The sequence below is a fragment of the Zingiber officinale genome, chromosome 1A (assembly GCF_018446385.1).
Source record: "Zingiber officinale cultivar Zhangliang chromosome 1A, Zo_v1.1, whole genome shotgun sequence".
Classification (NCBI taxonomy): domain Eukaryota; kingdom Viridiplantae; phylum Streptophyta; class Magnoliopsida; order Zingiberales; family Zingiberaceae; genus Zingiber; species Zingiber officinale.
This window is the reverse complement of record NC_055987.1, coordinates 122,181,863-122,326,041: the sequence shown is the minus strand read 5'-3', so window position 1 is coordinate 122,326,041 and position 144,179 is coordinate 122,181,863. Positions and strand designations below refer to the sequence as shown.

General features: G+C 37.3%; 3 protein-coding genes and 1 non-coding gene across 7 annotated transcripts; 1 reads left to right on the top strand and 3 right to left on the bottom strand.

Moving 5' to 3' along the window:
• Positions 1-13,556: 13,556 nt before the first annotated feature.
• On the bottom strand, positions 13,557-14,188 carry LOC122002400 (protein FAR1-RELATED SEQUENCE 5-like). Its single transcript, XM_042557557.1, has 2 exons — positions 13,673-14,188; positions 13,557-13,562 (listed from the first exon to the last, which is right to left on the bottom strand). Exons 1-2 carry the CDS (start codon positions 14,186-14,188, stop codon positions 13,557-13,559), a joined length of 522 nt encoding a protein of 173 aa, XP_042413491.1.
• Positions 14,189-26,038: 11,850 nt separating this feature from the next.
• LOC122002390 (plant UBX domain-containing protein 7-like) lies at positions 26,039-29,283 on the bottom strand. The gene is made up of 10 exons (XM_042557546.1): positions 29,125-29,283; positions 28,782-28,906; positions 28,584-28,697; positions 28,315-28,474; positions 27,932-28,009; positions 27,788-27,856; positions 27,490-27,633; positions 27,040-27,145; positions 26,501-26,760; positions 26,039-26,420 (listed from the first exon to the last, which is right to left on the bottom strand). Exons 1-10 carry the CDS (start codon positions 29,224-29,226, stop codon positions 26,256-26,258), a joined length of 1,323 nt encoding a protein of 440 aa, XP_042413480.1. The 5' UTR covers positions 29,227-29,283; the 3' UTR covers positions 26,039-26,255.
• A 38,223-nt stretch (positions 29,284-67,506) lies between these two features.
• On the top strand, positions 67,507-131,826 carry LOC122029895 (callose synthase 3-like). 4 transcript variants are annotated; one of them, XM_042589042.1, is made up of 43 exons: positions 67,510-67,689; positions 67,750-67,971; positions 82,799-82,899; positions 86,419-86,540; positions 86,628-86,721; positions 86,862-86,972; positions 87,038-87,154; positions 87,265-87,357; positions 87,468-87,559; positions 87,692-87,818; positions 91,816-91,953; positions 92,027-92,103; positions 92,183-92,276; positions 92,625-92,747; positions 92,849-92,963; positions 104,251-104,585; positions 104,667-104,719; positions 104,808-104,868; positions 104,949-105,030; positions 105,098-105,147; positions 105,232-105,318; positions 105,897-106,034; positions 106,123-106,223; positions 106,298-106,391; positions 106,530-106,690; positions 106,915-107,035; positions 107,117-107,214; positions 118,336-118,465; positions 118,566-118,717; positions 122,340-122,449; positions 122,554-122,682; positions 122,890-122,958; positions 123,046-123,235; positions 123,503-123,656; positions 125,554-125,673; positions 125,765-125,883; positions 125,960-126,043; positions 127,938-128,050; positions 128,128-128,357; positions 128,441-129,238; positions 129,355-129,405; positions 131,064-131,249; positions 131,330-131,826. In XM_042589042.1, exons 2-43 carry the CDS (start codon positions 67,785-67,787, stop codon positions 131,570-131,572), a joined length of 5,850 nt encoding a protein of 1,949 aa, XP_042444976.1. In that variant the 5' UTR covers positions 67,510-67,689; positions 67,750-67,784; the 3' UTR covers positions 131,573-131,826. The 4 variants fall into 4 exon arrangements, 2 of the variants coding, with proteins under 2 accessions (XP_042444976.1, XP_042444970.1); XM_042589036.1 differs by having other exon boundaries at positions 67,510-67,971; XR_006125233.1 differs by lacking the exons at positions 128,441-129,238; positions 129,355-129,405; positions 131,064-131,249; positions 131,330-131,826 and adding an exon at positions 127,509-127,734 and having other exon boundaries at positions 67,507-67,971; positions 128,128-128,271.
• Positions 81,956-82,056, bottom strand: LOC122039121. Its single transcript, XR_006128016.1, has one exon. It is a non-coding gene; the product is annotated as a U6 spliceosomal RNA (small nuclear RNA).
• Positions 131,827-144,179: the final 12,353 nt, after the last annotated feature.

Below are 144,179 nucleotides of genomic sequence, written 5' to 3'. Positions count from 1 at the left end.
GAGGTCTCTATAGTTTAACCTAGGGTTTACTGTAAGGAGTTTAAATATTGAATTTCTTTGAAATGCTTTGACTAGGAAGTGGTGGATGATCCTATACCCAAGAAGGCCGAGTGCCTCGCCAATGACCTAAAAGTCAATCCTTAAAATAGATATTTAATCAACTTCTGTAATATGGTTTAACTTCTGATGAACACATGGGTTGAACTTGGATTAATAATGTTAAGTTTCGTTTGCAATCCAAGTTTAACTTCTAAAAAATACATGGGTTACTAGGAAAAGTTCTGTGCTTGTACAAATTTTTGTAAGGGGAAACAGAACGGAATTCTGAGTAGTGCCAACACTTCTTCCATGTCATCTACTAAAAGCATCAGAAATATTTAATTGGACTTCAACTAAGTTAAATTATTGGAGCAATCAGTGTACCTTTAGGTTTTGATGCTTGAGTAAAGGGTTTAAGTTAATGTTTGTATCTATATTTGATATGCGCTGTTAAAGTGTACAGGTGACAAGTGCAAGGAAAAACCAAGTGTGATCTTGACAAAGGTGAAGTTCAATCATGAGAGTCTTGGTAGTGTAAGTCCAAGCTTGAGGCTTGGTCGTGTAAGTCCAAGTGGGACTTGACAAGTTGAAGACCCAGAGTGAGGAGCTCTTGGCAAGGATGAAGTCCTGGAGTGAGAAGCTCTTGGTAAGTGAAGTTTCGAGAGTGAGGAGCTTCTTGGCAAGGATGAAGACTCGGAGGTAAGGAGCCTCTTGGTAAAGGAAGACCCGACAATAAGGACAAGGCCAAAGGAAGCTCTGGAAGGCAAGGTGTGAAGGATGAAGAAGCATTCGAGGGACGCAAGGCTGATGGAGAAGGCTAGAAGGTAAGGTTAAGGTTGTGCAAGAGAGGATGAGTACATGAGTGATTGTACTCGAGGGTAAACCCCTAAGTTAGGATTTACTAGTCGACTAGCATATGTCTCAATGACTGGTGGTTCAGAACCAGCAAATCAAGAATAGAATTCTAGGGTTTGTGGTCCAAGGGTTACCAGTCGACTGATCCAATAGACCGGATAGTTAACTGAAAGCGAATAGAATACTTTTATTCACTCAACCCTTGAAGACCAATCAACTGATCCATGGTGAGTAGTTGACTAGAATTGAGTCGTTAGGTTGTAATGGTCGAATTCTACAAAAAAAAATGTGGAACCGCCACATCAGCGGCCCCCCTAGAGACGGTCCCACGGATATGGAGGGAGGTAAATCCAGGTACACAGGTAGAAAGTGCATGGCGGAGACGTTAACCCCAGGCAGTGACACCCCGGGGATTGACCCCTGGACCTTTCAGCCACAGAACCATACACTCCCCATCTGTGCTATGCCCTGGGGACAATATTCTTCAATGGTCGAATTCTACAAAGGCCACTCTACTAGTGAGTATGACAGTCCACTGGTTGCGAAAACACTACTTGGATGTTTCCTCCCAGACTCTATATAATGGAACATGGATTAGCTAACTTTGGTAATGAAATTAAAGGTGGTTAACCCCTAATAAAGTCTCCAAAGCTCATAGCAATCCAAGAGTTCTTGATCGAGTATGTGGTGAGATTTCTCCACCAACAAGGAGGATTGAGCTAGCCAGATTTTTCATAAACTAATCCACTGATAGATTGAGGGATTGTCCATCTTATGGACAACCGTAGAGTAGGAGCATCATCTCCGAACCACGTAAACAAACGTGTTAGGATTTATTTTCTTTCCTATTGTCTTTAGGGTTAGCTTTGATATTTGGTTGTGTGTATTTCCACTACGCTAACAAGTATAGGAAAGCAAATAAAGTCGATGGCCATCTATTCACCCCTAGCCGGTGATTAAGGCCCCAACATAAATTAGTGCAAGAGACTAAATTAGGATAAAGATTTTTCCTATTTGGACATGTAGATGATAAATGTCTAGATTCATTACAAAAAAATAAGTTATGCTATTGACATATGTTTTCTTTGGTTTAAATTTTCTGACATGTTTGTCTTTATTAAGATAAAGTTCCTTTACCTTGCTCTTTCTTAAATAATAAGCTTTCTTAGGTTTAATTTTAGGTTTGGATTGTGTAGCAGATCTCTTTCTTTGCCTTTGTCTATATAGTCTATATTGTTGGGGAGTATATATTTGACTACAGAAATCATACCATTGGTTCTTAAGTTATTTATGTATTTGAATATAAGTATATTTTCATTAAGTATTGATATGATATATTGTATTTGTACTCTATTATTGTCATATTGGGGTGTGACTTTCATATTTATGTTAGATTTTGAGGGATGTCTTAAAACAATTGTCTTATGGTTTTTACTAAATATAGATTCACTATTTGAGTGCATATTGTATGTTTGATTGTCTTAAACTCATTTATTGGATGTCCGCAATACAATTCATAGTATGAGAGAAATTGTGATTGGATCACAACTAGTAATTATCTCTACATGTGCAATTATGAATGTATTAGAATTTCTCTAGTCGCCGAATTGATGCATTCGGGCATCGTCAATTCTGTAAGACTGGCACGGGTTATACTCCTTGGTTCGCTAAGCAGTTGTTTTCTCACTGGCTGGAGACATTGGGATGTCAAGAGTTAAACGTAGATGTTAGTTATGGTAACTAGTTCATTAGAGTGACTAGCTGTAAAATTTCATATGGTTATCTATATATATGGATATGTCCGTGAAGCTCTTACTGTAGCTCGAGTGAAGTTTCCTTCGACTTGAGGTAAACAAGTCATCTTGGTCATGAAGACTTATACTTTAATATTTTAATATAGCACCTCATTGAGGTGTAGACCTAGGATGATTGGATATAAATCAAAATACCTGAAGATGTTTGGATAGCCCACAGAAGATTCACCGCTCCTTGCGAGGAGACGTATATCCTATGGCCACTCGTTAGGATTATTACTCAAAGTCTTTAGTCAAAGCATCACATGAGTATGAGACTCTTGTACACATGTACGAGTAATTTGAATCCGTAGAATGAGAAAATATTACTTGGGCTAGATATGACGTAGTCAATCTAGTGAGGACAAACACATAGACCATGTCTTGAACCAAGTGGGTATAAGATGAGTGAAAGGAACAAGACACGACTCACTGTAGTTGCTGAAGGATTTAGAATTAGTTCTAAGATTAACTATGATTTTTAGGCTAATTAGAGATCATGATGTACTACTAAGTGTCACTCATGATCGTTTTATAATTAAATAGTTAATTATAGACGGTCAAGATAAACCGGGAATCTATTGGGTCACACGCACTAACGAGTCTCTAAAAGACATAAAACAAGTTAAAGAATAAGATTCTTAGATCAAGAGATAAATATTTGGTTAGAACATATATAAGATAAATATAGAAATATTTATCATAATGGAAGCGCGGATGGGCTACATCTATTAAATAGTTAATAGGCTAATTTTTGGTTAAGGGATAATGGGTTGGATTTGGGATTTCTAATCCAATTCATTAAAGAGGATTATATATAGATGTAATTGGGAGAGAATTAGAAACAAGGCTCATTATTTAGTTGATTGGCTTTTGAAAACCCAATCCTCCTCTCCCTCTCCTCTCTCGCCACCAACAAGAGGGTGCTCCCTCTTGTTGTCGTGACCACCACAAGGGAGAAAAACTCTCTCTTATGTACTTCTCTTCTTCTTCCTCTTGATCTCTCTTCTTCGCTCATGGCTAGTAACTTCCGAAGGAGAGGCTTGTACTCAAGGAGTTATCTTAAGGAGCTCAGCGTGGATATGTACAGAGGCGAGGTTCGACAACGTCACTACGGTTGATGCCCTTCTCGTTACAGGTCATCCGTAAGGTTTACCTAGCGTAAATTTACTTCCCGTAAAATTTTAATTATGAGATTATGTTTGGTATGTTAAATCCTTATATGTGTCTGGTGTGTGTGATGTAATAATTAGGAATTATTATTGATTTATTTTTCACTGCATATGTTTACGAAACATATTCTAGCATGCACCCACGTCGAACATATCCCAACAGTGATATCAGAGTCTGATCGTACTTCGACATGATCATAAAATTATTTTAATGTTTGTAATTAATGTTATAATTAATTTTAGAATTTTTCTAAAATAATTAATAAAAAAAATATTTTTAAAAGTTTCCTAAATTGTTAGGAAATTTTATTTTTGAAAAAATTTTCATATAATTTTATAAAATTAAATTTATAAATAATTTAGAAAATATCATTTCTAAAATTTTCTAAAATTTAAATAAATATTTAATTTTAAAAAAATTCCTGATTTGTTAGGTAATACCAAATATGGAAAGATTCTAAAATTATAAAAAAATTCAAATCTAAGATATTATAAATTAAATTATAGAATTAATCTTTTATAAAATTTTTGTATTTATTAAAATATTCTATTTTTGAAAATTTTCCTAAATTGTTAGGAAATACCAAATTCGAAAAGATTTAGAAAATTATAAAAAAATCTAGATTTAAATTATTCTATAATAAATTAAGAAATATTAATTATTTATTTCCTAAATTGTTAGGAAATTAATTTAGAAATTTGTTTCTAAAATAATTAAAGATTCTTGATTAATAGAAATATTCTAGATGAAATATGTTAATTAAATTTAGAAATTGGTTTCCTAATTTGATTAGATAAATCTTGATTTATTAAAATTAGATTTATAACATATTTTTATTTCTAAAATAGAATTAGATATGTAAATTTATGTCATGTTCATACCATATTGTATGACATGTAGATGCATTAATTATGACATGATTAGATTTTGTCATGCGTGAAATGTGATTAGATCTTACCATATGTGTGATGTGTCATGCTATATCATGTGTGTGATGTGTCATGTCATCATTTATGTCATGTGTGCGACGTGTCATGTCATCATTTATGGCATGCGTGTGACGTGCCATGTCATCACTTATGTCATGCGTATAATATCATGTAGATAGAATATTTACATGATGTAGATGGTATCAAATCCCTTACTCAATATTAAAATCTACACCTTCCATTAATATGGTATGAAATAGAATTTAAGTTCTTATTTGAGTTGTTAGCCAAAATCAAGCTCAAACTTGAAATTAAATATGTTCAAACCATAGAGATACAATCTCATGATTAACGGGTCAGTTTTAAACTTGAAGTGTTGATTTGTTGTATCAAAGTCATAATCAATGTGGATAGAGATGAAGCTAGGCGATATGCATTTGATGTATACTTGTTAATGTGTTAACAACCCGATGTTTATGCGAAAATCAATCAGTTGTTAACATAATATGATAGTTGCATATAAGCGATATGCAATCGGTAAACTTGTTACATGTCGCTATAGCTAAGAATGACTTGTTGGCCAATGTCAAGGTTATTATTATCTGTAGCTAAGAAAAACCTATCATCTCTCGAGTTCAAAAATAAGGGTATTTGAATTTGATAAATAAGTGGGCTTTCATGTAAATTGTTTACATAAATAATATCATGTCTCTCATACATTCTCATTTTTGTATTTCTAGGTTAATCATTTAATTATGACTTCTGTTAATCTGCGTTCGATTTTGGACTCGAATAAACTGACTAGGCCGAACTTCTTGGACTAGTTTCAAAATTTGAGAATTGTTCTCAAAGTTGAGAAACTAGCTTATGTCCTTAATCAACCTCTTCTCACAAGTCTTGATATCGATGCAACTGCGGACTAATTGTTGGCCCTTCAGAAACATAAGGATGATTCTATATTTGCAAGTTGTATCATGCTAGCTGCTATGACTCCTGAACTATATAAACAATATGAGTATTTAGATGTTTATGATATTGTCTATCATCTTCGTGAGTTATTTAATGAGCAAGTTAGATCTGAAAGATTCAAGGTCTCTAAGCTTCTCTTTTGCTCAAAGATGTAGGAGGATTTGTCCGAAGTATAATATGTACAAAAGATGAACGGCTACATAGAGTGTTTAGTATCAATCGATTTTATAATGGATCATGAGTTAAGTATCAACTTAATTTTATATAGTTTATCGAAAAGTCATTCACAATTTGTGATGAACTATCGGATGAACAATTTGGAATCGACCATTCCCGAGATGATTAATATGATCAAGGCTATAGAGCCTTCTGTTAAATGTGAATAGAAAATTGTGGCGTTAGTAGACTCCTCCAAGAAAGGTTCTAAGAGGAAACCAAAACATCAGGCTAAGAGGAATAGCAAAAATGCCTAGATAGTAGAACCGACACAACAGGGCTCATGCCATCATTGTGGCAAGATGGGACATTAGCAAAAAAAAAAAAACTACAAGATCTATCTTAAGTTTGTAAAGAAAAATAAGGCATCTAATGTCCTATCCTCTTCAGGTATTTTTATTATTGATTGTCATGTTATTTCCTCAGACACTTGGATATTGGATACTGGGTGTGACTCACATATATGTAATGATATACAAGAGCTAAGGAATAGCAGAAGTCTCATCAAGGGAGAAATAAGCCTGCGAGTTGAGAATAGAACAAAGGTTACTGCAGTCGTCATCAGAACATACTTGTTACAGCTTCCTAGTGGACTTGTCTTAAAACTAGATAATTATTATTTTGTTTCCACATTAATAAAGAACATTATTTCTATTTCTTGCTTAAATAGAAAAATTTTCATTTGACTTTTAGTAACAATTGTTGTTATATAACATTAAATAGTGTTCTTTATGGCACTGACACTTTATGCAATAACATCTACGCGTTAGATACATCTAGTGACCCATTCAATGTCGATATGAGTAATAAACGTGTTCGATTAGATAATCAATTAACTTCTTACTCATGGTATTGTCGCCTTGGCCATATAAGCAAGAAAGGCATGTCCAAATTGCAAAAGATTGCAGTTCTTGAATCATTTGAATTAGATACATTTGATACATGTGATTCATGTTTAAAATGTAAGATGACAAAGTTACATTTTTTAGAAAGAGTGAATGAGTTGATGAGTTGCTTGGGCTCGTATATACCGATATATGTGGACCAATGTCAACTTATGCACTGGGAGGTTATAGCTACTTCATTACTTTCATTAATGATCACTCTCATTATGGGTATGTGTATCTAATAAAACACAAGTCTAAAGCCTTTGAAAAGTTTAGAGAATTCAAAAATGAAGTAGAGAAACAACTTGGTAAAAATATCAAGATACTTCGATCCGATCAAGGTAGTGAGTATTTAAGCCTAGAGTTTCAAGATTATCTAAGGGATAATGGTATATTGGCTCAATGGACTCTGCTATATATGCCACAACATAATGGTGTATTGGAAAGGCGTAACTGAACCTTGTTGGATATAGTTAGATCAATGATGGATCGTGCAAATATTCTCAAAATCTTTTGGGGTTATGCACTCATGACAACTATTTACTTGCTAAACAGAGTCCTAATGAAGGCAATCTCAACTACTTCATATGAGATATAGACTAGTAAGAAAGCCCTCATATCTTATTTGAAGATATGAGGATGTCCTGCTTGTGTGAAGAGGACTATATCAGACAAGTTGGATGTTAAGTCTGATAAGTGTTTATTTATTGGATACCCTAAGGAAACTAAGGGTTACCAATTATATCACCCCTTGGAACAAAAGGTGTTTGTTTCAAGACATACTACCTTCCTAGAGAAAGAATTTCTCTTACAGGAAGTAAGTGGAAGTATGGTTGAACTAGATGAAGCTCAAGAGACTTTAATAAATACTAACAAGATGTCTAGTCCAGAACCACAACCAATTATGACACAACTTCCTCGTAGATCAGGTAGGACACGCAATATTTTTGAGAGATATAGATCTCTTGTAATAGAATCGAATGACGTGTTACAGGGTCAGCTCAAGGCATAGGCCATTAAGGCCTATGCCTAGGGCCTCAATATTACTAGGGCCCATTCATTGAATAATTAAGTAGAAATTAAAAAAATAAATTGGATCATTAATATTAATTAATGATAGCATACACATTAATAAATATCATGCTAACTCATTAATTGCATCTTATTAGTTAATTTATTATTCCTATTTATACCTTACACTTATCCTTATTTCCTCATCATTACAATTAGCTAAGATTTTATTTTATTTAATCTTATTTCCTCATAATTGCACTTGCTAAGATTTTATTCTATTTAATTATATATCCTATAAAACTAATAAACTCTTTCCTTCTCAATATCTCTAAAAAATACTAATTATTCTCTCGTCAGTGCTTTGTGCCTATTTCTTTTCTTATCATTAATTTTATATGTTTATGCTCTCATCGGTATCTTTTTTCTTTTCTCATTAGTAATTCTGTAAGTGTATGCTCTCTCACCGATGATACTCTCAGAGAACGCTATTCTCCTCCCTCACCAATAATATTTCTCTCTCACTCTTTCTTTTTCTTCCTCAATAATAACATGAATCAAAGGTTTTTTTTTTATCCAGACAACGTAAAGTAAAATGCTTCATCAAAAATAAAAATTTAAAATTAAAATTAACAAAATTTTATTTACGTTAAACAATGTCTCAAAAAGATTAAATAATTTAACAATGTTAAAAAAATTATCTAAATATTAGCGAGAAAACTAAATTTTATATAAAAATAATATTTTATTTTTTAAAAAATAAATCAATTTTTTTTAAACCGATCATTCTTAATCCCAAATTCAAATGAAAAAAAACTTGAGTAAAAAATTTAAATATATATTAAAGGGCTTATTATTATTATTATTATTATTGTCTAGGGCATCGAAGAATCTTGAGACAGCCCTGATGTGTTACTCATTAAGGATGAGGAATCTGTTGATTACAAAGAGACTCTGAATAGTTTAAAAAATGGCAAGTGGCTTACAGCCACGAAGTCAGAAATGGATTCCATGTACGAAAATCAAGTTTGGAATTTGGTAGACCCGCCTGAGGGTATAACACCTATAGGGTGCAAGTGGATTTTCAAGAAGAAAATCGACATAGATGGTAATGTAATTACCAACAAGGCAAGGTTGGTAGCAAAAGGCTATCGTCAAAGGCAAAGCATTGACTATGATGAAACTTTCTCACCTGTAGCTATGCTTCAATCCATTCAGATACTCCTGCCCATATCAGCTCATCATGATTATAAGATATGAAAAATGAATATGAAAATAGCTTTCCTTAATCAAAATCTGCTCGAGCATGTGTATATGATACAACCCAAAGTTTTCACATCTGTTGACAAAAATAAAGTATGCAAGCTTCAACGGCCCATTTATGGACTAAAGCAAGCATCCAAGAGTTGGAATATCCATTTTGATGAGGCAATTAAAGAATTTAATTTCTTATAAAATCTAGACGAATCTTGTGTATATCAAAAAGTTAGTGGGAGTGTGGTTATATTCCTAATAGAGAAATGATATTGGCTGTGACATCTCGCCGCGACAACTATCCGCGACTTTGTTGGCAACCCGCGTGGCCACCTCCACCTCAGCTTTCTCTCTCCGCGACGCGAATGAAATCCACTCGGGCCACAATCTATTCGTCGCGTGCCCTAACTCTCTTCTCCCCCTTGCGACTTCTTCTCCCCCCTCGCGTCGCGGCAACTTCTCCCTCCCCTGCCAACTTCTCTTCTCCCTCCCCTACCCTAACTTCTTTGAAAGCACCACAGCCGCTTCTCCCCCCTCACTGAAGCAGCAGCAACTCCCTCCCCTATCGTTTTCTCTTCTCCCTCCCTTGCCCTAATTTTTGTTAAAGCGTCGCAGCCGCTTCTCCCCCCTCGCTGAAGCAACAGCAACTCCCTCCCCTGCCGTTTTCTCTTCTCCCTCCCCTGCCCTAACTTCTTCGATTAAAGCACCGCAGCTGCTTCTCCCCCCTCGCTGAAGCAGCAGCAACTCCCTCCCCTGTCGTTTTCTATTCTCCCTCCCTGCCCTAACTTCTTCGAAAGCACCGCAGCCGCTTCTCCCCCCTCACTGAAGCAGCAACTGTTCTCCCTCAGCGAGGCTCGTCTCCCTCAGCGTATTCAAAGGATTCGAAGAAGCACATAAGTTATAGCAGCAAGGAGCAGTGATTTTGAGTACACTTTGAGGTAATCAACTTCTTTTTCTACATCTTTTCTTTCTTCAATTCGTGGACGAGACAAATCCTAACAATGTTCCACATGCTTTTTGTATTCGTTTCATATTGATCATCATAACTCTTGCACATCTTCCATGGTGATTACATTCTTCAAATTCTTGCAATATAATATATCCCCTATCAGGAATTTGAAGATGTCGTACTTGTTGAATCAAGTTTACATTGTGTAGCCTGACTATTGATATTGGTCATCGATCTCTCTCTATCAATGCTATTCTAATGCAACTTGGTAAGCCTGAATTCCTATTCTTTATGGGTGGGAAACACACCATGATCCTTTAGCACAATCTGAACCAAAAGAAATTGCTTTATTAGTAGAAAGAAGCTGATGATCTTGGATGTACATCAACTTCTGTTATTTGCTTGTATAACATAATAATGCAGTAGGAAAATAGTGAGATCAATCCCAGACTATACATACAAACAAAAATTAGCACATATCAAGAACTCGCCATAACCCCCAGCTTTGAAAGACTTTTGAAATGTTTTAGTTATAAACTGTACATGGAAAGCTTTTGTTATTTTAGATTCAAGTAGAGTTCTTTCACCAACAGCCGATGCAGCAAATCCAAATGGGCATTTGCTTGGCTTAGTTCTAATATGACAGATACTTTTAAAAGAGAAGCAAAAAAACATTATCTCTACATTCTCCATGTTATTTATTGGAAGAGACACAAATCTTTGTTTCAGTTATTTCTTGCATATTATCTTTGTTTCAGTTATTTCCTGCATGTTATTTTCTTTCTTCAAGTATCATTTCTGCTGCTACAATAGCAAAAAATCACATTGCAAATTTCAAAAACTTTCATATAGGCTTCATTTTGTTTCATGTTTAATTCCTTAGCACAAGAACATGAAAGACATTATTGATTTGCCCTGTTATAGCTTTATTTTTGTGAAGGATGACACTATTTTTTTTTAATCTAAGTAATGAAAATTTAATTATTAGGTTGTTATTTCATGGCATCATCAAGTTATAGCAGCATCGACAATACGAGATCTCAACCTGTAAGATGCAGAGACTGCAGACAAATAACATTGGTGTGCGTTTCTAAATCAACCAAGAATCCTGGAAGACACTATTATAGATGTGGCCAACATGGATGGCAAAAGTGGGTGGCTATCGATACTAGTTCATCTGGTAAAATTAAAAGTGAAGAGAATGCTTCTCGTGGACATAATCCGACAATAATCAATGTACCAAAATTCATTTGGATATCAGTGTTGGTGAACTTGATTCTCTTAGCCGTAATCCTAATTGTGTTGTTAGTTCATTTGGTTGGTTAGTGTTATGTCATGTTGATGTTGTAATATAAATGATTAAATGTTTGTAATTCTGAACGCAAACTTGGTTTGTTAGTTTATATTATTAAACACTATTCGAATAGAAATTTCTGAGTGTTTAATTGAAATGTTTAATTGGAATGTTTAATTGATTTGTAGGATCAATTTCTACATCAAATTTACTACAAGCTTCCTGCAATGATATACAAAAGCAATATAAGGAGCAATCTCGAACATTGAAGAAAAAATAATTCTTCATTTATAATATTTGAAGTTGTCAGCATTCACAATTCTCCCAGAGGTCTTTTATTGGGAAGACAAATTTCATAGCAACCAGTGATAACTTCAAATCCCAACTACTGTAAAAGTTCCCAAAGTTAATTGCAATACTTGACAAAGAAAACTAATAACTACGAGAAGGAAATGCACAATCATATCATAAACTGACGTGAATGTAGTAATCAGTCTTTCTTCCCAACTAAACTGATAAGATTATGAGATTTTGCTATCGCAGGACTGAATGTCTGTTGCTACTGTGTTGATTCATCTAAGGACTCAAAAAGTTTTTCTATGCAATTATTCTGATACAAAATTTGACGCATCTTTGCCACTACTATCAACATCTCTATCATACATATAGTCCATCACATTAGTCTAAACACTAAATGTTCTTTCTTCTAGACTCCACTACAACTGAAGAACTTCTTCTCATATTCTTTCTCTCAATTAAAAAATCATAAAATAATAATGTCTCAATGAATGTCTGGGAGCTATTGCCTGGGAGCTTTTAGGTGTAGCTTCGAGATATGAATGTCTCAGTGAACTATGCCATGGTGAAGTTTTAATTTCATAATCTTTATTTGCTAATGCAATCTGAATCTCAGTGACATTGATAATTTCATAGCCAATAAGATGACACCAACAATATAAAATCACACAAGAACACGATATATGAACAACAACAATATGAAACCAAACTACAAAATCATTAACATAACACCAATAGGCTAAAATCGAGTTGGAAATATTATAGAGGAACAACATAAATTAAACAACAGATTGCCTGAATACAAATTCAACGGTACATCAACAATTGGTTCTTGATTCACAAACTGAAATACATCAAAAATCTGTACTCAAAGGTATAGAAAGTATGAAACTGCAAAACAGAGAGTTGAGGCTTGTGCTAAGGCTTGAAACCACAAGGATGTGCATTCAGTAGTTTTGCGGCTCTCTCCATTTGAATGGCTCCTGCTCACGAACACAAACGCAAGAAAGATTTAGAAAATTCAATGAACTAATTATCAAATTTTATAAGAATATGAATGGAAATCCAATTTCAAACAGCATATCTTCTGAAACCACAAAGAAACAAACGGTTTGTTCTATTGGGGAGGATGCTACGAAACACTACTGATCAAATTTCCATAGTTGATTGATGATGGGTAAATGTGTGAGGGGAACTGAAAATGGTGGTGGGCACCCTGGTGAAGCAATAGCTTACCAAGGTGATATCAATAGCCGATTAAAGAAAATGAACCCACACTAGGATTGAAACACAACCCAAATTTCTACGGGGAGGCAAATTCATTCTCTGATATTGTAAGAATAATTGATCAGAAAGATGAATATTCATAGAGATTCTGCTGATTTGTTTAATCAATTGTGAATTATGACCCATATCTCTTAGATATTTTGATTGCACATCACATTCATGCTATAGCTTCAGTTTTATCTGTTTTAAACAAATCACATTCGTGCACATCACATTCATGCTATAGATATTTTGATCTAATGATTTTTTTACTAAATCCAAAAATAAGGCAAGATAAGCACATGATACAATGCAATTCACAATGGCCAATAGATCAGTATAGCTTTTCTCACAAAGCTGATGGCATTAATTGTACTGAAAATGCAATTATAATGCTATTTACAGAGAGTAATATCAACACCAAATACATTTGATGCTAGTTATACCAAACTCAGAATAAATTTTTACGACACTAAATACATGCTGAAGGCAAGTAAGAAACTACTGCCATAGGTGTGTTTAACAATAAACTAGAAGAATACAAAATATCGTTAGAATGGAAGTTATAATTACCTGTGAGTAACAGCAAAAATGAATCATCTGGTCCAGCCAGTAAGAAACTACTCATAGCTGCAAGATAGATTATAAACAAACTTTAAACTATCTAAAACCACATGAATATACTTGTACAAAACAATAACACACAATTATTTTAGGTATTTATTATATGCATCACATACCTTCTTCTGGGCCTTTGCAATTGATTTCTTCACTATTTGTTCGACCTTGGATTGTTTCCTCTTTATGGGTGGACGATCTTTGGTTCTTACTTTCAATGGAGAGTGTATCACTTTTGCCCCAGATGTAGATGCTTCTTCAAGTTGTTCAACCATTGATTGTCCATTCTCCATAGCAATAATAAGTTTGTCCTTAGTGTCTTTCATGATTTCCACCAAAACAGAACAAATGTCGTCATTTTCGGCTCCAAGTTGTTGAACCTCTTGCATCAATGGGGTGAGAGTATTATACCGAAGTCTTTTTCCATCACAATCATAATCATCATATATGTTACTGATGCTTTGATACCCACGCTTAATATCTTTGCGCCATCGGTCCATAATATAACTCATAGGAACTTTAATAACCTTCATTCTCATCAACACTTTGATCACATACCTACATAAAATTCCTCGAAACTCAAACAGACGACACATACACTTCAATTGGCAATCTAACTTCTCTTCCAGGTTGTCCATTCTTCCCCAACATATTTTCTACTACTTCAAATATTAAAGTTGTCCCTTCTTCCCTCAACAATGAGGTATCGCAAAACATTAACCCTCTTATTTCATCTCGGAACAACTTAAATATATTGTTAGTGTAGGTATTTTGGAATTGTCTTTCAATAGAATGACCAAGAATAACTGGCATGATAGAATTAAAAGAAACAAAATCTATTTTTTTTTCATTCTCAATATTCTTCTTCAATGCACTATCATACTGCTCAACAAATTGCTTCAAAGATGTTTTAGAATTAACATAGTCATCAAAAAATGCATTCATACTTTCACTTCTTTGAGTTGTGGACATACCAGCCCAAAAATGATCTTTAACATATATAGGTATCCATCTATTTCATTCCTCATACAAGGATTTCAACCAATCATTGTTCTCTAACTTAAACTCCTCAATCATCTTTAACCAATTCTCATCACACTCTTCAACTGTAAGAGAGTTATAAACAATAGTCTTCAACTGTTTCTTTATCATTTTGTATTGAACATGACCACCTAACTGTTGGAGGATCGGTGGCCGGCTTGAAGGGGGGTTGGATAGCTAGGCCACCCCCAAATCGATTTCTTCTCTACAATACGTTAGTTTGCGCAAGCGGAAATATAGAAACTAAAAACAATGAAACACAAACGAGAATACAAACGCTAACACGCTCGATGTAACGTGGTTCGGAGATTGCTTGCTCCTACTCCACGACGTGTCCTTGAGGTGGACGAGCCCTTGATCCTTTGGTGGATCAGTCCCCGGCAATCTCCGGCTAAAGCTTCTCCTTCTCGGTGGAGCAAACCTCTCACAAAGTTCTCTTCCTCTTTACAAGATGAAACTTAGGGTTAGAAGGAAGAGATGACTTGGAAGCTTGCAAGAGTCGGCAGGTTCCGGTTATATACCCAAGCTCACCTCTCCAGAGGAGCCCTTTGAAGCCCTCATCCTCGGCCTTCATCCCTCAGATGCACCCGAGTTCGGGGCTCCTCTTTAGGCATTATTTATGTTGCCTTGAAGTCCACTTTCCTTGGCTCCACTCCATTGATCCTAGTCGAAAAGCACAGAATGTTTCTGTGCATTCTGTGAAGTTGGATCAGTCGACTGGTCCCATTACCAGTCGACTGATCCCAGTACATTCACTCCTCTCATCCTTTCCGGAGTCGCCTTTGAAGTCCTCTTCCTCGGCCTTCGTCCCTCAGATGCACCCGAGCCCGCGGCTCCTCTCCGTGCCATCCTTCACACTGCCTTGAAGTCCACTTCCTTCGGCTCCACTCCATTGCTCCTCGTCCGCGCGGTCCCTCGGATGTCTTCCACACCATCCTTCACCGACTCAACGATCCGAGCCCTTGGATGAGCTTCCCACACTTGGCCGCACCAAGTTCACATGTGTTCCACAAAGTCCTGCAAGACTCAAACACATATCAAATACATATGAAAGCCTAACTTAAACTCTTTGACACACACATCAAAACCTAGGTCGATTGCACCAACAATCTCCCCCTTTTTGATGTGTGGCAATATGTTTAAGTTAGGCATAAATAACAACTTTGAAAATTTTGAAGCAATATGTAAACATGAAGCATAAAACCCAAGCTCCCCCTTAACACATGCTCTCAACCTTAATTTTCAAAGATTTTTACACAAGTAGATTTCTAACTTAAACCTACCCAATTCTCCCCCTTTGACACCATCAAAAATGTTGTACCAGACACGTACACATACTATGGTATCAGTTCCAACCAAATTTGAACCAAAAATTTGATTTTAAAAACCAACAGAATGCTGAAAGGCTGGTACCAGTCGACTGGCACAAACTGAACATCAATTTCAGCCTACGGCAGCCAACTTCAGAAATCCATAAAAAATTCCAGAAAATTTGAAAAATCATGAAATTTTGAACACATATTTCTTATAATGTTCTTTAACAAGGAAAAATATGTTTTCATGAAAATTCATCATATTTTTGAAGTTTTGATAAAAAAACTCAAACACAAAAAAAATCAATCAAGTTTGTATCAATTTGAAACCTTGTTTTGCAATCATATGTTTCAAAATAGCTAAACCACAGTAAATAAATCATAGAATTGTTTTCAAAACATTTGAAATGTCCAACTATGATCTATGGGCAAGATGTCCATTAATTAAACATTTGCTTTCCCCATAGTTTGCCTATGATCACTAAACATTGATACACTTCATAACTCATCAAAATGCTATAAGCATAAGTGAATTACTTGTATCATCCTAATATCTCACATTCATGGTTAGAAAATAATACAAATCATTGTGAGATAAAGGTAACCTCTACTTAGCCCTCTTGATCATAAATCTCTATCAAGGCTAAGTCCTCCCCCTTAAGGTCTCAAGTCAACCATATAGGAAAAATTTGAATTATTGACTTCTATGGTTGACTTGCCATAAAATCCTCTAACCCTTGAGGATTGATTTTGGCACCCAATAGAAATTCTTTCTAATTGGGTTGACCAAGTACTCTTTGGGGATCCATTTCCTATCTATGGTCTTTGTCTTGGATTGCCCCCTAGCAAGTAGACAATGATAGGTCTTTTCATTATTTTGTTCATTGTATCCTATCCCATTTTTCTTAAAACTTGCCCTTTGGCTCCCAATGATCATATTTAGGGTTTTAGAGCCAATTTCAAATTTCCTAAGGGCATTGGTAAGATATTCTATCTTTTCCCTTAATTCCCTATTTTCTTCTTCTAAACATGATACATTTGAACTTGAGGAAGAAGGAACATGCTTATTGTAGTCCTTAGAGCACATGGATTCTAATTTCTCTTCAAGCATGCTAATATCATGTTTCAAAGACTTGTTTTTCCTTTTTACCTTGAACAAGTCATCATTTGTGCTTGAAATAATTTTAATTAAAATATGAGGAGGAAGATTATGTACCTCACTTACCGAGAAGTCCGAATCCGATGATTGACCTCCCCCTTCACTTGAGCTCCCCTCTTCATCTTCACTTGAGCTCCTTCCTTCTTCTTGTTCGGATGAGGTGGAGGCTACATCATCAATCCCCATGAGAGCAAAATTGACTATGTGATGCTCTTCTTCCTCCGATGATGATGAAGGATCATCCCATGTTGCTTTTAGGTTTTGAGCCTTCTTCCCCTTTTCTTTTGTCTTCTCCTTCTTCTTCTTCCCTTCCTTCTTTTTCAAGAGAGGACAATCATCTCTTATGTGTCCTTCTCCTTGGCAATTGTAACAAATTATCTTCCTTGTCCTACTTTTGCTTCTTGAGCTTTTCCTATCATGAGATTTGTTAGATGAAAATTTTCTAAAAGCTCTTCTCATTTTCCTTACCATATACACCTCTTGATCACTATCCATTGAGGCGCTTGATTCTTCGGAGTCGGAGGATGGTGGAGATAGAGCTTTCTTCTTCCCCTTTCCCTTGTTTGCCACAAGGGCTACTCCTCTTGATCTATGAGCTTCTCCATCCAATCCCTCAACTCTTGTTTCATGAAGCTCCATTGTTGAGAAGAGTTCATCTAGAGAGGATTTCTCTAGGTCCTTTGATATGTAATATGTATCTACAATGGAACTCCAAGTTGTGGATCTTGGAAAAGCATTTAGGGCTTTCGTAATCACGTCTCGATTTGAAAGTGTCTCACCTACACTTGTTAGTCCATTAATAATCTCCTTAATTCTACAATGTAAAATTGATACCTTTTCTCCTTTCTCAAGCTTGATATTGTTGAGTTGAGTTCGAAGGAGATCTCTTCTTGCCAATTTCGCTTCCGATGTCCCTTCATGAAGCTCCACTAGCTTTTCCCATAACTCCTTAGCGCTTGAGTAGGTTCCAACCCTTGTTAGTTCTTGTTGGGGAAGGACATTTTGTAGATGATGTATGGCTTTAGAATTCGCTACATGTTCTTCTCTTTGCTTCTTGGTCCATCTTGTTATGTCGATTGTCTCATTGCGTTCATCCTTTGGCTCTTCAAAACCATTTCTCATGATTAGCAATATGTCAAAATCGGTATTGAAAAATACCTCCATTCTCTTCTTCCACCAAGAGAAGTCGCCTTCAAATTTGGGTGGATGAATGTTTGAGCCGGCCATTTGATGAAATGCTCTTCTTGGCGATTAGTCCGTTGAAGGGCGTCCTCGCTCTGATACCAATTGTTGGAGGATCGGTGGCCGGCTTGAAGGGGGGTTGGATAGCTAGGCCACCCCCAAATCGATTTCTTCTCTACAATACGTTAGTTTGCGCAAGCGGAAATATAGAAACTAAAAACAATGAAACACAAACGAGAATACAAACGCTAACACGCTCGATGTAACGTGGTTCGGAGATTGCTTGCTCCTACTCCACGACGTGTCCTTGAGGTGGACGAGCCCTTGATCCTTTGGTGGATCAGTCCCCGGCAATCTCCGGCTAAAGCTTCTCCTTCTCGGTGGAGCAAACCTCTCACAAAGTTCTCTTCCTCTTTACAAGATGAAACTTAGGGTTAGAAGGAAGAGAGTTGACTTGGAAGCTTTGGGCAAGATTCAGAAGGTTTACAATGAGTATCAGTAGTACCTTCAATGCCCCAAAGCTCCCCTTAAATAAGAGGAAAGAGTTGATCATCAATCAACTCAAACCCTGACACCAGTCGACTGGTCCATGCACCAGTCGACTGGTGCTAGCCGTTAGGCAACACCAACGGCTCTCTTTAGAGCCCGTTTTCTGCCAACGGTCATGTACCAGTCGACTGGTCTTAGGACCAGTCGACTGGTCCCCTTAGTCGAAAAGCACAGAATGTTTCTGTGCATTCTGTGAAGTTGGATCAGTCGACTGGTCCCATTACCAGTCGACTGATCCCAGTACATTCACTCCTCTCATCCTTTCCGGAGTCGCCTTTAAAGTCCTCTTCCTCGGCCTTCGTCCCTCAGATGCACCCGAGCCCGCGGCTCCTCTCCGTGCCATCCTTCACGCTGCCTTGAAGTCCACTTCCTTCGGCTCCACTCCATTGCTCCTCGTCCGCGCGGTCCCTCGGATGTCTTCCACACCATCCTTCACCGACTCAACGATCCGAGCCCTTGGATGAGCTTCCCACACTTGGCCGCACCAAGTTCACATGTGTTCCACAAAGTCCTGCAAGACTCAAACACATATCAAATACATATGAAAGCCTAACTTAAACTCTTTGACACACACATCAAAACCTAGGTCGATTGCACCAACACTAACTTCCCTGGCAGTTTTTTCATAATATGTCAAAGACATAGACGATGATGAGAATTCAGAAATATCTCTTTAATTACGATTGTCATTGCACGACATTGGTCTGTGATTATAGCCTTTGGAGCACATCCATGCATACATGTCAACCACGAGTTGAACAACCATGTGAATGTTGTTGAGTCAACCTTGATATTAATTCACATCCCAACAAAATAGATTGTCCATGATGATTCACCCCAACAAATGGAGCAAAAGGCATGTCATAACTGTTGGGGTTGCAAGGTTGCAAACATAGTCCCATATTGGAAACACATGGGAAAGATCATGGGTTTATAAGAGAAAAGATATCTCCATTGGGATGAGGCCTTTTGGGGAGAGCCCAAGAGCAAAGCCATGAGGGCCTAGGCCTAAAGTGGACAATATCATGCAATTGTGGAGATATCTAAATTCTTTTCGATCCTACAATAACTATTAGTCAAATAAGTTGTATCAAACGTCACGACATCAGAAAAGTAATCATACGCAGCCCTACATCTTGCATCTGCCCAAAAAATATTTTTTATTCGAGATTCAGCATCTAAATCTAGCACATAAAAAAAGTTTGGGTTCCTACTTTTCATGCGACAAAAATAATTACTCAAAGCTTCAGCATCTCCTTCCCCTAATCTCAACCTTCTAACTTCTGAAATATAATTTCTACATTTTCTCATCAAATGATAAATTCTCATAACCCCCAGCCTCAACTACACAAGAGTGAAAACTTTTGCTTAAAGTAATTCCAGCTTGATCATTTAATTCCAATTTTCTCTTTGTAGCTGAATCCAATACTTTATTACATCTAAAATGTTGTGACTTTCCAAGGCTCAGAGATGATTATGTTTAAGGTCTACACTAGTTATCACAAAGTGTCCATCATTTCGAACAGCTACATTAATCTTAGCTTTGCAATTTGTCTTACTAGAAGGTCGAGGGTGTAAAACATTTTTAGCTTGAGATACTTTCTTACGATTTTTGGCACATCCAATAGAAAAATATTTTTGTTTTCCATCATCTCCATTCCTACCACCTAATTTTGAAATACCAAAACCAACATTGGTAGCATAGAAATTATAAAAAGTACGAACTTCTTCTTCAGAGGAAAATATCATTCCAATCTCAGGTAGCTTGACTTCTTCGACGGTAGATGGAGATGGGTCTTGGTCTGCATGGTCGATGTTATCTTTCATCTCATTTGAATCAAATTTTCCTTTTTCCATGATTATTTCTTCACCTACATTTATTAAGAGAAAAGTAGTATGCAACTTAGAAACTAAACATACAGCATAATAGGGATCATCTTAATAGCACTGCACATACAACTTAGCAGAGATCTAAGAAATAGCACTGCACATATCATACTTGAACTATCCATTTCTAGTGCCTATGTTGAGTATTTGGAACTCTAACAATAACACGGGTAGGACGCTGAACCACTAAGATCATATGTAAACTAAAAACTCAAATATAGAGATGGATAACTAGATCAATATCTGTGTTGAATATTTGTAACAAATTTTAGTTATAAACTGTACATGGTAGAGTGCCACCGATTAACTAAGATTCATTTACTTGGTAGATGCTTGGATGAGTTAGGATTTGTCTCGTCCACGAATTGAAGAAAGAAAAGATGTAGAAGAAGAAGTTGATTACCCCAAAGAGTACTCAAAATCATTGCTCCTTACTGCTATAACTTATGTGCTTCTTCGAATCCTTTGAATACGCTGAGGGAGACGAGTCTCGCTGAGCGAGAACAGTTGCTGCTTCAGCGAGGGGGGAGAAGCGGCTGCGGCGCTTTAATCGAAGAAGTTAGGGCAGGGGAGGGAGAAGAGAAAACGGCAAGGGAGGGAGTTGCTGCTGCTTCAGCGAGGGGGGAGAAGCGGCTGCGGCGCTTTAACAAAAATTAGGGCAAGGGAGGGAGAAGAGAAAACAACAGGGGAGGGAGTTGTTGCTGCTTCAGCGAGGGGGGAGAAGCGGCTGCGGCGCTTTCAAAGAAGTTAGGGCAGGGGAGGGAGAAGAGAAGTTGGCAGGGGAGGGAGAAGTTGCCGCAAATCGAGGGGGGAGAAGAAGTCGCAACGGGGAGAAGAGAGTTAGGGCACGCGACGAACAGATTGTGGCCCGAGTGGATTTCATTCGCGTCGCGGAGAGAGAAGGCTGAGGTGGAGGTGGCCACGCTGGTTGCCAACAAGGTCGTGAATAGTTGTCGCGGAGAGATGTCGCGGCCAATATCATTTCTCATTCCTAATATTATATGTTGATGACATATTGCTCATAAGAAATAATGTGTCAATTTTACAGTCAGTTAAAGTTTAATTGTCCAAAACATTCTCCATAAAAAAATATGGAGAAGTAACTTACATCCTTGGGATGAAAATCTATAGAGATGGATCGAAAAGGTTGCATGGTCTTTCACAATCGATATATATAGACAGAGTGCTAAAACGGTTTAGCATGTCTGAATCCAAGAAAGGTTTCATACCTATGAGGTATGAAATTCACCTTTCGAAGTATATGTACCCACGCGCAGAAGATGAGAGGATTTGCATGAATAAGATACCTTATGCGCCCACGATAAGATCTATCATGTATGCTATATTATGTACAAGGCCTGATGTATCGTATGCTTTGAGTGTTACAAACAAATATCAGTCTAATCCATGAATAGATCACTGGACGGTTGTCAAGACGATCCTTAAGTACTTGAAAAAAACTAAGGATATGTTCTTGGTATATGGAGATGGTGATATAATCATCCGCGGATATATAGATGTAAGTTTCCAGACGGACAAGAATGACTCCGAGTCCCAGTCTGGATTCATATTCATATTAAATCGAGGTAATTAGTTGGAAAAGTTCCAAGCAAATACTATTGAAGATTCTACCTGTGAGGAGGAATACATTGCAGCTTCGGAAGTAGCAAAGGAAGTAGTTTGGATCAAGAAGTTCGTTACTGAACTTGGAGTGGTTTCATCCATTATTAAAGCATTACCTGTTTACTACGACAACACTGGAGCCATTACACAAGCAAAGGAACCTAGGTCTCATCAGCGATCAAAATATGTGTTTCGCCACTATCATCTGATCAGGGAGATCATTAGAAGGAAAGAGATACAGCTCAAGAAAATTTTTCACTAAAAGGAATCTACTGGATCCTTTGACAAAGGCTCTACCACAAAGCAAGTTTGAGAGTTACATCCATGCTTACAGTTTAGGACACCATAGCGATTGGCATTAGACCAAGTGGGAGTGTTAGATTTTGAGAGATGTCTTAACGTAATTGCCTTACAATTTTTACTAAATATAGATTCACTATTTGAGTACATATTATATGTTTGATTGTCTTAAACTTATTTACTGAATGTCTGCAATATAATTCGTAGCATAAGAGAAATTATGATTGGATCATAACTAGTATTATCTTTATATGTGCAATTATGAACATATTAGAATTTCCCTAGTCGTCGAATTGATATATTCAGACATCATCAATTCTGTAAGACTGGCATCGGTTATACTCTTTGGTTCGCCAAGTAATTGTTTTCTCACTAGCTGGAGTCATTGGAATGTCGAGAGTTAGACGTGAATGCTAGTTATGATAACTAATTTATTGAAGTGACTCGTTGTAAAATTTCATATGGTTATATATATATATATATATATATATATATATATATATATATATATATATATATATATATATATATATATGTCCGTGAAGCTCTTATTGCAGTTTGAGTGCAAATTTCCTTCGACTTAAGGTATACAAGTCATCTTGGTCATGGAGATTTATACTTTGACATCTTAAGCAAGCACCTTATTGAGGTGTGGATCCAGGATGATTGGGTATAAGCTGAAATGCCCGAAGATATTTGGATAGCCCACAGAGGATTCACCGCTCCTTGCGATGAGACGTATACCCTATGACCACTCGTTAGGATTATTACTCAAAGTCTTTGGCCAAAACATCACATGAGTACGAGACTCTTGTACACATATACAAGTAATTTAAATCCGTAGAACGAGGAAGTATTACTTGGGCTAGGTGTACATAATCAGTCTAGTGAGGACAGACACATAGACTATGTCCTAAACAAAGTGTGTATAAGATGAGTGAAAGGAACAAGACATGATTCACTGTAGCTGCTGAAGGGTTTAGAATTAGTTCTAAGATCAACTATGATTTTCAGACTAATTGGGGATCATGATGTACTACTAAGTGTCACTCATGATCGTTCTATAATTAAATAGTTAAATATAGATGACCAAGATAAATCGGGAACCTATTGGGTCACACGCACTAATGAGTCTCTAAAAGACGTAAAACAAGTTAAAGAATAGGATTCTTAGATCAAGAGATAAATGTTTATTTGGACCATACATAAGATAAATATGGAAATATTTGTCATAATGGAAGCACGAATGAGCTACATCTCTTATGATAAAGTTGAACCATATTTGGTTTAATCATGAATTAGTTATGAACCAACTTGGTTTAGTTGTGAATCAAACCAAGGGGTTAATGGCTAATTTTTTATTAAGGGATAATAAGTTAGATTTGAACTTTCTAATCCAACTCATTAAAGAGAATTATGTATAAAGGTAATTGGGAGAGAATTAGTAACAAGTTTCATTATTTGGTTGATTGTCTTTTGGAAATTCAATCCTCCTCTCCCTCTCCTCTCTCTCCTGCCGCCAACAAGAGGGTGCTCCCTCTTGTTGTCGTGACCACACAAGGGAGAAAAACTCTCCCTTGTGTGCTTCTCTTCTTTATCCTCTTGATCCCTCTTCTTCGCTTGTGGCTAGTAACTTTCGAAGGAAAAACTTGTACTCAAGGAGTTGTCTTGAAGAGCTCAGCATGGATACGAATAGAGGCGAGGTTCGACAATGTTACTACGGTTGATGCCCTTCTCGTTACAGGTCATCCGTAAGGTATACCTAGTGTAAATTTACTTCCCGCAAAATAAGTAATCTTAGGTGGTTTCCTCTTTCCTATAGTTCGAAGTAAAGGATTATTATTCGTGTAAGAAGTTATTTCTTTTTAGGGAGGATGGTCATATCCATGAGACATAGTTCTCAAAGAATTTTCTAGATATTGCACCACTATTGGTGATCTTGATGTGGTAGTAGATTCGGGTTCATAAGATTTACCTTTTTAAGTTATTTTCTAGTAATTATATTTTGTTGTTCATCAAAGTATAGTTCCAATCATTAAATAGGTGCCAATGGGTTGCACCTCTAGTGTAATTTATTTTTTAAAGCTTAGAGTTTAGGCCTTATGGGTTAGGATATAGTATTTAGCGTTTAGACAATAAAAAAAAATACATTACACATACATGGGGTGTAGTATAATGTGAGCATTATATCATCCTATAAATATGAAGTGAGTGAATATCCAGGATTGAATATAGCAACTATAACGAAATTGATCTAAAGTTATAATCTTTCTAGCTGGAGATTTTAAAACTAGATCTAGATAGTCTAGTTTATGAAAGTCTTAAAATTCTATAGAAGTTATTCATCTATGGTCCACATATTCATAAGACATTAATACCAAATTATGGGGTTTGTGTGTTGTTTGTGGTTTGGAAAGGGTTATTTGAGATATTTTTCTAATTATATTATTTTTGTAGTTTTTGTGATTTTGAATTAAGATATTGGGGTTTCGTAATTAAAAGATTTTTGAATAGACTAGGTCAATAGAGAAGATACATTACTCTTTAACCTGTTTTCTTCCAATGAGTCTCACCGGTAAAGGATCTCATATTTGAACTGTTGCCCCAACTTCTTTCAAAATTTTTAGGTTGATTGCGTCCCATACTTAGCCTGTATAGGACTTATCCGACACAAATTTTATTTATTCCTTATATAATTATTGTTTACCTCAATGTTACTTAGAAAAGGACTAACCCTCCCCCTCAATCGTGCACGCCAAACTTGTAGCAGAACATTTCCATATATATACACAATTTTATTATGTTGTGTGCCCTATGATGTCACATGGACATGTACCCCTCAAGTGTGCGCACCCCCACACACACCAATGCTCAGAACGTCACTCAGTCACCCACTATGTCACGCATCATGGGTCTACATGCTACAGATAAATCATGGAGGATTTCATCCAAACACATGCAAACAAATTATATTCATAGTCATTTAATTAGTGTTCATTGAGCTATAAACCAAACCTCATATGAATAGATAAGATAAGTGTCCATTGAACCAAAAATAAGCATAAAAGTATGTGCCTATGTTATCGGCTGAGTTAAAATAATAATAATAATAAGTTAATAAAAATTTTAAAAAGTTCAAATGTTAAAAGTAGTTATTATATATTAAATAATTTAATGAATATCTTATGTATGATATGAGTAGATAACTTAATTAGAGTTAAAAGACTTAGACATATAAGAGTCATTGGATATTGTGGAGCGAATGTATTTTAACGATATTTATGTTAGCAAGGAAGGGATGAACTGCCTTAGGCTTGGTTATGAAGGCACTGAGTAGGGCATTAATGTTCCAAGTCTTAATTTGGTCAACCAATTTGATCTATTTTACAATGGCTATAAGCCAAGTGAAGGTTGAATCGATTGGGCAAGCATACAATTTCAGAGATCTAACTCGCACTGAAAATAATTTTAAAAAAAAAAGGTCAAAAAATTATTAATGGAAATATACATTTAACGCCACTGTAGAATTGTCGTAATACTGATAAATTAGCAATGCATAACTTTGCCTGTGCAGACGCCCCTTAAACTACAAAATAACTGCTAAAATTCCGTGCCCAGCCAAACAATTGGGGTTGGGGTCTTCCTGAAACTTCAGTCCCAAACTAAGCTGATCAATGAGTTTGACAAACCGGCGGCATCAAAAGTCAAATCCTTCTCGTATTCGAGACTTCTCGATGCACCAAGGTAGAATTGGATAAAGTGGAAGGGTCGTTTTAGTCCATCCTCCAATTTTGAAGAGCAGAAAGACCATAACAGCTGTATTGTAATCACAGACATTGAGCTTGCGCACGGTTAAAATTAACTGAAAATATTAAATTTCAATGCATAAACTAAACCTTGATTGAATCGGTGAGGAGAAACTTTCTTTGGAGTCGGCACCCATTGGGGAAACGAATCGCGACTCTGCATAGTCCTTTGCTGCCTTGTGGTTCTTCGAGAAGTGGTGGGTAAGTTAGCTTTTCATTTGAATTGGTTGCATGAGATTTCTCTGGCCTGGATTCTTCATCCATTACCAATGGCCTAGGACCTCTTGTGTCCTCGAGGGAGGTAGCTATGGCCTGCACCATCTCTACATCATCTTTCACGGCCTCTTTGCCTAAAATAAAAGTTGACATTAGCAAATTCAAACAATAAAGACTTAACAGTTTGGGAGCCCACTATTTTAATAATTGTTGACAATTAACACAATATCACAAGTTTTTTTTCTTTGCTCTTCACATGAACAACACAATTGGTTTCGTGCTCATTACTGATTGGAACAGCTGGCGATAAACTAGAATTGTATGTTTTCTCAGGTGTGTACTGATCTAGATGCATAAAGCAATCCAAGGTATTAGTTAATTCTAGTTTCTTCATTAACCATCTTATAACTCACCTGCTACATTAATAACAGCAGAATCATGTGCAGCTCTCTGCTTTTGTTTTTGAAGAAGAAAAGCATGGTGCTCCTTTGGGCCTTTGTCGAGGAAGGGAAGTAACCCCTGGATTAAAAAAGCACTAAATATCAGACTAATTACAATGCCACGCATCTTAGAAAGGTCTATCGCACAGCTGTGGCCCTTCTAAGTTTCTAACTTGAAATTAAAAATCAACATCCACTAACATGAACACCATCACTAATCAGTTTCCACAGTAAAGAAATATTAATTTGCCAAATCAGCTAAACAGACTTTTCCCCCTTATTTTCACCAAACTGGAAAGGTTAAAACTAAAAGAATCTTATCTGAAATGGGTCTGCTGATTCTACTCAGACAACTAGGAAAGGAAGGGGACAATGCTATGCTAAAAATATAATTATTTTAATCTAGGCCTATATTTCTCTTACCTCCAGCAACCTCTCTGGATGAACCATGCCAGTCCATGCATTCATCTTTTGTCCAGTGATGGGATCAATGAGTAATACAGCAGGAAGCTTAAACAAGTTGTAGTAAGTGCACACTTTCTTCCCTTCGATATTATCATGGTATACCTAAATTTGCAATAACAATGAGACGTAGGAAGAAATAAATTACACAACCATGGGCAAATAAACACAAAAAGTGCTCAGCATCGAGCTTAAAGAAATGTTTGAAAAATCAATGCATATGAGCTAACAAATATGCAATACCAGATAATCAACTAACCTGCCAGAAAATGAAATTAGAATGAATAGTTTCTGCAACAGCTTGGTTTGCCCATGTATCCCGGTTGAGCTTTAACATGAAATACTTCCAAAGTCACCATTTTGTAAAAATGAAATCAAAGAAAAGTAGTTCAAGCCCACCTACCATGTGCGAGCTAAATTCTTCATGAGACTGCAGATTGAGTAGCAACCACTTGCCACGACGGGATGCCTCAACCTTTGCCTACACAAACAAATGAGCATAATATATAACACGAGCAAAATCCCCAAATTTCCAAAAATCAATATTTTCAACAAAAGATAGTAAAATGTATACAAGTAGAAGAAGTTGGTGAACAAAACAAATACAACAAGCAACGAGTCCTAACTTTTAGGAGCCAATATGGATCTCCTGCGGTCATTGAACTCTATCTAAGGATTTAGATGAGTATAGAAAAGGTGATAGTGAATATATATTCTACAAATTCATTCAGCAAAAGGATAACTGTGTAACTACAACAACAAGAGATGTCTACATAATCGTCGTACCTGGTCAAAGCGCCCTTGGAACATCAAGGAAAAAGGTGGAGTATATAATGAAGCGAGATTGTCATGGGTGCCATTTGATGTTGACAAAACGCTCTCGCTTGATTCCCAAATAGCAGAATGTCTTGATATGCCGAAGGGAACATCTAAACTTGGTTGAGACCTGCATGTGGTGTTTGGTATTAAATAAAATTGAATGCCAACAAAGGAAGTGCACAGATAAAGAAGTGCACAGATTTTGGAAAATGATTGCGACAAAAAAACCATCAGACCTGAAAAAAGCAGGATCTTCATTAAGGATATCTCTTACGACAGGCAAAGGTGCTCGCGCTTCATCTTCAAGAGCACCTTGCACTGAACTACCACTGGCAAGCATATTTTCCACACTGAAGAAACAGAATTTTCAAAAAAAAAAATGAGAAAAGAGTCATCGCAAACTATATCCAACAAAATCACACTCTAATTTTCACAGTTTTAGTCGAAGACCACCTAGTAATTCCATTAGTCTGTCGAGGTAAGAACGATGACTGCACGCCACCACTTTCATTGCTGACATAGAAGAGCTGTACAGCCTCATCAAACTTCCAACTGTAGCCTGTAAAATACATCCGAATTAAATACTTACTATTACAGTACCACATAACAACCCTAAAACTCAGAATCGGCCCTGCTCAAACAGGGATCCTCGGTAATTGTAGTTCGATGTAATTAAAACAAGATCGGAAAAAGGGTGGCTAACGAGAAATCAAATCATCGCTCTAGGATAAGCGCAATGCACGAACGATCAAGAGCGAGAGGACGACAAGGCAGAACCTCAAGAAATCGTGCGGCGACATCGGCGGTCTGGCCAGCGGCGACCTCGAGGAAGAAGGAGACGAGCTGCTGTCGCTCCGCCGCCGATGGGAGAGTCTCCATTGACCACCCGGATCGAGAAGTCTGGACGAGGTACGCGATCGGCGATGTCGAGAGCGTAATCGGAACGGGGAAGGAAGCGAATAGAGAAATCCCTGGGAAGGTTCGTACATTATATAGCAGCGACGACCGCGCTAACGAAAGCCCCCAAAAAAAAAGGCCACGTAAACAGAAATATCCATAAACGTTCTCTACGATATATTTTAAGATTTTTTTTAATATCGGCAAAATATTTATTAATTTCTATGAATCATTCCATGTTCACAAAATATTTTTATAAATTATAGTTTTAATTTTATGGAAGTTATTTTTTTTAAAAAAAAAAGGAAACTAATTTTTATATAATAATCAGTTCAACTAATTATTTTACTAATTAATGTCGTCTGATATTTATTTATTTATTTAAAAAATATTAAAAAAATATGAGATTATTTTATACAAGAAGATGTCAAATCATGCATTTTGAAGTGAAAGGTCCATGAAAAAATTTTAGAGTTACATATTAAAATTTCTATCTTTAAGCTAAAAAGATTATTTTAATAAATTTGGATATCTATTTTTAATATATCATATATTAATTTTTTTATTTTTTATAATATTTAGTGAATAAAATTTATTTTAGAAAAATATTATTTATGAATATATAATTTAAAAAATAGGTAGAATAGTTAATGTAAAGATTTTTTTATTATTTTATCTAAATTTTAAGAAAAAAAATTGTAATAGGATATCGTGGATTTTTTTTCATAGGAAAAAAAAACTCGACAAGTACTGCATAAAAATTCTCCGCGCGTAAAGTTAATCTGTTGTGTAAATTGCTTCTCCCCCCTTGCCTAACGCGCACACACCCCCTTTTGTCTCGCTTTAAAATGTCTTTTCTATCTCTCTTCCTTAATAACAAGTTATTTGAACTCATTTACTTGTAATTTTTTGTTTTCAATTTTATTTAATTTTTGTTTAGTTTTTTTAATCAATTTTATTTAATTTTTTAATCAAATTTTAAAAAAAAATTTATTTTATATAATTTTTAACATATGACACTCGTTATATGTCACATGTTTATTTATAGTACGAAGTAATAGGTACACCTTCAAATACGTAGGAGTAAAATTTAAAGATAATATTAATTAAAAAAAAATATTTTTTATATATTTTGGTATTTTTTTGTGTGTATTATTATATGTCCTCGGGAGGAGTAGATCTTCTAGTTAAAAAAATTAGAGCAAGGGATAGACCACCCTTAATTACGGTCGAATCTTAAACGCGATCTAGCCACAATTAATTATAATACCTTTTTGGATCACCGTCTCATCTAGATTATAGTTTGTGTCGAAGGGGGCGGCTGGAGGTCGTCCGAAAGTCGCCTACGCTCGGCGCCCAGCAGCCTAGCCACTTGCCCACCTTTGGCGGCTTTCAAGCGGTCTTCGGTCACCCGCTCCGACTCAAATTATAACCTGGAGGATACGGTGAACCTAGGAAGGTATTGCAATCAATTATGGTCGGATCGTGATCACGATCTAGCCACAATTAAGAGTGGTTCATCCCCTGGTTCACTTTTTTGTGGACCAGGAGATCTGGCTCCGTCCTCGGGATTATGATGTTGCGGTAGGATATTTAAATTATTACCCAGGCACCCCGCGATTCAATTCCTAACTTTTTAATTTATCCTGATAGCCAGTGGAAAGTTTCCGTAGGACCAGATCAATCACTCAGGGATAATTAATGAGATTAACTGGAATTATCATTTTTTTTCCATTTTAAAAAATATGTATTTATAAGTTAATGTATTTAGTATTAATTATTAGTATTTTTATTAGTTTTAAAATATATATTATATTTTTTAAAATTTTTACCAATAATAACTACTAAAATTTACGGTAAAGATCATTGCGAACATATAATTAAAAAAATAAAATAAACTAGTTAAACCAATCAAAGAGTATAAGCATAAATAAAATTAAAATTTGAGGTGGGACTAAAAAAAAATATATGGTGCAAAAAAATATCTTTCTTACATTATTCATCCTTCACTTCTTAATATATATCAAAATATCACTCTTCTTTTAAATTACATTCTCTTACTTTTGACCAGGGCATTCCTCCCTTTACATTAACTCTTCCAATAAAAAAAAATTGATAAAATAAAACCAATAAAAAATAAGTAAAACTCAAAAAAAATATATATATATAAGAAAAACGAACAGAAGTGAGATTGAAAGGTATAAGTAGAAGATTGAAGATGGGGCAGGGAGGAGAGCGTGTCAGAGGGGTGCGAAAAGCACCTCTCATCTGCTGTGGGCCTCTGCCGAAAGTTGCGCGGCTTTTGATGCACGTAAGCAGCTGGGCAGACATTTAATGATTGTTCTCTCATTTTTATTGGACGAGAATACCCTTTGCATTTTGTCCAAATTACGCTTTTACTGGAGAGCGCCGTGAATTGTGGGAGGGGAAAAGCAATCTATTTAACACTTTTATTGGAAAAAAAAAACTAATGTAATTTTTTTTACAACAACAAAAAAACGTTTAAATTAAAGAAACATTAAATAGACACTTTTAAAAAAAAAAAAACAAATGAATATCGGAGGAGTAATTTTATCAAAAATACTCTTAATTTAAAAATTGATATATCAACTACTAATAAGTACTCTAACATATAAATGTCCATGAGGTTATGATATCACGATAAGATATTTAAATTATCATCTAGATATTTATAGTTCGATTTTTCTCTATCACATATTTATAAGAATTTTTCTTCAAATGGAAAATGTAACCAAAGGATGCTAGGCTTCTAAGCTGGCCATCGCACGTGCTTCTCGATTATTTTAATGACTAGTAGAAAATTTCGGTAAGATTGGATCGGTCACTCCCAGGAATAATAAATGAGGCTAACTAGATTTATCATTTTTTTCTAATATATAAATATTGTCACCAGGGTCATGATATCATGATAGGATATCCAGGTTATCATCTAGGTATTCATGGTTCAAACCTCAGCTATGACATATTTACAGAAATTTTTTCTCCAAATGACGAGCATAATGATTTATTTTACTTATTAAAATATTATTTAACCATACTATCATTTTCTAATAAATAAAATCAACAAAATATAATGATATTATTGTAAAAACTAGCAATTAGTTATTACACATTATAGTAGCTACCTACTTAGCTTTTATCTAATCGATTGTGATAAGCAATATTTATTTAAAATGTAATCCATGTAATATAATCTTCTTAGTTTGTTTTTATTTTGTTTATTGAAATGATGTTTATATAAATTATCATTATCTAATAAACAAAATAAATATAAGATGATAATATTGTAAAAGCTAGCCATTAATTATTACATGTTAAAGTAACTATATGCTAGCTCACAATTCAAATAATATTAATTTGAAATATAACTATCATTTTTTCTAATATATAAATACTATCACCAAGGTCATGATATCATGATAGGACATCAAATTTGTCATCTAGATATTCACGGTTCAAACCTTAGCTATGACGTATTTGCAGAAATTTTTTCTCCTTATTAAAATATTATTTAACCATACTATCATTTTCTAATAAACAAAATCAACAAAATATAATGATATTATTGTAAAAACTAATAATTAGTTATTACACATTATAGTAGCTACCTACTTAGCTTTTATCTAGTCGATTGTGATAAGCAATATTTATTTAAAATGTAATCCATGTAATATAATCTTCTTAGTTTGTTTTTGTTTTGTTTATTGAAATGATGTTTATATAAATTATCATTATCTAATAAACAAAATAAATATAAGATGATAATGTTGTAAAAGCTAGCCATTAATTATTACATATTAAAGTAACTATATGCTAGATCACAATTCAAATAATATTAATTTGAAATGTAATGGATATCATAAAGTGCTCTTTTGTTTGACTTATTGAAATATTATTTTAATCAATTTATTATCCTAGTAAATAAAATCAACATAATATAATGATATAATAATTGTTATAGAAGCTAGCAACCATTTGCTATACAATATAGAAGCTAGCAGTAAGTTGATACATCCTAAATTTTAAAATTAGTCTAAAGATATTTCGAATAGTTTACCTTAAATGAGATGTTCATCTAATGATTTATGAAATGATAGATATTTTTTTATTTTTTTTCTGATTTCTTTTAATAATTCACATATCTAAATTTCACCTAACTAATCTAAAACGAGGCAGACTTCTCCCAACTGATTTACTTATCGAGTAAATCCAAAGCATAATTTAAGATCTAAGATTTTAAATTAGGGGAGATCATATATTAAATTATAAAAATAATTATTATATATAGTATATAACTTTCAATAATAAAAATATAATAATTTAAAAATAAAATAAAAATTAGTTATTCAAAAAGCTGACTTTTCTTACAGAGAAGTCGAAGGTAATTACGTACTGATGATCCATGGCTTCAATCTAGTTAATTTTTTCCTCTTTTGATCAAATATATAGTGTGTTCGTCGTCTACACATTTGCAAAGATGTTGTTGTTGGATTTTTAGTGGATCTGGGAGGAGTAAATAAGAATATAGGAGAAACATGGTAAGAAAATATTATTGGTGTAATTTTTCCTAAGTTAAGATTAACCTAGTTGATAAAATTTGAGTTGGCTCGAGTTTGAGTCTGGATGTTTGAGTTTTGATAATATATGGAGATTATAGGTACAATTATCCGTTTGGGGAGATTGGTCAAGATTGACCAGTTTAATATGAAGAAGAGTCAAGTAGATTAAAATTAACCGGATACTTGACTAAAAAGTCATAACTGGAGATTAGGTAAGGACAAGTCAAACAAAAAGGTTGGCAGAAGATGAAAATTCAAGTGGGTCAATGTTGACTAAATATTTGGTGAGAAAAATCCTAGTGAGCAAAACCAGGTGAAAGACCCAGTGAATGAAGTTAGACAAAAGAAAAATTCTAGTGAGTGAAGTCAGGTGAAAAGTCCTAATGAGTGAAGGTAGTCGGAAACGAAGTCTTGGTGAGTGAAACCGGGCATGTAAAAATCCAGATGGATTAAGGTTGACCAGACATCTAGTGTTTGGAAGTCCAAGTGGATTATAGAGGACCAAACACTTGGTATAAGACAGTAAGTTCAAGTGGGTTAAGGTTAACCGGACACTTAGCATAAGGAGAAAAATCTAAGTGGGTCAAAGAATTGATCGGATACTTAGTGACAAAGTCCCAGCAGGTCAAAATTAATCAGATGCTAGGCACAAGGAGTCCCAACTGGTCATGGTTGACCGGATGTTGACGTGAGAACCCTAGACTTGAGTTTGAGTAAGTTTGGGGTGATCAATCGATCAGTTGATCGATTTAACCAAAGCTCAATCAATTAGTTGATTGATTGAACCAAAGCACAATCGATCCACTGATCGATTGGGCAGTGCTTTTTAACGCGAGGAACTCAATCGATTAGGTGATCGATTGAGAGGAAAGCACGTGAGCACAAAAGGCCTCTCAATCGATTAGGCGATCAATTAGGACATTTCAATCAATCAATTGATCGATTAAGGAAGACTTTCTCACAAAGGTGCAAGACAGCTCAAATCGATTGGTTAATCGATTTCAAAGAAATCTGTGAGAGCACAGAGACACTTTGAATTAATCGGTTGATTGATCAAAGTCTCCCTAATCGATTAGGATATGACCATTACACAGGATGCGAGGTTTGAATTGTTGAGATCGCACGAATCTGACGTGGCAATTAATTGGGAGCAAATATAAAGGCGACAGCGAAGTTCAAACAATGAAGAGACTTCTCCATTTTTCTTCTTCGATTCTCATCGTCAATTCTTGAAGGTTCTGTTGAAGCAATCTGGGTACCCTAGATTTTGATGTTTGGGTAAAAGTTTAAGTTAGGTTTATTGTTATATTTGGTATGCATCGTGAATATGCAGGATACAGGTACTACAAGGAAAGTCCCAGGGTGATCTTAGCAGAGGAAAGTCCAAGGATAAATCTTGGCGGTGTAAGTCCAAGCATGTAGTTTTGGCGGTGTAAGTCCAAGTGTGACTTGGCAATGGATAAAGTTTCGGAGGCATGACCTCTTGGCAAAGGAAGACCCGACAATAATGACAAGGTCGATGGAAGCTCCAGAAGACAAGACGTGAAGGATGGGGAGGCATCCGAGGGACGCAAGGCTGATGGAGGAGGCTAGAAGGCTAGGTCTAAGTTGGTCGGGCGAGGACGAGTGCTGAGTGAATGTACTCGGAGGTTAAATCCTAGGATTATGGTTTACTGTAGCATACTATAGCGTGACTGTAGCAGCACTATAGCATTACTATAGAAGAAATGTAGTGTTACTGTAGCAGTCGACTGATATTTTCATCAGTCGACTGGTGCGGTCGATCGGGCAGTCGACTGGGCGCGAACAGAATGCTTCTGTTCGTTCGGTTAGTGTGGAGCAGTGGACTGGTATATAGCCGTTGGGTTGTAACGGTCGAATCTCCACAGAGGGCAATCGACTAATGGTTTTAGCAGTCGACTGGTATGTTAAAGTGTATACTAAAAGTCTAGTTTTTTATATAAATATATAAGAATCACATTGGTCAAATGTCTACATTTATGCTAAGTGTAGTTGTCCATTTAATTTATATTGTAGATAATATGGTGTGAGGAGACACACAGAAGATCATGTTATCATATCCTTATAAATTATAAACAGTTGCTCACAACTAAGATGGAATAGGACAAACCATTGGAGTGGTTGTAGTGTAGTTAGGTATTAGTTTATCTTGACTAATAAATTATACTAGTACACTATGAGTGTATTGAGCAGGACCAATTGAGGTTGTATCTTTTTATACTGACTATATAAAAGAGCAATACCTTTATTATTATGGAAGTGTGTACTCTTAATCATGATATAAAAATAAGCACATATACTTAGTATTTATTTCTTTGATTTATAAAAGAGTGTGATTTAGCTCGTTAAATCAATAGGCCCTATAAGTTGGGAAATGATATTATTTATATGGTGTGTTGTTGATTATAGAATGAAATTGTATCCTAGTAATCTAGGTTGATGATGTCCCCTTGAGGAGCTCATAAGGATTGTCATATAAACCCTGCAAGTGGCCTTAGTCCGATATGACGATAAGGTTGAGTGGTACTACTCTTGGAGCTAGATATTAATTAAGTGAGTTGTCAGTAACTCATTTAATTAGTGGACATTAAATATCTTAAACACAGGGAGACTAACACACTCATGATAAGAAGGAGCTCATATAGTAATATGGGATTGGTGCGGTAGTGCAATAATAACTCTTTAGTGGAATGAGATATTATTGATGAACTTGAGTTAGGTGTTCGGGGCGAACACGAGAAGCTCAAGCTCATTGGGAGACCAAAATCAATTCCTCCTCTCGGTCCCTATTATAACCTCTTATTTATAAAGTCTTATATCCACCCAAGCCCAACTTCTTACCCACCTTAAGGTGGTCGGCCAAGCCAAGCTTGGAGCTCAAGCTAGGGCCGGCCAAACCAAGGTTAGATGGGTTCAAGTTGTGGTCGGCTCTAGCTTGGAGCCCAAGCAAGGGTGGTCGGCCACATTGAATTCAAAAGGAAGTTTTATTCTGTAAAATCTTTCCTTTTATAGAAATCCATTAAAAGAATTTAAAAGGATAATTTTAATATAAAACTTTCCTTTTTTAGATCGGTCATAAAAGGAAATAAAATGAAGTTTTTATTTTGTTGAAAACTTTCCTTTTGTGATGGTTTTAAAAGAGAGTTTTAAATTTTAAAATCTTTCCTTTTATAGCTTTCTACAAAGGAATAAAAGAGAGATATGAAATATTTCCTTATTTGTAGTTATCTATAATGTGAAAGAAAGATTTTAATTTTTTGATAAAACTTTCCTTTCTTGAAACTATGTTTTATTTTAAATCTTATCTTTTATAGATATCCATAAAAAGATTTAAAAGAGAGAGATTTTAATTTATAAAATATTCCTTTTAGAACTATCCACAAAAGGGATTTTTAAAAGAGATATTTTAATTTTTATTTAAAATCTTTCCTTGCTTGGAGAACAAGCATGTGGCCGACCATGACAAGAAGAAAAGGAAGTTTTAATTTTTTGTTTTAAAACTTTTCTTTTTAGTCATTGGCAAGGAATATAAGGAAGTTTTAATTATGTTTAAAACTTTCCTTATTTGCCAAGACCAAGGAATATAAAAGAGAGGGTAGAGGTGTCTCACCTCATAATAATAAATCTTCTATTCCTCTCCTCTCTTCCTTGGTGGTGGTTGGCCCTTACTCTTTCTCTCTTCTCCTTTATTTTCCCTCTTGGTGGCCTGCATCATATTGGTGTGGAGATCCATTGATGGTCGGTTGTTTGAAGGAGAAGAAGAAGAGAAGGAGATTCTCTTGTCTAGCATCCCTTGGAGAAAAGTTGGTGGTCGAACTTCACCATCTCTTGGAGAAAGTTGGTGGCCGAAACTTGAAAGGAAGAAGAAGGCTTGGGTGGATTCTCATCTTGGTAGATCGTCGCCCACAGGTCGCCCGAGATAAGAAAAGAAATACAATAGAAGATCAAGAGGTCTATAAGTTATAAGAGGTATAACTAGTCATTAGTTTCTGCATCATAACTAGTTCATCTTTTGTATAGATCTTGAAAAACCAAACACAAGAGGTTATCGATTTTAATTATCATTTTTGTTATCGATTTTCGTTTCGATAATGTGTTTCTATTGAGGTATCTATTGTTAAACTTTGTTTACTATGAGAAGTTTAAATATCCAATTTATTTGAAAGGCTTTATCTTGGCAGTGGTGGATGATCTCATACCCAAGAAGGCCTAGTGCCTCGCCACGTTTGACCTGGAAGTCGATCCTTGAAATAGATATTTGATCAACTTCTGTAATATGGTTTAACTTAGGAAGATCACATCGGTTGAACTTGAAGTAAGAATGTTAAGTTTCGTTCTCAATTCAAGTTTAACTTCTAAAGGAAAAATTTGGATTAATAATGTTAAGCATCGTTTGCAATCCAAATTTAACTTTAGTAGAACACATGGGTAGCTAGGATAGTTCTATGCATGTATAAATTTTTGTACAGGGGGAAGTAGGACGGTATTCCGAGTAACAACCAACATGGTAGACGGGGTTTTCTAACTCGTGGCCTATATAACCAAGCATTGGAAGCTTGGTTAAGGTTGACGAAAATAGAGGTGGTTAACCCCTATTAGAGTCTCCAAGGTCTTCTTGAGTGATCAAGAGCTTGTGTGAGTTTGTGGAGAGGTTTCTCCACCCACAAGGAGCTACTCGAGCTAGCCGAAGGTTTCCCAGGGAGCCGTGGAGTAGGAGTAAGTGATCTCCGAATCACGTTACATAAACGTGTTAGAGGTTTGATTGTCTTGATTATTGCCTCTAGGTTTAGCTTTCTATTTGTTAGATTTGTTTTGTATTTCCGTTGTGCACTAACAAGCGTAGGAAGCGGCGATTTGGGTGAGACGCTATTCACCCCCCTCTAGCGGACGCCAAGGTCCCAACAGGTTCTTGGAGCAAAGTGTTGTTACATTTCCAAATATAAAGAGATGTTTCCAAACAAGAGCATCATTGTTGTAGATTTTGCAAGATTTCATTCGTATGTGCTTCTCTCTTCTTCTTGTTGTATTGAGAGTCTTGTACAAGGTTTCTCCACCTCCGAATTATTCTGAGAAGGAGTATTTTTTATAGTGGAGAGAGTGTCATGTATGGATCCTTGAATTAGTCACCTATTCTCGAGGTGGATACCAAGTAAATCTTTTGTGTTAGCATTGAGAGTCTATTTTAAGTATTTTCACTGCAAAAATCATCATCAACGAAGAGAGCAAGCTATTCACCCCCAGCTATGGAGTGACCCAACAAATGGTATCAGAGTGAGGGCACTCTTCACTGGACTTATCGCCAGAAAGGACGATGAGCTAGAAGAAGAAGAAGAAGTTGAAGCTCTAATTTCAACAAGCTAAAGGCTATCATAAAAAAGGAGCTAAATTTCAAGATGGATTTTCTAGATGAACTCGAATTCAACACAAGGATATCTCCACCATTCACATCTATAAGTTTTGATTCTTAGAAATCAAGAATTAAAAACTTCTTCATTATGGAGATAGAGCAATAGTTTGCTCTAATGGAAAGCTTCGAAGCTCCAAAGGATTCAAAAGGAAAAATTCTCAAGAAAAGCAATTGAAACAAGGAGCAAATGCTAAGAAGCGAGGCTAACAACAAAGTAACCAAATTATTGGTCAATTTATTGCAGAGCAACATCATATGTAAATTGGGAATTATCAAGATGCCAAGGATCTTTGGAGCAAGTTGGCGAGAATCCACGAAGAACCCTCTGCTACTCCAAATTAAGATAAATCCAAATAGGGAAACTCATTGAATCAAGAAGAAGAATAAGGAGATTCGGAGGTTGAGAAATACTCAACATCTAGAGAGGAAGAAAGTGAAGAAGAGGCATCCTCAAGAGAGCATGAAGACAAAGAAGAAGAGTCATCCTCAAGAGAGCACGAAGACAAAGACAAAGATAAAGACAAAGGAGTGTGCTCCTTGTTTCATGTGCATGAGGATGAAGATGAAGAGACCTCCACCTCTAAGATTGAGGGAAGCGTCATTCATTGACACCGGAGTAAGAAGAGGCTTCTACTTCCGGATCAAATGGAGAGGAAGATAATGCTACCTCCACAAGTCAAGCAAAATCAAATGGAGGATTACGTGTCATTTCTACATGTGAAGGTATAAAAATTTTAAATTGTAATAATAAAAATCACATTATATGCTTTGAGTGTAGGAAAAGAGGACACTGCAAAAGTAAGTGCCCTAAGTTGACCAAGAAGAAGGATCAAGTGACATCAACGGCCAAGGAGAAGCCAAAGGAAATCAGTCTCGTGGTATGAAAATGTAAGGAGCACATTGTGTGCTTTTCTTGCAATCAAAGATAACATTATCGGAGTCAATGTTTAAAGGCGAAAAATCTAGCCAAGAACAAAGGAGGAAGCTCAAATCAAGGGGAAGCCTCCAAGAATAGCACTAAGGTACCATTAGGTAATGGTACTTATTTAATTCATGATAAAAAACATGCTAGTTCAAATTTATATTATTTTAATGTTATTTATCATGAAAATATGAAGCATGATAGAGTTAAAGAAAAATATGTTGCATATCATGCGAAAACTACCTTACCTAAGGTTAGGACTGTAGATAATAATTTAGGCAATAATTCTAAGGATCTTAGATATAGGCCTAGAAATAGAAATGCCAAAGAAATCTAGAAAAATCCACATCCAAGGATTTAAGAATGAAAACCCAAGGCTTGAGGTTAAGGTTTGATAAATTGGAAAAGATCCTAAAAAGAATGAAAAATATTTTTAAGGGGCAAAATGGACAAAACCTAGAAATAGATAAGGAAGGGCTCAATGGTCATAGAGGTTTAGGATACAAACATAAAGTCAAGAAAAATGAGCCTTTATATCATAGAGTTTCATATAGTTATGGAACTAACCCTATATATAAGGGTCAAGTCAAGGTTACAAGGGAGGTCATCCCTAAAATTAACATTAAAAAGACCAATATAACTAAGACTTCTAAGAAGTCTAAGAAAGTCACCAAAAAGGTCATAAGGGAAGTTATCCCTAGAGTTAACTTAGAAGAGTCTAGCATGACTAAAGCTTCTAAGAAGCCTAGGAAGGTCATTAGGAAGGTATCAAAGGAATTTATCCCTAGTAAATACCTAGAACACCCAAGGAGCACCAATTGATTTTGGATTCCTAAGAGTATGTTCTCTACACCCTAGATGGGTCTAGAGAGTGTCAACTTTAATTGGAATGATAGTTAACCAACGTTAAAGAAGTTGACATTTGGAGAGCATTTTCAAAATAGTTGTACTTCTTGAAAATAACAAGGTCTAATTGGTTACTTTTGCTGGAAGAGTAAAATGTGACAAAATTTGAAGATTTGGACCTAATTAAATTGGTACAATTCGGTTAAAGGCAAAAAAAAACCAAGTTAGGATTTTGACATTTTCTTGGAAAGAAAATGGCAACTTAGGTCTATTATTTAAATTTAGTAATTAGTTTAAGAATATAGATACTTATATAGATAATCTAGCTATATTATTTATGCTAAATTACCGTTTGCCCATCATATGACATAACATCATAAACTTGCATTCATAATTGTTAAGAAAAATAAAAATATCATGTCATGTCATGTCATGTCATGCATACATCATATAGCTATAATATATTTTCTTTTAAAAAATCTTCATTTTGATATATGCCATAAATCATCATGTATTATTTTAATTTCTTGTAAATTAAGAACAATGACATTAATTAACAAGTGAAACCTAGGTGGATGCTAAATTTTAAAATACCTAGATAGAAATGTATGATCTCTTAGTTTAGGCAAAATCAAAATCTGCATCTCACAAAAACCATAAGTTGACTTGTATGTATTTTAATGCACATTAGATATAAGTGAGATGCTAAGAAGATGAACAAAACTCAAGATGTTGATTTAGTGTATATTTTTTAGTTTTAAATTTATCAAAACACATAGTTTATGTGTTATCCAATCATTGGGAAAGCTAATGTACAAACATGTGTATTTAGCATAAGGAGCATGGTTGGAAATTGATTTTGAAAATCATTTTAAAAAACTTTTGAAAAATCTTGGTAAATGTTATCTTTTGATAGAAATCATCATTGTATAGTTACACACAAACTAAAGCAAAACATTGAAATTTTTCAAGAGTTTTTAAGTTTATGTCAATCTTTGAAAATGGAATGTATTTTCATAGAAAACTATTTTTTCCTGATAGAAATGACATAAATAATGTCTACATGAATTTTCATGGTTTTTAGAATTTTATAAAATTATTTTAAAAAATAATAATTTCAATTGAAATTTAATTTCAGGAAATCAAAAACTCAATCAATTGGTCGATCGATTGAGGATATTCAATCGATCAGGCGATCAATTGAATTGGATTTTCCACGAACTAAAGCTTGCAGAATCAATCAATCGATCGATTAAACCCTGGCTAGATCAATCGGTTGATTGCTTTAGGTTCTTTTCCATGAATAGAGCCTTGTCGAATCGATTAGTTGATCGATTAAAAGGCTTCAATCGATTGAGCCCCAACTTCAATCGATTGGAAAAGCTGATTTTTGCTAAAAAGTCTGATTTCAATCAATTAAGCCTCATTTAGTCGTGTTAACCATTCTTAACCCTAAGAAACTCATTTAAGAATAATTAAGGGTAGTTTTCTTGATGAAAACAAGAATAGAATGGTTAAGAAAGACTAAGTTGGAGTTTAGGATGAGATTTACAATCAATATTGATTTTTAAACCTCAAAACTTCAAATTTTAGATTTTCTAAAGGTTTAGGAATTCCAAATTATTGTTGGTGCAATGACATAATGTTAGAGCATGTTTTGAGAAGGAGCTACTCCTTACAGACATGAGTTTATTTTTAACAAAACATTAGAAGGTTGTAAACCTTCATTATTATAAATGCTCTAGGATGGACATTATACGAGGGAAGTATGCTCTAGGGTGAGCATTGGGCATAATGAAAGGTATGAGACTTTCATTATGATGTTATGAACAACAAGTAAGGTTGTAAACAACATGAGATAACTTTTAAGGAGAAGAGTTTTATATTTGCCAAAGGGGGAGAATGTAAAGTTTAAGTTAGGAAATTCTCTATATTCACTGGGAGAGATTGTGAAACCCTTATGCTAAGGGAGAGAATAAAAGAAACCTTCATTCATATTTTGGCATGAAGAAGAAGTTGAGGCTATAAGATTAGCCTAACTTAAACGTATTGTTAGACATTAAAAAGGGAGAGATTGTTGCTAGAATTTCTCCTAGGTCAAGGTTGACCAGGTTGACTAAGCTTGAGTTGGATCAAGGTTGAGTCTGGATGTTTGAGTTTTGATGTTTGATAATATATGAAAATTACAGGTATAATTGTCTATTTGGGAAGATTAGTCAAGGTTGACCAATTTAATGTGAAAAAAGAGTCAAGTAAGTCAATGTTGACCGGATACTTGACTATGAAGTCCTAACTGGAGGTTAGACAAGGACAATTCCAACGGAAAGATTGGCAGAAGATGAAAATCCAAGTGGGTCGGTGTTGACCAGACACTTGGTGAGGAAAATCCTGGTAAGTGAAGCTAGGTGAAAGACCCAGTGACTGAAGTTAGGTAGAAAGAAAATTCTGGTGAGTGAAGTCAGGTGAAAAATCCTAGTGAATGAAGCTAGATGGAAGGGAAGTCGTGGTGAGTGAAACTAGGCATGTAGAAATCCAGATGGATTAAGATTGACCAGATATCTGATGTTTGAAAGTCCAAGTGGGTCATGGAAGATCAGACTGTTGAACCCCGTGGTAGTTGTGATGTGATCAACCATGTTGGTTAGGTCCTACTTTGTGTTTGACCCTTGTGTCTGAGTGTGCAGGAGATTAGGAGCGCAGGAAGTCGAGCGGAAGACGCAGCTAGCGAGAAGAACGGCACGGGAAGGGAGCCGACGGGCTCGGTGCGTCCGAAGGACGAGATAGCTGCGGAAGAGTACACCGGTGGGCGAGAAGAACGTGCACGGCGTTCAAGAGGCGTTAAGTCGGGAGGAAGGTTGCTCGAGGAGAAGGCCGAAAATTGGATTCGGATGAACCCTATTTTGGTTGGCCAGAATCATCCAAAAGAACGGGACTTCGGAAGACGAAGCAAAGAAGCAAGCAAGCTGGAAAAAGCTGCCAGCCAGCTTGGAGGCTCCTCCATCAGGCTTGAAGGCGCCTCTAGCTTGAAGGCACCTTCAATGCCTATTGGAGGCGCCTCGGACTTGGCAGAAGTGAACGTTAGGCTTTTGGATAAAGTTTTATCCACTCTCTCGATGGAGGCGCCTTGGACCCCTATTGGAGGTGCCTCGGACATCCGAGATAGGATTTCCAGAGGCTATATAAAGGCCTCTGGAACTAGGAATTAGAAATCAACTGTTCCATCAACTCTGTAATCAATTCCTAGCAATAGTTCTGAGCTGTAAAAGTGTAAAAGGCTTCTCCGCCTTCAGAGAAGGAGATTTTTCTACTGCACGCTTTTCATCGCCCTGGATTAACAACCTTCTTGGTTGTAACCAGGTTAACTCCCGGTCTTCTCTGTCCTTCTGTTTAGCTTTATTGTTTTAAGTTACTTTTTATTATTGCTATTGCGCTTTCGAGTTGAAAGATCCGAGGAGGGTAGTTTTAATTTGTGCAGACAATTTACCCCCCTCTTGCTGACCTCCGCTGCACCAACACAGACACTTGACATGAAACAGTAAGTTCAAGTAGGTCAAGATTGACCGGACACTTGTCATAAGGAGGAAAGTTCAAGTGAGTCAAAGGATTGACCAGATAGTTGATGATAAAGTCCCAGCAGGTCAAGGTTTATCGAATGTTAGACATAAGGAGTTCCAACAGGTTATGGTTAATCGAATGTTGGACATAGGAACCATAGACTTGAGTTTGAACAAGTTTGGGGGTGGTCAATCGATTAGTTGATCGATTAACCAATGCGCAATCGATCAGTGGATCGATTGGGCAGTGCTTTTGACGTGAGGAGCTCAATCGATTAGGTGATCGATTGAGAAGAACTCGCGTGAGCACAGAATACCTCGTAATCAATTGGACGATCGATTGGGGCATTTCAATCGATTAGCCAATTAATCAGGGAAGACTTTCTCACAAAGGTGTGAGGCAGTCAGAATCGATTGGTCAATCAATTCCGGGGAAATCTGTGAGAGTACAGAGGCGCTCTGAATCGATCGATCGATCAATCAAAGTCTCCCCAATCGATTGAGATATGATTGTTACATAGGGTGCAGGGTATGGATGACTAGGATCACTTAAATCTGATATAATAATTGATTGGAATGATACCCAATCGATCAGGAGCCCTAGAAAGCGTAGATATAAAGGTGACATCGAGGTTCAAACAAAGCAGAGACTTCTCCATTTTTCTTCTCTGATTCTCATCGTCAGTTCTTGAAGGTTCTTAAAGCAAAGTGTTGTTGTATTTCCAAACATCAAGAGGTATTTCCAAACAATAAGAGAGCATCATTGTCGTAGATCTTGTAAGATTTTATTTGTATGTGCTTCTCTCTTATTCTTGTTGTATTGAGAGTCTTGTACGAGGTTTCTCCACCTTCGGATTATTCCAAGAAAGAGTATTTTTCATAGTGGAGAGAGTGTCGTGTGTAGATCCTTAGATTAGTCACCTCTTCTTGAGATGCATACCAAGTAAATCCTTTGTGTTAACATTAAAAGCTTACTTTGAGTATTTTCGCTGCAAAAATCATCATCAACGAAGCGAGTGAGCTATTCACCCCTATCTCCAGGGTGACCCAACAAGTATGTGAATGGGAGAGAGATTCTATGAAGAGAAATGTTTACTACATATTATTCTTCATCATACAAGGTCTCTATTTATACACTTAGATTCATGCTTCCACATCTTTCTGCAATTAATACATCACATTTTTAAACACAAGACAATTAGATTTTGTTATTTTCTATACTAATGACTCTTATCATAAATAGTTTCATTGAACTTAATAAGATAATTGAACTTTACTTAGTTTATGAAGAGTCATACGAAGTTAAATTGATTTTGACAACTTCCTTGCATGGTTGATGAAGTCAGGTTGTTCTTGGCATTATTCTTGTATAGTTGAATAAATCAATTTGTCTTTGGAATAAGTTTACATGCCAACAGTTGTCGGCTTTCACTTCTTATTGTGATAAGCTAGTTGACCGATGGAAGATGATGGTGGGTAGGGATGGATGTATGTTAGCGCAGTATTGGGATGTAGCCAAGGTCGGTCCTGAGGTATCTCGTCAGGGGTGAAGGCCTAGGACCCTGATTTTTTGGGGTCCTAAATTATATATATATATATAAGAAAAAACTTTATAAAAAATGAAAGAAAAAAATAGAGAATGTGAACAGTCCGTTTCCTTTCCAAGACAATATAGTGAATATTGAAGGTTTCTTAACTTTTGTCCTTTGGGTTTTGGACCTTTGAAGCAGCGATAAGGCATAGTAAAAAAATGAGGGGAAGCTTCACCTAGCACCTGTCTCTCAATTCCTTTATGCTTTTTGCATTGTTGTTTTGCGAGACTATTCTTTCCATCTTCTCGATCGTGGTCTCATGGTTTTATCCTCGCAACCACAGGTCTGCACTCTGTAGGGAATCTTGTTGATCAATATTCAATGATCAGAAAATTGTCAGTTTTGGAGGAAGAGAGTTGCCGAACATAGTTCTATCTGAGGAAAAACAGTTTAGATTTGTGCTCAAAGAGTAAAAACTGTCAACTTCTAAATCTGATCATTGTCAACAGGCTTTAGAGACCATATTTGGGAATTTTCAGCCACAATGGAGGTGATTTATTGATTTTATTTCTCCCTTTTATAGCTTTGGTTTCTGGATGATTTGATCTGGTTGTGATGTCTTCTTTTCTTTTTATTTTAAAAAAATATTTCTAATCAAGTCAGTGACTCATGTTTAAGTTTTTCTAGGAAAAAAGAGTTTGGATTTGTACTCGAAGAGTAAAAACTGTCGCGAGTTCTATCTCTCAATGATCCTTGCCTCAGATCTATAGTCCACTAGAAATTATTGCAAAGGTGGTATCTATCAATTGCTTCAAACACAAACCAGGTTTTATTGCTCCTTTACTATTATTTTCACTACTTGACTTTGTTTCGTTGCTACTTGCTAGCTTTGTTGATGGTTTTGTGTGTTTTATTTTTACACTTGAAATTTGTATTACAAGCATGTTTTCAAAGAAATATCAATGTACGAGTCAGAAAAGAAACAAAAGAAAAAGAGTATAACATATTATTAAAACTCAAAAAAGTGCTCTTCATAAATTTTTTAAAGCTAGATCTTCAATTGCATATTCAATTGATAAATTACAAGAAGTCAAGAAGAACTAAATGATTATGCAACAAATGAGCAACAATTGAGTAATCAAGCAGAACTAAATGATTATGCAACAAATGAGCAACAACTGAGTAATAAAGAAGAACTTCATGATCATGCAATCAATGAGCAGAAAGAATTGTTAGAAAATGTTGATAATAATCATACAATGAATGAGCAAAAAGAATTGTTAGAAAATGGTGATAATAATCATGCAATGAATGAGCAAGAAGAATTGAGAAAAAAATGATGATAATGATTTGAATGTAAAAGTTGGTAATATAATTAAGAATGAAAATGAGTTAGAGAAAATCGGTCATGTTTTGAATATATATGATCCATGATCTTGGGATAACATTGATAATAAAACAAGAGATCTTTTGGTCGAGAAAGATCCTATATGAGAAAGTAATCTTAAGTTCACTGTAGATGAGTTTTTGAGATATTTTTCATATTCTTATTGCACAAAGAAATACCAAATTGAGAGAATCAAGATAGAAAATGACTTGTATACTTGAAAGATGCAAACAAAGTATATTATTTTTATTGAAAATTATTTAAATTAGTGGAAAATAAAAGTTTGCTAGCAAATGAAAGTCTTAATGATTAGAAACATTTGAGTGATAGACTCATACAACATGAGAATAGTATTGAGCATATTACTAACATGAGAACTTGGGTTGATTTGAAAATTAGATTGAAAAAGAATTAAACAATTGACAAAAAAATCCAAGTGCAAATTAAGAAAGAGAAAGAACATTGGAAACTTGTTTTAGCAAGGATTATTTCTGATCCGGCGGTAAGAATGGGGGACCCACAGAGGGGGTCCCGTCCGAGCGGAACTAGAGAGTACCCAGCCAAAGGTTTGGGTTTCCGACGCCAAAGCAGAAGAACCGGAGCCGAATGGCCGAGCGGAGGTGTCCGCTCGGCCGGAATCGTGGCGAGGGAACAGTGGTTAGCCGAGCGGCCTATTCGATCGGCTCGGGATATGATATGTCAGTAAAGGCATGATGATTAGACTGTACGCAAGATGACATTATTAAAGGCCCCATCATCACGTCACGGACAGGTTGATACAGTAGCAGTATGGTCTTATGGATGCCCTTCTGACAGGCCCACACCTAGGCATGGTCGAAAGCAGGTGATCGCTTCGATTGGTGTGCCCAGGCTCCTTCGAGAGGTCTATATAAGGCCTCCATTTCTTCAACCGGAGGTACACAAGTCTACATTTTCTAAGCCACTTTCTTATTCCTTCGCCTAACTTGAGCGTCGGAGGGCCGTCGCCGGGACACCCCCCCCCCCCGGCTCGGTTTTGTTGCAGGTTCGCCGGAGCACTCGAGGATACAGCAGGGAGCGCCACATCCCCAGCGTCCATTGATCTTGGTTCGGACAGGATCAATTTGGCGCCGTCTGTGGGAACGCACCTGCATCCGAGCAGAGGCAATGGACGAGGCTGGAAGACTACATACCGTGGCACTCTCACAAGAAGAGTTTGACGCTATAGTCGAGGCGAGGGCAACCAAGACAGTGGCGCAGCAAAAGGAGAAAGCACAGGCTGAGCGAGCGCAACAGCAAACAACCTCGGCTTCAGCAGGTCGGGCGGCGCAAGCAGACCGCCCGGAATATGTTTCAACAGGAGGGTTCCCTCATGCACTCTTCCGTACTCCTCCAGAAATCGCGCCCGCTCACGGGGAGCAAGGATCTTCATCCGATGAGCCTCCCGTTCGGGATCATAGGAAGGGCAAAGCTCCCCGAGCGAATGCACCAGCCGAGCAGGTTCACCGACAGTTCTCTAAAGCCATACATCGGGATCCGTTGCCAAAATACTATACGCCACCGCCGATCGGAGCTTACAATGGGACGACCGACCCCGACGACCATTTGGGGAAGTTCGACAGCATCCCCACCTTGCATCAGTACTCCGATGGCGTAAAGTGCCGGGTATTTCTCACCACTCTATCGGAATCTGCACAGGTGGTTTCGGAGGCTGCTGGATGGCTCTATCACTAGTTTCCAGGAGTTCCGAAAGGCATTTCTTCATCACTTTGCGAGCAGCCGACGTTATCAAAGGACAAGCGTCAGCCTGTTCACCATCAAACAAGAACCAAGAGAATCTCTCTGGGCGTATATACAGCGATTTAATCAGGTAGCGATAGACATCCCCACAGCCACCTCGGAGACAATGGTAAACGTCTTCACGCAAGGCCTCGCGGAAGGAGACTTCTTCCGCGCGCTCATTCGCAAACCGCCCAGAGACTACGACCACATGCTACACCGGGCGAATGAGTATATAAATGTGGAAGAGGCGGAGGCTGCCCGACGGAAGGGAACTCATGCCGAACGTCCGGCCCATGCCGAACGGAAGCAGCCCACTGCCCATCAGCCACCAAGAGGACCAAGAGTTGAGGCATCCCGAGCACATCATGCGAGGTCCCCGGTGGTCCAAGAGGTAGCGGCCGAGCGGTCAAAGATGAAGAAAAAGAGGGTATGGACCCCAATGTTTTGCTCTTTCCATAATACTGACTCCCACAACACCCGCGACTGTCGGGGCTTGCCTTCAATCACCCATCCCGTACGACGGGGTGGCTCTCGTCGATCGCCTTCACCCGGCCGCCGGCAGCGGCATCAAGAGTCCGGTCGGCGAACATATAGAAGATCTCCCGAATAGCGTTTCCCTCCAAGGCATGAAGATCGCTCCCGAAGGTCCAATGAGCGACCTAGGCAGTCCGCTCGGGAAGAGGAGAACAGAAACAACACCTCCCGGGGAGAAATCAATATTATTGCGAGTGGGCCGACCGGAGGAGATTCACACAGGGCGAGAAAGGCAAGCGCCCGGCAGCTCAGAATCCATGAGGTGGGTTGCAGCCAAGAAAAGGCGAGCGGACCCGAGATCAGTTTCGGGCCCAAGGATCTTGAGGGAGTTGAAGCGCCGCATAAGGATGCCCTTATCATCAAAGCAGTGATAGCCAACTACACCATCCACCGTATCTTCATTGACACTGGCAGCTCGGTCAACATCATCTTCAGAAAGGCCTTTGATCAACTACAAATCGATCAAGCCGAGCTGCTGCCCATGACAACCCCCCTCTATGGGTTTACGGGCAATGAGGTTCTTCCGGTCGGACAGGTAAGACTGGCTATCTCCTTAGGGGAAGAACCGCTCCGGAGAACAAGGACAACAAACTTTGTGGTGGTCGACTCCCCTTCATCCTACAACGTGATACTGGGGCGACCGGCGTTAAGCGAATTCCGAGCTGTTGTGTCAACGTTCTACCAGAAGATCAAATTCCCGGTCGAGGACAAAATCGGTGAAGTACGAGGAGATCAGTTAGCCGCTCGGAAATGCTATGTGGAAATGGTCCGAGCCGAATCCAGCGCCGCGCGAAAGGCTCCACGGATCGAGGTACACGCCATAACCGAGAAACCTCCTGCTTTAATTTATGATGAAAAGGAGGAGGTTCAGATCCATCCGAGCCGATCGGAGGCTACAACCTTTATTGCCGCCGACCTGGAGGACGAACAGAAAGAAGAAGTGGTCAAATGCCTCCAGATGAATCATGACGTCTTCGCTTGGTCGACGCATGAGCTGCCCGGTGTCTCCCCTAGCATAGCCCAACATAAGCTTCACGTCCGGCCGGACGCTCGGCCAGTAAAACAAAGGAGAAGAGATTTCAGCGCCGAGCAGAATATTATCATTCGAGCGGAGGTAGAAAGGCTCTTAGAGGCCGGCCACATACGGGAGGTTCAATTCCCAAGCTGGTTAGCAAATGTGGTGCTCGTCTCCAAGCCGGGCAACAAATGGAGGGTGTGCATCGACTTCAGAGATCTGAACAAAGCTTGCCCGAAGGATTTCTACCCTCTGCCCCGAATCGACCAGCTCGTAGATTCTACTGTCGGATGCGAGCTTATATGTATGCTGGACGCCTACCAAGGCTATCATCAAGTGCCACTCGCCCCGTAGGATCAGGAAAAAGTTAGCTTCGTTACACCGGACGGGACGTATTGCTATACGGTGATGCCGTTCGGACTGAAGAATGCTGGAGCAACATATCAAAGATTGATGAATAAGGTCTTCCGCGAGCAAATCGGACACAACCTGGAGGTCTATGTAGATGACATCCTCATCAAATCCTTCCGAGCGGCCACTTTTTGCAAAGATATGGAAGAAACCTTCCGTACACTCAGAAAATATGGGGTCAAGCTAAATCCTCATAAGTGTTTGTTCGGCGCCAAAGGAGGACGTTTCTTGGGCTATATTGTGACCGAACGGGGTATTGAAGTTAATCCTAGCAAGGTGAAGGCTCTTCAGGACATGCCACCGCCCAGAAACATGAGGGAAGTACAGAGGCTGACCGGTCGGATTACAGCGTTATCACGCTTCATCTCCAAGACTGCCGACCGGAGCCTTCCGTTCTTCAAAGTCCTCCGCAAAGCTACAAAGTTCCAATGGAATGAAGACTGCGATCGGGCCTTTGAAGAACTGAAGACGTACTTAAACTCCCTACCTGTGCTGGCCAAGCTAGCTGTCGGTGAATCGTTGCACATTTATTTATCCTCAACCGAGCAGGCAGTGGGATCAGCGTTAGTCCGGTCGGGAGGTGAGGAGCAACCTGTATATTTCCTTAGTCATATCTTGAAAGATGTTGAAACCCGCTACACCGGACTCGAAAAGTTGGCCTTTTGCTCTGATCCTTGCCGCTCGGAGACTTCGTCCTTATTTCCTGGCGCACACGATTATCGTCAAGACCAATAGCCCGTTGGGACGAGTGCTTTTAAATCCAGAAGCTTCCGGACGGCTCATCAAATGGACAACCGAGCTAAGCGAATTTGATATCCAATATCAACCCCGCTCGGCTATCAAGGCACAAGCCTTAGCCGATTTTGTGACGGAGGTGCAGGACCCGGAACCCGAAGCTGTGTGGAAAGTGTTCGTGGATGGATCGTCCACTAGACACGGGAGCGGAATTGGCATAGTTTTGCTGTCCCCACAAGGAGAGCGGATGCAGCTCTCCGTCCGGCTAGATTACCGAGCGACCAACAACGAAGCAGAATATGAAGCCCTTATTGCTGGATTGCAGGCCGCTCGGCACGTTGGAGCCCTCCGGGTCATCCTCTATTCAGATTCCCAGTTGGCTGCTCAGCAAATCTCGGGGATTTTCGAGATAAATAGTACAAGGCTCAAGCTCTACGTGGAGGCTATTGAAAAACTTAAGCTCAACTTTAAGGAGGTGATTATTCAGAAGATCCCCCGGGCGGAGAATCAAGTGGCGGATGAATTGGCCAAGCTGGCAAGCGCGTTATCCCCGGTCGGCTCTCAGAAGCCGATCGAGCAAGTATCTTTAGTAGCACATGTCGATCGGATGGAGGGCATCACATACCCGAGCGACTGGAGGACAACTATTGTGGAGTTTTTGCACTCGGGAGCTACCCCCTCCGACCGGGAAGGAGCTCATTTACTGAAGAGAAGGGCTAGTCGGTTCACCCTCATAGGAGATCAACTCTACAAGAAGGGCTTCTCCCGTCCGCTCCTAAAATGCGTCAGCTGGGAAGATGCCGAGTACATCCTTCGAGAAGTGCACCAAGGTTCGTGCGGTGGACATCCAGGCGGACGGTCGTTAACCAGGAAGATTTTGCTAGCCGGGTATTTTTGGCCAACACTTCAAAAGGATGCTGCCCGGACCGTTGCAAATTGTCTATCCTGTCAGAAGTATCACAGCATGTCCCACCGACCGGCAGATGAGATGAAAGCATCAACTGTGGCCTGCCCGTTCGACCAATGGGGGATGGACATCGTGGGACCCTTCCCCATGGCTACCGGGCAGCGGAAGTTCTTATTGGTGGCGGTCGACTACTTCTCAAAATGGGTAGAAGCTGAGCCACTTGCAAAAATATCCGAGCAGATGGTTAAAAAGTTCATATGGCAAAATATCATCTGCCGCTTTGGCATCCCAAGACGACTCGTCTCCGACAACGGACGTCAATTCACTGGGAAGCTGCTCGGGAAGTGGTGCGAAAGTTATGGCATCGAGCAGCACTTCACATCGGTGGCATACCCTCAAAGTAACGGTCAAGCCGAAGTAACCAACCGAGAGATTCTCAGAATTTTACGGGCTCGGCTCGACCATGAAGGAGGCAGCTGGGTAGACGAGCTGTCGGGCGTCCTATGGGCTCTCCGCACGACACCAAAGGAGGGAACGGGCGTCACTCCATTTCACTTGGTATATGGAGGCGAAGCAGTCATCCCGATTGAAGTTGGGGTGGAGTCCGTTCGGGTACAAAATTATGATGAAGATAACGCCGAACGGAGGAACATGGAGCTAGACTTGGTCGAAGAGGAAAGAGCTAAAGCGTCCGTCCGGCTGATGGCGTACCGGCAACGTATGAAACAGAACTACAACCGGCGCGTGATCCCCAGAGCCTTTCAAGTAGGCGACCTAGTTTGGAAGAAAGTCAAGTCGGTCGGAGATGTCGGCAAGTTGGAAGCTCCCTGGGCAGGACCCTTTGAAGTGGTCGAGAAGCTCAAGGTCGGATGCTGGATCGGCCATGGAGTGCAAATCACCTTCAGCCATATAGAGCTGGGTGAGAGGTGTGCTTTTGCTCTATTTTGTGTAAATTCAAAATAGTTGTACTCCTTTTATCGCAGGAAACAAATTATTCCCAAGGCATTCTGTGTTCGTAGCCGAACGGTTGGTTATCCGAAGGCCCCGTGCCGTTCGGCCGGAGGTAAATTATCGGAGCCAAGCGCTCGACGACGAAGGCCCCGAGCTGCTCAGCCGGAGGTATATTGTACGAGCCAAAGGCTCAATTCCGAGGACCCTGTGCCGTTTGGCCAGGTAAACGTTGTCCAAATTAGGCTTAAAAGCCCGACGAGCTCCGTCGTTAAAGATCGAGAGCCGCGCCGACCGGCTATAAATATCCGCGCCGACGAGCTCCGTCGTTAAAGATCGAGAGCCGCGCTGACCGGTTATAAATATCCGCGCCGACGAGCTCCGTCGTTAAAGATCGAGAGCCGCGCCGACGAGCTCCGTCGTTAAAGATCGAGAGCCGCGCCGACCGGCTATAAATATCCGCGCCGACGAGCTCCGTCGTTAAAGATCGAGAGCCGCACCGACCGGCTATAAATATCCGCGCCGACGAGCTCCGTCGTTAAAGATCGAGAGCCGGTCCAGCGACTATAAATACCCCGGGCGGACGAACGAATATCAGAGAATAAGAAACCGTGGAAATCACAAATATTAAAACATTTAGGCCCGCTCGGGCGTTGGTCCTTCGATACTTGGCGTTTGTTGACTTCACACAGGCTAGACACGTGCAGAGCGAGTAGGCCTTCCCGCTCGGACTTTGTTTAATGGGTTAAGCTGATCGGCCGCGTGACGGAGAACATTTAGAGCATGACTGACTCTAAGCATAAACGTTAAGCAAACAGAAGAATATTATGGATAATGATCAGGAAGACGCAAGCAAAGACATAATTGCATTAAAGGGAAAGCATGTCGGACGACAAGTACAAAAAGTTGCGCTGAGCGTAAGAAACGCAAAAACAAGATAGAGACGAGGAACACTCTTCACTCGGGGTCTTCGAAGTTGAAGAAACCGTCCGGAATGTCGTCTATCATGGCCGCCAGATCGGAGGCGGGAATGTGCATTCCCGCAGGAAGGTGGCCACCCTTCTTCAAGTAGGCCATAGTGACCTTAACGGCCTCGGCAAAGGTTGAAGAGACGCTGCCGCCAAATTTCGTGCCGAACCTCTCCGAGCGGAGGTAATCTTGACGTGCAGCAGCCAGACGACTCGGCTCCCCTTCCTTGTACTTTCTGAGCACCGCCCGAGAGGCAATTAGTGAATCTTGAAGAACTTTCTGGTCCACCTCCGCTTTAGTGCGTTCAGCTGAGCGCTCATCCCGTTCGGTAGTTAGTTGGGCTTCTAGCTCCTTAGATCGCTGATCTAGGGCTCGGACTTCAACTTTCATCTTGTCCAGATCAGCGATCGCCCGCTTCTTCCGGCTACTGGCGCGCTTCACGTCTTCATCACGTTTCTTCACCAAGCCTTCAAGTCGAGCCACCTCTGTAGCCAGGTCGGCGGCCTTCTTCTGTTCGACCTCGCTAGCCTGTTTCTCCCGCTCGGCCGATGGACCCCCCGAGACTTGGAGCTTTTCCATAAGATCCTCCAGCTCGGCCAGCCGATGGCTAGTGGCGATTTGCTCAGCCCAATGCTGTAAGGGAAATAATAAAATCAGGAACCGAACAGTAGCATGGCACAGGAAGAAAAATGAACCTACCTAAGTGGCCTGCTGCATGTGGTTATCGCCGAGCTGCTTGGGCGTCATGAGGGCCACCCGAATCTGGGCGTCCTCGAAAAGTTTGGCAAGCGGACCCGTCAAGGTTATTTCATGAACGGGGCTTGATGGTCGATCGGCAGACAATAAATATTCCTCCGACGGGAATCGAAGGGTAGTCTTGATGGTCGGGTGGCCGGCCGACACTTCCTCAGCCGCAGTCGCCTGGCCCGAGGACTCCCCTATGGTTGAAGTTTCGCCCAACCGTCGTAAGCGACGACGAGTCCGTGGAGGAGAGCCAGAGGGCTGTGCGGTGGGCGAGGCCACGGGGGTCCTGATCTGCGAAGGCGTACGATCTGGAGAAGCTATCTCGATCGGCGCCTGCGGTTCACCCTCTGGAGTCGGCGGAAGGCTGGACTCTCTTCGATGTTTCCGCCAAACTTCCCGTGGTGAATCCCCGGCCTGGGGGACTCCCAGCTCGGCTGGAGCAGAGGAAACAGGATCCGCCTCAACCTCCGTGGAAGCGGGTTGGGTGACTTCTGTTTCAAGGGCGGACTGCGTCCCCCCCTCTCCTGCATCTGCCAGGCGGCTGGGGATAAGACCCCGCCTCAATTTCCACGGCCTTCAATTTCAGATGATCGGTAGCCTTGGAGCGCCACATGACTTCAGCTGCAGTGGAAGAAATTAAAATCAGTTAGACAAAAAAGGCGAAGGGAGTAAAGAGTCCTTACCCATGCGGTAGGGGAGATTGGCCCGAACGGGAGATAATCCAAAAATGTACAACACCCCCTTGAGAAGCAACTGGTCGATTTTGTACCGCTGACCGGACAAGCAATTTGCCGCATGAAGGTAGGCCGGATTGCTTCTGAATTTGCCGAGCTCCGGCTGGGTCGGCACAGCGGTCTGCCATTTGGTTCGGAATGCTGGCCGCTCGGGAAGTCGTATATAGAAGAAGAACTCCCTCCAGTGCTTGTTGGAGGTCGGCATGTTCTCAAAAAATTTGAAGCCTATTCTACTTTGGAAAATAAAAGTACCCAACTCGGATTGTTTGGGGTAGAAGAAGTAGTGGAATATTTTGGGGTCAAGTGGAATACTGTGCAGCTTAAAGAGGACGACAACCCCGCTCAGTAGCCTAAAGGAATTCGGCACAAGTTGGCCGAGCGGGATGCGGAAATAATTACAAACTTCCAAAATAAATGGATGAGTAGGAAATCTAAGGCCGCCCTGGAATTGGTCCAGAAAAAAACAAATAGTACCGATCGGCGGGTTATGGGGCCGGTCGGTCGGGCCGGCTACAACTATTTCATGGTCGTGCGGGATCCCGTAGGTCCTAACAACGCGCCGGGCGCGCTCCTCATCTAACCTACTCTCCATACTCATATACCACGGACCGTGAACCTCGGTAGCGGGTGCAGAAGTGCTCGCCATGACTAAAGAAGGGAAGGAAGCCTAGCAATACTCGGAAACAAGGGGACGAGAGAAGAGAAGAAGCTTACTGAGGGAAGATCAAAGGAAAGAAGCCCAGGAACTCGAAAACCACCGGAAAGCAAGCACGGGGAGTCGCCGGAGTAAGCTAGCAGCAGGCAGCTTCGACAGAGGACGCGCGATGAAACAGAGAGTGCGGCGTGAAGGCCAGAACGAGGGCTTTATACAAACGAGACCGCTCAGCCTCGTCCGTCGGATGAAGGGCACAAGAGACGAGGTCATCATCTAGCCGTTCATTTCAAAACAAAGGGCGTCCCATCGTACGGAGCGTCACCGCCACTAGAGACAAGCCACGTGGCACTCTGTCACCAAGCGCAATTAATGCGCCCATACCGCGCATGCTTCGGCTTAATGAAAAAGACTTGCGCGATTTTCAAGAGGATTTAGACAAGCAAACATCCATGTTGGGCGCCAAGGCATACAAAGCGAAGAGCCGAGCGGATAAATTTGGCATGAGGGACGAACGACTCAAGGGATATCGGCGGCAGCGATAAGGCGACGACCGCCCGCTCGGACACACAGTCCAGTCAGTCGGACTCACTGCCTCCTTCGACTAGACTTGAAGGGGAGGCAAGTGATCCGGCGGTAAGAATGGGGGACCCACAGAGGGGGTCCCGTCCGAGCGGAACTAGAGAGTACCCAGCTAAAGGTTTGGGTTTCCGACGCTAAAGCAGAAGAACCGGAGCCGAATGGCCGAGCGGAGGTGTCCGCTCGGCCGGAATCGTGGCGAGGGAACAGTGGTTAGCCGAGCGGCCTATTCGATCGGCTCGGGATATGATATGTCAGTAAAGGCATGATGATTAGACTGTACGCAAGATGACATTATTAAAGGCCCCATCATCACGTCACGGACAGGTTGATACAGTAGCAGTATGGTCTTATGGATGCCCTTCTGACAGGCCCACACCTAGGCATGGTCGAAAGCAGGTGATCGCTTCGATTGGTGTGCCCAGGCTCCTTCGAGAGGTCTATATAAGGCCTCCATTTCTTCAACCGGAGGTACACAAGTCTACATTTTCTAAGCCACTTTCTTATTCCTTCGCCTAACTTGAGCGTCGGAGGGCCGTCGCCGGGACACCCCCGGCTCGGTTTTGTTGCAGGTTCGCCGGAGCACTCGAGGATACAGCAGGGAGCGCCACATCCCCAGCGTCCATTGATCTTGGTTCGGACAGGATAAATTTTATTATGAAATATCTTGCTAAGCGTAATTTGGTTTTTTGTGGGGATAATGAAAAAATTTACTAAGGTAGTAATGGTAACTTTTTGGGGCTACTTGAAGTAATTGCATAATTTAATTTGATAATGCAAGAACATTTTAGACGCATTCAAATAATGAGATTCATTATCATTACTTTAGTCATAAGATTTAAAATGAGTTGATTTTTATATTAGGTTCTGAAGTAAGAAGTACTATAATTGAAAAAATAAAAGAGACAAAATATTTTTCAGTGATACTTGATTGTACTTCAGATGCAAGTCACCATGAGCAAATGACTTTGATAATTCGATGTGTAGATGTGTTAGCTTGTCCTATAAAGGTAAATGAGTATTTTATAGAGTTTTTAAAAGTGGATGATATATCTGGGTTAGGACTTTTTAATGAATTATAATCTGTTTTAGAAACCCTTGGACTTGATATTGATGATGTGAGGGGGCAAAGTTATGATAATGGTTCTAATATGAAAGGTAAAAATAAGGTGTACAAAAGAGATTTTTTGAAATAAATTCAAGAGCATTTTATATGTCATGTGCTTGTTATTCTCTTAATTTAACAATTTATGATATGATAAATTCTAGTGTTAAGGCTGTGTTATTTTTTGGAGTTGTGCAATGCATGTATACTTTATTTGCTAGTTCTACAAAAAAGTGAAAGATTTTACAAGATCATGTTCATCAATTAATTCTAAAGTCATTGTAAACAACAAAATGGGAAAGTCATGTTAATAGTATCACAACCATAATAATTCAGCCAAATGAGATAAGAGAAGCTTTATATGAATTATCAAAAGTTAGTGAAGATGTTGTGACTAGGAGTGAGGCTGAATCTTTAGTAACACATGAACTTGAAAGTTTTAAATTTTTGTTGGGCATGACTATATGACATAACATTTTGAAAAAAAAAAAAAATTGATTAGTAAAAAGTTGCAATCTAAAAATATGCAAATTGACATTGTAATAAAGATTTTGAGATGATTGATTTCTTATTTTAAAAGATATAGGGAGGAAAGTTTCCAATTTGCTATGACATTAGCGAAAGAGATTACATCTAAAATGAAAATTGATCATATTTTTCCTAAAAAATATACAATCCATAGAAAGAAATAATTTGATGAACATTGTCACGAAGGATTTCATAATCTGCTGAGGAACCTTTTAGGATTAATTTTTTTTTTCGTTGATATTGCTATTTCCTCTTAAAAAGTATATTTGAGCAATTAGAAATCTTTTAAAAAAATTTTTGTTTTCTATTCAATCATAAAAAGTTGCTTTCAATGGATGATAGTAGATTGCATGAGTGTTGTGATAATCTTCAAGTTGCTCTAAAATATAATTACAAGTCTGATATTAATACTGATGATTTATTTTTTAATTGAGTGTTACAAATGTATTTACCAACAAAAACAAAGTTAGTTTTTGAATTTTTTTAGTTTGTAAAATACTTATATTGTTTTCCTAATATCTCCATTACTTATAGAGTTTTGTTAACTATACCAGTTACTATATAAAAAAATGATAATTCCAGTTAGCTTTACTAGCTATCTCTGGGGTGACCGGTCCGGTCCCATGAAAATTTTCCATCGGTCACTAGGGTAAATTGGGAAGCGCACGCGGCGGCCAGCCCAGAAACCCAACATCTTTTGGTTACACCCCCCATTTGGAGGAAAAATTCCTACAAATACACCGTATCTAGGGTTCGAACCGTGGATACCTGGATGTACTACAGCGACACCATGACTCCGGGGACAAAAAATGATAATCCTAGTTAGCCTCACTGACTATTTCTGGGGTGACCAATCTGATCCTACGGAAGTTTTCTACCGGTCACCAGGATAATCAACTATACCAGTTACTACAACATCAACAAAAAAAAGTTTTTTTAAATTAAAATTGATAAAATCATACTTGCGTTCAACTATATATTATATCTCAAGAAAGATTAAATGACTTGACAATTTTATACATTGAAAATAAGATGTTACAAAAATTTGATTTTGGAAGACCTTATTGATGATTTCACTTCACAAAATATTAGAAGATATAGATTTTTTCAATAATTATTTAATACTTATTTTGTTTTTGTATTTGTAGTACTTTATTTTTTGTTGAGAAGTTTGGGAAATATATTGTATATGATGTTTTATTTTGAAAATGTTTGAGAAATATATTTTATATGAAGTTTACCATATTTTAAATAAAATATATTATTTTTTAAAAATTTTTATTAAACTTTATTTAAATGGTATATTAGTAACAAAAATCTTATCGGATCTCTGTTTTTTTTCAGCTAGGTCCCAAAAGTCAATGTCAGCCCTACCTGTAGCCCGCCCACCCGAAAGTCAAGTAAGAGCACTTCCTATGTCTATAACTTGTGATCGATTCAAACATTTCAGCTTAGGCACTAAATAATTCATTTAGGCTACATTTGGTTGGGTGTAATGTAATTGAACTTGTAATATAATCAAATTTGTAATGTAATGTAATGTAATATTGATTACATTACTACTTTTGGTAATGTAATATATGTAATCTTTGATTACAAGGGTGATTATATTCTTTTGTTTGATGTCCATTATTTTTTATAAGGAATGTAATTCGTATTATTATAAAATGATAAAAATATCCTACGACCTCTACCGGTGGGCGCTACATCTCTGTTGGAGTTTGCGGTCGCCACTGGTCGCCGGCCGCCGCCACCGTTCGACGGCTGCCGCCGTCGGTCGCCGGATGCCGCCGTCGGTCGTCGGCTGCCGCCGTCGGTCGCCGGTCGTCGGCCGCCACCGGCCGGCCGGTCGGTTGTCGGCCACCGGCCGTGGGCGGGGGGCGACGATGGGCGACGACAGATTAAGGGTATATTTGACATTTAAATTTTTGTTAAACGATGACCTTGTAATGTAATCGGATTACAATGTGTTTGTTTTGTAATCCAGATTACAAAACTTCATTACATTTTGTAATCCAAATTACATTACATTACACGTTAAAAATGAAACCAAACAAATTAATTAATCTTGTAATATAATCTGGATTACATTACAAGACAGATTACCTCCTAACAAATATAACCTTAGTGTAATCCCAGTGACCCAACAGTAATGATTAATTACCAATGGTGTAGTTCTAGCTCACGTACCGAGGCATTGAAATAAGTATAATTCATTTCCTTTTGTAGCCTGCACATTAAATACCATCAGAGCAAGTGTAAACAAATAAAAAAAATCCGAGTCAATAAAACAAATGACATTTTCATTATTTTTTCCAACACTAAATCTACTTTTAAATCATTCCTTAATCATCTAAGTGGTCAAATCATATGACAATTTTATTACAAGAATAATAATAAAAAAATATAATTGAGATGGATGAATTTATTTTATGGATTGACATATAGCTACCTAGAACAATAAATTTTTTAATTAATTAATTATATCCGTAAGATTTAATGCGACGTTAATATGATATATAAAGCGTGGATGAACAATTGGATGTGCCTATTTATATGTTGGTGGATCCGTCATATTTTTTTATTCGGTCTCTATATCAATATCATACAAAGATTTCATCTAATGTAATGAGCTCAATTATATATAACCAGTATATTAAATGAAATTTAGTTAAAGATATAAATATAAATTTTATTATATATAAATTTTATATTTCAAAATCTAGTAGACACAATTTCATTGTACAAATAATAAATTTTTTTATTATACATATCTTTTATTAATATTTTTTAATAATATATATAATTTAATTATATTAAATTTAAGTCGTTTAAGCCCAGTGCGATCCATCCCTGATGACGGCGACAGGGAATTAGAGGTAGATGTTTGGGTAGACTTAAAGAGCTTCACCAGAGATATCATCATTCTGAGGACTACGCTTGGTAGCAACTTTAAGGGATAAAGGAAAATTTTCAAGCTTCATGATGAGCAAGCTCTGCTCGTCTCCGGTGCTTTGTCAAAATCAGATATCCCAAGTTACAGGTGAGCACCGAGATTACAGTAACAACGCGATTTCTTTTGATTAAAAATTAATTAATCATGGATTTGCTGATTTTTATTCTCCATTGGTATAGGTATCTGTCCACTAGAACAAACACTAGAGTGGAAGCGATCTATAAAGAGGTACAAGATATTCTATTTAGCGTCATCCTTCATAGAGGATAACAAGTTGGAACGCAAAGAATGGCTCCTCCCCTTGCCCATGTAAATCCGTATTTGTGCATATTTAAAAAGTTTGATGTTAAGATTCAAATTCTGATTTGGCTTGTTACCTCTTATTTTATCTATTTTGATGGAATATGTTAGATAACATTTATCTTTGGAGGAAAAAATAAAACAAAAACACTTGTCATATTTTAAAATTGTATTACGTGAGTTTAAATATATCAAATAATATAAAATTAATTTAGATTGCAATAAAAAAAAATTATATGGAATTCTAAGAAAAATTAGATGTATATATTTTTTTTTAAAAAAATATAATGGGTAGTAAATAATCAAATAATTAAGAATATGTATGAAAATATAAATATTATATATTATAGTGTTAGGACGAAGAAGAAGAAGGGAAGGAAAGGAAATAACATGAAGAATCCAATCATGGATAATAGGCTTCCTCGACTCGACGATATCGGATTCCTCGCCCTCTCGACTCGACGACATCGGATTCCTCGCCCTCTATTAGTGTCAACTCTGTCTTGAGCCTCTTCTAGTCCTCCTTTAGTGTCGGAGTCCCACAAACAAAGAAAAATCTATTCAAAATTGATCTTATCGAAGTTCCACGATGCTAGTTGGCCTATAGGTGGAGGACTCACTGAAAGCAAGAGAATTAGGGGTACTATAAGGGGAGGACATGATTGATGGTGATGAGGGGCTGCCAATCTGGAGGACCATGATACTCCTCGTGATCTAAAAGCCAACAAGAGGAGTTGATCAACGCTATCAAGGGAGAGGAGGTAGGTGAAAAAAGGACGAGGACTTATGGAGCCAGCTGAGGTCGAAGTCCGATGACTGTACCGTCCCATAGATGGTGGATAATTCCCATGACTCAATTATTAGTGTTATATATATTTAGTTATAACCAAGTAGCGCCTGTAATAAATAGTATAACTACCTATTACATCAAGTGAACAAACATATCGCCTCTCTCCTCGACCTCCCTTACTCATCCCCATATCCTTTCCTTGTTGTTGTCCACAGCCATAGCCACTCCCGTTGTAGTTAGGCCCTCACACCCTTGGAGGTGTAGTTATTGACATGGTCTCATAGCTACGACTGTCATAACTAGATTGATGTGTTCTCCACGTCGATATACCCTTACATTGACATCGAAGACGAGCATCTGTGGATTGAAGTCCTATGTGAAACGCTCGATAATGGCCTCACCTCGTGGTCATGGAATGACTTCCGATCCTCTACTTCACCATCGACAGTACACTTTGTAACATCAACGTTAGCGACCACACCTTCAGTCATTACTTCCAAATTTCCAATGTATATGAATTAGATATAATTATCTATAAATTAATTTAATAATTTCATAAATAACCAAAAAAACATTTTAATAAATTTTAAAATCTAGTAAAATATAGGAAAAGACGACGATAATGTGCTCGTGCGAAGTAAACTCGGACCTCTTCTATAATGTCCTCGGCAGACTTAGTCCAGCCCATCCACCTCTAATGCTTGGATCCGTCTACATCAAAGATCAATTCTATGTCCTTGTTTTTCATTAATTATGAATGGATTTATAAGACAAGATACACATTTATGGTAAATGTTATTTGTAGAAAATATTATTCTAACAAATAAGATACTAGTAAAATCTATATTGGTTTGAACATTAATGTACATGACATATTCACGGAAATAATGTACATGACATATTCAAATAACATGTCACATATCCATTATATTAATACCTTCCTTTTAGTAACACACATTCACATTCATTTTAATATTAACATTGATTATTTATAGGTTCTACTATCTATTTATTCATCTTTATTTTCTCATTAACAACATTCAAAGAATTGAACTCAATTAATATGTGTGTTATAACACACATCCATATTGATTTGTAACACTATTTAAGTTTTATAGCACTCATATATAAACACCAATGTGGATGCTTTAAAAGTAAAAAAAATATCTTAGTATAATAAAAATAGAATTTAAATATAGTAATATTAGATGTAATGTGATGATTATTAAAATGAGAGATGATGAGTTATTTTGTAATTGAAAGCTGTAAATATAAATAAAGAAAGTGAGGGAGATGTATTATATAAAATATAAATAGAAAGATTAAAATGGAGGAGAGTATTTAATATTTTTTATGCTAAACTGTTAAGATAAAAAATAAAATAAAATGGTAATTAGAGCTGTTATCTTTATATAAAGCTGAATGTTTTTTCGTAACTTGAACACATGAGTAAAAGAGAAAAAATCACAAATATGAAAATGCTAAGATAAATATATGATGATGAATAAAATTATAAATGAAAACATTAAAGAGAGTTGTGTCATATTCATCGATTGAGACAATATTGTGAGGAACACAATTAAAATGGTACAAATGAATACTTGGAAATAGGGTCAAAGTTCCATGAGAGTCTAGGTAAAAAAATTTAGTTTACGTATTTATTTTTATTTTTTTAAAATTTCTCATCATTTTTTATCCGGACTTGGGACCATTTTTTTAAAAATAAATATTAATTTTAAAATATATTTTTATATAAAATTTAGTTTTCTAATAGTTTGAGATACAAAATTATTAATCTTGTTCTTTTAAGTTGTCTTCTTCTTTTGAATTACTATTAATTTTTCTTCCATAATAATATTTGATTAATTAGATTTATGATCATTAAAAAGTTATTGACAAGTTTCTTTTTGTCAAGTATTATTTTCGGATGAAAATTGAATTAGTTTTTCATTTAAATATTTAATTTATTATTTTATGAGTTTTAATTTTAAATATTAGCAATAAATCTATCTAGTGTACCTTTCTAAGATGGAATAAATTCTTATATTTTTTTTGTTGTTTTTATACATTTTGTACGTAGAGTATCATATTTTTTTACCGACATATTTATATTTAAATAATAGTAATTAAAAAAATAAGTCCATACTATTGTCAAAATAAAATTACTTAAAATTAAATAAATAATAAAACTTAATTTATATTGTATAGTTTCAATTTGTAGATATCTTTCATATTTTTACCCTCTAAAATTGAGAAATTTTGGTATTAGGAGAGGCCATTAAGATAGTGGATATATATTTTTTCTTAAAATTGAGAAGTCCTCTCTCTCACGAGAAGAATAATAAATAAAATAATAAAAATCCTAGTCAAAGCCAAATACCCAATCAAACACTGAAAATAAAGAACATAAGAATTTAACATTTATTGGATTAGGTAATGAGTCTTATAAATTAGTATAGTCTAATTACAAAATGGGGTGGATAAAGATAAATGCACAATTACATTGTAGCCTTAAAGACAACGTGGAAAGTGTATATCAGGTGAATCAAGATGATAAAAGATGAATATGTTCATCCTAACGTCTTGTCAATTCATCTCAGGGCCAATACAGAGGAGGTAAATTACGGACGGTTACTAACTTTTATGATAATGACTAACATATAAGGAAGATATTTACCTCAATTTTATCGAGATTCACCTCAAGTAGCATAATGTGCCAAGAATGGAAGCAGCATTGTATATAAGGTGAATCAAGTGGCAAAAGGCGATTCGCTCGCCCCCAGCGCTCCCACCAACTCGTCCCTAGGTCAACACAGAAGAGGTAAATCACGGGTGGCTACTAGCCATTAGTGCAAATGACCAAGACATGGGGGAGGTTATGCTCGGTCACACCAAGTTTCGACCCCAATACCTCATATGATAACATCCCATGTCTTAACTATCACACCATTATATGAGGTGAATCAAGTAGCATGGTATGCTTGCATGCAACATTATTAATGACGTGACAATTAACTATTTTATAAAAATAAAAAACAAATATTTATAATCATAATGTGCCCTAATAGAATATGTAAATAGGGCAAAGAATGGTAGCAGCATTGCATGCCCACATGATGTAATTGCAACATCAATGACTTAAAATAATAAACAAAAATTTATAAATGGTTTGCTAGACATATATAGGTGACAAAAGGTGAATATATTCGTCCTCAATATCTCCGTCAATCCGTCTCAGAGTTAATACGGAGAAGGTAAATCATGGACGACTACTAGCCTTTGAAATAATGACTAACACATAAAGGAGACATTTATCTCGACTTTGTTGAAATTCGAATCCCAGACCTCATGATGATAATACTCCATATGTTAGCCACTAGACTTATTTGAGGGGACTGAATATATGTCTTAAGTCGGGGTAGATTTCCTGATTCATAATATTTAATTCTCTCATGATCTCTTTTGTAAGTCGAGTCAAGAGGATCTGAACTCGTTTTGAACTCGTTTTAAGTCGAATCTACTTTAGAAGATGTAAAACTATATAAAATATGTATATAAAAAAATAAAAAAATTTAGTTAATAGTAATAAAATAAAAATAAAAATAATTTAAATATAAAGTAATAATATAATGGGAGATAATCTATGACTTAATGTTATTATTGTAGTTTTATAAAAAGAAAAAATTATATTGAAATAAATTAAGTTTTAGCCTTTGTTTGGATGGGGTGAGGTAAGGTTCATTAATGGAAGGGGATGGAAGGGGAAGGGAGGGAAAGGAAGGGAAAGTAATATATTTATCTTGCCCTTATTTAGAAGGGAGGGAAAGTTTATGTGAGAGGAAAGGGATGGAATGAAGGTTAAATATATAAATTTATAAAAATATCCTCTTATTTTTTTAATAAATAAGCATGTGAAAAAATAAATAAGGATATAATTGTAATAATTTTTCCTTACCCTTCCTTACACCCCAATTTGGGGTGTAAGGAATTTCGCTTATTCCCGAGCATGCAAGGGGAAGCTTTACCCTTCTCTCCCCTTCCCCTTCATAGCTCACTCTCTCCCAAACAAGGGTAAAAATTCATTTTATCCATGTTTACCTTTCCCTCCCCTTTACTCACCTTCTCCCAAACAGAGGATTACGAGCACCGGCAAAAGGAAGCGAATGACCATTGCACCCTCAACTTTCAAAATTCGAACACGGCTGCGTTGGCACTTAGCACGAAACGGCGATGATCCAACCGTTAATGGTCGACTGGTAATTAACTCCAAGTTTCTGCCCAAACCTTGACGAGGGACCCTTTACTTTTAACACGAGCGCCCATTTTATTTTGTCTTCACTTCCGGTCCACTACACCCTCACTGCATCTTCTCTTTCTCTCTCCCCCCAACCCGTCGCCCCCCAAGCGTTGCGTCAAGCAACAGCTTACTTGTTGCTCCCTACGCCTCTGCTTTTTTAGGGTTTCTTTCGCAGCGCTCTCTCTAGCTCTGCGATCCCTGTCATGCGGTGCTCGTAGATCCATAGCTCAGGTAAATCTTTCTCCCTTGTCGATGACCTGCACGATCTCCACAGTCGGCGCCCCATCGCAGGCTGTTGTCGCCGTCTAGGAGTCTGTTCGAGGGAAATGTCTTCGTCTAGACGTGCGCCGGATCAGCCGCCCCCCCGGCGGATTCTGCGGACACAAACCGCGGGGAACCTCGGGGAGTCAATCTTCGACAGTGAGATCGTGCCTTCGTCGCTCGTCGAGATCGCGCCCATCCTTCGAGTCGCTAACGAGGTCGAGAGCCAGAACGCCCGCGTCGCTTATCTCTGTGAGTTTTTTTTTCTGCGCGTTCCTTGGCTGCCATGTTTTTGATTCTTGGGTTTTACATGCTTTAATTCTTGGTTTTGTATGATTCCCTGCTGCAAAACGTGCTTGTGAGATATTTTTTCTAGTTTTGGCTTTTGTCTGCTGGGAATCAAGGCCGCAATTTCCTGCTTCTGATTCTCGTTTGTAAGAGTTGCATGATTCGCTGATGCTTATCTCTTTCGTTCATTTCGGGGTTGTACATGTTTGACTATTTTTTCCCTACAATTCTACTTTGTTCTTATGATTCTTGTTGATAACAGTTCATGCACATAGTTATCTTTTGTGCGCTTCTTATCTGCCATGTGCCGGTTCTTGGTTTTCTATAATTCCTGTACTGTTGAAGATGTGTAAGAAATCTATCTTAATTTCAGCTTTTGATTAATTAGTCACCATGCCCTTAATTAGTTTGTCAGAGAAATGGAGTTCTAGAAATTCACTCTGTTTATTTTTTGAGTTCATTTTTGGGTTGGACATGTGTTTGATTTTTTTTATTATTCTAGCTGCTAAAATTGCATGCACAATTTTTGTGCTTGTATATTGCCATGCTTTGCACTAGTTCGGTCCATCAAATTACCATTCATTTGGCATGCGAAATCTCCATTAATTTAGAGCAAACAAGTTAAATAACGTATCTTAATTGAGAGATCACCACCAATAACATATTGTTGGTGCAATATTCCCTAGGTCAAGGTTGACCTGGTTAATCAAGCCTGAGTCTTGGTTTGTGTTTCGATGTTTGACAATATATTGAGTATAGATGATATGGACAATGCAGGTGCAGTTGTTCATTTGGGGAGATTGTTGATACAATTCTCGTTTGGTCAAAGTTGACCAGTTAAGATTGTGAAGGAAAGTCAAGTAGGTCAAGGTTGTTCCATACTGGTGAAAGTCCCGTGAGTGAAGCCGGGAAATCCTGGTGAGTGAAGCCAGGAAGAAAGTCTAGTGAGTGAAGCTAGGCAGAAATCCTGGTGAGTGAAGCTGGGTGAAAGTCCTAGTGAGTGAAGCTAGGCGGGAAGTCCTAGTGAGTGAAGCTGGCGGGAGGAAAATCTGTGAGTGAAGCCGGTGAAAGACCCAGTGAAGCTAGGCAATTGAGAAAGTCATGGTGGTGAAGCGACAGGAGAAATCCAGAGGGTCGAGGTTGACCGTCCGTGAGAGTCCAGTAGGTCGAAGGATACTTGCACGAGGAAGAAAAGTCCAAGTAGGTCGGAGGATTGACCGGATACTTGCAAGAAGAGAAAAGTCCGTGGGTCGAAGGATTGACGGACACTGGTGAGAGAGTCTAGGGTCAAGGGTGACCGGATGCTAGGTCTTATGTACCAACAAGTCGTGGTTGACTAGATGTTGGTTTAGGGGCTTTGGACTTGGTTTGGGCAAAACCAAGATCCGGATTGATCACCGATTGATCCGAGATCCGGATCGATCGGTGGATCGATCCGGATCTGGATCGATCCAGAAGATCCGGATCGATCGGCCGATCGATCCGGTGAGTCCCGCGAACAGAATCGATCGGTGGATCGATTCAGAGGTCCCAATCGATCGCTGGATCGATTGGGACGCCTTTTCGGTTATCCGGATCGATCCATCGATCGATCCAGGCTATTCCAGAGAGCACAGAGGCGCTCTGGATCGATCCGTGGATCGATCCAAAGCCTCCCCGATCGATTGGGAGCAATCCAATCGATCGGGATCCGACCGTTGGCGTCGATTTAAGCCGCAGGCGTTCATTTCCTTCGGCAGAACTTCACTGATTCACTCCAGATACTCTCCAGCACCTCCATAGCTCTCTCCAAGATCCAGATCGCCAGTTCTTGAAGATTCTTGGTGGCTTTTCCAAGTCAAGAGGCGAATCAAAAACAAGAAGAAGAAGTTAGGGTTAGGGTTTTTATTGTACATCTTGCAAGCTTTTGCTTATCTTGTATTTCCCTTTCTTCTTCTTGTATTGAGAGTGTTGTAGGGCTTCTCCGCCTTTGGTAGTTATCATAAAGGAGTGTTATTCATAGTGGAGGGTGCGTGAGTAGGTGTCGATCCTGGGCAAAAACCAAGATCTGGATTGATCAGCCGATTGATCCAGCAGATTTGGATTGATCAGCCGATTGATCCAGCAGATCTGGATCGATCAGCCGATTGATCCAGCAGATCTGGATCGATCCAGCAGATCTGGATCGATCGGCCGATCGATCCGGTGAGTCCCCGCGAACAGAACCCCTCTGGATCTATCGGTGGATCGATCCAGAGGTCCCAATCGATCAGTGGATCGATTGGGAGCTGCTGTTTATGCGCGATAAGCTCTGGATCGATCCAGGCTATTCCAGAGAGCACAGAGGCGCTCTGGATCGATCCGTGGATCGATCCAGAGCCTCCCCGATCGATTGGGAGCAATCCAATCGATCGGGATCCGACCGTTGGCGTCGATTTAAGCCGCAGGCGTTCATTTCCTTCGGCAGAACTTCACTGATTCACTCCAGATACTCTCCAGCACCTCCATAGCTCTCTCCAAGATCCAGATCGCCAGTTCTTGAAGATTCTTGGTGGCTTTTCCAAGTCAAGAGGCGGATCAAAAACAAGAAGAAGAAGTTAGGGTTAGGGTTTTTATTGTACATCTTGCAAGCTTTTGCTTATCTTGTATTTCCCTTTCTTCTTCTTGTATTGAGAGTGTTGTAGGGCTTCTCCGCCTTTGGTAGTTATCATAAAGGAGTGTTATTCATAGTGGAGGGTGCGTGAGTAGGTGTGGATCCTTGGACTAGTCACCTCTTGTGAGGTGGATACCAAGTAAACCATCCTTGTTAGCGTTGTATGCTTTTGTTTCTTATATTTCCGCTGCATACCATCAAAGAAACGAGCAACGCCAACGACGAGCACGCGAAGAGCTATTCACCCCCCCTCTAGCTACTTTTCGGTCTCAACAAGTGGTATCAGAGCAAGGTTGCTCTTCACCGGAATCATCGCCGGAAGGGGCAAACAAAACAAGCATAGCTAGAGGGTGAAGAAGTTGAAGCAAATTCATCAAAAGTCAAAGATTTCAAGAAGCTCAACTTCAAGATGTAATTCCAAGATGGACTTGGATTTGACACAAGGGTGGCTCCACCGTACACAAGCTTCGATTCTTGGAAATTAAGAATTGAAAATTTTCTTATGATGGAAATAGAGCAATGGTTTGCTCTAATGGAAGGCTTCAAAGCTCCAACAAACTCCAAGGGCAAGCTTCTCAAGGAAAGCAAATGGAGCTTGGAGCAAATTCTAAGGAGCGAGGCAAATGATAAAGTGACCAAGCTTTTGGTCAACTTATTGCCTAACCACATTTTGGCTCAAATCGGAGAATTCAACGATGCCAAGGAGCTTTGGAGCAAATTGACAACAATCCATGAAAAACCCTCCACTGTACCGAATCAAGAGGAATCCAAAGAGGACGACTCATTGGAGCAAGATCAAGAGGAGGACTCCGAAATTGAGAGATGCTCAACTTCCGAAGAAGAGGAAGTCCAAGAAGCTTCATCCTCAAAGGAGTGCAATTAAAAGAGCAAGGAAGGAGTATATTCCTTGTTTCATGTACAAGAGGATGAAGAAGAAGGTGAAGCCTCCACCTCTAGGATTGAGGGGGAGCAATCTTCATTGACACCGGAGCAAGAGCAAGAAGAATCCTCCACATCCGGGTCAAGAGAAGATGAGGATGAAGAAACTTCCACCTCCGCAAGTCAAGCAAAATCGAATGGAGGAATATCTTCGGATCAAGAGGAAGCTTCTACCTCCGGATCAAAAGGAGAAGATGCCACCCCTACAAGCAAAGGTATAAACATTTCAATTAATAATAAAAATCATATCATATGCTTTGAATGTAGGGAACATGGGCATTACAAAAGTAAATGCCCTAAATTGGTCAAGAAGAAGGGCCAAGTGGCACAAAAGCCCAAGGAGACCATCCCCAATACAAAGAAGAGCAAGGAGCATATTATATGCTTCTCTTGCAATCAAAAGGGGCATTACCGAAGTCAATGCCCCAAGGGGAAGAAGATGGTCAAGGCTCAAGGAGGAAGCTCAATTCAAGGGGGAGCCTCTAAGGTGAAAAGAAAGGTAACTTTCATTGAGCCTATTCCCTTGCATAATGGTAAAAAGCATGCTAATTCAAGTTTATATCATTTTAATGCTATTTACCATGAAAATAGGAGGCATGATAAAATTAAAGAAAATCATGTAGCTTATCATGTTCATGTAGCTTATCATGCTAAGACTACCACACCTAGGATTAGGAAGATAGATAAAAATCTAGACAATCACACTAAGGACCATAGTTATAAGTCTAGAAATAAAAATGCTCATGAGTGTAATGAAAAATCAAAATCTAAGGATTTAATGATAGAAAATCAAGTCTTGAGGTCAAGGCTTGATAAAATGGAAAAGACCCTAAAAAGGATGAAAAATATCCTAAAAGGGCAAAATGAGCATAGCCTAGGTTTAGGAGCACAAAGGTCATCTAATGGCCATAGAGGTTTGGGATACAAACCCAAGGCTAAGAAGGATGTGCCCTCTTACCATAGGGTTCCATATAGTTATGGAACCAACCCTAGGTCTAGTGGTCAAGTCAAAAATACTAGGAAGGTTATTCCTAAGAGTATTTTTGCAATAAATGTGACTAAGACTTCTAAGAAGTCTAAGAAAGTCACTTGAGAAGTTTTGGTTTTATTTTAAAATGACACATATTGGAAAATCATAAGACCTACCAAGTTGGGATTTTGGTATGTTCTTAGGAAATTAAAGGTAATTTGAGCCTTAATTTAAAGTGCTACTCTTGTGGAAAAATGAAATATGTCAACATTTGTGGAATAAGCTTAATTTCAATTGGCATAAATTAATCAAGAGAATTAGAAATGCCCATTTAGGTTTTGACACTCTCTTGAAGCACTTTGGGCAATCTAGGGTTTAAATTTTAGGATTAGCTAAGATTAACGATACTTAGATAGGTAATCTAGGTATTTTATTTATGCTAGACTTTGCCATGATTGTTTGCTCATTATATGCCATGACATTATGTTTTATTTTTGCACTCATGCCTTATCATGAAAATACAAAAATACCATGTCATGCTATACATACATCATGTAGTTATAAGAAAATTTTCTTTTGAAAATTATTTCTTTTTGATGTATGTCATAAAATTATCATGCATTATGCTTATTTCCTTAAAATTGAGGACAAATGACATTTATCAACAAGTCAACAAGTGACATCCTAGGTGGATGTTCAATATGCACAAAATGCCTAGATAGATATGCATGATCCCTAGATTAGGGCAAAACCAAATTTTACATCTCACAAAGACCTATAAGATGACTTGTATGTGTTTTGTCCACAATAGATACAAGTGAGATGTTAGGATGATGAACAAAACTCAACATGTTGATTTAGTGCATTTCTTTGAGTTTTAAGTTCATCAAAACACATAGTTATGTGTTTTCCCATCATTGGGAAAGCTAATGTACAAGTCATGTGCATTAAGCCCAAGGTACATGGTGGGATATTGGTTTTGAAAATGTTTTTAAAATAATTTTGGAAAACCTTGGTGAAGGCTATCTTTTGATAGTAATCACCATTGAATAGTTAGACACAAACTTGAAGAAAACACTAAAGTTTTTGCAAGTTCTCAAGTTTGTGTCAATCTTTGAAAATATGATGTATTTTCATAAAAAACTATTTTTCCATGATAAATTATACCCTAAATAATGTCTACACAAATTTTTACGATTTTTGGAATTTTGTAGAATTTTCTAAGGGTTTCTGAAATTGGCTGAAATTGAATTTCAGCAATTTCAGGCCTCCAATCGATCAGTGGATCGATTGGAGTGCCTCAATCGATCAGCCGATCGATCCAAGAAGACTGAATCGATCAGTGGATCGATTCAGCAGGGTTCAATCGATTGGAACCCAACTCCAATCGATTGAAGATGCTGATTTTGGCTGGGAAAGCTTATTTTCAGCATTTTAAACCTATTTTAGTCTAGGTAACCATTCCTAACCCCTCAAAATACATGTGTATACATAAAAAGGGTGTTTTCATATTGAAAACAAGGATGGATTGGTTAAGAAAGACTAAATTGAAGTTTAGGTTGAGGTTGATTTCAATATTGAAATTTTGAACCTCAAAACTTCTAAATTTGGATTTCCTAAAGGTTTAGGGATTCCAAGTCATTGTTGGTGCTATGACAGAAGTTATCACCATGTCTTTAGGGGGAGGAACTCTTTAAAGACATGAACACTATTTTTTCATACACCTTGGAAGGTGGTTAACCTTCTTTTAGAGGAAATGCTCAAGGTTGGGCGTTGAGATTTAATGGGGAGTGGATATTCTCATTGTTTAAGTGGTTATTGCTCACGGATGAGCAAATTGATGATAATGAAGGGTATGAGACCTTCATTATTGTGTTATGAGCAACGAGTGAAGTTGTAAACAACGTTGAGTAACTCTTCAGGGGGAGAGTTTGTTCTTGATGTGTGCCCAATGATGAGGGCATGTTGTTGATGTATGTCAATAGGGGGAGAATGCATGGTTAAGTTAGGCCTTCAGTACCTAAAGGGGGAGTTTGCCCTCTAGGAAAGGAGGAGAATGAAGGGAACCATCATTCATATATTGGCATGAAGGGAGTTGAGGCTATGGGAGTAGCCTAATTTCCTAACTTAACAAGAGGTATTGTCAAACATCAAAAAGGGGGAGATTGTTGGTGCAATATTCCCTAGGTCAAGGTTGACCTGGTTAACCAAGCCTGAGTCTTGGTTTGTGTTTCGATGTTTGACAATATATTGAGTATAGATGATATGGACAATGCAGGTGCAGTTGTTCATTTGGGGAGATTGTTGATACAATTCTCGTTTGGTCAAATTGACCAGTTAAGATTGTGAAGGAAAGTCAAGTAGGTCAAGGTTGACTGGATACTTGACTGAAAGTCCTGGTGAGTGAAGCCAGGCAGAAGGAAGTCCTGGTGAGTGAAGAAAGTCCTGAGTGAAGCAAGGGAAAATCCTGGTGAGTGAAGCTAGGTGAAAGTCCTAGTGAGTGAAGCTAGGCAATTGGGAAGTCCTAGTGAGTGAAGCTAGGCAGGAGGAAAATCTTGGTGAGTGAAGCCAGGTGAAAGACCTAGTGAGTGAAGCTAGGCAATTGGGAAAGTCATGGTGAGTGAAGCCAGGCAGGAGAAATCCAGAGGGGTCAAGGTTGACCAGACATCTGGTGAGAGTCCAAGTAGGTTAATGGGATTGACCGGATACTTGGCACGAGGAAGAAAAGTCCAAGTAGGTCAGAGGGATTGACCGGATACTTGGCAAGAAGAGAAAAGTCCAAGTGGGTCAAAGGGATTGACCAGACACTTGGTGAGAGAGTCCTAGCTGGTCAAGGGTGACCGGATGCTAGGTCTTATGTACCAACAAGTCATGGTTGACTAGATATTGGTTTAGGGGGCTTTGGACTTGGTTTTGGGCAAAAATCAAGATCTGGATTGATCAGCCGATTGATCCAGCAGATTTGGATTGATCAGTGGATCGATCCAGCAGATCTGGATCGATCCAGAAGATCTGGATCGATCGGCCGATCGATCCGGTGAGTCCCCGCGAACAGAACCCCTCTGGATCGATCGGTGGATCGATCCAGAGGTCCCAATCGATCAGTGGATCGATTGGGAGCTGCTGTTTATGCGCGATAAGCCCTGGATCGATCCACCGATCGATCCAGGCTATTCCAGAGAGCACAGAGGCGCTCTGGATCGATCCAAAGCCTCCCCGATCGATTGGGGGCAATCCAATCGATCGGGATCCGACCGTTGGCGTCGATTTAAGCCGCAGGCGTTCATTTCCTTCGGCAGAACTTCACTGATTCACTCCAGATACTCTCCAGCACCTCCATATCTCTCTCCAAGCTCCAGATCGCCAGTTCTTGAAGATTCTTGGTGGCTTTTCCAAGTCAAGAGGCGGATCAAAAACAAGAAGAAGAAGTGGGTTAGGGTTTTTATTGTACATCTTGTAAGCTTTTGCTTATCTTGTACTTCCATTTCTTCTTCTTGTATTGAGCGTGTTGTAGGGCTTCTCCGCCTTTGGTAGCTATCATAAAGGAGTATTATTCATAGTGGAGGGTGCGTGAGTAGGTGTGGATCCTTGGACTAGTCACCTCTTGTGAGGTGGATACCAAGTAAACCATCCTTGTTAGCGTTGTATGCTTTTGTTTCTTATATTTCCGCTGCATACCATCAAAGAAACGAGCAACGCCAACGACGAGCATGCGAAGAGCTATTCACTCCCCTCTAGCTACTTTTCGGTCTCAACACATATCACAATGAGATATCACAATCAACAAAGAAATCATTTAGATAATTGATCTGCAATTGGAGGCCAAAAGTAGGAATTTAAAAAATTTTAAACTATTAAAAAAATTATGCTGTAAGCTTTTAGATATCACCAATTGCTGTCTTTAGGATATCACTACTTGGTAAGCTTTTCATCATTACCTATTGCCAAACTTTGAGTTATCGCCACTTAGCAAGCTTTAAATGTTTACCAATTTGATCACTCTCTGTCCAATTTATCTCAGTATGAAAATCTTAGATCAATATAGTATCCACAAAAGCATGGGTAGAAACGAAAAAATATGCACGGAAGATTCCAGTTAATGTGCTAATTGGTCGAAGCTCCACCCTAAACACGAGTTGCTGATTCCCCCATAGAATATTAAAATGTGTTGAAACCCGTTGAAACCCGAACTAACTCACTAATGTGTATAGCCTCCATTAAAACCGTAAGGGCTGAATCCTTAATCACCATTTGTTACACTTTTACTACTTCTGTTTAAGTTTAAAATATGTTATGCTCCTATGGTCATAGTACGTTTCCACATTAGGGACTAATCCCGGTTTCCATTACTTTGATTATACAAATTAAGCAATCCATCAATGTGAAGTTCATTTCACAAGAAAATGAGTATCCAAAAAGAGTGCCAACAAGAGTAAATTATGTTGGGATTTTTGAGCCGCAAAAATCGCTTTTTGCGTTGCGGAAACCTCGAAATCCCATGCCACCGGATCCGTGCGAAGATTAAAAGAACAAAAATTTCGTGTATATATTTTTCTATCCTATATCTACATTAGATCTACATGGTTAAGAGATTATCCTTGTAGCGAAGCCCATTGCGAATCCCGCTCGTCCAAGAAGATGTCGAATCTCAAGGGTGTCAAGTGAACACCCCTCTATGTGTATCCACACGAACGATTAGGTGGAGAAAAACACCTAGAGTGTGCTAGCACTCTTGGATGTTTCGGCCAAGGAGGAGGAGAGGGAGAGAAGAAGAAGCAAGGAGGAATAATCATGATCGATAATGAAAATAAGAGTAAAAAAATGGCTTATGTATTTTTATCTAATGAAAATACTTAATACTCATTATCACCATTAATGAGCCTCATTAATGAGCCTTAATGAGTATTTAATATTCTTCATTAAATGTCCATTTTGAAACTCATTCGAAATTTGAATCTAAAATTCAAATTGAATTCCATTTATCATTGAATTCAAAATTCAATGAATATCATCATTAAGCCTCACTTGAGTCTAACTCAAGTCTAACCTCACTTGAGTCTAACTCAATCGAGTCTTACTCAATTAATTTAATTTGGATTACTCTTAATCCAATTTGGTTCATCACATGAACCTAATCCTCTAGGTACATCAAATGAACCTAATCTCCATCTAATTGCCCTTCTCAATCGAGTCTTACTCAATTAATCTAATTTGGATTACTTTTAATCCAATTTGGTTCATCACATGAACCTAATCCTCTAGGTACATCAAATGAACCTAATCTCCATCTAATTGCCCTTCTCAATCGAGTCTTACTCAATTAATCTAATTTGGATTACTTTTAATTCAATTTGGTTCATCACATGAACCTAATCCTCTAGGTACATCAAATGAACCTAATCTCCATCTAATTGCCCTTTGTGTGTGACCCTATAGGTTCTTGTAACGTTGGCAATGCTCCTAAACCCATTTAGAAGCATAAGTAATGAGCGGTATCTAGCAACACATCATTACTACCCAAGTTACAAAAATGTTGAGATCCAACATCACCTTGTGACTACTAATTGTGACTCTTCACAATATATGACAAGTGTCCTTCTATCATTGACATCTAGATTGATCAATTTGAGGCATAGACGGTGTCATCCTCTGATCAATCTAAATCTTGAACTCCAAGTAGACTCACTCTAATCAAATGAGCTCAATATCTCATATTGACTCATTTGGGCATGACCATGCACTTAGTAGTCTCACTCTATCAAGAATAACGATGTCACTCCCGTTATATAGGAGGGATATATCCTATCTACATCATTCACATCCCTCCACATAATTTGTTACATACCCAGTAATCGCCTTTATAGTCCACTCAGTTACGGGTGATGTTTGACGAAGCCAAAGTATGTAACTCCTTATGTAGGGAACCATGATGACTTCAGGTCTAAGGACTAATAGTCATACTAATAGCCACATGAGAAAGTATATGACACTCATATAACGATCCATGATACTTTCTCATGGCGAGTCATTCAGTATACATTCTCCAATGCATACCCATGTGTCAACTTGATATCTCCATATCCATGACTTGTGAGATCAAGTCATCGAGTTGACCTACATGCTAGTCTCGTCGCATTAACATTGTCCCTGAATGTTAATACTTGACTAGGAATGATTAAGAGTAGTGTTCTCTATACCATCTCACTATCGATTCAACCAATCGATTGATATAGATAAGAACCTTCTACTCAAGGACGTTATTATACTTAGTTATTTGGCACTAATACAAGTAAGTATAATAACCAAAACAAATGCCTTTATATACATAAGAATATGATACAATGAGTCCAAATAACAATCATCATATGATTGATTCTAGGGCTCTAACTAACAAATTAAAGAGATAAGAGGACAAGTGTCAATACTCAATAGGTAAGAGTGATGTGAATTATCTTCAAAATAAACCCTTCTCAAGTTTACTCGATATATATAACCCTATATAAGCATGTTGTAAAGAAGAAGATTATGAATTATTTCCCAATTTTATCTTGTTTCCCCCTATTTCACGCTTTTAAGTGTCACTTTTAACCCCTTTGCAAAACAGGATAGCATATAATGATCTTGAAATTTAATGATTACTTAATTGTTAATCATACACAAGTGATGTTACTAGAGAAATACCCATAAAATATAATTTCTATATATATTAGTTTAACTATTCAATTTATTACTCATGTAACATAATTTTATACCCTGAACATTGTAAATTACTCACCACCAGGAGACTTGCGAACTGTTTAACTAGTCAAAACATTCATTTGGTAATCTTACCGTACTAATCTGAAGTCCGATTTTCAAAACATTGAGAGAAACCAAACAAGAATTACCCATTTTTTGAAATGCCTCCAACTCACAACCAAGCCTCTAATCGCACACCTAAACTCCACCAAATGCTAGGACTGTAAGATATAGATAAAAAATAACTTTTAACTATAATGCTACAAAATCCAAACTTGAATCACAACATTACGAACTTGCCTTGTTCATGAATCACAACAACCAATTGATTGCCAATCCCTCCTAGTCAAAATTCAAAAGTCCTATGAAAAGAACACTTTCTTTCCTACCATAAATAACAATATGAAACAAAAGCCTTATTCAAGATCAAGAATAATATAAACTATAGGGAAACAAATCAAGTGTCCACAATTAAAAGAAGGTTATTGAAATTTTCCTGCAATTTTTGCTTGAACAAGGAGAAAGGCTACCTAAAACCATTATCTAGAATGCAAATCTAGTTGTCCAAGTAGGGAAGAAACCTTCTTGCTATTGCTTTGGGTTTGACATTATCAAAGTCTCTCAGTGCCAAATATTTGGAGAAAGAGGCTTGATTGGTGGACTAACACATCGGGCATGATCTCATTGCCCAAGATCAACAGGGAATCAATCTATTGCCTATATTTGTGGGAGAGGAGGGCTCCTCTCACTGACTATTAGCCTCACGAAGAGGAGGAGATGGGCTCATGACAAGAGGAGAGGGGAGAACTAATTGATGATATCATCATAGACTAAGAAGCTCATGATTGGAATAGGGAACATGATTGAGATTGATCAAAGTGAGGAGGGGGAGATCAAGATGGGGAGTGAGGGTGACTTGTTATGAAGAAAGCAACAGAAGTTTGAGGGATTTTAATAGGAGAAACACTACCAAAGACTTTAACTTAACCACTGGATCAACTTCTCCACTAAACCAAATCTGCACTATTGGTTCAATCACATAACACCTAGTTTGATTCAATTCAAGCCTAATTTGAGCCCAAGGCACAACCTAAACCCATCTAATCACAATTTCAAAGGATCAAGAAAGCCTCAAATTGAATCACAATGAATCCCAATGAACCAAAATCTCCTAACACACAATTCAACTTCAATTAAATCTATATAATCTTCAGTACAACCCTAAACACCGGTTCCTTCATGATAAGAATTTAATTAAGCTTTGATGAACTAACACATATTGTTTTGCTAATTATTGTGATATCTTTATACTTGATTTTGTTTTGGATTGTAAAATGTTTTAGTTGAGAGGAAAACTTGTGTATTTTATAAAAAAAAGGGCAGCTCGGTGTGCGCGAAGCTCCCACCTTGCGGGTCCAGAGGAAAGATCCATTGCACACAGTCTTACCTGTTTTTTTGCAAGAGGTTGTTCTCAGGATTCGAACTTATGTCCTTTTGGTCATAAAGCAACAACTTTACTGTTGCGCCAAGGCTCCCCTTCAAAGCTTGTGTATTTTATATATAATTTTTTTTTTACAAACCACCTATTTATTAACATAGATAATTAGCCAATTCTCCTAAAGACCAGTTAGCCAATTCTTCCTAATACTTGGTAAGTAAATGTATTATTTTAAGACCCTCCATAAGTAGATGACTCGAATATAACATGGGATAAGAAGATATTAAAGTTGAAAATGATAGCCAATAGTCTACTCAGTGAGTCAAAAAGACGTGCACTATCATGTAAAAAAGTCTTAGTGGTGGAAAGTACAAGAGAAAGTAAAGGTAAAATGAACCGCTTATAAGTTATTATAATAATAAAAAAACTTAAAAAAGTATGCAATAGCTAAGAAAGAGGCCAAAAAAGTGGGGAGACCACAAGAATATAATATTCAGCAGATTAGTCAAACATTGTTTCCCATTAGGCCTCATTTGAAGCACCATAACATACACCATATAGGCCCAAGTTAAGAACCCTCCTGTCCAACGAAAGAAGAAGATTCGGCCCTGAATCAGTGAATGTAGAGCTCTTCTAACCTCCGGTGACCCCCTCCAAAGCCTAATCATAATCTTCCATTTACGAAGCAGGTTGAATTTTGATTCAGAATCACCTATAAAGGTTTTCCAACATCTTGCCTGCCAAATGACCCAGAACCACCTCCTTAATGTATCATGGTCCGATCTGGCCACCAGCTTACTGAAGAAGGATTATCTCTCTGGAATCCTAGCATAATCTTAAAAATGCTCCAGTCCATTACTGCCAATAGTTGAGTTGTTGCATAGATTCTTCATGGTCCACATTTCCAGAGAAAGCACAAACTGTATCAGGCAATGATACCCCTTCACCAAATTTACTTTCTTGTTAATTCTTCCCAACAAAATCAGCCAAGCAACAAGTTTTGCTTTAGCTGGAGCAAATGAATTCCATGTGGCATCAGAAATTTCAAAGTCACTCCCGAGCATTGGAAGTTCAAAATGGTTCCCTTTGGGATTCCACCTAAAGCATTATTTGCTACTCATGCAGGTTGGTACTTGCCTAAGTTGTTGTTGAAGCAACAGTAAGTCAGAGTTCAGGATAGGTCTCGAGAAGGAGAGGCCAAGCGTTTGCTGCAATGGGTGATGCTCATTTAAAAAGTTTGGACAATTTCTCAATTTACGCAAGTCATCCGTGATCAGGAGACATACTAATTTTCTTTGTGCTGTCCCAATTTTATTGCTCTTTATTTATAGTTTGTCTAGCTAGGTTAACACGAAAAAAATCAAATGAACTGCATAAGATTGTGACTCTTGGTTCACCTGATTTCAAGTATGAGCCTCGCTGATCAGATTTCTTGAACTCCTCTCCTCACTATTAAGCTGAAGACTAGTGTGTTAAAATTTTACATGCTTAATGCATTCATCAATCGTGACCAATGTCATTGAAATTTACCACACAACTCCACAAAAGTCGGTATAGAAATGTTGATTATCTTGCTCCTTAGATATTAAGCCAAGTTTCTTATAATCTATGATAGTCAACAATGAGGATACAAATTTTTTCTCTGCATCAGGTAGCTTTTGGTAGGCATTTGAAAGACAATTTAAACTGGTTTCTCCTTAATTATAATCTCTGTGTGATTTTCTTTTACAACCGACCCCACCTAGTGGGAAAAGGCTTGGTTGTTGTTGTTGTTGTTGTTGTTGGTGTGATTTTCTTTTAATCTTGTATCTTTCTGCCCATCTTGAAACTATTTGTTGTTATTCTAAGTGAGCTAGTAAATTTTTAAAATTACAGTGGAGATCCATTAATTGGTTCTTTCTCTTTATCTTGGATCTGTGATAGACTGGTCAAATTTGTAGAAATTAATTTCCTTATTTTGTTCTTGATTTATAGCTTTTTACAAGAATTATTCAATCCTTCTACATTTATATTTAATTCTGTTATCATACTCTGTCATATTTGTTTGAATGTATGATGTTTTTTAATGGATTAGGTCGTTTCTATGCTTTTGAGAAAGCTCATCGTTTGGATCCTACTTCGAGTGGTCGTGGTGTTCGCCAATTTAAGACTGCACTTCTTCAGAGGTTAGAAAGGGTATGTCTTTTACACTTCCAGAATCCACCTTAAATTTATTTGGCTTTCGATGCCTTACTATTTATTCTCTGCTGAGAATTTTGATTATGCTATTACATTTCAGATTACATATGAAAGATATGTATATTCAACATTAGATATTTATTCACATTTTGTTCAATTTATTTTTTTAGGAATGTATAGATTTACCTCACATGGGATACTGTTCTAGTAAGCTGGTATTTTTACATTGGAATCCCATATATGGATGCTATTCTTTCAGTTGGCTATTACTTTCAACTCAATATCAGGGCTGTTCAATCATAAAATTCCTAAACCACTTATATCAATTTGGAATCCCTTCCCAAAATTGGCACTTCTTTGATGCTTACCCTTCGAGTTTTCTCCTCCATTTATCCTTTCCTTAGTGTGGCAGAGTTGATTGATTAACCACTTATCTCAAAAGCTCAAACTAATTGATAAGCGATCAAGAAGTGCCTGAAAAAGACCAATTCCAGGTTTATGTAATGGACCACCATGCTTATTCACGTGGTATTATCCGACATGGAGCATCCTAGCTTTTAATAGTGTGCTAGACCACCATGACTTTTTCCCTTTGCTCATACTTGGTTTTCACTGGCTTTGCAATCAGATGTATTGTGTTTGGCTTGGTTTGTAAGACCACTGCCAGGATCTCGTGCCCCAACATTTTGAGGAATAAGCAGACTGAAAACAACCATCCTGCCTACGGAAAACAATCATTGATGATGATGTATAGCACCCTTGCAACAATCTTTGATGATGATGTCAATCACCCTTGCAAGACGTTTTTTCTCCTTCAAATCAGATCTCTGATCATATTCACTATGCTTTCCAAATTCCAATAACACCTTTTGTACTTTCCTGAAGGTGGTTTCAGTGTGATGTGATAGTGATTAGTGAACAACCACTCGCTATGTGCTTTGCCACATCTGAGTACCTAGGGATAGCAAACTTGCACTTACCAGGTCATGCTATTTCATTTATTATTATTATTATTTTTTTTTTTGTTGCTTGTATAAAATGGGAACATATAAAGCAGGATCCTTTACTATAAGGATATTTAGTTACATGAAAAAAACTTTCCTGTATTTTCCCCACAAATTCTCGTTAGGTGAGGTTTTGCATGTACAACTTATAATGGAAGCAAAAATACTTCATTATGAAAAACAAGTGAGTCTTGTTAATGATAATCCATGGTTTTTGGTGTCGAGCCATCCTGTTTGGTACTAGCGAAAGATACCATTTTGCGACATGTGAGATAATTTCAACACCGACAACAGGTGAAAAGAGAGGGAGCAACGAAAGTGAGACGTGCTAATCTTTTTTTTAATAATATCATAACCTAATTAAATACCAATAAATCTTAAATCTTAAACTAACTTATCCTATATATAAATTTACTTAAATTTTAAATTGATTAAAATAAATTCAAATTGAGTTTGAAGTTATTTGATTCTAATTATTATGCTTAATAGACTATGTGATAAGCTACTCTTACTGCTCAAAATATAAAATAGTAGTTTGATTTAGCTAATTAGATATTTAAAAGTTTTAAAAATAGTTTAAAATGGAAAATGTAAATATGATAAAACTTATTATTTAACATTACGAAGATATTTTTTTGCGTTATGACTTTTACAATGTACGACATACTAAAACTGTCAATTTGGGTTGGGTCCGTTGGATTGGCCCACCGGTTTGAATTTTATCAACCCCGTCGTGAGCAGACCCGCCTAAGCCCACAACTCGGGCGGGTCAGCCCACGACAAACTTTGGTTGGCCTGCGGGTTGAGAAACATATGTAAGCCAAGTTTTATGTTAATTTATTATTATTATTATTTTTTTATAATTTTAAAATAAAAATAATACTTTACATCAAACATAAGTACTTGTTTGTGTCTATTTACACTTAAAATATTCTGGATACATTTGATTGATGAAATCTTTCCGAAGTAAAACGTTGAAGATATGAAACTTTTTTTTATTTTTATTTTTAAATTTTTTTTGGGCTTGTGGGTTGCCCCGCCTAATCCGTAATTTGCCTTGGATTGTGTTGAAGACTTCCCAACCCGCTAAGATGACAGGTCGACCAACCCCGTCTCGCCAAATAGTTGGCCCGTCACCTCGCCAAATAGCTGGCTCGTCACGGGCCGGCCCACCCCACCACGGGTTGGCTCGTCTGACAACTCTATGACATACTGCTTTGATTAAATGAAAATTTATTTTATTAAGGTAAAAAATAATTTATTTATTTTTAAACTTATTTAAATCAAATATGATTGAACCTAGAAAATTAAATTTTATTAAAATAAATCTTGAATCCAAAATCTTTAAATTCGCTTGACTTGAGTCAATTTTTTTTGGATATTTTATATTTATAAAATTAAATATATTATATTATAAAATTTAAAATCTAATTTAAGTCTAAAATATAATATTTTACATTTAACATTTAGAATTTTTGTTTTTTTTGTCCACTCTAATTATTATAGTTAAAAGAAAACCAACTTAAAACCAAAACAATAAAATTTGAATTATTTAACTTCAACCAAAATTTTTATCTAGACTTTATCAAACAAAATATAGGAAATAACATGGTATTTAATATCAAATATCTTATCAATTGCTCATGGAGAAATTTCAAAACATAGTTATTTAAAAATATACATTCATTTCAATTTTCAAATAAATTTACATCCTTAACAATCGAAACTTTCTTGTGTCTTTAAACTCCAATATTGCTGAATTTGAAAACAAAATATGCCCCTCAATTTGTAAAGGACAGAAAAACTCATTTTCTTATTGCTTGTTACATCATTAAGGGAAAAAAGTTAACTGTTTATATTAATAATTTAATTAAATAAGCATCAAAATTGTATTGACATGACACAATATGGTACCCAAATCATATTGCATATTGTTCCGATCAATGACTGAAACTCCAATATGACTCAAAATTTAAATCTTGAATAATGTGGCAAGATAAAAAACTTTCACTGATTCTATAAAAATGTTAATGGTTGGAGTTCTTGAATTTTTCTTGTGAATGCATGACCCTTTTTATGCTCTTAATGCTAAGAGGAATTTACAATTTTTTTTTTCCATTGAGATATAACTAATCAAAAAGATTAATCTAACTGATTTCCAAAAAAGAGTACGGTAATTGAAAAAAAGATTGTCATCAATATTTAGACATTATCATGTATAATTTTTTTTTTTGCTTCGAAGTTGCTTCATCTTTTGAAAGATAAAAAATATAGTCGAACTAGTTAATTGGAGCCTAGCAATTGTCTTTGAACACGCTTTTACGATCTCAATTATTTATGTTATTTTTATTATTTAGACCTTGCATTTCAACTTCGATATTTCTATATCTATTATAGTAACTTTTGTTTTTCTTACCATCCAACACTAACTGGGAGGTGTTGCTAGTCTAGTACAATCTAGTTCTTTCAACATAATGGGAATACTTTACATATTGGTGTCTCCCATGATTAGGAGAACAATCCTACACTGAAGGGAAGAGTTCAAAGAAGTGATACACGGGAGATGCAAACCTTCTACCGAGAGTACTTTAAGAAATACATTCAAGCACTTCAAAATACTGAAAAAGCTGATCGGTGGGCAGACTATTTAAAAAGCATAATTATCTAATTTGTGGAAGTTTATAATATCCACCTCTTGACCTATTAATCTATTACAATCAGTGCTCAACTTACCAAAGCCTATCAGACAGCTGCTGTCTTATTTGAGGTTTTAAAAGCTGTTAACCAGACCCAAGCACTTGAAGTTGAACCTGAGGTAAATCTTTCCAGAATTTTCTTTCATATTGTTCATCTTTATTCCTCTCTTCATCTGGTTTATGGGTTTCATGTTTTCATACATCATAGTTCTATTTAAGTTTTCTTTCTTGAATTTTTCTTGTGGCACTGTTAACACAGATATTGCGAGCTCACGATGAGGTTAAGGAGAAGACCAAAACTCTTGGTCCATATAACATCCTTCCTCTTGATCCTGACAGTGCAAACCAAGCTATCATGCGTTATCCAGAGGTTTTGCTTCCTTTCTAGTATGATTCTGTTATGCATTTTAATTACTACTATCTTCTATTTCACAGATTCAAGCTGCTGTATCTGCCCTTCGAAACATAAGGGGTCTTCCATGGCCTAAGAACCATAAGAAGAAGCCTAATGAAGATATTCTAGATTGGCTGCAAGTTATGTTTGGCTTTCAGGTAAGCACTACTTCTCAATTGTCCTGTATATTTTAGTTGGTATTTGATTAATTTTTCTTCCCTATATGCCATCTCTCTTGGTAGTATTCTATGTTTGTATATTCATGCAGGAAGATAATGTGTCTAATCAAAGGGAACACCTGATTTTGTTACTTGCAAATGTCCATATACGTCAAATTCCAAAGCCCGATCAGCAACCCAAGGTTCTCTCAGCCCTCTGTGCACGTTTTTTGCCAATAAGTTGATAATGAATGTGCTTGTGTTTTACCTTTTTTTGGGGCAGCACTAATATTTTGTGATACTTGCTCTTTAGTTGGATGAACGCGCATTGACAGAGGTCATGAAGAAATTGTTTAAGAACTACAAGAAGTGGTGCAAGTACTTGAATCGGAAGAGTAGTTTGTGGTAAGGATAAGCATTCAAGATATGCATTTTTCATTTGTATGTCAGTTCTCTCTGTTTTTTATTTTGGAGTTGAAAGTTCCCCACACAACTTGCGACCTTTAGCTATCAGAATAAGAGGAATTAAAATTTCAGGTTGCCAACCATACAGCAGGAAGTGCAACAGTGGAAGCTTCTATACATGGGCCTTTATCTTCTTATTTGGGGTGAAGCTGCAAATTTAAGATTTATGCCAGAATGCCTTTGCTACATCTATCATCATGTATGATTTAGCAACAGTTATTTTATCCGATTCATATAATTTTACAGCTTCTTTTGCCTATCAGTTATTTTGCAGCACTTGTTTTTTTTACTACTACATAATTCTTTTATTATTATATTTGCCTTATTTTTATTTTTGAAAATTGATGCGTGGACCACATTTACTTGAATCACATGGTTTCATTAACGTCTGGCTTTGGTCACGAAAAGTTAGGTTGTAGAAATTTTTACAGAAACTTTCATTTGTTGATTTCCTTGGGACCTTGTTCTATATTTAGATTGTTACCCATGCTTTTTGGCAATATCTTTTTGCTGATAGCCTAACAATGTCGCTGGAAATCTTACACAACAAAATCATCAGGAATTACATATTATAAATCCAAGTTTAGAGTCTGAAGCAAGTACTGAATAGAACTACTCAACTACCAAGTACCAACCCTACTGTGTGCACAATTGCATAAACTTAATTTAGCTACCACCACCAATGAGTGTGCAACAACTCTTAGGTTGCATTTGGTATACATGAAGGAATGACATCAGAATGCATTGTTCATTCTGTAATTCCATTCTCGTGTTTATTATGATGACTAAAATCTTTGACTTGTAGTCCTCACACTAATTTGCAAATGAGCTTGCACCATCAGAACAAACATAAAATTGGTACAGAATGCTCACAAGCTCAGCTTGTGACGGAATGTTTAATTAAAATAAGCTCTTTCTAGCAAAGAAAATTCTAATGTCCTTGGCCTTCTTGGTAAGGCACAACAAAGTGGTTAGAACTGTTAATTTTTAGTTTAAATTTTAGTTCGCAAGCTGATTTTCAATGTAAACTAACATAAAATTGTTACAACCACCAGGTGATAGATATGCTAGAGGGGGAGGGGGTGAATATCATAGTTTGCAGAATCATTGTGGCAAAAAGGCGAATACGCTCGCCCCAGTGCCCCCGCCAACCCATCCCAGGGCCAACATGTAGGAGGTAAATCACGGACGGCTACTAGCCTTTGGAATAGTGACTAGCACATAAGGGAGGTATTTACCTCGGCTTTGCCGAGATTCGAACTCCAAACCTCATTGTGGCAACACCTCATGTGTTAGCCACTAAACCCATCCGAGGGGACTATAGTTTGCAGAATCATGATTCTACGTAGGATCGATTTGTGGTCGTAGAATTGTGCAATCCTACCAAAAACCCTTGAAATTTTATGGTACATGATTAATAATTAGAAAAAAATGTCTTAGAAGGCAATTTGCATATAAATAAATTAATAATTTTGCGTATACGTGCAACTGTCGACACCACATTATTACATGTTCAAATTTAAATTAACTATTTATATTTTCATATCACAAAATAAAAGAGTATAAAATTTCTACTAATACAATAACAATATAATCACATTCAACCTCAAGAATGTTCCCTTGGTTTACAAGATGACCCAGTTTAAAGGCCAACAAAGCAGATGTAACAGAAGTTATTGAATCATTTGATTCAAATATGAATGTCGGAAATAATCTTTTAAAGACTTGTTGATTATGCAAAATACATGCAATAGGCATCCAAAAACTTACCATTTTGAAAAAAAGAAACAACAAAATATTATTGATAAAAAATTAACTCAAAAATAACTAAACAAATGTTTAAATAGTCTCAAAACCCTAACCCTAACTCTGCAAAAGACGAAAATAATTTAAATTATAAAATAGTCCAAAAGATAATAAAAAAGGACTAAAATTCTTTTGGGCCTCCAAAAAGGCTTTAAACAATGTTTTTTTAGTCTGAAACTTAGCGATTATGAGTAAACTCGGTTACCAACAGTACATCTATGACGAACTTCGATTTGATATATTATAGGTCCCGTGGTTCAATACAAGTCAAAAGTTATAGCCTATCAAAGCTTCCGCATTAGCAGCCCCCAACCAAAAATGCGTAGAATCTCGTTTGTAACATAGGATCATACCGATCCTGCTCCAATTTCACCGATACCACCGATGCCCCGATTCCACAGTAAAAAATTGATCCTACATGATCTAGGAGCAATTTGGTGCTTTCGGATCATACGATCCTACAATCCAGATCATGATTTTGCAAGCTATGGTGAATATAATCATCTTTCACAATATGTTTAGTTCCTACACTACTTGTTATGCTGTGGAAATATAAACAAATAATATCAACAATTAAAAGCTAAACAAATCAATCAAATGCTACTCTTTTACATGGTTTGACAGTCCCTCTGGATCCCTACACTTATAATTCGTCAATAGATGAAGTCATTATCTTTTTCCTTAGATCAACTATCAAAGATGGAGAAATTTCTTACAAGATCACACCCACAAAGAGAGTCATGAGGAAGAAGACTTTTAATATGGTTTTTTCCATTCTTATTTTGCTAGTCCCAAAACCTACCGAATCCTTCCTTTTATACTTGTCAGAACTCCTCATTGTAATTTGATTACCCGCCAATCACTCAACTGATCTGAATCATTTAGTCAATTGCTTTCCCTGATCTAATCATTGTTGAGTAATGACTTTTTTTTGCTTTCCATCTCAACATTGGTCAATTGGTAATTTACCATAAGTTGACCCATGTGCCATTTAGTCGACTGTTCACTTGACTAGTCACGCGAACATAACTTTCTGTTGGTTACCTCCTCGGCCTTAGTTGATTGCTAGTCGACTGGATTGATTCACCAGTGAACTGTATTCTACACTAGTAATTAGACTTCAAACACCGAATCATTGGGATTTTGGGTTTTCCTGTCATTCCACCAGCTAGGAACTTGACAACCAATTTAATGGTTGAATCTGCCTACATTGAGTTCTATCCTTGCCCTATGTGTACAAGTCATTAAATGCTCACAACTCACACTAGCTTTTTGCAGCTTGATTTTGTGCCTTAGTCATCTCTCCTATGTCCCTTGAATATGTACGAGCCCTCAACTCTTTCACATGCGATCTTTCATGTTGCCTCTATGCACTCTATCTCCGTTGGCTGTCGTTCTTGCTATTCGTCGATCTTCCTCTCCCTGCAATTGCTTAGTGGCCTCGTGCAACCTTCTTCGATTTCTTCTAACCTGAAGCCATTGAGCCTCCAACTTGGCCATGCCAAGTGATTACTCTAGAGCTGCTATAATTACCATCTTAGTGCTTTTCGTCATGTGTCCATTGGATGTCTCATACCATCTTTCTCTAATCTCTATGGACCTCTAAGTCATTGAGTAGTCATGAACTTTCCAAGCTCCATGTGCGTTCCTGTAAGACCTTACATACTCAAACACATCAAATCACAATGCAAGGCCTAACTTAAATCTTTTGCCCAAATTTCAAAACCTAATGTCATATTGGACCACTTGGGGCACAATTTGCACCAACAAAAATTAGTGAATACTCACAGGTTGGTTTACAAATCATTTTACGGTGGAATTCTTTTACCAAAACAAGTTATTTAGCAAAAAATTTGATATTTGTATGACATGTCTCTATAATGGGGGCTATAGGCCCAGTGTGTAAAATATTTGATTTTTAGACATCAAGTGTTATGTAGAAATTTCACCATAGGTTTAGTTTAGTTATAAATGAACATGCAGTGATTTTTGACTAATAAATATTATAATAGTGGTTATATTAATTTAAAATACACTTGGATTGTTGTTATGCTAAGGTCCAGAGCTGTGTCCATCGCTGATCAAATGAGAATTTACATTTCTGCTTCAAAATAATTCTCTTAGACAAAGAAATATTTTAATCCCATCATTAGTTTAAAATAATTGGATTATTGTTGTTCTAAGGCCAGAGTTGTGTCCCTTCTTGATCAAATGAGAATTTACATTTTTGCATTAAATATCTTTTGATGTTTGACAGATGGCTAGCCATATTGCTCCATGTTGTTGATATTCTGTTGCATAATAAGTGTGATATTTAGGTTCCACATTTTAAGGAAGCCACAGTCTATTTCCTTCTAATGGTTCTGTTTTTTTACGTCTCTGTTTTCCAGATGGCATTTGAGCTATATGGTATGCTATCAGGGAACGTAAGCCCTATGACAGGTGAACATATAAAGCCAGCATATGGTGGTGATAAAGAAGCTTTTCTAACTAAAGTTGTAACTCCAATATATAATATTATTTCTATGGTACGAATATGTTGGTCCCATTTGTTGTGCTATTTAACCTTCTTTCTGATCTTTATACATCATTCAAATGCAGGAAGCTAAAAAGAGCAAGGAACAAAAATCAAAACATTCACAATGGAGGAATTATGATGATTTGAATGAATATTTTTGGTAAATCTAAAAGATTTACTGAAGTTACATAACAACGATTGGTTAATTTTGCAAATAATTATTATTCTGTATGTTACAGGTCTGTCGATTGTTTCCGATTAGGCTGGCCTATGAGAGCTGATGCTGATTTCTTTTGTCAACCACCTGGATCTTTGTCTTACAATAAAAATGGGGTAGATTCCATGATCAGTCTATCTTTTCTTATTTTAATAAGATATAGTTACGCCTTTCTGCTGTCTGTCTTTTCCACGTATACATTTCTTGTCCTTTCTAATCTTCAGATTCTGCAAATACTAGGTTTATGCACATTGTCATTGTCATGTAGCTTACCCAAGTTGGTTATGTACAAAGATGCTTTTTCTTATTATTGTTTAAATGCTGTTGACTATTGAGTTGCTATTTCTTTGTGTGCTTCTTACAAAAAGAAACCAAAGGACACTGAGAAAAACTTAATGTAATTGCACTTGTTTGAAATCTGATGGAATGCTATGGTAGCATACTTTTTCATTTTCATTATACAGGAAAATCATCAGCCTAGTACAGATCTCTGGACTGGAAAGATTAATTTTGTTGAGATACGGTCATTTTGGCATGTTTTTCGAAGTTTTGATAGAATGTGGATCTTCCTTATTTTATGTCTACAGGTGATTTTTGTTATATTTTTTAAATTGCAAAATATTTCTTTTCTTTCTTTTAGTTTCTTTCTTTTGAATTTCCTGTTACTGATGTATTCTCTTTCCCTAAGGCCATGATCATACTTGCTTGGGATGGTGGTTCACCAAGCGCTATTTTTGATGCTGAAGTATTCAAAAAAGTTTTGAGCTTTTTTATAACTGCTGCAGTAATGAGGCTGGGACAAGGTCTGTTGTGTTTGTGTTGTTTCCTTTTATATTTCATTATGTTTATATGTGAAGCTTGGACAAGCTTTTGAGCATCCATATTGTCTATGGAAATGTGGTTTTGTTTATATGCTCTATTCTTTTTTTTTTTATAACTGCTGCAGTTATGTGAAGCTTTTGAAGAATCAATGCATTTTAAATATGTTTAGTTGTTACCACTAACAAAAAAAATGTTTAGTTGCTGAACATAGCCTGACTTTTCCAAACCATAAATTTGTGCACCTTCTGTCATGACCTGGGAGTCCCTGCCAGAGGAAAATCCGGCAGCATCTCCCCTGTGCCGGTGACAATCTGAAGCATGAATACAATCACAAGTATACATCAGCCACACACGGCTGGAAAATATAAACAACCACACAGTTATATACTCAGCCCACTCGGTTGGATCAAAATATCACAACCATGCAGTTATATATATATATATATATATATATATATATATATATATATATATATATATATATATATAAACAACCCACTATATATAAAACTACAGGAAAAGAATTGAACCAACCAAGTAGCTGAGTATATAACTGTGTGATTGTGCACACAAACAACACAAAATACCATATAACAACATTCCAGAAGCAAAATCGGAATATACAATGCTAAGTACACTTAATACATAAAACAAATAAAACACAAATGAAAACGGTAACAGTCTTCTGATGTGACATGGGAATCGGCAGACATGATACTCCAAGCGACTCCACATACCTCTACCTGATATCTGAAATAAAAATATATCAACGGTGTGAGTTCAACAACTCAGCGGATATCAAAGGACATGCATAATAAGAATATAACTAACAGTAATAATCATGAAATACAGTCTTCTGATCAATGATAGGAAATGCAAACTGAAAGACAATAGAAGAATTGTACTCACCGGATCTCCTATCCGAAACATACGATCGTCAGACCAAATACCTCATGTCTCCTGTATATATGTCAATCATATGCAACTACCAAAATGCAGCAACCGATATGCAACAATCACAAGCAACAAATGCAATCATGCAAAATGATGCAAAATGACATGTGTCACCCTTGACGCCAGTTAGCCATCTCACACGCGATGGTGAGACCGAATGGGTAGGGCTATGACAACTGTGCACTCTGCCATCACTGCTCCTGAGTGACCGAGTGGACAGGATGTTGTCGGAGTACACCTATCCTCCTACCCCAAATCATAAGTGGGGGAGCTCAATGCTCTCATCTCATGCAGAGGAGGGATCCCTGTCGTGCTACCACGCTGCGTCACGCTACCCATGAGTGGACCAGCGGAGCACTGACAGAGCAAACTGCCACACACCTGCCTCCACTAACCCATGAGTGGTTGTGTGTGCAGATCCATATAAATGGCGATGTGCTCAACAATAATGGAGTTGACAATCGCACATGATGCAATTATGCAAGATGGTGCATGACACTAAGCATGTAAATCCTGATCATAACCATTGCCAAATAATATGTTCGAAAAAGGAAAAGGAATCCTATAACAATGATCTAGGTATCACAAAATTAGATACACATGCCAGATAATAAAATCTAGGAAGCTAGTCCTAAACACAGTAAAGCATAGTATGCCACAACCTCTTACAACAAAATACACATGACAATATTCAAGAGTATATAAACATGAATGCATATCAGACAACAATAAAAGAAAACTACAGGTATCTAATAGTGGCATACCAAGACAAATATAAACATGATCATTGCTACTAGCTATAACCTACTATGCATATCAAAATGACATATCAAAAGAGATAAGTGTACCCGTCTCAAAAGAAGATCGTGATCAGAAATCCTACGTCGAGACGCCCGTCTCGAATCAGAGTCTTGCATCAATCAATATATATACCTTTTATTTAGCTAAAATCATATGAGATAAATAGCTAAATAAAATCCCCTAACCGGATTAAGGAAAACCCTAAGGGTGCGTTTGGTTCAAGTCATCATGTATAACCTTGGTTATGTGATTATCAGGTAATCACATAACCAAGGTTATAGGGAATAAAACATAACCAAATGTTGTTTGGTTCAACTTAGGTAATGCAACAAAAACTTGTTTGTTTGAAGGTTTTAATGAATACCCTAGTTTAATATTTTACCGTATTACCCTCAGTTACAAAAACAACTATACATATTATTATTATTATTATTATTATTATTATTTATTTATTTATTTTTTTAATGTTTTTTTACTTTTTCTTTTTCCTTGTATATTTTTTTACTTTTTTATGTGTTTTTTTTTATTTTTTTAATGTTTTTATATTATTTATATTTATATTTTTTAATTTTTTTACATTTTTTAAAATTTAATTTTTATTTATTTATTTTATTTATAATTTTTTAAATTTTTAAAATTTTTATAATTTTTATAATTTTTTATAATTTTTTTTAAAAATTTTTAAAATTTTTATTTTTTATTTTTTATTTTTGTAAATTATTTATTTTTTTTAAAAAATAACTTTTTAAATTTTTGAAAACATTTTTTTATTTTTTTTACATTTTTTAATATTTTTTTTACATTTTTTCTCTTTTTTCATGTTTTTTCTTATTGGAGGGTATTTTTGGTAAAAAAAAATGCGTTAACCCTGGAATCAACAAAAACCTTAGTTTTCTGAGGTTTTCCGATTCCGGGCTGCATGACCCTTTTGCTGACGTGTCGGGCATGGAACATTACTTGGGAATTATCGAATACCTAAACCAAACAAGGTTTTTGTTGATAACCTTGGATGGATAACCAAGGTTATCAAGAATAACCCCGAACCAAACGCACCCTAAACGATATAATTACTAACCCGATCTATCGGTTAATCCACTAATTAAAATCCATAGGTAAACTAGGGCTAGCTCTATTAACCCTAACCGTTCCACTATTCAATTAGATTAAAATCTATACATAATCAACCTAATACAAACTAACCAACTTGTACAATCCATTACCGCTAATGCAATCCAACGTAAAAATGGAATCACCTCTAAAACTCACCTAAATTTGGATGTATCACTGTTGATCCAAAGTCGAAGACGTTGGCTGCCGAGAACTGGTAGCTGGTGCAAGGTGAGGTGGCTGATCTCTCAAACAAAATTTCCCTAAACATTCCACACTTGATTCAGACTAAGTTAAACATGAATCAATTCAACAACTCACCCCACCTTTGTCCTCTCTATTGAATCACAGCCGGAGATATGTGTTGTTGGTTGATTGGACGTGGCGCCGACTTCGGTTGCTCGAAAACAGAAGGGGTTTCCGGCTAGGGCAGAGGCCTCGGTAGGCTGTCGGCTGACCAAGGAGAGGTCGACGACACCAGCTAGGTAAAACAACGGCGGCTGCTTGGAAGAAGGAGAGGAGTGATGGCGGTTCTCACACGGCTAGCTTGGCTAGGGCAAAGGGCCCGTCGTCACGTGGAAGAAAGGAAGAAGGCACTGACGATGAAATTGGGAGAGAGGAAGGGTTGTGCCGACGGTGAAGGGGAGAAGAAGATCGGGGCGGCTCGGAGTCGCTGGTGACAGATCTGGAAGGGAGGATTTCGCCGGCGTTGAGATGGGTTGCGGCGATGAGTTGAGGAGAGATCGCGGCGCCATCGGGTGAAGATGAAGAGGAAGGGTTCGGTGGGGGAAAGAAGAAATAGGCACGGGTAAAGGATTAAAGAAAAAGAAAAAATAATTAATTAAGGAAATTAAACATTTCCTCGTTCAAATATGCTTAAACAGGCTTTTCCCTAGCCTAATAATTTATCTCCTTAACGTACGCCATACGAGCTCTGAAAAATTCTCAGAAAATTTTTAAAAGTTCTTAAAAATTCCAATAAGATTATTTCTCAAAATAACCTTATTATTTAATTATTATTTTGTTGCCATATTTTACACCTTCTTTCAAGTTTGTTACAAATTTGACAAACCTTTTATAATGCTAGGGTCTAGTTAGCTTACTTGTTTACATCAAATATGGCATGCTGACTCAATGGATCTGCATTACCATGAAGCATCATACTATGATTGTGGAAGATTGGATTCTGTTGATGAGGACGTATCTTCATCTGTTGTTGAGGACAAATATGTTTTTGATAGTTATTTTAATTTTGTTGTGATATGCTTATAATTCTAATATATGTAGACAAATATAGTAGTGGTATACTGAAAATTTTCATGCAGCATTATTTAATTAATTGAGATATTCTAAGAGCTAAAAGGTTATCTTTATCTTTTAAAAACTCTCAAGTTCATGCCAGAATTCACTTTATAAAAGCTTGTTGCTTTGTTTCTTTTTTCCTTTTTTAGATTAAATGTTTTTGTTTCTTCCTTGCAAGGTTTGAATAAAATGTTAACAAATGTTAGCCACGTGGTAATTCATATACTTTAAAATAGTTAATAAAATTTGCAATGATCACCTGAGTTGCCATATATTTAATAAAAACTAATAACTTGCAACAATCATGTTAATTCAACTTGTAACAACATCCAAAATTTTCATGTCTCTTTGGGACCTCAATAATCTTGTAATGAAATCCATAGTAGTATGTTCTCACTTTAGTCTAAATTAAACTCTGGTATCCTTATCTTCTGAAACAAACTAACAACTCTCTGATGCAATGCCTTAGTTTGCTGACATCCTGCCCATATTCTTTCTTAATGCTTCACCACTAATATGATTACTTAAGATCTCTCAACATCGAACTACTGCTTGGATGTGCCACAAGTCATGATCAATGAATCTTTCACACGAGCTCTTCCTTGATAGGGTGTGTTTCATGAATGCACAACTTGCCTTGGAATTGTAAAGATCAATCAACACCTTGAAAGAATTCTTAGATAGGGCCTAGATCCATCATCTCTTTTATTGAAAGACCCAAGAAGCTGATCCTCCATCTCTCCACCTCTTAATCCGCTCAGATATGGGTGACTGATCCATTAATGATCCTAGAATGCACTTAAATGTGCCCCACTTCAACCAAACTCTAACTATGGAAACTACTTGATCAGGTCAGTAAGTCCAACTTTATGACATAGCAACATTCCTTTGAACATTTTGCTTGAAGCATTTGCCACCACATTTGCTTTCATAGGGTCGTAGCTGATAGTCAATTACAATCCTCAAGGAATTTTGAAAGCAGCCAAGAGATGAGAATAATAGGATTATTTGTCCTGTTGATTCTTTATTTCTTGATAGAGCAAACACACAAGAGAGATTCTATAAATACAATGTAAAGCAAGAGAAAAGTAAATAAAATACATATTTCCAAAAAGACATTCAAGGAAGCTAGGGGAAGCATGCTTGCAATTAATATTTTATTTTTCAACACTCCCCCTCAAGTTGGGTTGTACATGTTGTACATGCCCAACTTGCCACGTTCTTCAAAGTTACGTGGGAGAGCCTTTGTGAGAATGTCATCTATTTGATCTTGAGAGTTCTATATTTTCATTCGTCACATTCTCTGAAATGAAATGTCGGTTAATTTCAATATACTTCATTTTATTGTTCACCGGTTAATTTCAATATACTTCATTAGTGCATCGCAATTTAACTGTCTTCTATGTGGAAACTCCGAGGTCATTCATAATTATTCGTATTTGTATTCCTTCACAGATTCCAAGAGCAAGAGCCCTGTATTCAACTTTAGCACTGTTTCTAACCACTACTGATTGCTTTTTATTTCTCCAAGTTACTAGATTTTTCATTACATACGTGCAATAGCCAGATGTTGATTGTCTATCATTAACGTTTTCGGCCTTGCATCAGTGTAAACATGTATGCCTATGTCTTTAGTTTTCCGGAATAGTAGCCTTTTGCCCGGAGTACTTTTAAGATTTTTGAGAATTCTGTAAATGGCTTTCATGTGTTTTTCCATGGGATGATTCATGAATTGACTTACTACACTTACAGAAAATCCGATATCGGGTTGAGTGTGTGATAGGTAGAGTAGTCTGCCTATAAGTCGTTGGTGTCTCCCCCTGTCAGTTGGTGCCGGGTCCTTTTCGGAACTAATTTTATTTGATCCATGGATCGGGGTGTCCACTAGTTTGCATCTAAGCATTCCAGCTTCCTTTAGTATATTCATAGTGTATTTTCGTCGTGAAAGAAAAATACCTTGTCTCAATCTTGCTAGTACCATTCCTAGGAAGAATTTTAGATCTCTGAGATCTTTGATTTCAAATTCTCTTGTGAGGAGCTCCTTAGCTATTTCTTTTGGGTTGTCCTCCGTGACAATGATGTCATCGACATAAACAATAAGAATAGAGATTTTTACGAACAGAGTGTGGTCCACATGGCACTATTTGTACCTGTGTTTGGTTACAAATGTGGCAAACTTGTCAAACTATGCTTTAGGGGATTGTTTAAGGCCATACAAGGATTTCTGTAATATGCATACTTTGTTAGGTTATGATCCGATTCCAGATGGAACTTCCACAGATACTTCATCCAAGTCTCCGTTTAGAAAGACATTTTTGACGTCCAATTGGTGAAGCTGCCAGTTCTTGTTAGCGGCCAAGGAAAAGAGTATCCTAATTGTGTTAAGTTTAGCGATGGGCGCGAAGGTCTTTTGATAATCAATTCCATAAGGCTGTGAGAAATCCTTTGCCTCCAGTTGTGCCTTTAATCTTTCAATTGTTCCGTCCGCCTTGTTTTTGATTTTGAATATCCACTTGTAGCCAATTGCCTTTTTCCCTTTTGGTAGTTTGCAGATGGACCAAATATCATTTTTCTATTGTGCTCTTATTTCCTCATTTACTGCCTATTTCCATTGTCTGATTTAGAGCTTCATTAATATTGGATGGGACTTGAATGTTGTCGAAGGAGGCTATACATGCTCGGTTTTCGATGATAGCCTTTCATAAGAGATGTAATTGGAAATGGGGTGCATTGTGCGTGATTCGACCCCTTTCCTTAAAGTAATCGGTATCTCCAAATCATTTGCCGTGGATAAATTAGATTCATGATTTAAGGTCGTACGTCAGTAGGATCTGGATTTGGTTCCGAATTTTGGACTAGTACTGAGCGTGATTTTCGTCTAGTATATACACAAAGTTGTTCTCGTGGATTAGGTTTGGTGGGGCTGTGTTAATGTCAAGAGTAGGCTCAGGCACAGTGTTTGTGTTAAGAGTAGGCTCCGACACAATGTTTGTTGTAGGGATTATTTCAGGCTCTTTGGGATAATATTCTCTCAAGTTCTCCTCCTGAATATCGGACTTGTGATAGTATGGTTTGGAGATGTAGATTTTCTTAGTTGTAGGCGAGTAGCATTTGTATCCCTTTTAAAGGGATGAATATCCAAGAAAAATGCATTTGGTGGAGCGAGGGTCAAGTTTGCCCTGATGTTTGTGGATGTGGACAAAGGATGTGCATCCAAAGATATTGGTGTGTGGGTGTGACTGAAGAAGTTTGGTGTGTGGGAAATATTGGATAAGTTGTTGAACTAGGATTTGGAAGTTGATGATGCATGATGGCATGCGATTGATGAGGTGTGGCAGTAGAGATGACATCGCCCCAGAAGATTTTGGGTGCGTTGGAGGAAAACATTAGAGGACGAGTTACTTCCAAGAGGTGTTTGTTTTTATATTCGGCAACTCCATTTTTGTTGTGGAGTGTCAATGCAAGAATTGAGATGAATAATACCTTTGGAGTTAAGAAACACTCCTAGCTTTGAGGTGAAGTACTCGTGCATTGTTGGTTTTGAGTACTTGGATGGATGTATGAAATTGTGTTTGGATCATGATAAATAATTTTTCGAATATGTGACCGACCTCAGATTTTTCTTTCATTAGAAACAACCAGGTGAGTCGTGTATGTTCATAAACAAAGGTTATGAACCAACAATTTCTTGTGAGAGTTTTGATTCGGGAGACCCCAAACATTGCTGTCAATGACAGTGAAAGGTTTGGGTGATTTATAAAGATTTATTGGGAAGGGGCCATGTATGTTTAGAAAGTTAGCAAATCTCACGTTGAAAAGAAAATACCTTTTCATTAAGGAATAATTTGGAAACAACTTGGCAAGATAAGTGAAATTTGGAGGTGGAATCTTGTGATTTCAGCACGTTTACTAAAAGTTAGTTGACAACTTGGTAGAGGTGGAATCTCGTGAATAATGTCGTATTCCTCGTCTCAGTATCCTGAAATTCATGCGGGGAGAATTTAGCACGACATTTTAAATCAGGAGTCAATTTACTGATGGATAATAAATTGAATCTAGTGTGGGAGTGTGTTATTTTAGCTGAACCAACACTGGTGATTTTAGCCATTGCTCCATTAGCAACACAGATATATGACTTGTCTTGTTGTAGCACAAAGTTATGGAGTAAAGATATATCATCTGTCATATGTTGCAATGCTCCTGAATCGATAATCCATCACCCAAACAACCTGGTTTTATTTTTAAATATCCGGAAAATACCTGAGTGGGATGAAGCTTGTTGTCCTTGTCCATCAACTGACTGACTGTGGAGGCTGTACATCAATAGGTGGCGCTGCTTGACCTTAGCCAGTTGAGGCAGGTCCATCTTGAGATGAGGCAGCCATTGTGCCATAGCTAACAGTCGATCGCCTGCTGATCATACCCACTCTGAAGGTTGGATACTGCCTGGGAGCAGGAGCATTGTATTCAGTACTAGGTGCAGTTTGCTGAGTAGGTTGACTGCTTGATGACATGATGATACGAAGATGAGAAGAAGAATGGCAGCCGGTTAGGGAGGTTTTGGCAGAGAGATAGTTCCTTGGCAGAGAACCAAGGCTCTGAAGACAGCCAAGAGATGAAAATAATAGGACTATTTTCTTATTGATTCTTTGTTTCTTGATAGAGCAAATGTACAAGAGAGATTCTATAAATACAATGTAAAGCAAGAAAAAAGTAAATGAAATGCATATGGCCAAGAAGACATTAAAGGAACCTGGGGTAGCCCAAAGGGCATCAAGGGGAAATGAGGAAGCATGCTGGCAATTAATATTTTATTTTTCAACAAATTTCATTCATCTCCTAGGAGGGTGGTAGCTTGTTGGGTCCAAATCGAGCTTGGTTCAAACTGGATGATCCTAATCACAAGATCCACTTTAACCACTAAAATTTAGTCATTCCGAATTTATTTTATGTCAAGCCTAACTCGATCACTTAACTCCAATGCGAGTTTAATCCGAGCCCTACACAAGTTGAATTCACCCTATATTTAATCAAAACCTGGAATCCTAACATAGATTAAAAAACATGGAAATTATTATATCAAGTTCACTCCTAGATGTTAATAGTCACCCAAATGATTTATTTGAATTATCCCCAAACATACTTACTATCCTCTATTATGTGTAAGATTTTGTCAATTAATTAATTATTTTTTTTAGGATATAATAAACCTCTCTAAGTTCATCAAGCAATAATAGGCATCCATGAGAGTAGGTCATATCCAACTCTTGCAATCCAACTAATCCTAGAGGTGATCAATCCGACTCCACCGAAGTTTCGTACCTGCCATTAGGGTAAATCGGGAAGCGTAGATGGGTTGTGGATGGCCTAGCATCACAAGTAATTTGAACTCGGGTGTAATTTGCCTGCAGTGAGATTGAAGTTCTCATTGCTTAGAGAGCCGCTTACCATCGCACTGTAGCCCCGGGGGAGGAGTGCTTCATGCTATGTAGGAAAGGGGTGAGAAGAAGGTTATTACTATCCTCAAAGCTCTAATCTGATGAACCACTGAACTGAACTAGTTCAGGAAGGTTCAACACCATACAACCATTGCTCATCCAATTCGATCTGTTCCAACCACTAAATAGTCTGTCAATCAAATTAACCCCCAATTTCCTGATCACTACAATATCAACCCTTAAATATATCAATTCAGCTTCAAACCCATTTACAATTATTTATGCCATTTCACTACTCTTACTCGTAATTAATCAATTATTGAACCTTGTTATATTATAAAAAATCAGCCCTACAAAATTGACTGCATTGATGAATGAAAGAAAACCCATGTCTCTTCTACAAGCTTGCAAAAAATCAAATCAGCTAAGCCCTGGGAAGTCCTCCAATTCCACTAATTAGGGGAACCCGAGATTCTCTGAGGCAGGAACAAAATCATTCATTGGGCTTAAAATAAACTAGGACATTAGGGCCAAAACCTATACTGGAAGGATGGCCGATGAATACAAATTATTAATCTGTTTAAGTATTTACTTTCTTATAGCGTTCTTTTGTCAGCCATCCGACAAAACATAATTGTGTTCGTCGGCCATCCTTCCAGTATTTACTTTAACACAACGAATGTAAATGGAGCCTTTCTATACTTTTTCTCAACAGTTGGACCATTATACAGAACAATTAAGAAAACACATTTAGGAATAGTTGGAAAAGGAAATCAAATCTCTATGATTCTGTTTTTATTCTTTTCCAAGTTTCCTTCTAGGTTTTGGCATTACACGGGGATTGTTTCCTGCTTCATTTCCAATTTTTATTCATGATCAACTTCAAGAAACTCTGATTTTGTTTCAATGGAAGTGATCTGTTGTGTGTTGCGAATATAAATATATTTTGGTCGTGGAAGTAATGTCTGTGTTGTACCATCCTTTGCTTTATGCAAACTACCTACCATGTGTGGTTCTTCTGACTATTCCTAAGTTGCTAGAGTGATCCCTCTCTGGATATACATCTTGGCTTAACCTTTGACTTAATTGTTATGTTTCTGAAATAAGCCAGTTTAATATCATTCTTTTTGATGTGTGCCTTCAGACCCTACTGGAAACTTGCCTCTCATAGGCACTGGTTTTGGCTAGCTTTTCTGTGTTGCAATATATATCTGCCCTTCCTGCTAACTTTGTTGTTAATTCATCTGCTATGTTGAAAACTGTTATTTGCACTCACCTGGCCCATTGTATTAGCACTCATTCCCTATTTTTATATATTTGTTTTATTTGAAAACCATGTTTAATAAGGAAATAAATAAATAAATTGCATATAATATAGAATTCATGTTAATGTTGATACAAGTAGAAGCGTGATTTTTTCCCTGTCAGTATCCTCCAGGTAGTTTTGAAGTTCTGCTGGTTTTAGTTAATTTCTTAATAGGTTGCATCTTTTGGTATCTTATAACTCAAATTTTCCTATTAGTTGGCAAAGCTTTCAAAGTGTTCAGAAGCTTTTACACTAGTGTTGATGTAATGTCTATTCAACAAATAACATTAGAGCATGTATAAAACATAAATTACACAGTGATCCACTCTATTAGAGTATTTATTAAATGGTCTATTGCAGCTGTCCTTGATGTAATATTTGGCTGGAAAGCAAGGAGGAGGATGTCTTTTCCTGTTAAACTGAGATATATCTTGAAGGTCGTTTCATCAGCAACATGGGTGATAATCTTATCAGTAACTTATGCATATTCTTTTAAACATCCTACGGGATTGGCAAGGACAATCAAGAGTTGGCTTGGAGACGGTCAAAATCAGCCTTCACTCTACATTCTGGCTGTTGTCATTTATCTATCACCCAATATGCTTGCTGCATTGCTGTTTTTATTTCCATTCTTAAGACGATTTCTAGAACGTTCTAACTATAAGATAATCACCCTCATGATGTGGTGGTCTCAGGTATTTTTGCTGTTCTTAATAGTGATAATTTATTACATCAAAATCAAATGTTTTCTTTTGTAAATAAGTTATTTTTGACAGCCACGTCTTTATGTTGGAAGAGGGATGCATGAGAGCTCGTGGTCACTTTTTAAGTAAGATTTAATTATTTTTTCATAATTAAAAAATGCCAGTAGTGCACATGGCTTCTTGTTTACAAAAGTATTAATTTCTCAATATCAGGTACACCATGTTCTGGGTGCTTCTTCTAGCCACAAAGTTGGCTTTTAGTTACTATATTGAGGTTTCCACTCATCCCAACCTTTTCGTGCTTACGCATCTTGTTACTAATGAGTTTGAACTTTATTACTTTGTTTAATGTAGATAAAGCCTCTTGTAAAGCCAACGAAAGATATCATGAACGAGCATATATACACCTACAAATGGCATGAGTTTTTCCCACATGGTAATACTTACTACTAGAGAGTCTAAGTTTACATTAGGAAGTTGTTTATGACTTGTTTTTTCTGCAGCCAATAATAACATTGGTGTGGTGATTGCTCTTTGGGCTCCAATTATGCTAGTATGCTTCTCGACTGTAATTCATTATATATCTTTTCATTTTATTTTTAGTGGTTTGTTCATGCTATTATTGTATCTTTCTTAGGTTTACTTCATGGATACTCAGATTTGGTATGCAATTTTTTCTACATTGGTTGGTGGTATTTATGGAGCTTGTCGTCGTCTAGGAGAGGTCTGGATTCATATTTGGCTATTATACAACTGAGTTATTATACCACTGATCTTGTCAGCGTCTGTTGAAATTTTTTCATTTTCGCATTAAGGATGGTGTGTATGTATCTTTAATGTGTTGGGAGATGTAGATGATAGATTGTGCTTTCATGCAACTTTTCCTTGAGTTTGAAGACCTGATTTAGACAAATCATTTGCTAATTGTTTAGGAAGTGCTCTAGGTTGCAGAATAATATAAACTAATTACACATGACAAAATGAAAGATCATCTAATTTTCTATTCTGTTTTGTTTGTAGACGAGGTTGTTTTGTCATCTTGTATGCTGAAAGTTGACATTCTTTACTTATTAGGTGTTTATAGCATTCCTGGATTTGATTGTAAATCTTTAGTTTAACTTGGCTCCTGGTTGTTGGTTTAATTCTGCACCTTGGTTTTAGGAAATTAGTTGTCTAGAATACTTTAGCTGAATCTTTGTTGCAGCTTACATTTTATTGAATGGATGACTAGTTTTTTAAATTGGCCTTTTAGAGGAAATAATATTTTCTATTCTATGATATTATTGTTCTTTGCTATCCCAGATTCGCACATTGGGAATGTTAAGATCAAGGTTTCAGTCTCTGCCGAGTGCTTTTAATGCCTGTTTAATTCCGCCTGAAAAATCTGAAGCAAGCAGAAGTAGTGGTTTTCGGGCTGCTTTATCTAGCAAGTTTGAGCAGGTTTAAATACTTTCCTACTACCATGTGAAAAATGTGTTTTTACTCACTTTGTGTGAAAATATAAATATTTATTTGTTGGTGATTTTAGTCCTCAAGTAATGGTGGCACTGAGAAGGAGGCAGCACGATTTGCTCAAATGTGGAATAAAATAATCACTAGTTTCCGGGAAGAAGATCTCATAAGCAACAAGTATTATCTTAAGTTCTGGTAGCATGTAAAGCTATTGTACGTTCAGGTTGTTGATAGTCTGTTATTTCAAATAGGGAAATGGATTTGCTGCTTGTTCCATATAAGTCTGATAGGGATCTGAATGATCGAAAAATAACCCAGTGGCCACCTTTTTTGCTTGCTAGCAAGGTAAACTGGCTCTTAACAATTTTTGTTTTTTTTTATATATATCTTGAGGTGGTGGTAGTGAGAGTGGTATTATAATATATACCTACTAAGCTGAGTTAAAATTACAATTCACTAAAGCATTGATAATATCATTTACAGATTCCTATTGCACTTGATATGGCAAAAGATAGTGATGGGAAATATCGTGAATTGCAGAAGAGAATTCATGCAGATGTTTATATGATTTGTGCTGTTAAAGAGTGCTACGCATCATTTATGAGCATCATTAAGTATTTAGTTGATGGTAAACGGGAAAGCGAGTAAGCCATTTGCACCACATGATTTGTTAATATGTTTCTATACTATTTTGACAAAAATCTCTTGCCTCAGTATGTGTATTTTTTTTCTTTTTCATTTTTGGTTGATTTGTATTAGGATAGTAACCATATGACTTACTTAATCATTTCTATTATTCTTTTGACAAAAATCTCTTGTTTCAATACGTGTCTAGCTTTTTCATACATTTTTAATTGATTTGTATTAGGGTAGTAGATGGTATTTTCTCCAAGGTTAAGGATTGCATAGAAAATGACAGCTTGCATGAGCTCAAGTTGAGCCATCTTCCCGTTTTGTGCAACAAATTTATTGAGCTGATTAAGTTACTGGTATTGCTTGTTTCTTTTTATTTTATTTTATTTTTAAAATTTTTGATATTGCAATATTTATTTAATGGGTTGTCTTGCCAGATGACTAACAAAAAAGATGACAGAGGACAGGTGATTATTCTTTTTCAAGATATGCTTGAGGTGGTGACAAGAGATATCATGGAAGAAGAGCTCCCTGGGTAGGTCTTTTCAATGTGTTTTAGTTGCAAGCCATTAATTGTCTCTGGATGCTAGTCAGTATTTTTGTCTTTGTGCTTCATTTTGCCTTGGTAGATTCTTGTGTGCTATTATACAATGGAAAAATAAGCCCTGCCGAGTATTTGATGAATATAACTAAAGATGTTACAGTAGTCAAAATTTTGATCAGTAACGAGTTTGTGGCCTTCTCTTGCCTTGTCAAAGCTTGTTTCACACCAATTCACATAAACTTGACACTTCTAGATGCTTTTGCCTTTTTTTTTTATCTCACTTCGACAAAGTGGACTTCAAGTGACCTTGATAATTTTCTAGATCTCTTGTGTGGACTGGGTGATCTTACACAAACCTCCTCTTTTGTTTACCTTTTGTGGATCTAGACCCTTCTTCACTCGATAGTGTTGGAACTAAATTATGCTAATGTCATCATGAGAGGGGGGAGGGATGTTGTTTCTGGATCACATGGACCTCACCGTTCAGAATTACGGGTTTTGGTTTTTGATATGGCACTATGACATGAAAATCTCTGATCTTCATATGATAAAACTTGTGGTGCTTTGTAGTCTTGGATGAGACCAGCAGCATTGTGAGGAGTGAAAGTCTTAGGCTGAATCTATGTAAGATTCTCCCACCATTTCATTTAGGATGTATTTTTTAGTGAGAATCATCACCTTTTCCCAAAGTAGTAACATAATTTTTAAGAGTTATATTATTTAACTTGGACGACAAGAACAACCAAGCCATATCCCACTAGGTGGGGTCTGATCGGATGTGGAGTCCCTCTTCCTTTGCTTCATCGGCCGAGCGTCTGATCGGACGTGGAGTTCGTGCTGTGCCACTTTAGGAGAGATCCCCGGGAGTTCGTGTGTCGACCATGCGAAGACGTCGTGGTTCTGCCGGAGACATTCAATTAGTTCGGCTTTCTGTTCGGCCGTCAGATCAGCGGCTATGGAGGTAGTAGCTTCCGCTCGGCTCGGGTGGATCTGCACCTCTTCCTTCTCTTCGTAAATCAAAGTAGGAGGCTTCTCAGTTATGGTGCTAACCTCTAGCCAGGGATTCTTCCGGGCGGACTTGGCCTCCGTCTTGATCATCTTGACGTAGCATCGGCGAGCGGTCAACTGATCACCCTTTACCTCTCTTACTCGATCTTCTACCGGGAATTTGATTTTCTGGCAGAAGGTTGAGACGATCACTCTAAATTCATTGAGGGTCGGTCGACCCAAAATGACATTATAGGTTGAGGCGGCGTCTATCACGATGAAATTCGTGGTCCTCGTCCTTCGTAGCGACTCTTCCCCAAGTGATATGGTCAGCTTGATTTGGCCGATCGGCTGGACCTCATTGCCGGTGAACCCGTACAGCGAGGTTGTCATTGGCAGCTCGCCCCGATCGATTTGGAGTTTTGATTAAACACCTTCTTGAAGATGATATTGACCGAGCTGCCTGTGTAAACGAACACACGGTGAATGGTATAGTTTGCAATTACCGCTCGAATAATGAGGACGTCGTCGTGCGACACTTCGACTCCTTCGAGATCTCTGGGGCCGAAGCTGATCTCGGGCCCGCTCGCATTCTCCCTGCATTCTCATATATATATCCTTAATTAGTTCAATATATACTACATTAATATTTCTCTTTCTAGAATTCTTCATATAATTTCTCTTGAGACTCTATAATAAACTTTTTCTAAGTAAAAGAATATCATGTGTAGATCTTGCTTTTGCTTCTGATACTTTTCAATTAGTTGCTAGATGTATAACTTCTATTGTCGACCTTCCAGGCACGAACCTTCGTCACCATGTCTCCTTTAATCTTTTTTCTTTCTATTACTCTTTCTCAAAGTTTCATAGTATAACTCCCTAGTTTAATACCCTTATAGTTTGCATAATTCTCTACGTCTTCTTTGTTCTTATATAAGGGAACTAGAGTACTTATTCTCTATTGTTTAGACTTTTTCTTTTATTTTTTAACATATCAAATTAATCATTCTAGCTATTCATAGAAGAGGAAATTTGTTTCTAACATTATATATATGATAAAATGCATATGATTTGTTTTGAGTCGTCATGATGACGTCTTTTTGCAATAAGTGCTCGATGACATCACTGCTTATGTTTCTGAGATGAATGCTGTCATTATTTCCATCAGCTTTCCATCATGTTGATTAAATTAGCTTCTTCAACCGATCCCATAGAGGACGATAGAGTGGAGGTAGATGCTGCTGAAGGTGTCTTTGTCTTTTGTTTTTCAAACCAGACCATATTTTTCTTTTGATAAAATGGGCAGAGGTTTGAATAGTGAGTGGAGTAGACAAATGGAAAGAAGACCATGCCAAATGTTGTTGGCCAATAAATGTTTTCTGTGTATGTTTCACCGGCCAAAGTATACTCTAGAGGATCTTGATAAGGATCCCAAAGCCAAAAACTGCCTTGGAGAGGCTCTCCAAAGTTCTCAAGTGGTTTTGGTGAACTCCATTCTTTGTTTGAATTTGAAGGATAGTCTTCAAATGAAAGTATTGAGCCCTTGTACATCAAATCTCATTAAGTGTCTGGCAGGTTCAGAGTATGTGGTTCTTCGTTATGGAGGATTACTAGCAAAAGTACATAAGACAAAAGTTTCTTTCTCTTCAAGTATATGTTGTATTAATCTCCCAAGAGCTTTGGAAAAGCTTGTAAAGAATCCAAATTATATACCCATAGTTGTTGCAGAAGGTCATAAGTCATTAAAGTGAAAGGAGTAATACATCTTCCTCGGTAATTCTTTTGTTGAAACTTTTCATAATGAATATTGACTTTTTTGAACAAGTAGAGTAATTGGCATTTACGACATAAGTCTATTAGGTCCTGTTTGGAACACTGAGGAATAACTTTAGTACAAGTATTTTTTTATCTATATTCTTCTTCATAAGTAATTGTAATGCCTGGTGTTGTATTTTGATGAAACCAGTTAAGTGCCCCTTCTAATTCAAGAAAATGTTCCAAAGTAGAAGTATTCACCCAAACTTTGAGTGTAAGTTCTTATATATTTTGGTAAAGTATTGACAGTAAATAAAACGTCTTTTCTTCCTTTTGTAGCTTAAAGTATTTCAAATAATTGGTAATTCATCGGTTTTTGTGGAACCAGTAGTAAGTCAATATCAAGTTTGGCAAGAAGTGTTGCTGCCATTAGGTAAGATTTATCTTTTTGGATTTTTCCATCTGTCTGAAGTAATGGGCTTATAATAAAGTTTGAGCCCAAAGTAGTTCTCAGTAAGTCATAGGCTTCTTTTATTTTATAAAAGTCTTTATAAAAAGGCTTATTATCTTCTGGTAAAAGGATCTGAGAGAATAGTATAACAAGAGAACTTTTTACCCAAAGGTTTTTGTAAGATGATCAAGAAGTAATTAGTTAGAGCATTAATAATGACTATTTTCTGACCGGATATTCCTAGAGAAGTGGGTATGTTCTAGACGTTGTCAATCAAATATTGTTGGATTGGATCAAGTTGAGTTCTCATAGAGAATTGAAAAGTATCCTCTTTTCTGGAGAATTGAGGAAGTTCATGGATACCAAATTTCATGGTTTTAAAAACCATAAGTGCGGACTTTCTTTTGTTTATCCATCCTACAAAACATGTGTTAAGTGAGTAAATGAGGTAAAGTATCGGCTAAGAAATTATTAGTTCCTTTATGAAGGAATTATTAGTTCCTTTGATATGTTTCCATTTTATTTTCAATCCTTTATAAAGGATAGCATCTGTAAATTTGATCCAAGTCCTTTTCGAGTATCTTTTGTTTACTAACCTATATTTTATTATAGTTTCGCAGTCTGTTCTAAGAGTAATTTCTGGTTTACTGCAGATCAAAAGCATAAAAGCTTATAAGCAGTAAATAACAGCTAACAGTTCATAGTCTAATGGAGTAAGGTGACCTTTTTCTTTGTATTTACCTGAAACATATCGACAGAGTGATTCTGATATTTTTGGGTCATACTTAGATGCTTTGCGAAATAACACTCCACCCCATCTAGTTTCACAACCATCAGTTTCTATAACTAAATAATCTAAATCTAATGCTAGTGTTAACATGGGTAAGTGTATGGGTAAGTGTTGGACCATGTTTTTAATCTGTTTGGCAAGATCTATATTTTGTTGGTTAAAATATCTTTGCCCAATTTGAGAGGTTTTATTATATAATGGGCTATTGATTTTGTCAATATCTTTTAAGTATGGTCTATCATAATTAAGTAATCCTAAAAAGGATCGGAGCGTTTTTATGTCTTCCATTTTATTTGGAAAAGCCAAGATTTTACTCGTGATGTGAGTTTAGAGTGTTATTGTTCCTTGTCTAATTATGCTACCTAAGAAGTCAATGTATGTGGCAGCTAATTTCATTTTCTTTTTAGACACAATTAAGCTATGTTTTTCAAATAAGTTAAAGCCTCAGTGTAAATGAGCATAATGTTCTTCTTTTATCTAGAGAAAACTAGGATGTCATCATCCAGATTGTAAATTGTGTTACTTCTCTAAACACATCATCCATTTTTTGTTGAAGCACCCGAGGAACGATTTTTAAATCAAATGACATTACTAGCCATTCAAAATGTCCTTCAGGACAGGAAAATTTAGTCCATGGAATAGATTCTGAGAGCATTTTTACTTACCAATAACTAGATTTTATATCAAATTTAGAGTACCACTTGGAAAATGAGAAAGAAATAATTTCTTATACAAAAGAATAGATACACGACTCTCTTGTTTATAGAGAGAATTTACAATAGAAAGGAAACTAATTAAAAGGAAATTAAATAATAAGGAAACTAATTAAAGCTAATAATTGACAAATGATACTTTCCTATTTTTCCTGATTTATATATCTTTGATTTTAATGATAACGGGATTTCCAACACTCCCCCTCAAGGTGGTTTGTAGATGTCTTCCATAGCCAGCTTGTTAGTCAGCTTATCAAATTATTTCTTGTGTAGACCTTTTGTTAATACATCAGTTAATTGTTCATTTGTTGGAAGATATGTCATGCATATTATTCCAGTGTTGATTTTCTCCTTGATGAAATGTTTATCCACCTCTATATGCTTTGTGCGATCATGAAGAACAAGATTATGAGCTATGGAAATAGCAGCTTTGTTGTCACAATAAAACTTTATAAGAGTTGAGTAAGAAAGCTTCAATTCCTCCAGAATTCTTTTGATCTACATTACCTCACAGATTCTATGGGCAACAACTCTGAATTCTGCTTCAGCACTACTTCTGGCTACCACATTTTGTTTTTTTACTTCGCCACGTAATTAGGTTCCCACCAATAAAGGAACAGTAGCCTGATGTTGATCTCCTATCCATAACACTCCCTGCCCAGTCTGCGTCTGTGTAGATTTCGACTTGAAGATGTCCATGTTCCTTTCAAATATCTCAATATCCTATAAACGGTCTTGAAATGTTCTGCTCCTGGTGAGTGCATGTACTAACTTACCATGCTAACCGTGAAAGTGATATCAGGCCGCGTATGAGATAAGTAAATTAATTTCCTACGAATTTTTGATCCATGTTCCTTTCAAATATCTCAATATCCTATAAACGGTCTTGAAATGTTCTGCTCCTGGTGAGTGCATGTACTAACTTACCATGCTAACCGTGAAAGTGATATCAGGCCGCGTATGAGATAAGTAAATTAATTTCCTACGAATTTTTGATAAAGGTCCCTGCTCTTTACTTCTTCAGCTCTAGCAGCTTGTAACTTCAAGTTAGGCTCAATTGAAGTCTCAACCATTTTACACCCAAGCAAACCTGTTTCTCCAAGGAGATCAAGAATATATTTTCTTTGATTAGCAAATATATCTTCTTTGGACTTTGCAAATTCCATTCCGAGGAAATACTTGAGGGCTCCTAGATCTTTAATTTGAAACTCTTTTGCGAGTCTCCTCTTTAGGTCCGTTAATTCTGTTCCATCGTCACCGGTTAAGATAATGTCATCAACGTAAACCATTAAAACAACTTAGCCCTTTTTGAATGTTTATAAAATATTGTGTGATCTGCTTGATTCTGCAAAAAAACATTAACTAATAACAACCTTTCCAATGCGTTCAAACCATGCTCTTGGTGATTGTTTGAGTCCATATAATACCTTGTTTAATTTGCACACTTTTTCACTGCCAAGTCTCTTCTCAAATCCTGGTGGTAGACTCATGAACATCTCTTCTAGATCACCATTGAGAAATACATTTTTAATGTCAAGTTGATGTAGAGGCCAATCTGAATTTATTGCAAGAGATAACAGATTCTAATAGAGTTTATCTTAGCAACGGGAGCAAAGGTCTCTTGATAGTTAATTCTATAAGTCTGAGTGAAGCCTTTAGCCACTAGTCTAGCCTTGTACCTTTCAATGCTTCCATCAACTTTACATTTTATTGTAAACACCCATTTACACCCAACTCATTTCTTGCGTTTGGGTAGATCAACTATCTCCCAAATGCCACTTCTCCTTAAAGCATTCATCTCTTCCATGACTGCTAAATTCTAACTTGAATCATCCAACGCTTCCTGTATATTCCTTGGAGCAAAGAAGTGTGAAATCCTAGAAGTGAAAGTTTTATGATTTTTTGACAGTCTTTGGTAGGAAAGATAATTTGCAATAGGATGATTAGTGCAATTTCGAACACCTTTTCTAATTTCTATAGGAACATCAAGATCGAGAATAGTAGGTGAAAAATTCGAAGCGAGAGCTCGGTTTTTCAGACGGGTGTTATGCAGGCTTGACATTAGAGTCTTTATTCCTCGAGATGAAATCTCTTCCAGTATAAACCTGAATCTTAGAATTCAGATCACGACGATCAGTTTGTAGTATTTCTCCCCTTAATCGAGAGTTTCCAACACTAGGGAGGTGGGTGATTATTTTTAAGATTGTCGGAAAAATGATATTGGGAAGTGGGTTAGAAATGTCCAAAAAACTATCTTTTTCTTCACTTGTCTCCTGAAGAGAATTTTTAGATAAATAGGATTTTGTTTCTAAAAAGGACACATCCATACTCACAAATTTTTCTTTTTGTTTGAGGATCGAAACACTTATACCCCTTTTTGTTTGATGAATAACCCAAGAATACACATTTTATAGCACGTGGTTCAAGTTTTGAACGAAATTGACATGGAACATGAACATATAGAACATCCAAAAACTTTGACAAACAAATCAGAAAACAATCTAATTTCATGGAAATTTTTTTTAAGACAATCAAGAGGTGTTTTGTACTCTAACACCGTAGTAGACATCCTATTTATCAAATAAGAGACGGTTAAGATTGCTTTACCCCATAAATACTTAGGAACATTCATATAAAACATTATGACACATGCTACTTCAAGTAAATGTTTATTTTTTCGTTCTACAATGTCATTTTGTCGAGGGGTACCTCGGCAAGTAGATTGATGAAAAATATCTTTTTCATTCAAAAAATCACCCTAGTGCTCATTAAAATATTTTGTTCTATTGTTAGAATGTAAAATACAAATTTTGATTAGAAATTGGTTTTCAATGAGAGTGTAAAAATTTTGAACAAATTTCTCACTTCTGATTTTTTATTCATTAGATAAATCCAACATAAACGTGTATGGTCATTAATAAATGTTACAAACTATTTTTTTCATAGAGTAGTAATTTTAGATGGGCCCCAAACATCACTATGAATCAAGTAAAAAGGTTTGAAGGCCTGGTAATTTTTTGGCAAATAAGTTGAATGATGAAATTTTGCAAAAAAATAAGTTTCACAATGTAAAGAAGAACAATCAATGCCTTTAAATAATTCTGGAAATAAGATTTTTAGATAAGGAAATAAGATTTTGCTATAGTGCCATAGCATTAGTTTTTTCTCGAACTAAGTTTGAACTAATACTGTTAAGGCTCTGAACTTTTTTATTACTAACAGGTATTTCATCCTAGTAGAGACCTTCAATCATCCTAGCATGCCCAATCATCATCCCCGAGTTCTGGTCCTGAAATTCACAATGTGATTCAAAAAATATAATACGACAATTGGAATCTTTAGATAGTTTACTAACAGACAAAAGGTTGCAGGCTAATTTAGGAACATGAAGAACAGAATTGAGATTAAATTATTCGGTCAGTTTGATATGTCCTTTGCCTGCAATAGGTGAAAAACTACCATCGGCAATTCTAATTTTCTCATTTCCAGAACAAGGGGAATAAGTATCAAATAGGTGAGAGCAACTAGACATGTGGTTTGTGGCTCCAGAATCTATGATTCACGGAGAGGAGTTTAAACAGGAGAGAGCTTTAGACATGTGGAGAGCTTTAGGATTGCTACCTGTTTGTGCCAAGGAAAAACTAGGAATATGAGATGAGAAGTTGGATTTTATCAGCTTCAAGAGTTGATCCATCTGCTCTTTGTTGAAGGGACCTGAGTCGACTTCATTTGCAGTAGGAATTCCAAAATTCTTCTCTCCTTGCTTGCTATTTTTCTAGTTGGCAGGTTTGCCATGAATTTTCCAACATGTCTCACGTATGGCGAGGCTTGTTGCAGAAATCGCACCAAACCCGTGGCTTATCATCAGACCCGCGCTGGTAATTTGCAGCATTAGTAAATAAGGCAGAATTTTCAATTGACTCACTCGTGCTCCTTTTTCCGAGCATGACACTCCTTCGACTTTCTTCTCTCCTGACTTCGACAAATACTTCACCAATAGATGGCAGAGGAAGTCTCCCGATAATCTTTCCTCGTACTTCATCAAATTCGACGTTAAGACCAGTAAGAAATTTGTAAATACGATCGTCTTCCATGATTTTTTTGTGGTGGTTGTAGTCATCAGCAGATTTCCATTCGTATGTACTGAAGAGGTCAAGATTCTGCCACAATTTTTTTAATGAATTGAAATATTTTGTGACAGAATCATCTCCTTGACGCATTTCCCCCCAACTTTAAAGTCAATTCAAAAACTTGAGATTGGTTATCCAGGTCAGAATACATCTGACTAACATTACCCCACAGCTCTTTTACAGTAGAATAACACATGTAATTGGTACTTATATCCTCCTCCATGGAGTTGGCTAGCCATGCCATAACCATGGAGTTTTCACCATCCCATATGGCATGCAACAAATCATTAAGAGCATGAGCCTTCTTGTTACCCGTGATATAATCGATTTTTCCTTGCCCACGAATATACATTCGAATGGATTACGACCACCGGAGGAAGTTGTCACCATTTAGGCGGATGCTGGTGATCTGAACTGAATGAGAGTTGGAATGGTGTTGCAGGTTCTCAGAAGGTTTTACCATAGTGGCAGGGATTGTAGTGGTTTCGGACGTGACTTTTGATATAGCTCTAATACCAACTTAGAAAATGGGGAAGAAATAATTTCCTATACAAAAGAATAGATATACGACTCTCTTGTTTATAGAGAGAATTTACAATAGAAAAGAAACTAATAATAAGGAAATTAATTAAAGCTAATAATTGACAAATGATCCTTTCCTATTTTTCCTGATTTGTGTATCTTTGATTTTAATGATGACAGGATTTCCAACAGTACCATTTTGACTTTTGAATTTTATTAAGTAGTTGCTCCTTATCAGGAATTTTGTATCCGTTTGTATGACAATTATCATTGAGTCATTTATAGTTAAACACCATTCTAGATTGTCCTCGTTTTTGTTCTGCTCTTTTGTTGACAATAAAAGCAGGACTCCTATGTCTAGAATATGATCTTTGTATAACTTTTAATGTCAGGAGTTGCGTAATATGCATTTTGCATTCTTCAACCTCCCAATTGGTGTATTTCGAATCTTGTGCCTTAATAGTTAAATCGGGATTGATAATATTTAATTTGCAATAGACCTTATCTTTTCCTCATACTTGGTAGGATTTTCTCCTATAATTTCTATTTTTTCAAGTCTAGAAATTATGGAATCAAGATTATCTTGTTGACTTACTAAAGTATATAAGTGGGGTTGAAACAATCCTGATAATAACTATCTGTGTTTGAGTCAAGCGTCCTAAAATAGTGAGTTAAAGGGTCTTCTAACTCTTCGGGGTTATCGCTAAGTCTCACTAGTTTTCCTATAACGAAGTGTGGTGACATCCCTCCTAATCCTACTTCCTCTTCTTGTTCGTGTATAGTTAGCTGCTTCTAGTACCTACATATATATTCATTATATTTCAAATATTTTACAATCTCTTATAGGTACATAACTAAACTTAGTTGCTCAACAAGGATCAAGAACACATTAAAGGGAATAGAAATCTAGACTATTATTATTATTATTATTTGATAGTAAAAAAATGAAACCGTCACTACGGCGGCCACTCTAAGGTGGCCCCCATCCTTTAGAAGGGAGATAGTTCATGGGGGGTTTCGTCCAGCAATAATAGCGCATGCAAGGAGGGGTTGAGGCAACCAGCAAGATATTCTACAACTATTGGGAATCGACACACTTGCATGAACCAACTGCCCCAGCTCGTGGGAGCTATTATTATTACTTTTTGATAGGATAGTGAGAGGATGAGGCACCTTAATTGATTAGAAATGTAAATACTATAAAACCACAACAAAATAATTAACAGTCAAATAACTATTTAATTCTAATTGTGATGCACCAAGATACTCTTACACTAGTATGCATTTAAAATAAAATAAAATAGAGTAGGGGGAAGCCTTATAAGACCCTATTTAGATGGCGAGTAGATACACACCTAAATAACATCCTCTTATATTTCTGAAATAATCCAGCAGTATTGTTAACATTCTCATGATTTTAGAGATTCGTAGCAATCTGTAGAAGATGTTATTTTAATGATCTAGGGAGGTCAATAGCTGCAGAGATTTTCTGAACATGTCAATTGAGAATGCAAAATTTCTTGGTGTTTAAGATGTCATTTTAGTACAGCTAGCCGATGGTGAAGTTGTCCTTTGACATACATATTCATAGATATTATGGAGTACATATCATATAGGCTTCCTCTTGGTTGCAAGGTCATCTATGCGCAACTGTAATTCCTCTTTACCTTTTTTACCATTGCCAATAAGTAACCGTCTCTACGATATTGACCTTTTTTAGCCTTCAATCAATTCTTAATTGAGACTTGGTGTGTTTATCTGCAGCTATCTGGACTCCAATCATGGTGGTCAGAGGCATGAGGGGATTACACCATTGGAGCAACAAGTTCAGTTATTCGCAAAAATTGGAGCAATAAAATTTCCTTTACCAGAATCAAATGCTTGGATGGAAAAGGTTCGTTCTTTTGGTCATTGTATGATTTAGTTTGCTTCCAGTTTATACTCTGCATGCCTGTCCTCTTACTAATTTTTTTTTTCGGTCATATTTATTCCAGATGAAACGGCTACATTTACTGTTTACTGTGAAGGAATCTGCAATGGATGTACCATCTAATCTAGATGCAAGAAGGCGGATATCCTTCTTCTGCAACTCTTTGTTTATGAATATACCTAACGCACCCAAAGTTCGGAATATGTTGTCATTCTCGTAAGTTGTTGATTTTATGTTCTCTTTGTTTTTTCTCCACTTCAATTTGGTTAAGCATTTGATTGCCACCTCTTTAATGACCTGATTGTGGATAGTTAAGGGCTAAATTATACAGTTGTAGATATAATAAGACAGTAATATATAATTTGTAAATGGGTTTACCTAAGGAATAAGCACTACTTATTCTTTTCCTTAAAATTTTGACATGGAATTTACAGCAACCTGCTCATGCTCATCATCATCATCATCATCATTCAACCACCGACAGTCCTTTCTTTGACACTTCTCAGTCCCATCTTCCTTTGAACGATGCAATTGCCCAAAATTCTGACATCTCTTATGCTTATATGAGAAGGGCCACCTATGTATTGTCAACTTAGTCAAAATCTTTATCAATTTCTTTTGCAATCATTTGAGGATGTTCTGCAAAAGTATTTGTACTACAATCTTTTTTAGATGGGATCGATTTTCCATATTGTAATCACCACTACTCAAGTGCAAACAAAATTAAGATAGTCTTTCTATTTCTCTTTTGATAATGACTAGTAATAAATTATTTATATTTATTAACATCTAGTTTGTCTCTGCATGACACACCAGAAACATCGCCAAAAGGGATGTGTCTTTTGAAATATTCAACTCTTATTAATTGTCTTAGTAGTTAATTCAAAGGTCATCAAGAGATTATCATTTATGACTACATTGTATTAATATTGATATGCAGATTAAGATGATAACCTAAAATAATCAAATATATATCATTATCAATAATCTATATTTAAATTTTCTTATTATTAAAAAAAATGCATATATACCAAATGAGCATCATTATTTAGCAATCTCATCTTCTAGTAACTATATGTACATGGTATTGGTATTTAATTGACGACTATAAGCGGCTCTTGAGGTCCTATGTTGTTTCATGATTTAAGTGGTAAATGTTACCGATTTGTTGCCTATTATTTAGGGCTCTAACTTTCCAATCATCACTTTAAGCATTGTGGAGAACTTAACGCATTCTACTTCAGTGTCGTGTAATATGGAAGACATTATTCAAGAACGAATTAACATAAAATAACCCTTTAAAGGATAAGTCTTTGAGAAACTAAACCAAATGTTGAATTAGCAAACATGGAATTTGCAACAAGTGGATTAAGTTATTGAAATAGATCTATTGTGAACCAATCTATAAATACACATATAAGTGGGGTGTAATAATTCATATATCAAATGTAGATTCTACCAACAGGTAGATTAAATTATTTGAATATGTCTATTATCGACTAATCTATATAACAACAACAATCAAGTCTTTAACCCACTAAATGAGATTGACTATATAGATCCTCCTATGCATTGGATTCGATCCCTTACTATCCTCATCTATATTCTATATTTAAATGAATTTTATTTCTTTTTATTGTTGCTAATCAAGTCTTTTTTTAGTCTTCTTCTTTTTCAATTAATGTGCGTATGATCTCATATTGACCAAAACAATGTCATCTACAAACAACATACATGGTAACGTGTCTTGGATATATCCAATGAGCTTGATATAAACTCTATTTTTGTAGGAAATGCTTTGGTTAATCCACTTCAAGTCTTTACTTTTGTCATTACATTCTCATGGATATTCTTAATTGATTTTGATATAACACCTTTTTTTAAAATTTTTTCATATAATTCTCTCGGGATTGAGTCATATGCTTTTTTTTAATCAATAAATACCTTGTGTAAGTCTTGCTTCTTTTTTTGATACTTTTCAATCACTTGTGTGAATATATAGTTTCTATTGTCAACCTTTTATGCATAAATTCAAATTGATTTTGAGTCTCTTTGTCTCCTTGTCTATTGAAATCGTTTTTCTATCACCTTTTCCGAGAGTTTCATTGTGTGACTCATTAGTTTAATGCTCTTATAGCTTTCACAATTTTGTATGTCTCATTTATTTTTTATATAGGAACTAAAGTACTAACCCTCCACTAATCATAGTTTTTTTTGTTTTCAATATTAGGTTGAATTTAAGTCATTCAATACAATACATACCTAGGGATCCATTTTACATCCCATTTAACATAAGTTAAGAAGTGATGAAAATACCTTTTTCATCTCTCCTTTATTTTCTTATTCGTCTCTAGTAATCTATGATATTCATCTTTAATACATCTTATTTGGATAAAATCCTTTATTTTCTTCTCAATTTAGTTATTCTATAGATGTCTCCCTATTTTGTATTAAGTTGTCAATACAAATGTTCAAAAATTTCATTCTCGGCTTCGCTCACTGCTTTCTTGGCTACTATATACTTTTTAAAGTTTTTCTCATTTTACAAGTGTATAATAATTTATTAGTGATTTTTTTCTCTTCAATTTTACTTCCTCATTCCACCACTAATATTCTTTATTTAATAGTGCTCGTTCTTTGGACTCATTAAGTATGCTCTTGACAATTGTTTTCAAATTTGATGTCATCTTATCCTATATCATACTCGAGTCACCATGTATTTCTTCTTATACTTGTGCTCCTATCATTTCTCTTTAAAGATACTTTGCTTAAAGACAGTTTTTTTATCCCTCTTTCTCACTATAAGCAAGTCAATTTGTGACTTATGGGAGGCACACCTGTTGAATCAAGTCCATCCTCCCTGCCTCTAAGGATTATGCCTATGATGTACCTGCCTTTGGAGCCACACCCATTGAATCATCTCATGATGGGGAGGTTCATGAAGAGATCCCTCAATTGAGATGGGGAAGAGGGGCCTTATGTCTACTCCCTCAAAAGGTTATGGTTTGCCAATGATGCACCACATAGTTGATGTCGTATTGGAAGGGAAGATGAGAAGCAAAGGAGGAAGAGAGGCAGACAAAAGAGAGGGTATGGGGTAGGGGAAGAGGTTAAAGTAGAGCGGGCAAAGAATGCTTCTACAAATGTGATGCAATGGAAGATAAAGATTGATTGTGAGGGAATTTTATTAGGTTTAATTATTTTTCTCTTAAAACTGATGTTGCTAGCATATGTTCACGGAGTTGGCATTTAATACCCTTAATGTCCTGCTTGTTTCTAATTTTCCCAAATTGATTATGCCATGAATATTTAGAACGATAATAAAGTATATATATAGGTAGAGAGTGTTGGCTATGGGAGTAACACTGTTACCTTTCTCCCCCAATTTTGACCATTCCACATCTTGTACACTATATATATAGGTTGAGAGTGTTGCCTATGGGAGTAACACTGTTACCTTTCTCCCCCAATTTTGACCATTCCACATCTTGTACACATGTTTCTTTTCTCATTCTTCTTTGATCTTAGATAGTGTATTGACCTTGAGTTGGAAATGGAGATGAAATGCATCATAATATTTTATGAAATTTACTAAAACTGCTACTTTTTTGTTTCTTTCTCTTGATATTGGATCCCCTGTGCTTCATAGAGAATTTCCCTTCCTGATTTTGGATCAGAAAAGTTGCCTAAAAGCTGTGCTAGTAATTGCAGTGGAAATTCTAGGGTTTCACATTTGTGTTTACTAGCATCTTTTCCCTAACATGTTTTTATTGATGCATTGTAATTTGGTATTGTTAAATTTAATAATTATGTTGATGTTTGAGCATTGTTGCCTTAGTGTCTTGACGCCTTATTATACGGAAGATGTTCTTTTCTCCTTAAAAGGAATTGAAGAACCGAACGAGGATGGTGTTTCCATACTTTTTTACCTGCAGAAAATTTACCCAGGTTTTTCAATGTTTTAGCTTGGTTATACATTACAGATTTTGGAGTGTGTTCATCCATGGTTGTGTTTTACTAGTTGAGATGCTGCTTGCATCTTTGTTTTGCAGACGAATGGACCAATTTCCTTGAGCGAAACAATTGCAAGACAGAAGAGGAACTGCGTGAGAGGTATGATGATTTGGAAGAGGAGCTACGGCTTTGGGCATCTTACCGGGGCCAGACTTTGACAAGGACTGGTAGTGTCCTTGTTCTTTTTCACTATTATAATATTTTTTGTTCCCACTAATATGAAATAGTGACATTATTTTCCTGTGAAGCTTTTAGAGTTAACAAATCGTCAATTTTTTGTTCATTTTCACTATTATGAGATGGTGGCTATTCCTGCCTAGCTTATTTATATTTTCTAATATTTCACTTAATTTAACTGTGTCATTGAATTTTAGTGAGAGGTATGATGTATTACCGGAAAGCTCTAGAACTTCAAGCATTTCTTGACATGGCTAAAGATGAAGGTACAATGTTCTCTATTTACATCTATTGTCTCCAATTATTATGGACGATAATGGTGTATTAGAATATACCATATTATGTTCTCTCAGACCTTATGGAGGGTTACAAGGCCATTGAATTAACATCTGAGGAAAATTCAAAAGTTGGAAGATCCTTGTGGGCACAATGCCAAGCTGTAGCAGATATGAAGTTTACCTATGTGGTGTCTTGCCAGCAATATGGAATTCAGAAACGGTCAGGCAAACATCAGGCTCAGGATATTCTAAGACTTATGACCACGTACGTTTAGTCATATAGTTTGGTGTATTGGTAGTAGTTACATGTGGGATGGTGTTATTCATGTATGATCATGCCGTCCTGTGTCATCTTGTCTTTTTCATTTTTCACACTGCTTGTTTAATCACTCAAATTACTTGCCTAAATGATGGATAATAAAATATACATATTGTTTGCTACATTTTCCTAATCTGGATGCATTTTCATTAGCATACTAATTTCTACAACTACAGAAGTTTAATATTTTAATGTAAATTGCTTGGATGACAGATATCCCTCTCTTCGTGTTGCTTATATTGATGAGGTTGAAGAAACTAGCAGTGATGGTTCTAAAAAGAAAGGAAATGTGTACTATTCTTCATTGGTTAAGGCTGCTTTAGTGAAGGCTGGTGACTCTACAGAGCCAGTGCAGAATCTTGATCAGGTAATCACTAGCTTGATAAAAAAAGACAGCGTCAAGTTTTACAATATTAATCTTATGACCAGGTGCACAATTGGATTTATTGCCCGCTTAACAAATTTTTAAATGTCTAGTTTTATGATCATTTTATCATAATGATGAAGTGTAAATGGATTTATTGTTCTTTGAACTTGTTATTTGAGATAGAAAGAATATGTACTCTTTATTGAAGAGGGAGGTATATTTATATACAAATTAGGAATCTATCTTAGGAAACTATAATTAGGCTAATTGACAAATATATTAACTAATATATAGAAGTCATTTTCAGAGTTAATTATGCCAGTTGATAATTTGTTAATATATTATAGTGATATGGAAAGATGCTCATACCTAACTAAGGTAAGCTTAGGGCCAATCAATTATTTTGAGATGCATGATAGCAACGTGCACTTTATTGTTCCAAAAAGACTAGGGGTGTAAATGAACTAAGCCGCTCATGAGTTATTCGAAACTCGATTTGATAAAAGCTCGTTTGAGCTCGTTTAATGAGGCTCGTTAAGATAAACAAACCGAGATCAGGCTTCACAATACTCGGTTCGTTAGCTAGTGAACATGTTCGTTAGTAAGCTTATGGATCAACTTTTAAATTAAAAAATAATAGTTTTGATATTGAATTTATAGATTTTACACTCTACTTATGAAAAATATAGAGAAATATATTAAATTTATTTATTAGAATAAAATTATAAATTTTAATAAGAATATTATAATTTTCTCTAAATATATAATTTAGTTTTTAATGAATATTTAAATTTATAATTTATATTTATTAAGTTCGTTTAGGTTTGATAAAAGCTCGAATAAGCTCGTGAGCCATGAATATATTCGTTAAATAAAGCTCAAGCTCGGCTCGATTATAAACGAGTCAAACTCAAACATTCAAGAGTTCAGTTCGGCTTGATTACACCCCTACAAAAAATCCCATGTCTCTAGTAATCATAGCATAAGTTCGCATGCTAATTGTTTATTACATGAATAATATATTTATTAATACGGGTTTGTGGTTGCAATCCTTCTCTTTACTAATAGAATGGCACTGCCTCTTTTCCCCCCTTGATTCTTGAATGCATTATCCTAATAATTGAAGGCCATGGCGGATCTTGATTGCATTTTTTTGTTTTTGCATGCTAAGATTTGTATGGTGGTACTATATTTTCTTTTGGAAGTAATCTCAAGTTCATGTGAGGAAATTCACTAATGATAGCTATGATGTGCAAGTTTCATATCTCGAACTAATATTACCATGTTGGTATGTTGGTCTAAGAAATATTTACATATCCACAGTTTAAAATTTGTTGTGCCATTCCAAACAACCGAGACAAATAGATCTCCCGGCCGACTGATCACAAATTATGTCGAAACACAATATACATCTTTATCTTGCTTCATTGAGAAATGAGGTTCCATACAAAAAACTACGTCCATATATGAGGTAAGTAGGCTACTTCTTCCTGTAGCTACATTGAGACATGAGGTGAAATGCAATGTCTTAGATAAGTTTTCTTCAGCTACTCCACCTTTGTCTTCTTACTTCAGCTTTATTGAGTCACGAGTTATCTAATAATACACTGACTCAGATAGATGGATTTCCTTCAGCTCATATGCTTCATTGTCTTCCTCCAACTTTGATGAGACATGAGCCGACTCTTATAAAATAGAAGTCCTTACATATGTAACTTAATTTTTTATCATATATTGGGCTGTCTCCCCACAGCAGCAATTTCGACCAGAAAATTAGGAAGTGAATCTTGTAGATCTTTATATTGTAGAAACACAAGAATCCTAGAACTCTTGACGAGACTGCTACTAATAATTCGGTTACTCTCTTTTTGGGCTTAATGTAAATTTTCGTGGACAGGTAATATATCGCATCAAACTTCCTGGTCCTGCCATCTTGGGTGAAGGAAAGCCCGAAAATCAAAATCATGCCATCATTTTTACACGTGGTGAAGGTTTGCAGACGATTGATATGAACCAGGTAGTAGACTTCCTTGTTGTTTTTATTTTCTTATGGATAGGTAATTTTTGCATTTTCATTGTTTGGCCCATTTTTATGTTATTTGTTACAGGAACATTACCTAGAGGAGGCTTTGAAAATGAGAAATTTATTACAAGAGTTTTTAAAAAAACATGACGGGGTAAGGTATCCATCGATACTTGGAGTTAGGGAGCATATATTTACTGGAAGGTGCATCCTGCTTACACTTTCTACCTCAAAAGCTTTTCTCAAAGAAGGAATGGTAGTAACTGAGTAAATTTGGCAGTGTTTCTTCTCTTGCTTGGTTTATGTCAAACCAGGAGACTAGTTTCGTGACAATAGGACAGCGTGTACTTGCCAATCCTTTGAGGTGGGTTTTTATGATCACTTGCTTTGTTCTCAAGCAAAATGGTTACTAACTATGTTCATTGTGTTGGTTTGTTTTTGTGTCATCACTTCATTGTAGCGAGGCTTCCCCATTACTCCATGGTAGTTGGTGAAATGTGAATACTCCTGTCTATCCAATTATTCTGCATAATGCATTGCTACCTATGGTGCTAAGTTGATCTCTTTACATCATAGTTTTTACTCTTCAAAATCTAATTGTTGAGATAATTTTGGAATCAGCGTTATATTATTTTGTAAATTATTCCCCTACCTCATTGTTCTTTTTTTATTTACTATTCTTATTAATTGTCTACCATATTGCTCTTTATCCTACCTCTATAAAATAGGTCATATAATCAAAGTTGAGAATATTTTCTAATTCTATCAAGAACGATAAGAATTATTGTATGGAGGAACTTTTGTGAATCCCTTGTAGAAATTCTATAACAAAAATAACAACAATCAAACCTTATCCCACTAGGTGGGGTCTGTTGGATCGTTATGCACGTGAGAGGGGGGTGAATCACATGGTTTTAGAAAACTTGTCTTTTATTTGATTTTATAAAATGAGTACACAGCGGAAAAGATATAACAAAAACAAAAAACAAGAACTCGATCGGTTACTTGGTTCGAAGCTTTCGACTCCTCTTCCTCCACGACCCACGATCCCACGGACCGTATCGATGGACAATTCACTATAATCCTCTTTCGGAACTGCCGGAAGAGGGAAACGAGTTTTATAGGATAAGTGTAACAAGCTGCACTTTCATTTATGCAGTAATTAAATATACAAAAGAAACCTCGTTATCCAACACTTGTAGATTGTCGGATCGAGCTCGGTGTTGGACGGCTTCTCAGCAATAGTCGAGTGCAGCAGCCTCGTAGCAGAGCAACAACACGATGTTGGAGTTGAGCGTTCAGAGCGTCGAACGGATGCGCAAAAGCTTGTAGAAGAGTTGTTGAAGAAGTACTGGTCGAAGCTCTCTTTTATTGAGAGTTGAAGGCGCCTTCCATTACACTGGAGGTGCCTTCCGTCCGCTAAGTTTTGTCCCAAGAAAATAGCTTCTTATCGTCGCTGAGGTCTTTTGCATTATCTACCCGAAGGCGCCTTGAAGCCTCTCCAAGATGCCTTCCATCGCCCAACTCAAGGCACCTTCCATGTGGTTGAATGCACCTTGGGTACTGTTCACCCTAGACTGAATTTGCTCCTTCTGTCCTGCAAAATGTGTTAATCCAAGAAAACAAAGTATATTATGCAAAACGAAGTTAGCACAATAATAAAATAGCAGTATTAATTAGACCATGTCTTTCCGAGATCAGGATCTAGTCACGGTCTCAATTTAGGTTTCTAAAATGGATCTAAATTGTATGTGCGCTTAAAGTCCCTAAATGAGACTCGTCCTCACTAAAACATTCTTCTCCAGTGACTTACCTTACTTACCTTACAGAATCACTCGACTCTTTCTTGGTCCACTAGGCCTTTCTGCTAGTTGTCAGGTCCACACTAACTGGATTTCGACCAGCTGTCAGGTCCCGACCCAGTTGGACTTCTCGCCAGATATCAGGTCACTTCTTGACCTATCTGAACTTCTACACCAGCTATCAGGTCCTCCAGACCTAGTTCGATTTCAACCTGATGTCAGACCAGTCAAGTCCTGCACATTTGGTAGAAAGGTTAGATCGTGTCATTAATTAAAATTCAGGTTTGATCATTTATGTCAACTGCACCAACAGGGTCGGCTTGTAGAAATTCTATAATAAGCTTAAAAAAAACTTCTTAACTGTCTTTATACAAGCAAGTCTATTTCCTTTCCTTCTTCGTTCATCATATATCTCAGTTTTATAAGTTATTGTATATATGAATTTTTTGATGCTAGGGTACGGTTTCATTATGGTCATCCAGATGTCTTTGATAGACTTTTCCACCTAACAAGGGGTGGTGTATGCAAGGCATCCAAGATTATTAATTTAAGTGAAGATATCTTTGCAGGTCTGAAATTTGCTTTTGATATTATGATCTTTATAAATAGGAGATTCATCACAATGAATTTGGCATTTTGTTGGCAGGGTTTAACTCCACACTTCGTGAAGGTAACGTTACGCATCACGAATACATGCAAGTCGGTAAAGGAAGAGATGTGGGTCTTAACCAGATCTCACTCTTTGAGGCTAAGATAGCAAATGGGAATGGCGAGCAGACATTGAGCCGAGACATATATAGGCTCGGACACCGCTTTGATTTCTTTAGAATGTTGTCATGTTATTTTACAACTGTTGGCTTTTATTTCAGTACAATGGTATGCCTCCAATGTTTCATTGCCTTTGTCCTCATCTATTGCTTGATGCTAGTTAGCTGAAATTTATTCTTTTCCACTGGCAGGTAACGGTGTGGACAGTATATGTATTTTTATATGGGCGACTTTACCTTGTCCTTAGTGGGCTTGATAAATTTCTTTCCACTAGCCAGAGGTTCGTACACAATGAACCTCTTCAGGTTGCCCTAGCTTCCCAGTCGTTTGTGCAACTTGGTATTCTGATGGCTCTTCCAATGGTGATGGAAATTGGTCTGGAAAGGGGATTCCGCACTGCACTTACTGATTTCATACTAATGCAGTTACAGCTAGCCTCTGTATTCTTTACCTTTTCCCTGGGTACCAAAACCCATTATTATGGGAGGACATTGCTCCATGGTGGTGCAGAATATAGAGCTACAGGGCGTGGGTTTGTCGTCTTCCACGCAAAGTTTGCTGATAATTATAGGTTATATTCACGTAGCCATTTTGTTAAGGGTTTGGAATTGATGATTTTGCTTGTGGTGTATGAGATCCTTGCATCATCATACAGAGGCACAGTGGCATACATTTTCATAACTGCTTCTATGTGGTTTATGGTTGGAACCTGGCTTTTTGCTCCCTTCTTATTTAATCCTTCTGGCTTTGAGTGGCAAAAGATTGTAGATGACTGGGCTGACTGGAATAAGTGGATCAGTAACAGTGGGGGAATTGGCGTATCACCAGAAAAAAGTTGGGAATCATGGTGGGAAATGGAACAAGAACATCTTAGGTACACTGGGAAGCGTGGTATCATTGCTGAAATAGTACTGGCATTGCGGTTTTTTTTCTACCAATATGGACTCGTCTATCAATTGAGTATAACGGAACATACACAGAGTGTGCTGGTACTTATTCTATGTCATATGCAGTTCATTCGTTCTTTTCTTAGATTAATTTATTGGAGCACTTACCATAACTACATCGACTGAATCAATAACACGGAATTTTGTTTATTTTTCAGGTTTATGGAGTTTCGTGGCTTGTGATCTTTGCAATTTTACTTGTTATGAAGGTACATAAGAAACATTTGATCTTTAGTATTTTGTTCTTGATATATAACTGGAAATCAGAATCATATAATACTGTGACTGCTAGTCAGCTAGTGCATCTTGTGCCCCTTATGTGGGTCTTCAAACGAAAGGCATGACATGGCACCTATGACCGTATTGCATCAATTTTCTTGGCACTCGCTAGGCTAAAAATCAATTATGTCATAGAAAACCACATAAAAAAAATTTCAAACTGAAAATATTTTAAAATGTTTCCATAATTATGAACTTATCAAGCTTTAATGAAATTATAAAGGAAATTCATCTTCCGTGTTGGCCTGGGGATGCGCTGGCGGAGGCGCTGGGACGAGCGAATCACCTTTTGCCACCATCAAGGAAATTCATCTTTCATAAATCATAATTAACTATAAAGTCACAATTCTAGCAACAATATCACAGAAACTGGAACACATGCAGATCTAATTACTAGGAAAAATAAATGATAAAGGCAAACTTCATTATAACCTAGAGTCCATATCTGTAGATCTAACTTCTTAGATATGGGACTACTCATATTTGCCAAACCATGTGATAACCCAACATATAAAAGTCACAGCATAATACAAAATATAACACATAAATAGCATGCACATGAATAGTAACACGAAAAAAATAACTTATGACTATCCACTTGCTGCAGATGATGACCAACAAAACATCTAGGGTTCATGTGCGGTAATATGAGAAATTACAAGCAAATGAGCAAATAAGGTAGTGGTGGGCTTTCTCTCAAGATTAGGTATTTTGACCTATAATAATGTTCATTTCATAGTCTGTTGAGTCAACAAGGATAAGAACCAACCTATGTTGTGGTTTACTAAAATGGCGGCAAATAAACCCCCGTGTAGGAGAAAAAAGCTCTCTAGCCACTACAAGGGCATCCTCACTTGTCCAGAGCTACACAAGAAGAAGGACAATGAGCGAATGTGATATGACTACTATATATAGAATAATTCTACACAATTGCAAGGGATAATATCTTTTATAAAGGAAACACAAGTTCTCCTACTCTCTAAACTGAACCAAGAACACTAAATAAGCACCTATACAGCTTGTTGAACTATAAATCCCCTAATTTTACTCTTTAAATCGCAATTACCCCCGATTATATCTGATGAACTCGAAATAAATTTCAAAGCAAAAGCATACTTTTGCGGACAATCCCACTAAACATAAATTTATAAAACTAGTGTGGCTTGCCTTCATTGCAATTTGTATTATGACCGCTTATATGGACGTTTTATCATGCACTAGTGCTTATTGTATATAGTATATAAATTACAATTTTTATTATGACTGCTTATATAATTTGTCCGTATTCTATCTAAATTACCCTGGATTTAAATCCAATAGTTATTTTCGCAAATAAGTCTACTTTTATTCAGAGCACTTTGGTTCAAATAATTAGATTGTCAAAAATTAGCAGGACGCTTTTTCTATGATAATTTTTTTTTCTTAGATGGATTTTTGAGGATGTAGTAACCATTTGTCACTAGTAACTGTACAAAAGAAGAATTTTTTTTGTGGCATAAATACCCAGAAAATTACTATTTTGTTCTAATCTGTGTACTTCTGCATCATTCTGATTAGTTTGAAAATTGCGTCTGATTTACTTTTCCAGGCCGTATCACTTGGACGGAAAAAATTCAGTGCAGAGTTTCAGCTTGTTTATCGTCTAATAAAGGGCCTTATCTTCATAACCTTCCTTTCCATTCTAATAATCCTGATAACCATCCCCCACATGACAGTGCGAGACATTTTTGTTAGTATTCTTGCTTTCATGCCTACTGGATGGGGATTGCTCTTGGTAAGCAACCAGTAACTTTCCTATGCTAACTCTATCTTGGATCACCTTCTGAGTTCTGGAACCATTTTTTTTTTCATCAGATTGCACAAGCTTGTAAACCTGTTGTTCCAACTAGTCTCTGGGGGTCGGTTAAGGCACTAGCGAGAGGCTATGAAATCATCATGGGCTTGTTGCTGTTCACTCCAATTGCTTTCTTAGCTTGGTTCCCATTCGTTTCAGAGTTCCAAACGAGGATGCTTTTCAACCAGGCCTTCAGCAGAGGCCTGCAGATATCTCGTATCCTTGGTGGTCCTAAGAAGGATCAACCATCCAAAAAAAAGTAAGAGTGCAACCAGCTCTCTCTCTCTCTCTCTCTCTCTCTCCCACAGTTACGGTCGATTGCAAATTATCTATTCTTGTCTGTATATTATATTAGCGATGCATGTGTTTAGATGGCTGCAATGTCGCTGGAATCGTTCTCTAGCAACACAAGTTGTGCTTTTAGCATGCAAACTGAACCAAAAGGCTAGTTTAATTTTATTGGTTTTGTAATATGTAAAACAGTAGTTATGCTTTCTTATATTATTTTTTCCTTCAACAAATGTTCTTATAGAAGTTGGAAATAGGTGTCCCAAGCTGAATTGGTAATTTTTAGTTGTGGATGAATAAATGAATTGAATTTTTCGGAAGGTATCTAAAGTGGTTTAATATTAACTACAAAGCTTCACTTGTAAAATATGCATCAGGGCTAGTGTTGGTTTGCCCTACAGGGCAGAAAGCAAAGAGCAGCTTGCCTCCGTGCCTCAGTTTTGGCCATATTGCATAGCTGTATTTCTACCATCTCCTCTCGAACAGCAATTGCAAAGCCATGCTTTCTTGGTCATGATGCTAATTCCCCTTGCATATGAATGATCCTAAACCGTCTAGGTCTGATCCCCATTCACGTGTTTTAACATGATTTGAACTTGTAGCAGTTATCTGTGGCCTCAACATGTTATATCTCTCATCCTCAAGTGCCATGCTCCTTGTTCATTTCGCAAAAGTAAATGCCAAAGTTTATTTTCTCTTACTATCTTTTTTCAAGATGAGATGTCAGACATTGAGAATTTTCTCCTTTTCATTTATTTATATATTTATTGTTAAAATTCTTGCATGTGTTAAGAGTGTGAAGTGTAAATAACTTCGATTTACTCCCTAACATTTAACTTGTCGAAATAATTCGATTTTCCATTCCTCGCAAAACACACCCATACAACAGTTGCAGAAAAAACCCACAGTTCTAAAATTGACAGGACTCCATTGCATCTTGACAAAAGGATTTCGGGATTCCTCAAGCTAAATATTGTCAAGATAAATTGATCTTCACAAATCCAAATCTGTTAATGGCATTTCTGCATATACTAATTCATATCTTTTTCTCGGCATTTACAAACTAGGTGCCGAGAAAAAGAAGACTTGCACCTAATTTGATAGTTCAAGGAATACTGCAGGATGTTCTTGATTTCAAAAGTCAGGGCTCTACATGTAGTTAAGAGAAGAAGGGCTGAAAGTAAATCCGATGATGGTTCAAAATTATTTGTTCGACGGTTTTTGAAACGGCAATCCTTAATCTTTACTTATCCAAGATAATTATAGTTCACAATCCACTATAGTTCAAAATTATTATTATTTTTAAAAATTATAAATTTATAAAAAAAGTAATGGTTAGAACCAAATCGTTAACCCGATTGTAATTTAGATCAATCCAAAATATATATATATATATATATATATATACTCAGAAGCTTCTTGTGTGGTTGTGAGCGACATTTGAAATGAGTGATTTGACTCAGTCAAAATTTAATTTTTTTAATTTTTTTTTCATCTGCATGTAACAATCATTATGATATTGATGCTATAACAGTTACTACATAGTAACTGCTACAACGGTGCAATAGCTATTATGATTCAGTAGCTGCTACAACAATACAGTAGTTTCTATAACGGTCTAGTAACGTTGCTACAATAGTGCAGTAGTTGCTACAATATAGTAGCTACACAACAACTATTACACGTTGTAGCAGCTACAGTAGCTACTACAATATGTAACAGATATTGTGTAGTAATTGCTATAACGTTGTAGCAGCTACTGTATAATAATCATTATAACATTGTAGTAGCTATATCACCTTTAAAAATCAGTACTACAGTGATTATTGTATGTAATCATACGACTGAAAAACTGAAATTTTATTTTAATTTAAAAGGAAAGAGAGAAAATTACATGTAGATAAGAGATTAAAAAAAAAAAATTAAGTTTTGATCATGTGAGATAGGCCACGTCGAATTTCGCTCACAGTCGTATATCAAGTGTGCGTGTGTATATATATATATATATAAATTTTATATGTTTCATAATAGATATTACTGTATATATAATTTTATTATTAAATAAATTATATTCCTTTGTCGTAAAAGTTATTATCCAACTTAAATAGTTTTTATTATATTTTTATAAATTAAATATTAAATTAATAAAATAAATCATAATTAAGAGAGTTAAATAAAATTAATAAATTTAATAAGATAAAGGAAGAATAGTCTCACATCAAATAATTCAAGACACATACCTATATCAAATAATTAAAGATAAATAGATAAAAATAGTCCTATATAAACAATTTCAAGACAAATAAATTAAAAAAATAATTTACATATGTGGCATATATGTAATTTCAAGACAAATAATTTTTTAAAAAAATAAGTTTTGATCTTGTCATGTCAAATTTTGCTCACGATCATATATGTAGCATTGAGTAATATATCAATTTTATATATATTGGGTGTGTATATATATATACATTAATTTTATATGTTTCATAATAGATTGTACTGTATATATAATTTTATTATTAAATAAATTATATTCCTTTGCCATAAAAGTTAACATCCAACTTAAATAGTTTTTATCATATTTTTATAAATTAAATATTAAATTAATAAAGTAAATCATAATTAAGAGAATTAAATAAAATTAATAAATTTAATAAGATAAAGGAAGAATAGTCTTGTATCAAATAATTCAAGACAAATAGATTATGAATTATCTTGAATAAAAAGATAGAATAATCTATATCAAATAATTCAAGATAAATAGATAAAATAGTCCTATATAAAAAATTTCAAGACAACATAGGTAAAATAGACTCACATTAAAGAATTCAAAATAAATATATTAAAAAATTATTTAAATAGAAACATAGAATAGGTTAATTTAACCACAACATTAATATTACTTAAATATTATAAATATTAAAAAAACCACTGAACTGAGGGTTTGAACTGTCGATTTGGCAGTTAATTGGGCCCCTGAATTGTAACTAGCCCAGCCCTAGGCTTGGCTTACTGGGTCTAATCCGGTTACACGCGGGCAGGTCTCGCCTGCGATGTTTCACTGCGATTTTGGTGCGGCAACGATTACCTGGATGCCACGACAAGCGAGTTAAGGCAAGTGGAAACAAGCCGTGTCAACACAAAAACATCTCCTATCGCCGCGGTGCTCAACTCTCCAAACAAAAAACCCTAGCAATCTCTCCCTGCGCCGCGCCTCTCTCCCCGCGATCCCTCCCTCGTCGCGACTCTCTCGCCGCGAACATCTCCTCGCCGCGGTGCTCAACTCTCCAAACAAAAAAACCCTAGCAACGATCAGCGCCTCTCTCCCTGTGCTGCGCCGCGATCCCTCCCTCGTCGCGGTACTCTCGTCGCGATCAGCCTGCGAGATCTCCCTCCCTCGCTCGCCTCTCTCGCTAGAACCCTAGCTGCGGCCTCCCTCCCACCAAAACACCGCCTCTCTCGCCGCGAGCAGCCCGCGAGAACCCTAGCTGCGGCCTCTCTGGCCGCGAGCAGCCCGCGAGAACCCTAACTCCTCTCTCCCCGCGCCTAGGTTCCTCGCCGCCACGAAGCCGACGAAGTCTCACAAGCACCCTTCCATCCCTGCTCAGTTGCCCGTGGAAACCAAGTAATTTCCCAAAAATTATGCTGAAGCTTTCCTTAACTTGTTTACTCTGACGCAAACAACTATGGTTTCATTAGCTGATGTTTTCTAATTTGCTGTTCTCATTTTCCAAGTCATCTGTTCTTTATTTCATCTCAATTCGTACATAAATCGATCAAAGTTAACTTCTGAATATTGTTCTCTTTGCATAATTCGGTTCTATTTGCAGAATATGCCTCTGCAAGGTATATGTAAAACAAACATATATATATGTTGAGATCATGATTATGCAACTTAAGTTTGTTGGAAACAATATCAAGTTTAGAATTTAGTTTCTCTGTTAAGTTAATTGAAAAACTTAAGTTTGTTGTTTATTCTGAAATAAGATGTAGTATTTATTCATTTATTTATTTATCTATTGTCTAATATAATGTGATGGACACAGAAATGGAAGAAAATAGAGGTGATGATCATGACTTCATTCCCCAATTTGCAGATGATCGAAAGTCAAAAATTGGAATGGAATTCCCATCACTGGAGGATGCATATTCTTTCTATAATCAATATGCACGAGAAGCCGGATTTAGTTTAAGGAATAGAACGAGCAGAAAAAACAAGATGACAAATGAAGTGACATGGAAACAAATTGTCTGATTTAAAGAAGGGCATACAGATCTAATGCGGAACAATAAACATCCAAACCCTAATCAACTAACAAGGGAAAGAGCACGTGGCGCAGTTAGAACGGGTTGTAAGTCAAATATTGCATTTGTCAAGAAACAAACGGGGCCTAATTGGGTTGTGTGTAACTTCGTAGAAACCCATAATCATCCGCTCTCAACTCCATCAAAGGTGCATTTGCTACGCTCACATCGTAGTATTTCAGTAGCTAAGAAAGCATTGACAAAACAGTTTTCAGAAGCCAATGTACCAACTTGTCAACAAATACGTTTATTCGAGATAGAGTATGGAGGCCTTGAACGGGTTGTTGGTGCAACCTTAGGTCAAGGTTGACCTGGTTGATCTGACTCGAGTTGACCTGACTCGAGTTGTATTTTGATGTTTGACTTAGGACGATTGTCGGTGCAACCTTAGGTCAAGGTTGACCTAGTTGAGTTGCATGTTGATGTTTGACACTCGTGAGAGAGTTCTATTCTTGATATGGGACAAGAATAGATGTTTGGGAGGTTGTTGGTGCAACCGTAGGTCAAGGTTGACCTGGTTGATCTGATTCGGGAAAAGTCCAAGCAGGGAGCTTGGCACTGGAAAAGTCCAAGTATGGAGACTTGGCACTGGAAAAGTCCAAGCAGGGAGCTTGGCACGCGAAAAGTCCAAGTATGGAGACTTGGCACGGGAAAAGTCCAAGTATGGAGACTTGGCACGGAGAAGTCCTGGTGAGTGAAGCCAGGCAGTGGGAAAGTCCTAACTGGGAGGTTAGGCAGGGTGGAAAGTCCTGGTGAGTGAAGCCAGGCAGTGGGAAAGTCCTAACTGGGATGTTAGGCAGTTGGAAAGTCCTGGTGAGTGAAGCCAGGCAGTGAGAAAGTCCTAACTGGGATGTTAGGCAGTGTGGAAATCCTGGTGAGTGAAGCCAGGTGAAAGTCCTGGTAAGTGAAGCCGGGCAAGGGAAAATCCAGATGGATCGAGGGTGATCGGACATCTGGTGATGGGAAGTCCAAGTAGGTCATAGGAGTGACCCGATACTTGGTACGGAGAGAAAAGTCTAAGTGGGTCAAAGGGATTGACCGGACACTTAGCGGGGAGTCCTAGCAGGTCAAGGGAGTGACCGGATGCTAGGCGCAATGTACCAACAGGTCAAGATTGACCGGATGTTGGTTTGGACTTGGTTTGGGCGAAAACCATGAGCTGGATCGATCACCAGATCGATCCAGTGATACCGAGAATATTCTGATCGGTCCGGTGACCGATCGAATACATCGTAGCATATCAGTGTGTTAACCGATCGGTCCGTGACCGATCGAGTCGATCGGCCGAACAGATCGAGGCGCAGAGGGCCGATCGGTCCGGGACCGATCAACTGATCGGTCCCCGACCGATCAGAGCTTCTGATCGGTCCATGGACCGATCAGGATGAAGCCAGATTGTTCCCTGATCTGCAGACCGATCAGGATGTTGCCCGATCGGTTCACGCATCGATCAGGTTCTAGCTGCGACGCAATGCCTAGTTTCTTCGTTGTTTATTGCTTTCTTCGCGTATAAAGGGTCGAGGCTGTATACTCTTCCTTCTTTCTCCCTTCAAGATTTGTGGGCTGCGATAAGAGCTCTGCTGAGTTCTTCCGAAGCTTCGCGTGAGCTTCCCGACTGGAACAACTGCTGTTAGGGTTTCTTGAAGCTGCTGCTTCATCTGGACTCCAGTCGACGAGAAAGCAAGATTGGTAGAGTGCTTGTGTATTCTTATTGTATTTCTTGCTTATTCTTTGTACTTGTACTCCTGTTTGCTGTTGCAAATAAGTGTGGCGAGGTTTCTCCACCCAGAAGGAGTGTTTATTAGCCGATTTTCCGGGGACTCATCCACCGACGGATTGATTGGGTTCGTCCACCTTACGGACACGCCGAGGAGTAGGAGCATCATCTCCGAACCTCGTACATAGCTGTGTTAAGGTTTGATATTCTTCCTTTTGTTTCTAGTTTATTTTTCCGCTGCGCTAACGAATTGTAGGAAGAAACGAGCGATTTGGGGTGGCTATTCACACCCCCCTCTCTAACCGAGTACGAAGGATCCTAACAAGTGGTATCAGAGCGAGGTCGCTCTTCGCCGGATTAACACCCGAGGGAGCACAAGCTAGAGATGGATCAACTCGGAGAGGACATCACGATTCCACCCTTCTACGATTGCGACGACTTCGCGTTTTGGAAGGTAAGAATGAAATATTTTCTTATGACTAATCTTGAGAATTGGAGGTGTGTGCAAGTAGGTTTCACTCCTCCGGAGGATGAAGAAGGAAAACCTCTCAAGAAGAAGAGGTGGACGAAGGAGCAAATCCACAAATCAACCATCAACGATGAGGTAACGAAAATCATTGAATTTTCTTTACCTAATGATGTTTTGTGTAGGATAGGTGGGTATAACGATGCCAAGGAGTTGTGGAATAACTTGGCAAAGCTCCATGAGGAGAACTCCACTTCAAGTCATGAAGAGGAGTCAAGTGAGCCAAGGAGCTCACTTCATGAAGGAATGAATTTAGAAGTTGAGGGCCACTCAATATCTAAAGAAGAAGAGGAGGAGAGTTCTTCTTCAAGTTCGGAGCAAGAAGAAGAAGAAGCGTCTACCTCCGGAAGGGATGAAGAAGAGAGCTTTCATCCACCCTCAAACCTAGGTAACTCAAGCATTTTAATTTCTAGCAAATTACACATAATGTGCTTTGAGTGTAGGGAGTATGGACATTACAAGAATAAATGTCCAAAGAGAGTTAGAAAGACTCCACCGGCGCCAAAGGTCAAGGAAGCCGGAGTCCCAACACGCAAGGGCAAGGAGCACGTGGTGTGCTTCCAATGCAAGCGAAGGGGACATTATCGGAGCCAATGTCCGAGAGGGAGGCAATCTCACAAGGACAAGAGATCGAGCACATGTATAGGGGGAGCTAGGGCAAACCCTAAGGTAATCTCTAAGGCACATTCTTGCAATTCTAGTAGGATGCATGCTAGTAGCCTTATTGCTATTGTCAAGAATGATAAGCATGTTAATTATAAGAATCGATACACATGCTTAGGTGCCAAACATGTGAGCCTAGATAAGGATAACACTAGGAAAGTCAACCCTAGAATTAGCCCATCTAAGGCTAAGGAAAACCTAGGTATGAATCCAAAATCATCTAGACATATGCCTAGGAATACCTCAAAGAAAAATGATAAATTAAAGCTTGAGGTATTAGAGAAAGAAAATCAAGTCTTGAGGTCAAGACTTGACTCTCTAGAAAAGGCTCTTGAGGATTTGACTCTAGGGTCTAGGGGTCAAAAACCCAAGTCCAAGGACAAGAAAGGTTTGGGTCACCAACCTAAGTCCCAAATGGTCAAGCCCACTTACCACAATGTTCCATTCGATTATGGAACAAAACCTAGGGCTAGGAAGACCATTACCAAGGTTACAAGGGGAGTCACCCCTATAGTTGACCTTGACGAGACCCAAACGACCAAGGCTACAAAGCCTAAGAGGGTCATTAGGAGGGTTGCTAGGGAAGTCATCCCTAGTGAATATTTAGTGAACCCAATGAGCTCAAATAGGTATTGGGTTCCTAGGAGCATCTTCTCTACCCCATAAATGGGTTAGAGAGTGTCAACTCCAATAAGAAGGGTAGTTAACCCAACTTTGAGGAAATTGACACTCAAGGAGCATTTTCAAGGTTTTGTGAACCTTTGAAAATGAAAAGGAATTATCGTTTACTCCTTGAAGAGTAAATTGTGCCATATTTGAAAAATATCGATTTTAATCTTATTTGGCACAATTTAAGAAAACCTAGAGAAATACCATAATTGGGATTTTGGTTTTCTCTTAGGGATATATGGGCAATCTAGGGTTAGATTTTAAGTTAGCCAAGGCTAAGGATACTTAGATAGGGAATTTAGGTATTTTATTTGTGCTAACTTGCCATGATTGGTTGCCATATGCCATGCCATGACATCATATTTATTTTATTATCATTTGAAATGTCATGATAATGCTTAGGTTATCTATATGTCATGTTTATTTAAGTTTTCAAACTTTATGCCATGACATCATGACATTGGCACATGTTTTTACTTATGATATCATTTTATGCCATGTCATCATCTCTTGCATTAATAATCAATGAAATTGATTTAAGGATGAAAAACACATTTTGATATTGAGATCAAATTTGTGTTTAGAAAATGCATGAGACCTTAGTCTAAGATACCTAAACCCATATCTCACATCAACATTGACTTGGATGTATTTGATACACTTTAGATGTATGTGAGATATTAGGATCATGAGTTAGGATCAAGGTGCATAGTTTTAGTACCTAGATGACCCTAATTCAAGAAATTAAGGATCATAGGGAAAGCTTGTGTACAAGTCATGTACATCTAGCCCTAAGATTATGGTCCTAAATTCAAATGGTTTTAAAAGCATTTTAAAATTGATTTGAAAAACCTTGATGAAGCTTTCCTAGTGATAGCATTCATCATTGAACATTGTGATACAAAGTTGAGTTAAACTTGAACTATTTCAAAGTTTTAGAACTTTGTATCAAGATTGAAAAATGGAAGTTATTTTCATAGAAAACTATTTTTCCATGATAGTATATGTTATGAGGAATGTATCCTCAAAATTTCACAATTTTTTGAATTTTCTGGAATTTTCTAGGAGTTTCTGAATTTCGGGAAGGAAATTTCAGAAATCTGCCTATCAGAGTCTGGATCGGTCTGGGGACCGATCCAGGTAAGTCCTGATCGGTTTGTGGACCGATCCGAAAAGCATGGATCGGTCGCAGACCGATCCAAGAAGAACCAGAGCTTGGTGCGATCGGTGAAGCTGATCGGTCCGGGGACCGATCCATGGTTTCGATCGACCGATCAACGTGATTTCCTTTTGCTTCAGTTTTGTCTGAAATTTCAGCTGGAAGTTGGTCTTGTGGATTTCTAAAGGTTTGAAACTCACAAGACATTGTTGGTGCAATGGTCAAGGGGAGTTAACCTTTAGGGGAGTTTTACCTAATTGTCAAGGGGAGTTGATTTAGGGGGAGTTTTACTCCTTAAGACTTTTGAGGATTAGTGATATGGGATTATCACTAAGTTGATTGTTGAGTTTAGTATCAAGGGGAAATTAAGAGTTTCAATGAAAGGTATGGGACTTTCATTGGGAAGAAACTCTTGACCTTGATACCCTCCGTTTCTTTTTGATGGGTGTCAAAAAGGGGGTAGCGTTCATTGGAGGATGATTGGAAAACCCATGTTAGGTTATGTTAACCTAAGCTAGGGGAAGAATGTCAAGGAATGTTCGAGGAAGAACATTGAAATTCTTTTTGATGTGTGTCAAAAAGGGGGAGAATTATTGGAGAACCCAAGTTAGGTTATCGGGTTAACCTAAGGGGAGAATGTCCAGAGAATGTTCAAGGAAAGAACATTGGACATTGGAAGATGGTTGGAAAACCTAAGTTAGGTTATCGGGTTAACCTAACTTGATTATGGGTTTTGTCAAACATCAAAGGGGAGATTGGTTGCAATAGGTCAAGGTTGACCTGGTTGACCTGACTCGAGTTGTATTTTGATGTTTGACTTAGGAAGATTGTCGGTGCAACCTTAGGTCAAGGTTGACCTAGTTGAGTTGCATGTTGATGTTTGACACTCGTGAGAGAGTTCTATTCTTGATATGGGACAAGAATAGATGTTTGGGAGGTTGTTGGTGCAACCGTAGGTCAAGGTTGACCTGGTTGACCTGATTCGGGAAAAGTCCAAGCAGGGAGCTTGGCACTGGAAAAGTCCAAGTATGGAGACTTGGCACTGGAAAAGTCCAAGCAGGGAGCTTGGCACGCGAAAAGTCCAAGTATGGAGACTTGGCACGGGAAAAGTCCAAGTATGGAGACTTGGCACGGAGAAGTCCCAGTGAGGAAGCTGGGTGGGAAAGTCCTAAGCGGGAGGTTAGGCGGTTGAAAGGTTGACCAGGTAGTTGATAGAAAGTCCTAACTGGGATGTTAGGCGGTTGGAAAGTCCCGTGAGTGAAGCCAGAGGAGAAAGTCCTAACTGGGATGTTAGGCGGTGTGAAACCTGGTGAGTGAAGCCGGTGAAAGTCCTAGTGAAGCAAGGCAAGGAAAATCCAGATGGATCGAGGGTGATCGGACATCCGGTGATGGGAAGTCCAAGTAGGTTATAGGAGTGACCCGATACTTGGTACGGAGAGAAAAGTCTAAGTGGGTCAAAGGAATTGACCGGACACTTAGCGGGGAGTCCTAGCAGGTCAAGGGAGTGACCGGATGCTAGGCGCAATGTACCAACAGGTCAAGATTGACCGGATGTTGGTTTGGACTTGGTTTGGGCGAAAACCATGAGTGGATCGATCACCGGATCGATCCGGTGATACCGAATATTCGATCGATGCGGTGATCGATCGCGAACACATCGATGCATCAGTGTGTTAACGGTCGATCGGTGACCGATCGAGTCGATCGGCCGAACAGGATCGAGGCGCAGAGGGCTGATCGGTCCGGGACCGATCAGATAAAGCCCGATCGGTCCCGGACCGATCGGGAGGTTCCGATCGGTCCATGGACCGATCAGGATGGAACAGCGAGCTTCTTTCCGATCGGTCCGCACCGATCAGATGTTGCCCGATCGGTTCACGCCGATCAGGGGTTCTAGCCGCTGACGCAGCCTAGTTTCTTCGTTGTTTCACTGTTTCTTCTTCGCAGTATAAAGGGGTCGAGGGCTGCATAGGCTACTTCCTTCTTTTCTCCTTCTTTGAAGATTTGTGGGCTGCGATAAGAGCTCTGTTGAGTTCTTCCGAAAGCTTCGCGTGAGCTTCCTTGAAGGGTTTCTTGAAGCTGCTGCTTCATCTGGACTCCAGTCGACGAGAAAGCAAGATTGGTAGAGTGCTTGTGTATTCTTATTGTATTTCTTGCTTATTCTTTGTACTTGTACTCCTGTTTGCTGTTGCAAATAAGTGTGGCGAGGTTTCTCCACCCAGAAGGAGTGTTTATTAGCCGGTTTTCTGGGGACTCATCCACCGACGGATTGATTGGGTTCGTCCACCTTACGGACACGCCGAGGAGTAGGAGCATCATCTCCGAACCTCGTACATAGCTGTGTTAAGGTTTGATATTCTTCCTTTTGTTTCTAGTTTATTTTTCCGCTGCGCTAACGAATTGTAGGAAGAAACGAGCGATTTGGGGCGGCTATTCACACCCCCCTCTCTAGCCGAGTACGAAGGATCCTAACACGGGTAGGTTGCACAGAAAAGATATTAGAAACTTTGAGAGAAATCTTAGAGATGAACAAAAGGGTATTGATGCTGAAACATTGATTGAGTTTTTTACATCTGAGCAAGAAAAAAATTCAGGTTTTTTCTTTGATTATGAGATTGATTCAGATAAAAAATTTCGTAGGTGCTTTTGGGCTGATCATGTATCAAGAAGGGCATACAGTGTATTTGGTGATGTAGTGGTATTTGATACTACATATAACACCAACAGATATGGCTTGATTTTGGCACCATTTGTAGGAGTTAACCATCATCATCAGACAATTCTTTTTGGTTGCGGGTTTCTTAGTGATGAGAAAACTGATTCTTTTGTTTGGTTGCTTACAAAGTTCTTAGAAGTCATACCTAAAGGTGCACCAAACGTTATAATCACTGATCAAGATCCTGCTATGACAAAAGCTATTGCACAGTGTTTCCCTCAAACAGTGCATCGATATTGTTTGTGGCACATATTGAACAAATTCCCAGATAAATTAGACCCTTTAAATTTTCGAAACCATTATCACAACATAAAAAATGTCATTACAAATTCTACAATAGCTGATGATTTTGAGAAATCATGGGAAGAGACTATCAAATGTGCTAACTTAGAGAAAAATGATTGGTTATCCTTGATGTATGAATTGCGACACAGATGGGTTCTAGTATATTTTAGTCATGTATTTTCTGCAGGAATGTCAAGTAGTCAAAGATCTGAAGGCTCACATGTATTTTTCAAGAAATATGTCTCAAGTAAGAACTCATTAATGGATTTTATCACCCGTTTTAATAGAGCACTGAGGCAACAAAGACACAATGAGTTAGTTGCAGACCATATTGATATAAATGGGCATCCTAAGGTTAAGACAACCTGGCCAATGGAAACTCAAATGGTTAAGATATACACAAAAAAGAAATGGATGGAGTTTCAAAGAGAAATGACCGAGAGTCATAGTTATTATGTGCAACAGACATTTACAGGAGTTGCCTCAGCGGTTTACCATGTGATGAAATTTCAAAGTTCTTCTTCATCAAAATCAAGAGT

What these genes read in the sequence shown, in the direction of transcription:
- LOC122002400 (XM_042557557.1), bottom strand. Translation starts at nt 14,188, where the DNA reads ATGGACAACCTGGAAGAGAAGTTAGATTGCCAATTGAAGTGTATGTGT.
- LOC122002390 (XM_042557546.1), bottom strand. Translation starts at nt 29,226, where the DNA reads ATGGAGACTCTCCCATCGGCGGCGGAGCGACAGCAGCTCGTCTCCTTC. An exon ending in GAAGATCCTGCTTTTTTCAG is followed by an intron (nt 28,475 to 28,583) that starts GTCTGATGGTTT and finishes CACCACATGCAG; the next exon opens with GTCTCAACCAAGTTTAGATG. An exon ending in CTAATTTCATTTTCTGGCAG is followed by an intron (nt 27,634 to 27,787) that starts GTTAGTTGATTA and finishes TTGCAAATTTAG; the next exon opens with GTATACCATGATAATATCGA.
- LOC122029895 (XM_042589042.1), top strand. Translation starts at nt 67,785, where the DNA reads ATGTCTTCGTCTAGACGTGCGCCGGATCAGCCGCCCCCCCGGCGGATT. An exon ending in CCAGACTTTGACAAGGACTG is followed by an intron (nt 122,683 to 122,889) that starts GTAGTGTCCTTG and finishes ATTGAATTTTAG; the next exon opens with TGAGAGGTATGATGTATTAC. An exon ending in CTGGATGGGGATTGCTCTTG is followed by an intron (nt 131,250 to 131,329) that starts GTAAGCAACCAG and finishes TTTTTTCATCAG; the next exon opens with ATTGCACAAGCTTGTAAACC.